The 144179-nt window shown below is 45.6% G+C and overlaps 3 protein-coding genes across 9 annotated transcripts; 2 read left to right on the top strand and 1 right to left on the bottom strand.

The window, feature by feature from the left end:
* Positions 1-319: 319 nt before the first annotated feature.
* LOC137840396 (uncharacterized) lies at positions 320-2929 on the top strand (the record flags this gene model as incomplete). Its single annotated transcript, XM_068651191.1, has 1 exon — positions 320-2929. A coding segment is annotated over one exon (828 nt), but the record flags the coding sequence as incomplete, so codon positions are not given.
* A 24148-nt stretch (positions 2930-27077) lies between these two features.
* Positions 27078-113258, top strand: ciapin1 (cytokine induced apoptosis inhibitor 1). 5 transcript variants are annotated; one of them, XM_049723104.1, is made up of 9 exons: positions 27078-27238; positions 34016-34178; positions 34253-34396; positions 38924-39003; positions 49291-49459; positions 54337-54410; positions 68706-68827; positions 104406-104481; positions 112384-113258. In XM_049723104.1, the coding sequence occupies exons 2-9, from the start codon at positions 34022-34024 to the stop codon at positions 112492-112494; spliced, it is 933 nt and encodes a 310-aa protein (XP_049579061.1). In that variant the 5' UTR covers positions 27078-27238; positions 34016-34021; the 3' UTR covers positions 112495-113258. The 5 variants fall into 5 exon arrangements, with proteins under 5 accessions (XP_049579061.1, XP_049579063.1, XP_049579062.1 ...); XM_068650950.1 differs by having other exon boundaries at positions 27120-27238; positions 34001-34178; XM_049723106.1 differs by lacking the exon at positions 104406-104481.
* Positions 113259-113556: 298 nt separating this feature from the next.
* Positions 113557-141804, bottom strand: prmt7 (protein arginine methyltransferase 7). 3 transcript variants are annotated; one of them, XM_049723047.2, is made up of 17 exons: positions 141514-141804; positions 139130-139166; positions 138638-138787; positions 134805-134913; positions 134548-134660; positions 133523-133752; positions 133240-133420; positions 133042-133169; positions 130939-131077; positions 130787-130870; positions 130658-130705; positions 129889-129978; positions 125908-126069; positions 124711-124785; positions 117896-118056; positions 114221-114317; positions 113557-113797 (listed from the first exon to the last, which is right to left on the bottom strand). In XM_049723047.2, the coding sequence occupies exons 1-17, from the start codon at positions 141606-141608 to the stop codon at positions 113639-113641; spliced, it is 2058 nt and encodes a 685-aa protein (XP_049579004.1). In that variant the 5' UTR covers positions 141609-141804; the 3' UTR covers positions 113557-113638. The 3 variants fall into 3 exon arrangements, with proteins under 3 accessions (XP_049579004.1, XP_049579005.1, XP_049579006.1); XM_049723048.2 differs by lacking the exon at positions 124711-124785; XM_049723049.2 differs by lacking the exon at positions 129889-129978.
* Between the last annotated feature and the right edge of the window lie 2375 nt (positions 141805-144179).

Raw genomic sequence — 144179 nt, 5'->3', positions numbered from 1 at the left:
TTATCGTAGGATTATGTTGGAATGTAGACTATAATGATTAACCAATCTTGTCTTGCTCTCACAACGCAGTAAAATAAAGTGGTTGCTTCCTCTGCCTGATTGACCAGCTGCAGAGGAAGCAATCAAAGTTGTTCTGTTTCCCACAACATCGTAAAACACCCCCTGCTCTAATCTTACCAGAGGCCGGGGGTTCACCAAACCTGTCCACTCTCACCCCCACTCTGTTCCTCCTAATAAATATGCCCTTGCAGGAAGGAGACTTTCAGATTTCATTCCTTGAGCGAGTGAACTCTCCACCTGCAGGTGTCTAAAAGGACTTGCTTGTCTCCCGTGTGGTTCTTGCAAAATAAGTTGGAGTGAGCAAATCTCTAACACGTGCCTTGCGGAGATCAAGCAATGGATGTCTCTCAACTTCCTTCGTCTTAACCCAGATAAAACTGAGTTGTTGATAATTGGTCCAGCTCGTTATCAACACTTGTTTAAGGAAACCACTATAACTATAGATAACCGTACTATCACTCAGAGTGATACTGTAACTAATCTCAGGGTAATATTTGACCAAACGCTCTCCTTTCAAAAACACATTAAGAATATAACCAGAATTGCGTTTTTTCACCTTCGTAATATTGCTAAGATTCGTCCGATCCTCTCAACCGGTGATGCGGAAACTATTATACATGCGTTCGTCACGTCGCGCCTGGACTACTGTAATGTATTATTCTCTGGTCTTCCTAAGTCCCTCATCAAAAGTCTACAGTTAGTACAAAATGCTGCTGCGAGGCTGCTCTCACGGGCAAGAAAATTTGATCACATTACCCCAATATTAGCCAACTTACATTGGCTCCCGGTCCATTTAAGATGTGACTTCAAGGTTCTTCTACTAACCTATAAATCACTGCATGGCTTAGCGCCTTCATATCTCGTCGACCTAGTCGTTCCTTATGTTCCGTCTCGTAACCTTCGTTCGCAAAACGCTAGTCTTTTAGTTACACCGAGGGCCAAGAAAATGTCTGCAGGTTCTAGAACATTCTCTATTCGGGCTCCAGAGCTTTGGAATGCCCTACCAATGGATATTAAAACTGCTACCTCAGTAGAAACATTTAAGACACGTTTAAAGACACATTTCTATGAGATGGCCTTTAACTAACTTGTAGTGGCCGATTCGGCCGGAGTTTGTTTTTGTTCTCTCTGCCCACCCCCCTCCCTGGCTGGGGAGGGGGTTAGGTGGCGCAAAAGCTGATAGCGGCTAGCTGGATTCTTGGGGACCAATTCAAGATGAGGAAACTGCAGCTCAACCTCCTTGAAGACACTGCCAGGACAATCGAGGGCACCTCCGTCATCCATTTTTTTAATTGATTTTCATATTATGTATTACTTGTACCCTCTCTGCATCCATTACAACCTGGTGATCCTGAAAGGGGGATCCTTCCATCTGTGGTCCCTTCTCAAGGTTTCTCACTTTCCCCTGGTAGGGGTTTTTGAGTTTTTCTTTGCCCTTTTGGGATCTTAAGATCAGGGGATGCTTTGAGAATAATTGTCAATTTTTGTCTATGTGATGCCCTTTGAGACTGCTTGTGATTTAGGGCTATACAAGTAAACTTCACTTGACTTGACTTGGTACCGGTATGTAAAGGTCACTGTGAGAGCTCACACACAGGAGGGACGTTATGTGTGTTCGAAACTCCCCTCTTCCTCCACACAAGGTCACTTGGAGGCCAGAGCAATGAATGTCACTGAAGCGAAATGTGTGGCATCCATGGGAGGAGTTGGATATCAACACCAAGCTCTCACAATCAGTGATGCCGACCCATCCCGCTCTGGACTTGCAGACTATGATGAACTCTTCTGGGCAAATCTCAATGTGACTGTTAGAGGATGAACAATACCACAAGTGGCCTACACAGGGAGACCAGCTGGAGTGAATTACACGTTACATCCAAGGTAACGGGACCCACAAATGCATTAACGACAACTGCTCTCCAGGAGGAAACTGGATGGGAGCTTTGGACATCACCGCTGTGTGCCAGGATGAGAGAGAGCCGTTTTCAAGGCGTAAGGGCTCTCCTACCAACATGGCTGCACCATCGGACGGGACCTACTTCATTCAGAACGGATCGTGGTTTTGTGGTTATAAGAGTTGTCCGATGCTGCCTGCCAACTGGACACGAGTGTGTGCACCAGTGTGAGTGACAGACCACACCTACAGACTAGAACATCATCAGCTGACGAAAACACGAGCACATATACAACTTCTTAGACGTGACAGATGTGATAATGATAATGAAATGTGGATTGCGTAGATGCTGTTCTGCTGAGCATGTTTTACAGAAACTTGTTGGTTTGACCATCAAAAATGCTTCGTAAGTGATGGATACAATGATGTACTGTTTCTGTGTTTTTCTTTTTCTTTTTTTCATTGTTAGCATTCTGGTCGCCTAAGGCAGAGGGACCGTGTGAGACTTTTCCTGCTAATAACATCTGGCCAGCAGATTTTTTGCTTACACAATAAGTTTGATCTGGGGTATTGAGGGAAAACCTCATCTTCACTGGAAATTGTTGCTTTGTTGTTTTTTATTTTTACTATTCTTCTTTTTTCGTTATATTTTCTTGCTTGCCTTTCTTGTTTGGGGTGGCATAATCATATGATAAAGCAGGAGGGAGATGTCAGGGTTTTCCAGGTTATCTTTATCGTATGATTATGTTGGAATGCAACCTGTAATAAATAACCTAGCTAGATTAGTTTTATGCTTATGTTGGAATGCAACCTGTGATGAATAACCTACCTTGTCCCATCCTACACAAAGTCGTAAAACACCCCTTGCTATGTTTTGACTAGAGGTCAAGGGCTTTCTCTATTCAGTCCACTCTTACCCCCACCCTGTTTCTCTTAATAAAAATGCTCTTGCGGGAGCCGAGAGTCACACCTTCATTCGATCATCGCTGTACACACAGTGACGAATGGACTCTCCACCTGCAGGTGTCTAAAAGGACTTACTTGTCTCCCGTGTGGTTCTTGCAAAATAAGTTGGAGTGAGCACAACTCTAACACTTCCCAGTGTCCGTCTTCATTCAAAACACAGGACAACAGTACAGGCAAGGCACTGTGTTCAGGTAATGTTACTCACAGCTACAATCTGGGAGAGTTTGTGTGGATTGACACTGACCTTGGTAGCAGTTGCAAGGAAGTAGCCTTGCTTGAATTTCCCTTCAGTCTGGAGCTAAAAGAGAAGACTTTTACTTTGAGAGCAGTGATTGGCTTTGAACCAGGACTGACCCAGGATTCTCTTGGGCATTATGTGGCATACTGCAGGAGGACTGCATAAGTGGAGTGAAAGCAGCATCAGTAAATACTAAGATCTTCCCACATGCTGTGTTCTACACGGTGCAGTGATGCATTGTTTGAATTGTTGGAAAAAATTTTTTTGATAATGTTCCCTTTGACAAAGAAAGTGATTTTTTCACGTTTTCAAGTTTCTTTTTCTGGCTGTCATCAATTTCACATACATGTATTAGTTGTTGCATTAATTAATGTTTTGGAACAGACATAGACTCATCAGGTATTTAGGTTGCGGTGAACCTTTTTCACGTCAGATGTAATTGAAAAAAATGATCATATAGGCTTATTGATAACAAGGAAATTAATCAATGAGCACGATAAAAACATAATAACAGAAATATCCTCGTACTAAAAGCCATTTCCCGCAGTGAAGGTTTTCTGTAAGCTAAAAAGCAATCTAATGTGAAACTGCAGTCGATATATTGGATAACAACATTTAGGCATAAATATGCATACTCGTTATTTAAAACCTACTATAAGTAAATCGTAAATCTACATTCTGGCTTACATCGTTCACGCCAGGAGACGCAACATATTCACTGACTAATCCGTTGATGCACAGGAAGGCAGTTCACTCATTGACTCATTCGCGAACAGGAAAGCCAGGATTCGTTCCCTTACTGATCCGTTCTCGCGGTGAACTGGAACTCAGTGAGTGAACGGGAAATGCAATTCGCGACTCGTTCGTGAACGGGAAGTTACGTCTTCTTCGTTTAGTTTTATCGCGAGTGGCACCAGCTTCAATGCACATGATCGACATCTACTGGTTGAAGTTATATGAACGGAAAAAAAGAACGAAGATTCGTTCACCCTCGTTCACTGAAAAGATTTTCAACTATGGATTTTCGGTCGAAGCAGGGGGTAATCAGTAAAGGAAGACCAACTCCGGAGTTAAAAGTTTTAGACAACGGGACTTCAGAACGGAGTGGTACGCACGATCGAAAACAAGTTTTTGATTTCATGTGCTTTATTAAGTGTTAAGTGTTAAGTGTTGCGCGATCTTCAAATTAAGCTCCACTGAGGGCCACTTAAATTTTGGAACGTACATCAGGACTTTAAAAATATTTTCTAAATTTTAGAGACAGCATCTGTCACAATAATGCGACCAGTGCGGTGCAGTTGCGCGGTCGGCGACGCACTACTGTTGCGTGTTCGGCGGTGTGCTGCAGTTGCGCGATCGGAAATAACATATGCTCCCTGTACACTTAGGTCCACTTAAATTTTGGAAAGTACATCAGGATTTTAAAAACATTTTCTAAATTTCAGCGCGGTGCAGTTGCGCGGTGGGCGACACGCTACGGTTGCGCGTTCGGCGGTGCGCTGCAGTTGCGCGATCGGACAAATATGCGCAAATGAATAACTGCTTAAAAAAGGCGGGTTTTTTGGGGGGTTTATTTTGTCTTGAAACGGATATTTAAAAAATTCCATTATTTGTAATGGGAAAAATAGATTCGGAATTTGCCCGATTCGCTTCTCGAACCGCCTTCCGGAACGGATTGTGGTCAACAACCAATGTTTGACTGTATTTTTGCTGTTCTTGTTAAAGTCACACTTACATGTGAACTGGAAATGACAATAATAACACAAAGCCAAATTGAGCAAATTGGCTATTTCAGAAGTGTGTGTAAAACTGGTAGCCCTTTGCCTTAATCAGTACCCAGGAAGTAGCTCTCAGTTTAAGAAAGGTTGGTGACCCCTGGTGTAGGTGTTGTATTATAGAAAGAAATGTGTTAATTACCCGAGCCAATTATTATTATATATAATAATTTGGTGGGGGTTGTGTAGTTGTATTGTTTGATGTATATGAGTTTCCACGGGATGTTGTAAAAAAAAAAAAAAGCCGTATCAGTGTGTGTGTGTCATTGAACGATTCGTTTGAACGAATCTTTTGAGTGAACTGATACTAAAAATTCAGTTCACGTAAAAGAACGGGAATGCACATCACTAGTAGACGATTTAAAAAGGGTGTGGGGAGCAGGATGTTATTGCACAGCAGTGATTCTGAGACTCTAAGAGTGGTGTGAGTTCATCAGAGCAACAGCCTGGGGGAAGAAGCTGTCTCTGTGTCTGCTGGTTTTGGCGTACAGAGCTCTATAACGCCGTCCGGAGGGGAGTAGTTCAAACAGACTGCAACCTGGGCGAGAGGGGTCTGTAGAGATGTTACTTGCACGTTTCCTGGTCCTGGACAGCTTCAAGTCTTGGATAGATGGGAGGTTGATCCCAATTATCTTTTCTGCAGTCCTGATTGTCCGTTGCAGTCTGTGCTTGTCTTGTTTGGAGGCCGATCCAAACAAGACAGTGATGGAGGTGCAGAGGACAGACTGGATGATGGCAGTGTAGAAGGTCTTCAGCAGCTCCCGCAACAGGTTGAACTTCTTGAGCTGTCTCAGGAAGTACAGCCTCTGCTGGGCCTTCTTCCGTACAGAGTCTATGTGGCTGGTCCATTTCAGGTCCCGAGAGATTGTGGTTCCCAGGAACTTGAAGGTGTCTGTGGAGAGAATAGTATTACTGCGGATAGTGAGGGGTGAAAATGGTGAAGGGTCTCGCCTGAAGTCCACTGTCATCTCCACGGTTTTGAGCGGGTTCAGCTCCAGGTGGTTTTAGCTGCACCAGTGGACCAGCCGCTCCACCTCCTGTCTGTACGCAGTCTCATCACTGTCCCGGATCAGTCCGATGAGAGTGGTGTCGTCTGTATACTTCAGGAGCTTCACAGGAGAGTGTGAGGAGAAATCATTGGTGTAGGGAGAGAAGAGCAGTGGGGAGAGGACGCACCCCTGAGGAGCGCCAGTATTGGTGGTCCGGGTGTCAGATGTGATGCTCCACAGCCTCACACGCTGTCTCCTGTTGAACAGGAAGCTGGTGATCCACTGACAGGTGGAGGCAGGCACCGCGAGCTGGATGGGCTTCTGTTGGAGGATGTCAGGAGCGATGGTGTTGAATGCTGAGCCGAAGTCTACAAACAGGATCCTGGCGTACGTTCCTGGGGTGTCCAGGTGGTGCACGATGTAGTGCAGTCCCATGTTGACCGCGTCATCCACCAACCTGTTTGTCCAGTAGGCAAACTGGAGGGGGTCAAGCAGGGGGCCTGTGACATCCTTCAGGTGGCTCAGCACTAACGTCTTGAAAGATTTCATGACCACAGATGTCAGAGCGACAGGTCTATAGTCATTCAAACCTGTGATGGCGGGCTTTTTGTCCACTGGAACGATGGTGGAGCTCTTATAGCACGAGGGCACCTCACACAGCTTCAGGGAAAAGTTGAAGGTCCGTGCAAAGGTGGGTGCCAGCTGTTCAGCACAGACTTTCAAGCAGGAAGGTAACGCGCCGTCTGGGCCCGGTGCCTTCCTGATCTTTTGTCTCCGGAAGATCTGCCGCACTTCCTCCACACAGATCTGGAGTGCGGGCGCAGCCTCTGCAAGAGAGAGAGTAGATGACAAAGGTGATGGAGGTGTGGACAGAGCGGTTGTGGGGGGAGGTGAGTATGTTGATTGTGATGCAGGAGGTCCTGTTGTGTGGGAGGACCAATCAAACCTACAGTAGAACCTGTTTAGCTGGTTTGCAAGCCTTGGGCTCTCCACAGTTCGTTTCTTGAAGCTCGTGATGTCCTGCAGACCTTTCCACACTGTTGTACGTGCAGAAGGTCTTAGTCTGCACATACAGATCCTCACAAAAACTGATGTATGATGTGACAGTGTCAGTGAGTTCATGCAGGTCTGAAGTTGTAGCTTCAAAAACTCCCCAATCGGTGCAGTAAAACCAGGCTTGGAGGTCCTGCCTTGATTCCACTGTCCACCTCCTCACAGTCCTCACCACAGGCTTAGAAGTGTTTAGTTTCTGCCTGTAGGCCGGGATCAGACGAACTAGACAGTGGTCCGAGAGTCCTAAAGCTGCACGAGCCACAGAGTGGTATGCATCCTTAATTACGGTGTAGCAGTGGTCCAGTGTCTGTGCCCCTCTGGTGGGACACGTTATGTGCTGTCTGTATCTGGGGAGTCTGTGTGCGAGGTTCGCCCTGTTAAGATCACCCAGAACAATGATTAGTGAATTTAGTAGAAGTTTCTCCATGTCTGTCACCTGGTCAGCCAGCATCTGCGTGGCTTCACTCGCACGTGCGTGTGGTGGAATGTAAACAGCCGCCATGACGATCGAGGAGAACTCCCGTGGTGAATAGAACGGCCGGCAGTTTATGAAAAGTGTTTCTAGGAGAGGGCTGCAAGACTCTTTCAACACCGTGACATCAGTACACCAACTGTGTGGGGTGGTAGCTGCATTGAATGCAACATGAAGGCCCTGCAGCGCATAGTGACCACAGCTGGTAAGATTATTGGTGCTTCACTCCCCTCCCCGAAGGGCATTTACACCTCCCATCTCACCCGCAAGGCGACCACGATTGTGTGTGATGTGAGTCACCCCGCTCACTCCTTGTTTGATCTTCTGCCCTCTGGGAAGAGGTACAGGAGCCTGTGCTCCCGCACCACCAGACAGACCAACAGCTTCATACTCTAGGCTGTTAGGATCCTGAACTCTCTCCCCTCTCCACTGTCCGATGTTTAACAGCGCTTCTCTGGTAAAAGTGATCTGGGATGGACAGCAGAGGACACAGAAAACGCACAAAATAAGACAAAGAAACAGAGAGCGACTCACCGTGGCGGCCATCCGTGGCGCCATCATGACGTTTATGTGTGAAGACTGCTGATATGAGATTTTAATTAAAATAGTTAAAATAAAATAATGAATAAGCCACACTAGAGCAGCGTTCCCCAGCCATTTTTGTGACACGGTTAGGTGCCGGACAAATTTTACCGGGGGGGGGGGCGGTGTTGTGACGTCATTTCCTCCCCAGTCATGAATCTCACCGCACGTCACTGGTATAAGAGGCGGTTCTGGCTACCATCCATCGTGGCCCCCCCACTCGGACCAGGCGAGGGAAGGGTGGGACGAGAGGACAGGGCTGCGTGACAATATGGGCGCCCCAGTGCCCACTAAACAGATTTGAGATGGAACTGACTGAGCTAGAAAACTGGCAAAAAAAAATTCTTGAGAGCGCTCGTGCGCCCCCGCATGGATTGCGCCCTGAGCTTTCGCCCATATTGCCCAAGGCAATATAACGCGCCCCTGCTGGTCTGCTCGGTGGCAGGCCTGCTGGGTGAGAGGCCTGGTCCTAAAGTCTGCCCCCCCCGAAACCCAGAAGGACACTCAAAACACACAAAGGTGCCTAAATCAGCGCAGAGGCATGCAACATTGCGAGCCGATGGGCTGTGGGCATCGATTCTCACAAAAACAGGTGTACATGTTTACTGAATCCTAGGCACTTGTGTATGTTAGTGTGCGTCTGCACCACAGGGCAAGTACGATAAAGATCGGCCACATTCAGGGTCCAACGAGGACAAGGGAGCGAATCTCTGACAGGGGTCACTGCTGCAAGGATGCCAGGTTAGGCAGGCCAGTGGTCGACCACATTCGCTGTCCGACAAGAATGAGGGTGCAGATCTCTCATAGAGGGTGCAGTTGCGGCAACGAGGGTGTCCCTCTAAGCTGCGCAGCTGCGCCATTGCGCAATGCTCGCGCAGTCTCTGCACACAAGAAACTTTATGCTGCACACAAAATAAAATTCAGTATATACTGATTGATTAATATCCAATGTTAGACGTAATCCAATCGAAGTGGACGAATGATTTTCTTTCTGTGCCTTTTGGTAGTGTAAATCTGTGATTGACATGTGTCCAGCCAATGATATGATGTGGTTCACTTACGCTACATTGACAATGCCTGAAAATGTGTCCTGCCCATTTGTGCGGTGCAGATTAGCTAGCTAGCAACAGTGCGGCAGAGTCAAGAGATGCAAATGCTAAGTGAGCTAACCTTTTAAGATGGAATGGCTGTCGGAGTGTGTGCAAATAAAAGAGCAAAAAGTGAAACTGGATGTGATTTTCTCATTTTCGAGTGAGAAGGGTCTACTATGCAAAACATGCAGTGAAGCCAAAGTGGCAGGCGGAGGGAAAAATATGAACTGAATGGAAATTTGGCTACCTGAAGCATCACATTCAGCATAAATGTCATTTGAAAGCTATTGGAATTGTACAAAGACTCAAGATGGGACAGGGGATCGGTACATTATTGCGAGAGAGCGCAAAAGGCTGACAGAAAAGGAACGAGCTGTTACACAAAATAAAATCCGACCCCGAGCAAGTTAAAGTTCTCATTGACAATATTTTACTGATTTACTGACTTACTTACTTGCTTACTTGCTTACTTACTTAATTAGGAACGCAAAAGACCGACAGAAAAGGAACGATATGTCACACAAAATATCCGACCCCGAGCAAGTTAAAGTTCAAGTTCTCATTGACAATATTTTTTTTATTTATTTATTTATTTATTTATTTATTTATTTATTTATTTATTTATTTATTTATTTATTTATTCTGTGAGTGAGTGAGTGAGTGAGTGAGTGAGTGAGTGAGTGAGTGAGTGAGTGAGTGAGTGAGTGAGTGAGTGAGTGAGTGAGTGAGTGAGTGAGTGAGTGAGTGAGTGAGTGAGTGAGTGAGTTGGTTATTTAGTTATTTAGTTATTTATTATCGGTCAGTCTCACAGTTAGGAGTGTACCGGTTCGATTCCACCTCCGACCCTCCCTGTGTGGAGTTTGCATGTTCTCCCCAGAACCGCGTGGGTATTGAGCACTCCAAATTGCCCCTAGGTGTGAGTACGACGGCCGATGTTTGTTCGTCTCTGTGTGCCCTGCGATCGGCTGACAACCGGTTCAGGGTGTCTCCCGCCTACTGCCCGATGACTGCTGGGATAGGCTCCAGCACACCCGCGACCCCCGTGGGGACAAGCGGTATTGAAAATGGATGGATATCTATCTATCTATCTATCTATCTATCTATCTATCTATCTATCTATCTATCTATCTATCTATCTATCTATCTATCTATCTATCTATCTATCTATCTATCTATCTATCTATCTATCTATCTATCTATCCATCCATCCATCCATCCATCCATCCATCCATCCATCCATCTATCTATTTCATCTAGTGTTGCACACAGTGGTCCACAGTGTGTATAGGGAGCTTGTGTGTTTGCACAGACAGTTGAAAAATTAGAGGGAATATTGGTGTTGCGCTCTCACAGAGGGTGCAGCTGCGAGGATATGGGCACAGATCTCACACAGGGGTCGCCGCTGCGAGAATGAGTGGCAGGGCACGCCGGTGGTCGGCCACATTTGGGATCCAACAAGGACGAGGGTGCAGATCTCTCACAGAGGGCACAGCTGTGAGGACGGCGACGTGTATTTCTCACAGAGGGCGCAGATCTCACAGAGGGGTTGCCACTGCAAGGATGAGGGGCGGGTCACGCTGGTAGGTTCCGAACGGCACCGACTGGATAGGCAGGACGATTGGTTTGGGACGGTCATGACCATGGTGTGAAGTCCTGAAGGCTTTAAAACACTAACTCAGGGGGTGCACGTCGAGGCGTGGGTGTCAGGTTCTGGGCAGCACCAACAGGATGGGCAGGATACCTGGGTTTGACCCGTCTTGACTGAGGCGTCTCGTCCTGAAGGCTCTGAAAGCCTGACTCAGGGGTGGACATTGAGTGCAGTGGATTCTGGGCGGCGCCGACTGGATGGATGAGACGGCTTATGGCATTTCGAGACTGAATCGCCATCATCCTGTAAGCTGACGTGTAACAGCACCCCGGGCTGCTGGTCAATGGCCATCCGAGCCACTGCGTGCAGATGACAAACAACATACTATGCACATAGAATAACTCGTCCCTAACTGCAGGCCTGCTGGGTGAGAGGCCTAATTCTAAAGTCCACCACCATAATATTCCAGTTGCACACATCAAGAAATACAATCAAACAGACAAAAAAAAAAAAATAATAATAATATATTATAATAAAAAATATGATGGGGCACCTCGTACTATATAGAGTCAAACCTCGGTTTTCGAACGTCCCGGTTCTCGAACAAATCGGAATTGGAACGAAAAATTGGAGATTATTTTGCTGCGGTTGTCAAACAAAAATTCGGAGGTCGAACCTCGCAGCACAATCAACATACTCACCTCCCCCCACAACTGCTCTGTCCACACCTCCATCAAAGTCAAAGTCAAAGTCAAAGTCAGCTTTATTGTCAATTTCTTCACATGCCAAAGACACACAAAGAAACCGAAACTTCGTTCTCCCCCATCCCACGGTGACAGGACATGGCTCACAACAGACAAACAAGTAAACAAGTATAACAACAGCGTGCTGAATAAGTAATGAATAAATAACACAATAAATAAATAAATAAATAAATAAATAAATAAATAAATAAATAAATAAATAAATAAAAGGAGCAAAAAAGGAGCAAGTGCGCGTACAGCAGACATTCCAGAAAATAGAGCAACAGTGCCGCACGCTATGCAGAAGGGGGTAGCGAGTTCAGGGCCCTAACAGCCTTGGGGGGGGGATCTCACAGAGGAGATAGTTAAATGAATCTTATGTGGCTGTGGCTGGCTCGTGGGGGGGGGGGGGGGGGGGGGGGGGTTGTCTCCCCTAGTCGGATGTCGTCAAAATGTGAATTCTGAAAGGGGGGAGTGGCCTCTATATAAAAATGAAAAAGTTCAATAAAAATAGAAAAACGAAAAAGGCAAATAAAAATGGAAAAATAACATAAAACTTAATGGGGAATGTGCACAGCGAGTGAGTGACATGTCTGGTGAGAATGAGGATGAAATGGGAAATAAGAAATGCCCCGAGAGCGAGGGCACGTGAAACAGGACAGGATATCTGGGACATCGCTGACCGGCTGTCACAAGAGAATAATAATAGAAAAGTCTCATAAAACGTGGACTTTTGTTTGGCAACAGATCCGGATGAAGATGTAAATTTTAGCTGTGAATGAGGCGGAAACACACTACGATTGGACACTGCTTGCGACAAGAGACATGCGCCACCTAGCCCCCGGAGGGAAAATTCCCGGGACGTGCTGGGATGTTGAGATCGCACCCAATGGCCGTATGGTCCGAGTGCGATTGTTGAGATGTTCGGTGGCAGCATTTGTCTCTGTCAAGGTCGCACAAAAAAGGAGGCTTGCTGCAGACCGCGGTTGGCAAATAGGAGAAGTGCGCAGCCTTGGCATCCGTAGCTGTGTGAATGGATGTGAAAGAAATACCGGCCAAGTCTGGGACCGAGGAGTGCCGAAGAGAAAGAAACGCGCAGACCACGTTGTTTGGACACTGATCAGATTAGGAGTGTAAGTTTGCAAAGTTTCCCCGGCGAAAAGCTGGGGCGTTAGCCTCTTAGAGATACTCTTTAGGCTAAATTACCGGGGTGAACTGGTGCGTTGCGGTCGTACCCAAGTCGACACGGTTCGATCCCAATTGTCGAGACGCACTGTGATAGCATGCACGCCTGTCAAAGTTTGATGAAATTTACGGCTTGAAACAGCCACTATAATGACCAAATCGCATAGAAGCGGTTGGAAAGAATTAAAACGGGGGTCGGATTTGGATCCCTTTTTGTGCTGTTTCTTATATGTTTGTGCTAATCTCTGTGAATGTCACGCCCGTGCCACTTCGCTCAGCCACACCCCTTTCGTTACCGTAATGTCTGTCACCTGCTTCCTCTTGTTACCCTGTGTATTTAAGCCCTGCCCGTGTGTTTCTCCCTGTCGGTGTCTACTGTTGTGTCCATTCCTGTTCGTGCCCAGTGTTCCTGTTCGTGTCATCTGGTTTTCCCTCGGTCTGTCTGAAGGCTCACGGTCAGAATTTTAATCTTGTCCAAGGGGACTTCATGTCGGTCAGTCTGTCTGTTTTGCTGGCCGTGAGTCTTCCTCCCGTCTGTGTCGTTCGTTCCCCACCTGCCTCCCTTCCAACTCCTTTTCCCTGGAATAAATCCTGGTTCAAGCTGCATTTGGTCGCCCTGGCTCAACTCATTCCTGACAGAAGACACCGACCATCACAGCGACCAGCGCTTGGACCAACCCTTTGCCGGCTCCCGCAACTGTTGCATGGTCGCCAAGGAGATGAGTTCAAGCGACGCAAGATGCACGGTTGCCCCCCCCCAAAACAGATCCGACGGCACGGATGTTGCGGCCGCTACTTGTTCCGGCGGCGCGGATCCAGCGGCTGTCACCGTCGGCCTTCAACGGTGCATGACGCACGGCCGCCCCCCGACCCAGTCCCTACGGCGCGGATGCTGCGGCCGCCACCAGTTCCGGCGGCGCGGATCCAGCGACCGTCACCCAGTCGGCTTCAACGGCGCATGACGCACGGCCGCCCCCCGATCCAGTCCCGACGGCGCGGATGCTGCGGCCGCCACCAGTTCCGGCGGCGTGGATCCAGCGGCCGTCACCCAGTCGGCCTTCGGCGGTGTGTGACGTGCGGCCACCTCCCCATTTCCTCCCGGCCCATGTTGGACAGTCTTGGATTTTTTTTTCTTTTTTGGGACGTCGGGAGCCGTCCCTTGTGGGAGGGGTACTGTCACGCCCGTGCCACTTCGCTCAGCCACACCCCTTTCGTTACCGTAATGTCTGTCACCTGCTTCCTCTTGTTACCCTGTGTATTTAAGCCCTGCCCGTGTGTTTCTCCCTGTCGGTGTCTACTGTTGTGTCCATTCCTGTTCGTGCCCAGTGTTCCTGTTCGTGTCATCTGGTTTTCCCTCGGTCTGTCTGAAGGCTAACGGTCAGAATTTTAATCTTGTCCAAGGGGACTTCATGTCGGTCAGTCTGTCTGTTTTGCTGGCCGTGAGTCTTCCTCCCGTCTGTGTCGTTCGTTCCCCACCTGCCTCCCTTCCAACTCCTTTTCCCTGCAATAAATCCTGGTTCAAGCTGCATTTGGTCGCCCTGGCTCAACTCATTCCTGACAGTGAAATCTGTATGTCAGTCTGTTGTCATTCTTTTGTGTGCGCACGCGCGTGTGGAAGTGTGCGCTCCGGGGGGCCCCAAGTGTGTGTGCGTGGAGGAAGGTAGAAATGGAGAATTTTTGAGCGGGAGGGGACCAAGGAAGGTGCCCGCGCTCACTCCAGGGTGCGTGCCCGTGGGACGGGAGTGCCAGGTTCGCACGGGGAGGGGCCGGCAGAATGATAACGCGGGCCTGGCCAGCCCGCAAAGTCAACATTTGATGAGCAAGGCCCCCCCCCCTCGTTCGTTCGAGCTGCCCGCCCCGGGGGCTACGCACTGAGGAATTCAGAGAGGCGGGGCCGGGTCCCCCGGGATAGGTCGAAGTGTGAGACTAACACAAATGGTGGATGACCAAATGCTGTTGGGCAAATAATGCATGAACGACATTGAATGGGCATTATTGAAACTGCAAAGGAATAATGTTTAACAGTTTGCTAACAAGTGGGGGAGGGGCACACTTGCACTAACTGTTACAATACTAATATATGTGTGTTTGTTTGTGTCTTAAGTAGAAAGTTAGGCTGTGGCAACAATAATTTATGGCAGGAAGCCACAAACACGGCCTGGGACAGCGAACTTTGTGACACAAGATAGAGGAAGGAAGAGAAGAAAGGGGGTTCACTCGTAAATAATGAGGGATCCAGTCGGGAGCGGCTAGCGCCACACTAGGCCATCTGGCAACTATGAGGGATATGAGACATTACATTTGTAGAAGAGTTCCAATACTCAAATAGACATAGAGACAGACGCGTTACAGAAATTAAACCAGTTAGTAATTGATTACGACAAAATAAGTAAGAAGGAAGGAGTATCTGTTGATTGGGATTAAATTAGGGGTTACAGTAGGTCAATAGTTTGTGGTCAACAATGCGTTACATGGAAAAAAAGCGGAGGAGAGTTCAATGAGGAGATATTGGGTGTAGTCTGTTGGTGTCAGACGCAGAGCAGGGAGAGGACTCGAATGCAGAGAGTTCAATGTCCAAAAAGGCTTTTATTGTCGCCACTGACAGTCGAACAAAAAACGCCTCACTAGGAGGGAAAAAAGGGAAAACAAAGGTGCCTCGAACCGAGGGAGAAAAAGGGGAAATCAAAGCGCCTCGAACCGAGGGAAATACAAAAACAAGGTAGCGATGTAACCAAGTTAACATCGGTGATCAAGGTTGCTCAAACAAGGCTTCTACGTGGAACTCGAGGGTTTCGTGATCGCTAGTGTTCTGACAAGGCAAGACGCACTGGCACTGGATACGGGGAAAGACGCGGGTTATATGGACACAGGAGGGGAACACAGGTGAAGACAGTTGGTCATTGGCGCAGGTGCACACACTTGGAATCAGGGGTTCACGTGACCGGACGCACAGGGGAAGGACACACCGACTGGAACGAGAGGAAAATCACACAATAAAACAGGAAGTGATCCGGACGACACATGACAGCATGACATAACCCCCCCCCTCTAGGGCCGGATCCCAGACGGACCCGGAGCATCGGGGTGAGCCGCATAAAAGTCATCTAATAGCCCGGGATCCAGGATATAGCTACGCGGCACCCATTGCCGCTCCTCTGGCCCGTAACCCTCCCAGTCCACCAGGAATTGCCAGCCTTGGCCCTTCCGGCGCACGTCCAGCAACTTCTTAACTGTGTAGGCAGGCCCACCCCCCACCGTCCGCGGAGGCGGAGGTGCCGCGGGAGCCGGCACCATCCCACTCTCCCTAACCGGCTTGACCTTCCCGACGTGGAAGGTGGGATGCACCGCAAGGGACCGAGGCAGACGGAGCCGCACAGCCGCTGGACCAACGACCTTGGAAATCGGGAACGGCCCTACAAAACGGGGGGCCAGCTTCCTGGAGCCCACCTGGAGGGGAAGGTCCCGGGCGGACAGCCAGACCCGCTGGCCGGGCCGGTAGACAGGCGCCGGACGACGTCTCCGGTCAGCCATCCTCTTCACCCTGTCGCCCTGGCGGACCAGTATGGCCCTTGCCGCCGCCCAGATGCGCCGACAGCGTCTCACCACGGCGCGTGCCGAGGTAACTGACACCTCCGGCTCGCTGGCGGGGAAGAGCGGGGGCTGGTATCCAAAGACGCACATGAAGGGGGACATCCCGGTTGCCGTGGTGGGAAGGGAGTTATGGGCGTACTCTACCCAGGTCAAGTTTTGACTCCACGACGAGGGGTTCTGGGTTACCAGACAGCGGAGGCCCGTTTCCAGCTGTTGGTTAATGCGTTCTGCTTGGCCGTTCGCTTCCGGGTGGTAGCCCGAAGTGAGGCTCACGGTGGCCCCTATAAGCTTGCAGAAGGCCCTCCAAAAGCGGGACACGAACTGGGGGCCCCTATCTGACACGACGTCCCGGGGAAATCCATGGATCCTGAAGACGTGGTCCATGAGAACTACTGCAGTCCGTTTGGCCGAAGGTAATTTGGGCAGGGCAATGAAGTGGGCCATCTTGGAGAACCTATCCACGACGGTGAGTATCGTCGTCTTACCGCTAGACACCGGCAGTCCCGTGACAAAATCCACAGAGATGTCGGCCCATGGTCGAGAGGGAATGGAGAGAGGCTGCAGCAACCCCACACGGCGGCCCGGAGTGTTCTTACTTCGCGCACAGATGGAACAGGCTGCAACATACTCCCGGACGTCCGCCCCCATGGAGGGCCACCAGAATCTTTGTTGGAGGACGTGCAGGGTTCTTCGCACGCCCGGGTGACACGTGAGCCGGGAGGTGTGCGCCCAGTGGATCACTTGGGATCGTAGTCAGGGCGGAACAAACAGTCTATTCTCGGGACTTCCCCTAGGGGGTGGATCATCGTGGTTTGCCCGCTTCACTAAGTCCTCTATGGGCCAGGTTACGGCTCCCACCACGCAGTGAGGGGGGAGAATGGGCTCTGGCTCTGTGGACACCGGGTCTGGGCTGTAGACGCGTGACAGCGCATCAGGTTTGGTGTTCTTGGCCCCCGGTCTGTAAGACAACGTGAAATGGAAACGGTTAAAGAAGAGGGACCAACGAGCCTGGCGGGAGTTCAATCGCTTGGCCTCCTTGATATATTGCAGGTTCTTGTGATCGGTCCAAACCAGAAAGGGGTGTTGGGCTCCCTCCAGCCAGTGTCTCCATTCTTCCAGAGCCTTTTTGACCGCTAACAATTCCCGATCTCCGAAAGTCATAGTTCTCCTCCGCGGGGGTCAGCCGTCGGGACAAAAAGGCGCAGGGATGGAGCTTGTTGTCGACCTGGGATCTCTGAGACAGGACGGCGCCGATTCCCTGGCTGGAGGCATCAACCTCCACCACGAACTGACGAGATGGGTCAGGCAAGGTAAGAATTGGAGCGGTGGTGAACCGCCTCTTCAGCTCCTGGAAGGCGGCTTCAGCCTCCGCCGTCCAGCGAAACGGAACTGTCGGGGAGGTGAGAGCGTGCAGGGGAGCCGCGGTGGCGCTGAAGCCTCGTATGAATCGTCTGTAAAAGTTAGCAAATCCTAGAAATTGCTGCACTCTTTTGCGGCTATCCGGTACCGGCCATTGGGTCACCGCGCTGACTTTGGCTGGGTCCATCTGGACCTTTCCTGGGGCTATGATGAAGCCCAGGAACGATATCGTTTCGGCATGGAACTCGCTCTTTTCGGCCTTGACATAAAGTCGATGGTCCAGGAGCCGTTGCAGGACCGACTTAACATGACTCTCATGGGTCCTCAAATCTGGTGAATAAATTAAGATGTCATCCAAGTAAACGAAAACAAAGTGGTCTAAGAAATCACTCAGAACGTCATTGATCATGGCTTGGAAGACCGCGGGGGCATTGGTGAGGCCGAACGGCATTACCCGGTATTCAAAGTGTCCCCGGGGGGTGTTGAAGCCCGTCTTCCACTCATCACCTTCCCGAATGCGCACGAGGTGATACGCGTTACGTAAATCTAACTTGGTGAATACCCGAGCCTGCTGCAACTGATCAAACACGGCCGACATGAGTGGGAGGGGGTACCGATTCTTTATAGTGATTTGGTTGAGGGGACTGTAATCTATGCAGGGGCGCAGGGTTCCGTCTTTCTTCCCCACAAAGAAAAATCCGGCCCCTGCAGGCGATGATGACGGCCTGATCAGACCTGCTTTAAGTGACGCGTCAATATAGTCATTTAAGGCCTTCTTTTCGGGGCCCGAAAGGGAATAAAGTCTACCCTTGGGGATCGAAGCACCGGGCAATAGGTCTATGGCGCAGTCGTAGGGACGGTGGGGTGGTAAGGAGCTCGCCTTGGCTTTGCTAAATACCTCCGCAAGTTGATGGTAGCATTTGGGTACTTGGTTTAGATCTGGAGCTCTAAAATCTGGTTCAGGAGACGCAAGGTCCGAGGGAGAATTGCAGGTGGACTTGATCGAAGGGTTCGGTTTGACACACGATACTTGGCACTGGGATGCCCACCCCTTTATCTCCCCTGACTCCCAGTTTATTGCAGGGTTGTGGGGTTTTAGCCACGGATAACCGAGGATAAGCGGATTCAGGGGGGAGGTGACTACATGCAGTCTTACTAGTTCATGATGAGTGCCAAACGACAATGAGAGGGGTTCGGTTATATAAGATATGTCAAAAAGGGCTTGTCCGTTAAGTGCCTTAGCCTTTATGGTTGTGTTCAAGGGTTCGGTCTTTACGCCTATGCCGCGAGCAAAAGCCCAGTCAATCAAATTCTCGTCGGCCCCTGAGTCAATCAACACCCCGAGCTCGAGTTCCTTGCCTTGGCAGGTTAGCGTCCCGACGGGTAGAACCCTATTCTTCTGCCGGACCACGGAGAAGGTGCTTACCCTCAGCGCACTCCGCTCCGGGCAGGAGAGGAGGACATGACCAAGCGCCCCGCAGTAGTAGCATCTGCCCTCCTGGCGTCGACGCTGTCTTTCCTCTTCGCTCAATTTGGCCCGGCCGAGCTGCATGGGTTCCGTCCCCTCGAGTGGCCCGGCCGGGATCGATCTTTGGTGGTGCGTCTCATGGGATGACCGCCCGCCCAATGATGCGGAAGGAGTAACGATCGCACCCCGGCTTGCGCGCTGCTTCCTCCACTCCTTTAGTCGGTTGTCAGTTCGGACGGCCAATGCGATGAGAGCGTCGAGCTCCACAGGAAGATCAAGGGAAATGAGTTGGTCCTGGATGGTCCCGGAAAGACCCTGGAGAAAAGCATCGTACAGAGCCGTCGAGTTCCATCCGCTTTCCGCGGCCAGAGTGCGGAAGCGGATCGCGTAGTCGCTGACTGTCTCTCGACCCTGGGTGATATGGGACAGCTCTCGTGCCTTCTCTCGGTCCATGGGAACTGGATCGAACACCATGCGCAGGGCCTCGATGAATCCGGAAAACGAGTGACAGGTAGCGGAATTCCTGGCCCATTCTGCGGTTGCCCACGTCCGGGCTCTTCCCGTCAAATAGGAGATCGTGTATGCCACCCGGGAGCGTTCCGTTGGGAAGTCGCTGGGAGCTCGCTCGAACTGCATCTCGCAATTCGTTATAAAGGCTCGACTCAGCCCGGGTTCCCCTGCATATCGTTCTGGGGAAGCCAGTCTGATCCCCCTCGCCAGAGGCGCGGGCGCCGGGTGGTCCACAGGGGACGTCGCTGTGGAACAGGGCGTCGCAGCTCGCCCCGTGGTCAGCAGAGCGAGGACGTCTTGCATCTGACGACTCAGCGAATCCACCTGGGCGGCCACCGCCTCTCTGAAGCCTTCCTGGTTCTTTACCAGTTCCTGAACGCCAACACTCAGAGCGTCTACCTGCTTCTGCTGTTGGCCCAGTTGCGCAGTCTGGGAGCGTACTTGGGCGACCAGCTGCGCTGTCTCTGCCGAGTCCATGTCTGGCCAGTGCGTAATGTCAGACGCAGAGCAGGGAGAGGACTCGAATGCAGAGAGTTCAATGTCCAAAAAGGCTTTTATTGTCGCCACTGACAGTCGAACAAAAAACGCCTCACTAGGAGGGAAAAAAGGGAAAACAAAGGCGCCTCGAACCGAGGGAGAAAAAGGGGAAATCAAAGCGCCTCGAACCGAGGGAAATACAAAAACAAGGTAGCGATGTAACCAAGTTAACATCGGTGATCAAGGTTGCTCAAACAAGGCTTCTACGTGGAACTCGAGGGTTTCGTGATCGCTAGTGTTCTGACAAGGCAAGACGCACTGGCACTGGATACGGGGAAAGACGCGGGTTATATGGACACAGGAGGGGAACACAGGTGAAGACAGTTGGTCATTGGCGCAGGTGCACACACTTGGAATCAGGGGTTCACGTGACCGGACGCACAGGGGAAGGACACACCGACTGGAACGAGAGGAAAATCACACAATAAAACAGGAAGTGATCCGGACGACACATGACAGCATGACAGTTGGGCCTTTTTTAATACCCTTTAATTGGTTTCCTGGTGTAGATAGGTTAGCTGCACAAGAGATTTAGAGGTTCAAAAGAAGGATATTTAAAAGAAAATAGCATTTTTGATTTGGACAATTGCAGGCTAACAGGAGCAAAAGAAAGAACAGCTGAGGAGCGGGATCCAATGGGTTCGGAGAGATTGGAAATTCACAACACCATATTCTAAGTCACATTTTTGAGCAAGCATGACACAGGTAATAACGTAACGTCAAATAACGTTTGAGAGGTTGAGACATAGATCAGGGCTAGATGTGGAACGCAGACTTCGATGAGTTAATTTTGAATAATGATACTGAAGACACAACCTACTGTCTCATTGAATTGAAACAATAGACAAAGCGGAGCTCGAAAACAGGATGAGTTTGCAGGACTTACAATATACGAACGGGATCAATGTTACAAGGAGAATTTGAAGTTTAATAAACACACGCTACTAGTGGATTGATGGCAGCAGCTACATTTGGAGATAATCTTACAAGTTTGATGTCCCAGTCTGTCGCTCTCAGTGCCAGGAAACCTGAAACTCTATCCCAAGACTTTGCCTGCAGCTGTGGACGACAAGAAAATGCTCCCTGGCTTTGAGGCACCTTTGACCTATGGCAAGAACAAAGAAAGACTGTTTTTGTGCTTGGAGGGGGCAAGCACGGCTCTCCGGAGGAAAGACCACATCCTCGGAGACGAGAAAAAACATTGAGAAGCGGAGGAACTCACAATGCTGAAAATTGACTCATTTAAAGAATGGAGTCATTCGAGAGTGATGGATGGGTTGGCTCTGAAGCAACAGCAAAAGACCACCAACTTGAGAAGGTGAGGTGCTGCGAAAGTCACATGAGACATGAAGTGTCCAACAACCGAACCGTACTCCTTGCTGAGCCGTTATCAAAGTTGGTGGAGGTTGGGTCAGAGTGGATGGGAGCTTCCTTGGGCACTGAGTTTGACATAACTGAGGAGATTTGATAAAAATTGAATAATGTGTAGAGTTAAAGAGAAAAGCATCATAATCGGAGATTGAACAGACTTGGATAAAACAGACAGGCTAAAACGGTAGGAAACAAGAGCGAGATCTGATACTTTGGCTCGTCAGGCTAAAGAAGTAGAAGTCGAGTTTGATAAATTTTAGAAAAGGACATTTGGACTAAAGTGAATTCAGTCAAGAGGAAGCTAGGTTGCTCAATGTACCTACCCAATGCTATAGAAGTTAGTTACACCACAGTGGAGGTCGTGTGGTCAGAAAGTTGGATACGTTCAAGGAGAAACGGCCATAGGAACTTTTGACTTTCACACAATCATGCATAGGAGTAGCACAAGGCGACAATTAACAAGATAAGGAAAGCAATTACGGCTGCACCAACATGGCAAAGTAGAAGCAAGAGGGCTGAGTGAGGTATTATGCTAAACAGTCCACTATAGGGTTACCAATAGGAAATACTATCGAACACAGCTCTAAGAGGTAGATGTGAAGATAACAGGAGGACGTAGATTTTCAAAGGTTTGATAAGGGCAGACTCCATTGTCAAAGGTAGGATTAGAGTGAGTGTGCATGGGGACATTTTGGCATTTTACCAGGGATTGGCATTAGGGGAAATTGAGGATAGAGGATCTAGACAGCAAAGACGTAAATTAAAAACTGCTCACTTGAGGGAGAGGACTTGCCGCTCCCTGTGTGAAGCTGCAGCTTTGCAAAGGAATGCAAGACCGCGCAAGTGATTGGATGAAAGGAGTGGTAATAGGCGATGACGTACAGAAGCAGGGAGAGGTGCTGGATGGTGTGACAAAGCAGGATTTTTAAGAGGAGTGAGACTTACCAAGATGGGCAATGAAGAGGAGCAGACTGAGAAACAAATTGGAGCTTGACAACAGGAAAAAGGGGGGGAGCCAAATGATGACGTAAAAAGCCAGAGGGAGTAGTCTGATCATTCTTTCTTAAATTTAATTAGAATAAGTAATTAGGACCGAGTTTGTAGGAGAAATCTGAGGTTACGGAGGGTCCCCCATAACGCGGGCCCCACAGTTAGCCTCTCAGATAAACATATATGACAATTTGCTATTAATCTGATGGGCGAGTTTATGGAAAATTTAATTGGAGATTTTACAATAGGTCTGGTTGACGAGTATGTCCAAATGAGAAGAGTTACTTTCAGGAGTCAATGTTGGCCTGCTCACTAACATACTAACACTGCTACTACTACTAACACTTAGTGTGGGATGAGAGCTGAGTGATAGTGTCAAATGAGTTAGTGCAGTGTCTGTGAGCGTGAAAATGGGTGCGTGCGCGTGTGATCATCTATGACTGTGTGCGCAGTATCATTGGCCAGAGAGGTCTGAAGTTGGGGTGATGTGATCACAATTGAGGATAAAATTCCTCTCACATGAAGGGGTGGTACAGATTGGAGGGACTGGAACTGGTAAGTGATGAGTTCTGACCGGAACCATGGTTCGATGATCAATCAGGGGCACCATCAACAACAAAATGGTTTGATGGAGAAGGCCCGTTTCAGTGACATGGTCAGACAAGACAGACCTAGCATCGAACATCAAGACTTTGGATGATATGACGTGTGACGACTTTGGGCTCACCCGACGAGGTGACGGACTAGGTGGACAGCGACCAAATGTTTGACGCTTGAGCTTGCTTGCGACAAGAGCACGCTCTGCTTTGCTTTTCTGCGTGACTTGATTTTTTTGCAGCATCAGTCGCCAGCCAAAGAGCGGATTGCGCATTGTCTACGTAACTTGTTTTCATTTTTGTGTACAAATGTCCGCTGTCAGCAGGGCTATATGCTCACTGACAGGAGTGTGATGATTTCTGTTTGTATTGCCGAGTGGGTGGTGGACAGTCAATTTTCAGGGACTTGGGGTGACGGTCTTGGGGCCCCGATGTGGGCTAGAGGTTCCGCAGGCCTGGCTACGATGAGTGTGGGGGGACACTTTGCAGGTTCCTCTTGATATGTAATGACACATTGGGTGAATGTGTCAAAGCGGGGAGTGGTAAAATAGAAATGGGTGAGTAGATTTCAATTTCTAATTGTGAGATTCCAATTTTTTTTCCAAATTCACTTGTTTTTTAAGCTTTAACAGGACATGCCAGAATTCAACAAGCAGTGATGGAAGGAGCAGAAGAAGCATCTTGAGAGAAAGGGAGTTAATGGGAGACAACAACCTGGAATGGATGCGAAGCGTGGTAACAATCTAGTGACAATAAGGTTTAAGGTTTTTCAATGACAAAGCACGAAGGACAAATCTTACAGCGATTAGGGAATGGACAGTGGCACAATACACAACGAAAGTTTGGAAGGTCATTGAATGTCAGATGAAGGTGGGGCCAGAAACAAGGAAAAGGGAAAATTTCTGAACGTGTGACTGCTTTAAAGCTGTTATTACAGGGCAGATGTTTAATTATTCATTTTAGGATGATTAATTTGCATAACGAATATCGAAAGAACTTGAAAGAACTAATTTTGGGAAGATTACAAGAGTGTTGTTTCAGAATGATGACATTATTTGAGAATGCTACGCATCTTTAAACTGAAGAAGGAATTTGGAGGTGGAAAATAATATTTGGACGGGAAAGAGCGATTGAAGTGACATGCTTGACGGGACTTCAGAGAGATGACAGTGTGATTGAGACAGTGACATCTGCGGCAGGAAAGGCTACCAGGAACAGGTAGAATTCGCATTGTGACGAGGGGGATCTAGCAATGCTGTCGGCACGTCGAGAAATGAGGGGAATGATTTATAAATCCTGGGGTGTTAGGTTTGTTTGTTTGTTTGTTTGTTTGTTTGTTTGTTTGTTTGTTTGCTTGTTTGTTTCAGGGACCGCTGTTGTGAGTGGTACCAGTTTGAGAATGCTACGCATCTTTAAACTGAAGGAGGAATTTGGAGGTGGAAAATAGTATTTGGACGGGAAAGAGCAATTGAAGTGACATGCTTGACGGGACTTCAGGGAGATGACAGTGTGATTGAGACAGTGACATCTGCGGCAGGAAAGGCTACCAGGAACAGGTAGAATTCGTTCAATTCGATTGGTTAAGAGGGTTGGGGGAATTCAATCTTGGTCATGTGTGGTTCCTGAGAAATCTCAGATTGCTGTCAGGGAGAGTTGAGTTTTCCTAGTTAAAGTAACCTTAAGTAGCATGCCTTGAGCGTGATTTAGGATGAGACTAATAGGTCCAAATTGTAGATAAAAAACATAAAATGTTTGGGGGAAGATTTATGGATATTTAACGATGTCATTTCTTGTCGAACCGTTGTCGAGACACTCCAAGTGTCTCGAAGGGGGAATATGTAGTGTAATTTTATTTAGGTCTCATGCAATGTATATTTCACTTCTAAGCTTAGGGGTGACCAGGTCACGCGCGCATGGGATTTTATGGGGCCTGCGCCAGGAAGGCAGACTTCCTGGCACCAGGATACAGCAATCGCATAGAATCAACAAGGCAGGCTGGGGGGTCAGAGGACATCCAGCAGCCCTCGTGTGCGTGCGCCCGAGTGAGGTGGGGGCGCGTGGTACAAGAGTCAAGGCGAGAGAAGACAAAGGGGGCTCGACATTTTGCTGGGGCGAGAGACACTTCATTCTGACATCAGTTGAATAAAATCTTTCCCCAATCAGCCGTGTGTCACTGAAGTTTTCCTTCCCCCGAGCCAGCCACCATTTCCATCGCTTGCTTTTGAAGACCAGCTGACCACCGAGAATTCACCACAAACTCACACCACTCTTAGAGTCTCAGAGACATTGCTGTGCAACAACATCCTGCTCTCCACACCTTTTTGGAATTGTCTACATTATGTGTACTATGTGTGTCCTCTCAGGCGGCTCGGTGGCGCACTGGGTAGCACGTCCGCCTTACAGTTAGGAGGGTGCGGGTTCGATTCCACCTCCGGCCCTCCCTGTGCGGAGTTTGCATGTTCTCCCCGAGCCCGCGTGGGTTTTCTCCGGGCACTCCGGTTTCCTCCCACATCCCAAAAACATGCTTGGTAGGCCGATTGATCACTCCAAATTGTCCCTAGGTGTGAGTGCGAGTGCGAATGGTTGTTTGTCTCTGTGTGCCCTGCGATTGGCTGGCAACCGGTTCATGGTGTCCCCCGCCTACTGCCCGATGGCAGCTGGGATAGGCTCCAGCACGCCCGCGACCCCCGTGGGGACCAAGCGGTTCAGAAAATGGATGGATGGATGGGTGTGTCCTCTCTGCATCCATTGCAGCCTGGTCATCCTGGAAGAGGGATCCGCCCATCTGTGGTCTCTTCTCAAGGTTTCTCATTTCCCCTAGTTGGAGTTTTGAGTTTTTCCTTGCCCTCCTGGGAGTTTAAGATCAGCGGATGTTTGAGAATATTTGTCATTTTTCACACGTCCTGAGTGTTGTTAGTCACCTAAATGTTTAACAGAGGCTGTAATGTATCGAAGTCAAATTCCTTGTTTTGCACGCTCAAACATGGCGAATAAAAATTCTTGAATCTTGAATGAGCCGAGAGGAAAACCCGACCGCACGGCCTGGATGCCGACTGGCTCCGTTCGTTGTTATTGTATTTTCGTTACTTTGAGGATTCTATTAACCCCTAATTATGCCTCCAAAGAAAGCAAGTGGGAGCAGTACAGCCATTCTAAAACACAAAGACGCTCTTAAAGCAATGCGACAGTGAGGGAGTTGCGCTGCGGTTGCAAGTTCAACCAATTTAAGCTCCCTGCGAAAGTACATCAGGACATTAAAACTATTTTCTAAATTTCAGCGACGGCTCTGTCACAATAATACCACCAGCGCGGTGCAATAGCGCGGTCGGTGGCGCGCTACCGTTGCGTGTTCGGCGGTGGGCTGCAGTTGCGGGATCGGACAAAAAAATTTGCAAAGGAAAAATTGCTTAAAAAAGGCGTTTTTTAAGTCTTGGAACAGATTACGTTTTTTTTCATTATTTGTACTGGAAAAAAATAGATTCGGAATTTGAACAATTCACTTCACGAACCGCCTTCTGGAACGGATTGTGGTCGAAAACCGAGGTTTGACTGTACAAAAAACAAACAGCAACATATTTTACAAAGTCTTTTAATAACAGTGAAATACTGCAACATTTTTTGTCACAATCCCACTTTCAAAATAAATTAGAAAAATCTTTTGTAACTGGATTCTGTGTGTGATAATATGAAAGGCCATACATTTTTATTTAAGGTATTAATAGCTCCACGAGGGAAACCATAACTACGTAGTGGCCCGCAACAAAAATGAGTTCATAACCCCTGTTCTAGAGGATCTGGTCTCATAGTACTTGTCCTGTTGTAACAAATGCAAGCGATAAGGCTCTTTACTTAGGTGTGTCGCCTACTCTTACTACTACTACTAGCCTATGTATAAAATCCTTATCGAACGCGTCTCATGTAAGGTATTACAGTATTATTCAAGCCTGCCACGGGGTGACGCCCTTCCAAGGCCTTGTTATTCAAATTGATATAAAGTCTGCGTTGTCTTGCAGTAGATTCGTCGCCAACTGCGGCGTGTTTTGACCGAGTGTAGTTGCCGTAATTAACGATCAAAGATGGCCGAACATCTGCGCATGCGCACCTTAGAATGCACAAGGGGCGCATAACGCGTCTTGACACTCGACTCCGAGTTTTAAGTGAATGTTGATAACAAACCAAGGTAAGTTGCTGCGTGTAAACTTGTCAAATTACTGTAATCGCCAGTTATTAAATAACTTAAGTATAGTTGTGAATTTGTCATCACGTTTGTCGTGTAATTTGACTTGGGCTTCCGCTGGTCGCTTTGCGTGTCATGCGGTTTGCCAAAGATAACTATTATGTCACGTTATTTAGTTGACATGACGCAGTACAAAAATAGAAGCGTTGACTGGGTAACTGATGGCAAGGCAGCACTGTGGTTAGTTAACCTGGTAATGGTTCGGAGGCTATGTTGCGTTTTTCGTCATTTACGTTTGTTACTGATTGAAAGATACTATCGCAGGGGTGGGCAAACTTTTTGACTTGCGGGCCGAATTGGGTTCTAAATTTTGACCGGGGGGCCGAACCAGGAGCAGATGGATGTAGTGTTTGTGTGAAGTAATATAAACGACCTGTAAAGGTCATTGCATAAAAGGTTTTGGCCTTTAGTAGGTAGTAAAGCATGGATATTCAAAAAAAAGTTTTTTGAAAACAAATGCATTTATTAACAGCATTAAAAAAAAAAAAAACATCCCTAAAAAACTGCTATCAGTGATTCTCATAAAATATGACACTGTTATTATGAATAACAGTCTCCATCACTTCAGTGCCTGCAGGTCAGATTAATGAAAGATGTATGTTTATCTTATGAGATCACATCAAACGGCAAACATTCTGACCAAATATATCATCTTGAAGAATCGGTGAAAGCATACATCCAAATAAAGTAATCAAAACGGCAACACGGTGAGGGGTATCTGAAAATCAGAGCAGAGTTTTAACTCACAAACACCTGGTAACAGAAGTGAGGAAACGGAAAACACTTCCTTAAAGTAAGCCTTAAGAACTTTAAAGGTTAAGATTAGTCACAAACAGGTGGTGCATCAATGTCCTTGAGCATCCTGCATTGTTTGAAAATGAGAATGGTCGCTAGTTTCAATCCCTGCTATTTGTACAGATCATATTCAAAATGCATTTTTTTACAACAAACTTGAAAGCCTCCCCTTCATTTTCAGTGTTCATTTGATGTTGATGTTCATGTGGCTGAACGTCACGTCGCGTACGTCGAGCCAAATTGGCCACTCTTTTTAAACACTCGGCACTCAGTGTCCACCTTGCTTTTCCTTGGGCGACTCATTTTAATGGAAGGATTCCAGGGGAAGGTTTGTGGGTGGCTTTAGCGTAAAACTGTATCCGAAAACTCGGCGCGCAAATTACAAGAATGCTGTCGTCACTAAATTTGGCACTGCTACAAATAGAGCGCGAGTGCGCCATTTCCGTATTACTGAGTACGTACACGCACTTGTGAGTGTGCACCGAGCTTTCTGACACGGCTTCCGGTAGTAAATGCGCAGGCGAGTGGTTCCCCATCTACTGGGGAAACGCAGTCATTGCAGGCAAAATGACCGAAAAAAAAAGTTTAATAATACAATTTATTTAGGGTTGGCGGGCCGGATTAAACGGTCCCGCGGGCCGGATGTGGCCCGCGGGCCGTAGTTTGCCCATACCTGATCTAACATTTAGGACAATCTAATATTGCTCCAAATGTTTGTTTACATTCCGCAGTAGGCGGGGGACACCCTGGACTGGTCGCCAGCCAATCACAGGGCACACAGAGACGAACAACCATTCGCACTCGCACTCACACCTAAGGACAATTTGGAGTGCTCAATTGGCCTACCAAGCATGTTTTTGGGATGTGGGAGGAAACCGAAGTGCCCGGAGAAAACCCACGCGGGCCCGGGGAGAACATGCAAACTCCACAAAGGGAGGGCTGGAGGTGGAATCGAACCCGCACCCTCTCCTAGGCGGTCGTGCTAACCAGTGCCCCACCGAGCCGCAATGTATGTCCATCGGAAATTATTTTAATAATCTCTACAAGTGTTAGCATTATCCTATGACAACTTCATAATTTTCATTAGGGGGTGATTCCGAACACAAACATTCATTAGTTACTGTCAATTCAATGTCGCTATTAGACGATAGTACAGGTATGGGCAAACTACGGCCCGCGGGCCACATGCGGCCCACTGGGCCGTTTAATCCGGCCCGCCAAACTTGAATAAATTATTGTATTATTAAAAAAAATGTTCGGGTCATCTTCCCTGCAATTACTATGTTTCCCCAATAGATGGGAAGCACCCGCCCCCGCATTTACTCCCGGAAGCCGTGTCAGAAAGCTCGGTGCACACTCACAAGTGCGTGTACGTACTAAGTACTGTATTTTTTACACCAAAAGGCACACTGGATTATAAAGCGCAGCCTCATTGAATTTTTTATTTTAGAAATTATTTCATATATAGGGCGGACTGGTGTAAAAGACGCATAAAATAGAAGCTATACTGCAACAAACTGAGGTTTACTAGGGTTTTGGTATGCATCCACTAGCGAATAACCAATGAGCCCTCTGTAAACAATCGCGTTTCTCAAACTATCTCCTATAAAATGATCAGAACTGACTAAAGTTTGATCTAACGCATTGGTCCTGCTTACCTATGTTTCCCTTCCAAATCAATCCGTAAATTTACTTGAAACATTAACAGAGCAGCCTATTTTGACATGAAATAGCCTTGTGCGTATAGCAGCTATCATTATAGCATTAGCCACCCGCAAACTCCCATGAGCCTCAGCTCGCAGACTCCCATGAGCCTCAGCAAAGTGTAAACAATCGCGTTTCTCAAACGATCTCCTATAAAATGATCGGAACTGACTAAAGTTCGATCTAACACATTGGTACTGCTTACCTATGTTTCCCTTCCATATCTATCCGTAAATTTACTTGAAAAATTAACGGAGCAGCCTATTTTGAAATGAAATAGCCTCACAGGTACAACAGCTATTCAGTGACGCCCCCTGACCACGGTTGCCGTAATGCTGGGAAGCGATGCGACCTTGTAATTTACTAGTCGTACTAAAACGTACTGAAACATTTTGGCAGAGCACTGTGTACAACCAGTATGGATCAACAAATTCATCAATTGATCCGTATATAAGGCGCACTGTCGGCTTTTGAGAAAATTTTGGGTTTTTAGGTGCGCCTTATAGTCCGTAAAATACGGTGGTACGGACCCGGCGCACTCCGCGCTCTATTTCCATCAGTGCCGAATTTCGAGTGTGGGCTGTGACGTCAGCATTCTCGTAATTCGCGCGCTGAGCTTTCAGATACAGTTTTACGCTAATTCCACCCACAAACCTTCCCCTAGAATCCTTCCATTAAAATGAGTGGACCGAGGAAAAGAAAGGTGGACACTGAGTGCTGAGTGTTTAAAAAAACAGAGTGGACAATTTGGCTCAACCTACGTGTGTTAGCAGACGTTCAGCCACATGAACGTCAACAAAGACCGTCACAGATCTAGGTTAACGGACCGACACCTCGGGTCTATCCTGAGAATTACCACAACAAATATTACTCCAGACCATGATGCACTTGCAAAAAAGGGAAACCAACAATACTATTGATTTCTTTATTACTTTATTTAGATGTATTCTTTCACTGATTCTTCCAGATGATGTATTTGGTCAGAATGTTTGCCGTTTGATGTGATTTCGCCTGATTAGATAAACGTATTTCGTAAATCTGACCTGCAGGCACTGAAGTGATGGAAACTATTATTCATAATAACAGTGTCGTATTTAATGACAATCACTGATAGTAGTTTTTTGGTGAAATATTTTTTTAATGCTGTTAATAAATGCACTTGTTTTCAAAAACCTTTTTTTGAATATCCACGCTTTACGACCGACTAAAAGTACAAACCTTTTATGCAATGACCTTTATATGTCATTTCTATTACTTCACACAAACACTACATCCATCTGCTCCTGGTTCGGCCCCCCGGTCAAAATTTAGAACCCAATTCGGCCCGCCAGTCAAAAAGTTTGCCCTCTCCTGATCTACCCAAAACTTATTCATTTTCCCTGAGTGTTTTCAATAATCAGACTTATATTTTGTTTCATTCAGTATATTTTCAGCATACAATGCTTAAGTACATTTTCAACATGTCATCAGATTTCAGACTTCTTTCTAAGTCATTCCATTGTGCTCCCCAGTGTTCAGACTGAGACACTACCGTGATTACATTTACATGCTGTCAATAACTCTTTTGAAACCCAAACACTAGCAGTATTCGGGTTTTTAAAAGCCATGTAAACGCACACAAGTAATACTTTTAAGGTCTTCTTCAGATTTTTAGAAACCTAACGTTCGCAGGCTGAGCGGCGATTGGTTGTTATCTGAGCCTTGAGCACTTCATTCTCAGGCAACATGTTGGAAAATGTTTTTCTAAGGAGTTGAATGAACATGGAAAATAATGACGTTTTATAATTCATTATAGACATAAAATATTAAGTCTTTACTGCTGAAAATTGCAAAAATTGTAAAGTACCCCTTTAACTTGAATATGGTGTGCATGTAGTAAATGTACAATTGTACCTTGAATTACGAACAGCTATACTTATGAACACTTCGAGATACGAACCGGAGCCTCCTCTTATTTTTTCCATCTACCGGATTAGACATAAAATATTAAGTCTTTACTGCTGAAAATTGCAAAAATTGTAAAGTACCCCTTTAACTTGAATATGGAGTGCATGTAGTAAATGTACAATTGTACCTTGAATTACGAACGGCTATACTTATGAACACTTCGAGATACGAACCGGAGCCGCCTCTTATTTTTTCCATCTACCGGATTTTTCGGACTAAAAGTCGCTCCGGAATATAGGTCGCATTAGCCATAAAATGCACAATAACGTGAAAAAAAAACATAAGTTGCTCCGGAGTATAAGTCGATTTTTGGGGAAATTTATTCGACAAAATCCAACACCAAGAACAGACATGAACGAGGAACAACAGGCTAAACGATAGGTATACTAACGTGACATAAACACAAATTAAGAGCTGAGAACGGGCCTGACGTAACATTCAGAGTTATTCAAATAACTATTACATAAATAACATGTTTATAAAACCATCTGTGTCGCTCCAATTTATTAAATCCATCGATCGTCCTTTGTCAACAATGGGTGCGCGCCGCTGACGGCGCATGCGCTTCAAAATATTCCACAGGCCCATATAACGATTTATAAATTATATCAAATAACTATTATATAAGCAATAATATTATCAAACCATCTGTGTCACTCCAAATCATTAAATCCATCGATCAAATTCCTCGTCCTTTGTCAACAATGCCGCGCGTGCACCCTGACGTCAGCCTCGTCGGTATTCCACAGATCTAGTATATAACTATATTGTAGCGTTAACAAAGTACAAGGAAAGACGTGGGTTTGTTAACCGGTCGTTATTTAACAAAACAACAGTTCAACAAGCCAACAACTACTGAACTGTAACGATAAAAACATATACAAGTAGCTACACAAAATAAAATATATCAAATAACTAACATAAACAGTTCACCGCCACACGGCCCCAAGCACTGGCGTCGACTTCCAGGCGTGTGGCGGCGTGGAATTCCATCCCCGGAGGTGGCACTTCCAGCCACGAAGGTGGAAGAGAGCTCCATAGAATAGGACCGGGTGTGCGTAAAAGCCATGTCCGAGCCCCATCCACCATCCCCGGACAGCCACCCGGCTGAGCACCGGCCCTCGACTTCCATCCACAGAGGTGAAATAGAGCTCCGTAGAGTAGGACCGGGCGTGCGTAAAAGCCATGTCCGAGCCCCATCCACCGTCCCCGGACAGCCACCCGGCCGAGCGCTGGCCCCCGACTTCCATCCACGGAGGTGAAAGAGTGCTCCGTAGAGTAGGACCGGGCGTGCGTAAAAGCCCTAATAGTTTTTCAAACCTTCTGTGTCACTCCAAATCATTAAATCCTTCAAACTCTTCGTCCGCCGTGTCACTTACAAACAAAGCCGCTAATGATGCCGATAGTACGTGGGGCCCTTCGTCATCTTCGTCATCCCGTGATCGAATCTTTGTCCTTTATGTAAACAACCGCTGACGTCACTTGAAATTCAAATTACAGTAATCCCTTGCTATATCGTGGTTCGTTTATCATGATTTCACTTATTTTTTTTAAATTTTGAAAATTTGTGAAAAAATTCACATACAAGTCGCTCCTCAGTATAAGTCGCCCCCCCACCCAAACTATGAAAAAAAAATTATAGTCCGAAAAATATGGTACTTTCGACTTCGAAACCGACGCTCTCGGGGTATTTTTAGCGAGTGTGAGAAAAATAACAGGTTACCCCCTCCCCAAGCAATGTTCGGTCAAGGAGGTCAAGAGATTTATTTTTTGTTTGACAAAGCAAAAATAAAGCTGTTATTTTGGCTTTCTGTGTGTTTAACACAGAGTAATAGGGAAAAATGTGTGACCTTTGCGATAGTCCGGCACACATTATTTGCTTTTACATTTAATTTAATGGGAAGCAGTGCTTCTACCTACAAACCTTTCTACTTACAAACCTGATTGCGGAACCAATTAAGTTCGCAAGAAGATGTACCAATCTAGTATGTCAAAATATCACATTCATTGCTGTAAATTCCTTGCAGTAAACCCATGCTGTAATGCCTTTCATAGTGAATTTAGACAATACATTACATCAATGAAGTGCTCTGACAAACAAAATTCTTTGGAAATGATGGAAGTTTGCACTGATTTAAATGTATGGTATGAACCCTAAGATAGGACATGCTAACTTTTTCCATTTTCCTGATCAAAAAATACATAAACTGGGCAAGTTAATGAAAAATGGACCATCGTCGCTTTTGTATCCCTTTAAAGGAATCTTTCTTCCAGGTGATTATGGCGGACCTCGGTGTCAAAATGGGAGATATGGTCCTGTTGGTATGGGCTCAACCATTATCACCTATCACCTTAAAACAGTTTGCAGAGGCTCTTAGTACCATCGTTGGTCCCAATGGCCGAGTTTCAGTGGAAAACATGGAAATGCTTATGCTTTGTGAGTATGACCTATTACTCTTCTTCTGTCTGTCATGTCACAAACAAGTTGACCATTTACCTTTCTCTCCTTAGCCTCCTATGCTGAATCCTCATTCGACTGGGTGCTCTCTTGCCTTCTGCCGGACAGCATTTCTATCCACAGTTCAGAGACTCTGGCAGAGATGGCCAGAGTACTCAAACCCAGTGGCAAAGTAGTTCTAGATGAACCTATTACAGGTCAGATACTACATTTCTCATGGTCAGTATTAATATATACTGTACATTGGGGTTTGTTTGTTTATTGATTAGCAGATTGCAGTAGTAGTTACAATATTAGAAATAAAGCATAAAATCACACACCATAAAAATTCTTTAGATTTTTTTTTTTTTGAGTGAATTTTGCTTTTGGTTGGGTCACACATCTGTGCATTGATTGCAAGAAACTGGCTAAGGCTAACTTTTCACAGAGGTGGGAACTTTACCAAATTTTGCTGATCGGTCCTTCGTCAGTTTCCTGGACACCCTTCCATCCCCACCCATCCATCTTAATCCTCCTTTGGTCCCAGTCCTTTCTTGTCATTCAACAGGGCTTCTGTCACTCTGTCCATCATCAGTCTGAAAATAGTCCATAGTCCAACAGATGACAAACCCAATTTAAAATGGTGGTATGCATATGTCAGAATTGAAATGCCTTGCCTTAACCAGGATCCCTCTCTGAATTTTAGCGAAGAGTAGAATAAAATTGGAGATTTCATAATACAATAATTAACCTCTTACTATGTGGCTAATATACTATGTATATCCACTTAACTTAGGGACACCCACCTCCGGGTTTTTTTTATGCGTAATGAAAACTTTATTTGACAATGTGAGAGGGGGAAAGTCGCGAGGAGGTGGAATATGCGTCTACTTCCGTGATGAATGGTGCCGGGACTCCGTAGTGCTATGCAGGCACTGCTCGCCACTGGCGGAGTTTGTGATCATTAAGTGCCGTCCTTTTTACCTGCCGAGGGAATTTACCGCGATTCTGCGAGTCGCGGTATACATCCCGCCTTCCAACATCAAAGGCGACAGGATCGCGGCGCTTAGTGAACTGTACCAGGCTGTCAGTGAACAACAGACGGCGCACCCTGACGGTTTCACCATCTTCGCTGGGGACTTTAATCATGCTAACCTGAAGTCTGTTTTTCCGAGGCTTCACCAGCATGTTAATTTTCCAACATGTGGTGACAGCTTCCCGGACCTGGTCTACTCTTCACATAAAGGAGCTTTCAAGGCCGCCCCCCCCTCCCCCATCTTGGACTTTCTGACCATCTCACTGTTATGCTTTTGCCCGCATACAGACAAAGGATGAAGGCATCCAGGCCGGTTCGCAAGCGGGTACGGGTGTGGCCTCTGATGCGCTTCGAGACTGCTTTGGCACTACTGACTGGGACATGTTGAAGCGGGCGGCCACTTGCATCGATCGGACAGACATAGAGGAGTATACTGACTCTGTTTCCTCTTACATCACAAAGTGCATTGATGATGTGACTCACTCGAAATCCATCGTCACTCGGGCTAACTGGAAGCCATGGCTGACGGGGGTTGTCCTCAGGCTGCTGAGGGGGATGAGGCTGACTTGAGGGCAGCGAGGGCCGCCCTGTCCCGGGGCATCAAGGACGCGAAAGGGGCGTTCTCTTGCAAGATTCCCGCCCACTTCAAGGACAGCAGGAACGCACGGAGCCTTTGGCAGGGCATTCAGACCATCACGGACTACAAGCCCGCGCCGCAGAGCTGTGAGGGCGACGTCCGTCTGCTCAACGATCTTAACCGCTTCTTTGCTCGCTTCGACACTCAGAACAGCACTTGCCCGCTGAAGACCACTCCCCCTCCACACGAGCAGCTCCTGTGCCTCTCTGCCGACAGCGTGAGGAGGGCGCTTGGCGCTATCAACACCCGTAAGGCGGCGGGCCCTGAACACATCCCAGGTCGAGCGTTGAAGGACTGCGCTGGGGAGCTGGCGGGTGTCTTCACGGACATCAGAGCACATCAGATCCATTTTCCCCCCCACCATAGACCCCTTCCAGTTTGCGTACCGAGCCATCTGCTCTGCCCTCCACTCGGCCCTCTCCCACCTAGAGAGAAGGGACTCGTATGTGAGATTGCTGTTTGAGGAGTTCAGTTCTGCCTTCAACACCATTGTGCCACAACGACTCATCTGCAAACTCGACAAGCTGGGCCTCAGTACCTACCTCTGCAACTGGCTACTGGACTTCCTCTGTCAGAGGCCTTAGGTGGTACGTGTTGGCGACAAAATCTCCGCCAGCATCACGCTGAGCACGGGGGCCCCCCAAGGCTGTGTGCTTAGTCCGCTGCTCTTCACCCTGCTGATGCATGGCTGCACTGCGTCCTACAGCGACAACCGCATAGTGAAGTTTGCTGACGACACGACTCTGGTGGGTCTCATCAGCAAGGGCGACGAGACTCAGTACAGGTTGGAGGTTGACCTTCTGACCGCGTGGTGCAGGGACAACAACTTCCTGCTGAACGTCAACAAGACCAAGGAAATTGTTGTTGACTTCCGGAAGGGTCACACCCAACACCTGCCGCTGACCATCGACGGTGCTGTGGTGGAGAGGGAGAGCAGCACCAGATTCCTGGGGGTGCACATCAGTGAGGACCTCTCCTGGTCCGCCAACACCGCGTCACTGGCGAAGAAAGCTCAGCGCCGCCTGTATTTCCTGCGGAAGTTCAGGCGAGCAAGTGCTCCTCCGGCCGTCATGACCACATTCTACCGTGGCACCATTGAGAGCGTCCTCTCCAGTTGCATCTTTCTGCTGTCTGGGGTGGTAGCTGCACTGATTACAACATGAAGGCCCTGCAGCGCATGGTGAACACGGCTGATAAGATTATTGGTGCTTCACTCCCCTCCCTGAAGGGCATTTACACCTCCCATCTCGCCCGCAAGGCGACCACGATTGTGAGTGATGTGAGTCACCCCACTCACTCTTTGTTTGATCTTCTGCCCTCTGGGAAGAGGTACAGGAGCCTGCGCTCCTGCACCGCCAGACTCACCAACAGCTTCATTCTCCAGGCTGTTAGGATCCTGAACTCTCTTCCCCCTTCTGCGTAGCGTCCTGTACTTATTTATTGTGTTATTTTTTTATTTATTACGTATTCATCACTCTTATTTATTCATTGTTTGTGCCTTCTTGTTTTATTTTCTTGTGTTGTTTACTTGTATGTACATTGTGAACTATGTCCTGTCACCGTGGGATAGTGGGAACGTAATTTTGATCTCTTTGTGTGTCTTGGCATGTGAAGAAACTAACAATAAAGCAGACTTTGACTTTGACTTTGATGTTGCTCAGCACTCAGGTCACAACCAGTTACAGCTTCAGAAAACTGATAAGCCGTGATTGGTTTGTGACCTGAGTAACTGTGATATTATTTTCAATCAATAGGAAGTAACAAAATGACCTCCACTGAGATGGATAAAAATTTGTGGATTTTGCTGCTTTAACTTGTATTCCACAAACGCAGTATTGATCAGAATGCCATGTTTAGACTAGTAAAGTTAAAGTTAAAGTCCCAATGATCGTCACACACACACATCTGGGTGTGGTGAAATTTGTCCTCTGCATTTAACCCATCCCCGTGTGATTTTGATCCATCCCCTGGGGGAGAGAGGAGCGGTGCCGCGCTCGGGAATCATTTGGTGATCTAACCCCCCAATTCCAACCCTTAATGCTGAGTGCCAAGCAGGGAGGCAATGGGTCCCATTTTTATAGTCTATGGTATGACCCGGCCGGGGTTTGAACCCACAACCTTCCAGTCTCAGGGCGGACACTCTACCACTAGGTCACTGAGCTGGTAGGGGCACATACGACCTATGAAAAAAAATGTTTATCTACGTGTGCCCTGCGATTGTCTGGCACCCAGTTAGGGGGTACTTCGCCTACCACAAGCCTGAGTTCCTGGAGATTTGAATAATGCCCAACATTTTAAGATGCAATCAGATCTGCAGGCTCAGCGAGCACTCAATCAGACAGTCTCAAGCCCACAAAAAAGATTGGTAAAGGTTAAACGGTATAATATATCTCAATTAGCACAAATTCAAATCCATCCATCCATCCATTTTCTGAACCGCTTAGTCCCCACAGGGGTCACGGGCGTGCTGGAGCCTATCCCAGCCGTCATCGGGCAGTAGGCAGGGGACACCCTGAACTGGTTGCCAGCCAATCGCAGGGCACACAGAGACAGACAACCAATCTCACTCACACTCACACCACAAATTCAAATATACACACAATTATATAAATGAATGGTGACTATCGCTATATGCTAGAAGCTAGTTTGCAATTGATTTGACATTAGTATTGGAACATTATAGGCATTGGTTTTATGTTACGTTATTAACAACAACCTCTTTATTGTCAACTTACCACAATATCCAAGCAGTGAACTGAGATGTGTTTTTACCTTCTGGCATTTTTGTGCCCTGAATCACATGATCCGAATGATGATCTGTCAGCCATGCATGCCATTTACTTTTTGATAGTTGAACGGCCACAGGAGGGTGCCATCAATATTGGTGTATTAGTGTAAACTAGAAAACTAGAAAAATGACTGGTAGCAACCTGTCTAGTTGCCCATCTCTAGTTGACAACAAATTTGAAAAAGAAATCAAACGACAACATGGATTATAACATGGATTCACTTTTTATCTGTACGATCAATTTCACATCCACATTGCATTCAGATGTTGTCTTGTTGTTTTAGGAGTTGAAGCAGAGAGTGTGAGGACTGCTGAGAAGCTGATGTCCGTAATCAAGTTATCAGGCTTGGTGTCAGTGGCAGAGGTGGGTATAACTGGATCGAGATTTCTTTGACGCTAAAAGTGGCCAAAGGTTATACAATAGGAGTGCTACCAAAATGTGAGTTAAAAAAAAGCCTCAGTCAAAAGAAAAAAACGTTTTATCTGTAATTATATGCATTATTCTGAGGGGGGAAACAATGTAGAGAGAATATCTGGCGCAAGTGGCACAGAGATCAAATCAAATTTGCCAAGTTTGAGCATGCCAAACAATGAAATTGACTCCGGTACATCTCGGCCTCTGTACAACATTTAGGTAGCTTACAACATTCAGGACAACGTGCCAAAAATTGACAAATATTCTCAAACATCCCCTGATCTTAAACTCCCAGGAGGGCAAGGAAAAACTCAAAACTCCTACTAGGGGAAATGAGAAACCTTGAGAAGAGACCACTGATGGGAGCATCCCTCTTCCAGGATGACCAGGCTGCAATGGTTGCAGAGAGGACACATAGTACACATAATATGGACAATCTAAAGCTAAAGCATCGAGAGCAGGATGTTATTGCACAGTAATGAATCTGAGACTCTGAGTGTTGTGAGTTCATCAGAGCGACAGCCTGGGGGAAGAAGCTGTGTCTGTGTCTGTTGTTTTTGGCGTACAGTGGTCTGTAACGCCGTCCGGCGGGGATTAGTTCGAACAGACTGCAACCTGGGTGAGAAGGGTCTGTTGCACGTTTCCTGGTCCTGGACAGGTACAAGTCCTGGATAGATGGGAGGTTGGTCCCGATTATCATTTCTGCAGTCCTGATTGTCCGTTGCAGTCTGTGCTTGTCTTGTTTGGTGGCCGATCCAAGCCAGACAGTGATGGAGGTGCAGAGGATAGACTGAGCTGTCTCAGAAAGTAGAAAGTACTGGGCCTTCTTCCAGACAGAGTATGTGGCTGGTCCATTTCAGGTCCCGAGAGATTGTGGATCCCAGGAACTTGAAGGTGTCTGTGGAGAGAATAGTATTACTGTGGATAGTGAGGGGTGGAAGTGGTGAAGGGTCTCTCCTGAAGTCCACTTTCATCTCTACAGTCTTGAGCGGGTTCAGCTCCAGGTGGTTTTGGCTGCACCAGTGGACCGGCCGCTCCACCTCCTGTCTGTACGCAGTCTCGCCACCGTCCCGGATCAGTCCGATGAGAGTGGTGTCGTCCGCATACTTCAGGAGCTTCACAGAAGAGTCGCCTGAGGAGCAATCTAAGTGTAGAGCACATGTGTCAAACGCAAGGCCCGGGGGCCAGATACGGCCCGACACATCATTTTATGTGGCCCGCGAAGACAAATTGTGCATCAAATTCGTGTGTCATTACTAGAATTACAAATTGTCTTCACTTTTAATAGAAGCTTTGATTTTAAATATTTGACCAGTTTTTACTCGTCTGATTTGAAAACGAGTTATTTGTCAGTTTGTTTTGTAGCTTTTACTGTATATAATATGAGGTGCTCATAATTTTTTTTTGGGTTGACAGTCGTAATGGCCCTCCGAAAGAAGCTATGACTACAATACGGCCCGCAAAACAAATTAGTTTGACACCCCTGGTGTAGAGAGAGAAGAGCAGTGGGGAGAGGACGCACCCCTGGGAGACGCCAGTATTGGTGGACGTCAGTGCACACTTAACTACCTGTGAAAAGAGCCATTCTCCCTTAAATGTTGTTTTTGAGCGGTGATGGTGCAGGTTAATATACAATGGTGGTGGCTTCTTTCGGCTTTTACCCGAAGGCGGTCGCCGCAGCGAAACACCCGTTTTTTTGTCCAGATGATTTGCATGAGAAATGTTTGGCACAGTTTTTACACCGGATGTCCTTCGTGACGCAACTCTCTGCATTTACCCGGGCTTGGGAACGGCACAGGGGAGACACTGACTGGCCTGAATATAAGACGACCCGGAATATAAGACAACCCCCTCTTTTTCAAGACTGAAGTTTGAAAAAAGACTTTTTGAACACCAAATTTAATTTCTAGACAGAAAATAATTACATCTGAAACAAATGATTATAAAAATATTCGAGAGAAAAAGCACGTTATTTTGCCTCATTCAAATCATGCAAAAACTGTCTATCACATCTTAATATCTGAACATTTAAAAAAAGCTGAGAAAAGCTCATCAAACACGTATTTGGAACATCCCACATGTGATCAGGCTTATTGAGAACAGGTGGGTACCATGATTGGGTATAAAAGGAGCCTCCCCAAACATGTTCAGTCATTCACAAGCAAGGATGTGGTGAGGTTCACCACTTTGTCCACAACTGCGTGAGAAAATAGTTGAACAGTTTAAGAACGTTTCTCAAAGCAAAATTGCAAGGAATTTAGGGATTTCAACATCTACGGTCCATAATATCATCAAAAGGTTCAGCGAATCTGTTGAAATCACTGCACGTAAGCGCCACGGCCGGAAACAAAGACTGAATGACCGTGACCTTCGATCCCTCAGATGGCATTGCCTTAAAAAAACGACGTGTGTAAACGATATCACCAAATGGGCTCAGGAAAACTTCAGAAAACCACTGTCAGCAATACAGTTCGTCACTACATCAGTAAGTGCGGGTTAAAACTCTACCATGCAAAGCAAAAGCCGTTTCTGAACAATATTCAGAAACGCCGTGGGGTTCTCTCGGCCCGAGCTCATGTAAAATGGACTGATGCACAATGGAAAAGTGTTTTGTGGTTTGATGAGTCCACTTTCCAAATTGTTTTTGGAAACACTGGACGTCGTGTCCTCCGGACCAAGGAAGAAGCGGACCATCCGGATTGTTATCAACGCAAAGTTCAAAAGCCAGCATCAGTGATGGTATGGGTGTGCATTAGTTCCCATGGCATGGGTAACATTTCTGTGAAGGCAACATAAATGCTGAAAAGTACATACAGATTTTGGAGCAACATATGCTGCCATCCAAGCGACGTCTTTTTCATGGACGCCGCCGCTGCTTATTTCAGCAAGATAATGCCAAGCCACTTTCTGCACGTGTTACAACAGCGTGGATTCGAAGTAAAAAAGTCCAGGTTCTCCCCTGGCCCGCTTGTAGTCCAGACCTGTCTCCCATTGAAAATGTGTGGGGCATTATGAAGTGTAAAACACGACAGGGAAGACCCCGGAATGTTGAACAACTGAAGTGGTTCATCAAGCAAGAATGGGAAAGAATTCCACATGAGAAGCTAAGAGAATTAGTCTCCTCTCTTTCAAAACGTTTATTGAGTGTTATTAAAAGGAAAGGTGATGTGACGAAGTGGCTTTCCCAACTTCTACAGCACGTGTTATAGCCATGAAATTCTAAGTTAATTATTATTTGAAAAATAAAATAAAGTTTATGAATTTGAGCATTAAATATGTTGTCTTTGTAGTGTATTAAATTGAATATAGGATGAAAAGGATTTTCAAATCATTGTATATTGTTTTCATTTACATTCATTTACACATTTTACACAATTTCCCAAATTCAACCGAATCCGGTTTGTTTGTTTGTATGTGTATATATAATATATATAAATGTATATATATAACCGCTATGGTTGAATAAATGCTTAAGAAAGGCGTTGTTTTTAGTCTTGGAACGGATAACATTTTTTTCCATTATTTGTAATGGGAAAAATATATTCGAAATTCGACCGATTCACTTCTCGAACCGCCTCTAGAACGGATTGTTTGACTGTATATTTACAGTGGAGCCTTGGTTTTCGAACGTCCGGGTTCTCGAACAAAAAATTCGAGATTTTTTTGCTTTGAATGTCGGACAAAATTCGGTTGTTGAACCTCGCGAGACGAGCCGAAAGGACCCGCATGCCATCTGACTCCGTTCGTTATTACATTCTCGTTACTCTGAGGATTGCATCAACTCTAATCATACCTCCAAAGGAAACAATTGGGAGGAGTAAAACCATCCTAAAACACAAAGACGCTCCTAAAGCAATGCGACAGTGAGCGCCCGGCGCGCTGCGGTTGTGCGATCGGACCAAATTAAGCTCCCTGCGCAGAGGTCCACTTAAATTACAGTACTAATTACAGTAATAAGTACATCAGGACTTTAAAAATATTTTCTAAATTTCAGCGACGACTCTGTCACAATAATGTGACCAGCGCGGTGCAGTTGCGCGGTCGGCGACTCGCTACGGTTGCGCGTTCGGCGGTTTTGCACGATCAGGCAAAAATGCGCAAATGAAAAAAATGCTTAAAAAAGGCGTTTTTTTTTCGCTTGGAATAGATTAAATTTTTTCTATTATTTGTAATGGGAAAACATGATTCGGAACTCGAACGATTCACTTCTCAAACAACCTTCTGGAACGGATTGTGGTCGAAAACCGAGGCTCCACTATATACGTACACTGCTCAAAAAAAATTAAAGAAACACTTTGAAAACACATCAGATTTCAATGGTGAAATTTTTTGGGGGGCTATCTATACTGATATAGACAGTTTAATGTCTCAGGAACAAAAGGATGCCACATCTTTTGATGGAAATAAAAGTTTTCAGCCTACAGAGGGCTCAGTATACAGACACCCCAAAAATCAAAGTGAAAAAATGATATGGCAGGCTTGTCCATTTTGCCTAAATTCAATTTCTGCAACCCAAAATGGTGTCTTGTGAGATGTCCTCCCAGATCTGTCTAAGGGCATCAGTGAGCTCCTGTAAAGTCTGAGGAGCAATCTGGCGGCGTATGATAGACTAAAACATTATGTCCCAGAGGTGTTCTATCGGGTTTAGATCAGGTGATCGGGAGGGCCATTCAATTGTGTAAATTCCTTCATCCTCCAGATTCTGTCTGCATACTCTTGCCACAATAGGTCGGGCATTGTTGTGGATCAGGAGGAACCCAGGACCTACTGCACCAGCGTAGGGTCTGACCATGGGTGCAAGGATTTCATCCCAATACCTAATGGCAGTCAGACTGCCGTTCTCTAGCTTGTAGAGGTCTGTTCGTCCCTCCATGGAAATGCCTCCCCAGACCATCACTGACCCACCACCGAACCGGTCATGCTGAATGATGTTGCAGGCAGCATAGCGCTCTCGTTGGCTTCTCCAGACCCTTTCACGTCTATCACAGGTGCTCAGGGTAAACCTGCTCTCATCTGTGAAAAGTACAGGGCGCCAGTGGCGGACTTGCCAATTCTGGTGTTCTATGGCAAATGCCAATCGAGCTCCACGGTGCTGAGCAATGAGCACAGGGCACACGACAGGACGTCGTGCCCTGAGGCCACCCTTGTGAAGTCTGTTTCTGGAGGTCATTCTGTAGGGCTCGGGCAGTGCTCAACATGTTCCTCCTTGCACAAAGCAGCAGATATCGGTCCTGCTGATGGAATGAGGATCGTCTACGGCCCTGTCCAGCTCTCCTAGACTGCCTATCTCCTGGAATCTCCTCCATGCTCTGGAGATTGTGCTGGGAGACATAGCAAATCTTCTTGCAACAGCGCGCATGGATGTGCCATCCTGGAGGAGTTGGACAATCTGCGCAACTTCAGAAGGGTTAAGAAATCGCCTCATGGTCCCAGTCGTGATAATGACTCTAGCTAAAGCCAACACTTGTGGAAAAACTGTTAAAAAAAATCAAGAGGGAGGAACTTGAAATGGCCTCCACCTGCAAAACCAGTCCTGTTTTGGGGACCATGTCGTTGTTGCCCCTCTAATGCACCTGTTGTTAATTCCATCAACACCAATACAGTTGAAACTGTTTAACAACCTCCTCTGCCACGTACCTGACCAAAACCTTACCAGAAAAGTCTAATTGAATTCATGCCATACCCTGATAAAAAACTGTTTCTTTAATTTTTATATATATACGTACATGTGTGTGTGTGTACCTGTGTACGTATATATGTATGTATGTATGTATAATATCATAGTGGCCTGACCAATATAATGTATATCAATTAGGACAAATTCAAATTTACACGCAATAATCTAAATAAGTGGTGACTATCGCTACATCCTAAAACAGGGGTGGGCAAACTGAACTACGTCTTCCCTCCTGTGTTCTGACCGACATCCGGGGGCGAAAAGAGCAAACTGATGAATTATAATTAATTATAATAATAATTTTAATAAAATTGGGTTCGAAATTTTGACTGGGGGGGCCGAAATGGGAGCAGATAGATGCAGTGTTTGTGTGAAGTAATATAAACGACGTAAAGGTTATTGCATAAAAGGTTTTGGCTTTTAGTAGGTAGTAAAGCATTGATATTCAAAAAAAGCTTTTTGAAAACAAATGCATTTATTAACAGCATTAAAAAATATACATATATGTCACCAAAAAACTACTATCAGTGATTCTTATTAAATACGACAGTTATTATGAATACCAGTTTCCATCACTTCAGCGCCTGCAGGTCAGATTTATGAAATATGTTTATTTTATGAGGCGAAATCACATCAAACGGCAAACATTCTGACCAAATACATCATCTTGAAGAATCAGTGAAAGAACACATCTAAATAAAGTAATAAAGAAATCAAAACGGCAACACGGTGACGGATATCTGAAAATCAGAGCAGAGCTTTAACTTACAAACACCTGGTGACAGAGGTGATGAAACGGGAAACACTTCCTTAAAGTCGGCCTTAAGAACTTTAAAAGTGAAGATTCGTCGCAAACAGGTGGTGCATCAATGTCCTTGAGCTTCCTGCATCGTTTGAAAATGAGAATGGTCGCTAGTTTCAATTCCTGCTATTTATACAAATTATCTTCAAAATGCATTTTTTTTCTAGAGAAACTCCCCTTCATTTTCAGTGGGAACAATGTTATTCGTCTCCCTTTTTTTGCTAGTGCGTCATAGTCTGGAGTTAAATTTGTTGTGGCAATTCTTAGGATAGAGCCTAGGTGTTGGTCCGTTAACCAAGATCTATGACGGGCTGTTGACACCGGAACTACGTGCGCCGCTGACGTCAAACTAGATATCAAATAAATGTAATATAAACAACAATTTTAACGAACCATCCGTGTCACTCGAAATCATTAAATCCACCGGAATATTCATCCTCTGTGTCAACCACCTCCCGCCCTAAAAAAAAAAAAAAAACAGCTGTCGATTCCGGACCTACGAGCGCCGCTGACGTCAGCCTAGTTGTCAGTTGGCGGCTCCAATTATTCCACAGATCTACGTATATAACTATATTGTAGCGTTACGAAAGTACCAGGCAAGACGTGGGTTTGGTAACCGGCTCTTCACAAATCAACATTTGTTGGCAACATGTGAGCCAACACACGCAAGCGCCCTGGATCGCTCTTTCCGCCCCCCCTCCCCCACTGCCTTCACGGCCTCCCTAGAAAATCATAAACTACTGAAGTCTAACAACATACACGTTTGCTACTCTAAATTAACTATATCAAATAACTATAACATAAATAACAAGTTTATCGAATAATCTTATCATTAAATCATTAAATCTCCCGACTTCGGAAGTCAGTGAATGGAACTTGTGGTCAGTGAGGCTCCAAATATTTCACAGCCATAGTGCGCCCTCATGCGGTTTAAAGTGAAAATAACATGTGAAGTGATCAACTAAGTAAAGTGTTCATTATCAAGTAAACATTTGTGAAAAAATTCACACATAAGTTGCTCCTGAGTATAAATTGCCCCCCCACCCAAATTATGAAAAGAAAAAAAAACCGCGATTCATAGTCCGAAAAATACTGTAATACAATTTATTCAGGGTTGGCGGGCCGGATTAAAAGGCCCCGTGGGCCGGATGTGGCCCATGGGCCGTAGTTTTCCCATGTCTGTCCTAGAAGCTAATTTGCAATTGATTTAACGTTAGTATTGGAACATTATAGACCAGTGGTTCTTAACCTGGGTTCGATCGAACCCTAGGGGTTCGGTGAATCGGTCTCAGGGGTTCGGCAGAGCCTCCACTGCGGAGGTCCGAACACGCATTTATCGTGTAAAATCGTTAACGCATATCTGAACTGGTCTCACAAAGGCACACTGATTAGCAGGTATGTAATTTGTTCATGCATTGTGTTGGTTTTGTTCTTTGAACAAGGTGATGATCATGCACGGCTCATTTTGTACACCAGTAAAAAAACATATGTCTTGAATTTTAATTTTGTGTGCGTGAATTTTTCGCTAAGGAGGGGTTCGGTGAATGCGCATATGAAACTGGTGGGGTTCGGTACCTCCAACAAGGGTAAGAACCACCGTTATAGACATTGGTTTTATGTTAAGTTATGAACAACAACCTCTTTTTTGTTAACTTACCACAATGTACTCGTAGTGAACTGTGACGTGTTTTTACCTTCTGGAATTGTTTGGCCCTGAATCGCAACGTCAAAATGATGACCTGTCAGCCATGCATGCCATTTACTTTTTGATAGTAAATGGCAGGCATGGCCCTTTACTATATGATTACTGATTACATACTGATTATTTGTGGCAATACTAAATTTTTCATAGTTAAGACCAGACCAGACGTTTGCAGCTAGAATACTCATTTACCACATTAACAATGTATAGAGTGTATTCCTGATAAATTCAATGCTATCCGAATTGAAAATAAATGTGTGTTTGTGTCTCACATAATAATAATCACATGTACAGTAATCCCTCGTTTATCGCGGATAATTGGTTCCAAAAACCACCTGCGATAAGTGAAATCCGCGAAGTACGGTCACCCTCTCAGCTGTACTTTTTTAATTTTTTTTTTTTAATACAGTGTAGCCTTGGTTTTCCGTTCCAGAAGGCTGTTAGAGAAGTGAATCGTTCGAATTCCGAATCATGTTTTCCCATTACAAATAATGGAAAAAAAATGAATCCGTTCCAAGCAAAAAAAAAAAAAAAACGACTTTTTTAAGCATTTTTTCATTTGCGCATTTTTGTCCGATCGCGCAACTGCAGTGCACCGCCGAACGCGCAACCAGGGCGCGTCGCCGACCGCGCAACCATGGCGCGTCGCCGACCGCGCAACTGCACCGCGCTGGTCGCATTATTGTGACAGAGTGGTCGATAAAATTTAGAATTTTTTTTAAAGTCCTAATTTAAGTGGACCTCAGTGAGCAGGGAGCTTAATTTGGTCCGGTCGCGCAACCGCAGCGGGCCGGGCGCTCACTGTCGCATTGCTTTAGGAGCGTCTTTGGGTTTTAGGATGGCTTTACTGCTCCCACTTGCTTCCTTTGGAGGCATGATTAGAGTTGATGCAATCCTCAGAATAACGAGAATGTAATAAAAAACGGAGTCAGTTGGCATGCGGGTCCTCTCGGCTCATCTCGCGAGGTTCAACAACCGAATTTCGCCGATTTGTTCGAGAACCAGGACGTTTGAAAACCGAGGCTCCACTGTATTGAAAACATAAATATTATACGTGTGTGCGTGTAACATTTTAACAAGAAGTACTGGGCAGGCTAACGCGTTAGCGGAAAGATGCTAATTCGAGATCGTGCTCACACACAAAAACGGACCTCTAAAGGAATTTAAACAAACATTTGGAGCAATACTACATTGTCCTAAAGGCTAGACACGTGATCCTTCATTTCTCTTGTTAGGAGACCCACTTACATCGTCAATGACTCCTGTACCACTGTAATCGACATATGTACACGAACGTAAAACAGGAAGTGGTATTGCCTGAAAATGGCCTTCAAAATAAATCACCCTACCTCAAATCAAAGCACGGCTGAATAACATAAATAACATGGAGAATTCTTAACACATATTGTAAATATGTTTTTAGAACAACTTTTAATATAATTTTTTTATAACAAGGTACAAGTGTACATACTGTAAATATGTTTTTAGAATTCTTTTATTATAAATTTATTTCTATAACAAGGTACAACACTGTAAATATGTTTTTAGAACTCTTATTATTATCACAATTTTTTTATAAAAAGGTACAAGTGTATGCACTGCAATTGGCCACTCCTTGCCTCCTGCTGGCGTGTGGGTAAGTTTTGTGCCATAATTCCTCAATTTAGAAGTTTTATTTTGACTTTTTTAAATTTTTTTAATTTGGTAAAAAAGCCGCGATGTAGTGAAACAGCAATAAACGAACTGCGATGTAGCGAGGGATTACTGTATATGAATTGCGGTAATTCTTGCTTTATTGAACCTGTTCAAAAACTTGAAAAGGACTCTCTCACACAGCCTGTTCAGCATCCTACCCTGATAAAAGTAATAGCTTTTTTGTGTTTTGATGGTATGATGTGTCTGTCATATTTGTAAACATCAGTGAATAAATCGAAATCGCAGTTTCTGGCAAAAGAATTGCAATTCAAATTAGGGCTGAACGATTTTAGAAAAACTATGAATTTCACCTTTTATTTGTAATCAGTTGTGTTTGTTTGAATCTTCTTTCCCCTGTAGGTTAGTAACACACAACTGACTTCAGAGGCTTTGAAGACCCTCCTGACAGCTACGGGTTACCATGGAAACACGCTGACCAGAGTACGCTTATCTGCAGTCAAACCAAATTTTGAAGTTGGATCGTCCAGTTCAATAAAGTTATCATTTGGGAAAAATACTCCTCAGCCAGGTATTGTGGGTATAAAACAAATTGCCTTGCAAACACATTAGCATAATTTCTTTTACCATCACACTAATGCATGTCTTTGGTTATTTGTCCAAAGTGATCCTTCTCTGTTACCAATCAAAAACAGTGTGTCGATACACATTTTACATACAGTGTACTGTACAACGTAGTTAGTATGTAGAGAACAGAATGAGTCCATTTTATTTCAACAGCCCTCAATCAGAAAAAAGTCTCAAAAAGCCAAAGTCCACAGTTGACAACCACAAAAATGTGAGTGATTACTTCACAAATTTTGACTCATGCTAAACATTGGAAATGTGTTTTGCCCAGTGGACTGTTTTTCTTTAGATCACTTTGGTAGCAAGTACTCCCCTGCTGGTCGTAGCTACAGTGCGAGGTTATAAAATTGAAATGATTTTTGTTATCTTACGTCAGGCTTGGGCAACTTCAGTCCTCAAGGAATGAGTGTGTGAGTATTCTGGATTGTTTCATGTTTCCCATCTTCTCACACCCGATTCCAATGATCAGCTCCTCGGCAAGCTCTACAGAAGCTGGATAACAATCATGATGATTTGAATCAGGTCTGTTGGAGCAGGGAGACACTTAAAACATCCAGAATACCGGCCCTTGTACACCGGTGTAGCCCACCCTGATTTATGGCGTACATCAACCGAGAGGAGGGGCCGTTAAGTGTAAATAATATTAATAATAATTTATTATATAAATACGAAAAATATGATACGACAGATATTATAAATATGTAATACTCTATATCAGTGGTTCTTAACCCCCCCCCCCCCCCCCGTCCGCGGATGGCTGAACACACCTGAATGTCGTGTAAATTCGCAATAACGCATACATGAACTGGTCATGCAAAGGCAACAGCAGACGTCACACAGTACCAGTTATGGTGCATATACACAACAGTCAGGACCCGTCCCCCCACCCGAAGGTGGAGGGAGGCTACCCTCTTGTTCACCCGGGTAAACCCCAATGTGCAGGTGCCCAGCCAGGGGGCAACAAGTATGCCCACACCTGCTCGACGCCTCTCACCGTGTGCAACTCCAGAGTGGAAGAGTGTCAGGTCTAAACACCACCAGACAATAATCCACATGCTGGAAACAAAGAGGAGAAGACAACCAGCATTCCTTTTGCTCGTGAGGAGAATTAGGTAGAAGGCCCAGTTACAGTCCTCCACCAATTCTGAGCTCCTCTTCCGCTATCTCCTCTTTTTATTTTGGGTTGCCCTGGTTACAAGACTCGTTGCTACACTAAAGGGAGGGGGAATTGTGGCTGTAGCAGCGCTGATTAACTAGCTAACAATGTTGTGTGGTGCGAGGCCGCATGGCCTTGGCCGATTCGTGACCCCAGGAATGCAGAGTCTGTTCTTAGGTGGTTGGCAGCCTCGTTCTCGGCTGCGATCTCCAAACCTGGATGCCGTGTCCCTGTAAAACAATGCTCTGGACTTTCTTGCTACGTTTCACACAATAATAATGATGAGTAAATCATCAGATACCTCTCGTGCATACACTCCAACAAACGTTAAGTAGATGTGAGATAACTTGCATGAAGTCTACTTAACCAAACATTGAGTAAATATGGGATAACTTAAAAACTGTCCCGGTCAACAATTCATAAATAGAAACTACGAGGTATAATAGAGAAAGAACTTATCTTTAGCTAGACAAAGAACAAAGGTGTTCTGTTCATAACTAGTGAGGGCCTCTCACAGATAAAACAAGGAAGGGAGTATAAGAACTCCCTAAAGCCTGGCAGATATGTTGGCCTTGAGCGAAGGTATGAGACCTCTGGTTCAGGCCGGCCAGCGCTTCTACAAAACTAATTATTCTAACAAAGAGAGTCCAGCCCCTCTCAAGAGGGTTTGTACCAGAGCCCAAACTGTGTGGAGGTAAGTCCGACTATGTCTAGTCGAAACTTTTCTGCCTCGCACACCAGGTCGGGCTCCTTTCCAGCCAGAGAGATGACATTTCATGTCCCAAGTGCCAGCTTCTGCAGCCGGGCGTCGGCTAATTACATACTGATTATTTGTTGCAATATTCACTTAGCACCTGACCCATTCTGCCCCTCCCACAGGTAATGAGCCCATGGAAGCCCACATCTCCTTTTTGGGCTGTGCCTGGCCAGGCCCTATGGGTGAAGGCCCGGCCATTAGACGCTCGCCTTCGAGCCCCACCTCCAGGCCTGGCTCCAGAGGGGGGCCCCGATGACCCTTGTCCGGGCGAGGGAAAACAAAGTCTATATTTTTCTTCATAAGGGGTTTGTGTGAGCCGTGCTTTGTCTGGCCCCTCACCGAGGACCCTTTTGCCATGGGTGACCCTACAGGGGGCATGAAGCCTAGGATCCTTGGGACATGCAAACCCCTCCACCACGATAAGGTGACGACTCACGGAGGGGCGTCCTGGTCCCCTTGCAGAAAAGCAGCCCCAAAGCATGTTTTCACCTACATGCTTTACAGTAGGTATGGTGTTCTTTGGAGGCAACTCTTTATTCTTTCTCCTCCCAACACGACGAGTTGAGTTGTTACCAAAGAGTTCTATTTTGGTTTTATCAGACCATATAACATTCTCCCAATCCTCTTCTGGATCATCCAAATGCTCTCTGGCAAACTTCAGGCGGGCCTGGACATGTACTGGCTCAAGCACTGGGACACGTCTGGCACTGCAGGATTTGAGTCTCTGGGGACGTAGTGTGTTAATGATGGTAGACTTTGTTACTTTGGTCCCAGCTATCTGCAGGTCGTTCACGAGGTCTCCCCGTGTTGTTCTGGGATTTTTGTTCACCGTTCTTGTGATCATTTTGACCCCATGGGGTCAGATCTTACGAGGAGCCCCAGATCGAAGGAGATTATCAGTGGTCTAGTATGTCTTCCATTTTCTAATAATTCCTCCCACTGTTGATTTCTTCACACTAAGTTGCTTACCTATTGCAGATTCGGTCTTCCCAGCATAGTGCAGGTCTACAATTTTGTTTCTGGTGTCCTTTGACAGCTCTTTGATCTTGGCCATTGTGGCGTTTGGAGTGTGACTGCTTGAGGTTGTGGATAGGTGTCTTTTGTACTGATGAGTTCAAACAGGTGCCACTAACACAGGTAATGAGTGGCGGATAGAGGAGCCACTAAAAGACAATGTTACAGGTCTGTGAGCACCAGAAATCTTGCTTGTTTGTAGGTGACCTAATACCATATTTTCAATTTCTTTCATAGTTTTGCCAGGGGTGCGTCTTATACTCAGGAGCGACTTGTGTGAAATTATTAACACCTTATCATTTTACATGTTATTTTCACACTAAACTGGATGTAGGTGCTCTAGGCCTGTGGAATTATCGAACCTGCAACTGACAATGAGTCTGACGTAAGCCACGTAGAAGAGGAAACGCTGCATCGTCTACTTCCGGGGTTAGCGGAATTGTGACGCAGAGAATGAAGATTTTGTTGGATTTAATGATTTGGAGTGAAGCGGAGGGTTTGATAAACTTGTTAACATGTTATTTATGCTCGAGTTATTTCAATAACTCTTAATATGTTACGTCAGGCACGTTCTCAGTTCCTTGTTCATGTGTTGATGTAACGTTAGCATCCCGTACCTTCAGCCTGTTGCTGCTTTTTCTATTTTTATTTTAAATTGCCTTTCAAAATGACATGTCTGTTCTTGGTGTTGGATTTTATCAAATGAATTTCCCAACAAAACTGCGACTTATACTTCAGTGCGACTTGTATATATGTCTTTTTCTTCTTTATTATGCATTTTATGGCTGGTGGGACTTATAGTCTGGAAAATACGGTACTTATTTTACCGAGGAATTTACCAATTAATTCATTACAAATTCTACAACGTGATTTCCTGGATTCTTTCCCCCCATTCTGTCTCTCATAGTTGAAGTGAACCTATGATGAAAATTACAGGCATCTGTCATCTTGTAAGTGGGAGAAGTTCCAAAATTGGTGGTTGACTAAATACTTTTTCGCCCCACTGTACATGCATACATTCTTGATTTTTTTGTTTTATGTGACGCCGATGACCAGAACATAGCAACCCTGCATAGCAACCCTGCATAGCAACGCTGTATAGCAACGTTTTCTTGCTGTGTTTTTGCGGTTTAATAACACCCTTGTTTATTAAAACACTGCTATTAGCCAAGTTTTGGAGGTGGGGCCTTTGAAATACCATATTTATTCTAATTATCACCCAGGGCGATAATTAGAGAAGGTTTATGTCCAACAGGGGGGTGGGCGATTAATAGAGAACACCTTTTGTCCGATCTCCAAGGGGCACTGAAATGGGCGATAATATGCATATTTTCCTTATGTAGTATGCAATACCTGCATCTCACTGGTGTTCCTAACACTAGAAGAGCGGCTGTTTTGATCTACCTCTAACAGTGGGGTGCGTCGATTACCGTAGCACATCACATGTTGCGCACGTCATGTTATCGCGATCGTCTTGTTCGAGCGCACGCCCCGATAACGTAATTGCGTGAGGATATTGTAGCGGAGTGACGAGTGTAATTGTATCATAGTTTATGGAGAAAAGAAATTAAAAGGGACATTCGAGGTGCTGTCAAATCAATCTTATTTAAACTTGTGCAATGTCGGCGGCATGCGGTCGCGGAGGAAAACCTAAGTTTTGGGGGGAATTTTTAGCAGCATGGGCGATAATTAGAGGTACCAATGTTTTTTATTTCTGTCATCACTAACACACACTGGGCGATTATTAGAATATGGGCGATAATTAGAATAAATACGGTACATTGTCATTTTTATTTGTGATTTTTGCACTTTTATATGTCATGAAGCTTGAGAGAATGTAACGCATTGGTTAAATGCATGAAGAAATTAATCTTTGTCAATATTTGTTCCACAGGGAGATTAGCTCTGGATCCAAACACCATCAAAATGTGGACACTATCAGCAAACGACATGAATGATGATGATGCGGTGAGGTTCCGAGCCGAATGCCCCTTTTCCATTAGCCCGATTCCACATTTTATATTGCCTTGCTTGCCCCCAAATAATCGCTTTTCCATCTGAATTCCTGGTTTTGCACCAGCCACACAGCCGCGTGCCGGCCGTCTGCAATGTTGTAACAATACAGTATACAGGGGGTCCTCGGTTTACGATGTCGATTCGTTCCTACACAGCGATGTAAACCAAATTTTGGTGTAAGTCGGAACAGTAATAAAATGATACAGTACAGTATTGAATAGAAAGAGAAAAAATTTCTTACCTGTGTGGTTGGCTTGCAGACTGGAAAGGGCATTGCTAGAGAGTGACGACGCAACAGTCCAAAATGGCGTAAACCATGTGAGTGGGTAACGCTGTCTTCCTCCGTCCACAGCCTCTCTCATGGTGTATTCTTCCGCCATGCGCACCAACTAGTTCCCCCGCCCGTTACAAATCTTAGGACACCTGTAAGACGCTTACGATGCAAAACCACTTAGGTCGAAAAAAGGCTTTAAATATATGAGATGAAATACGAAAGAATCTATCCTTCCATCCTTCCATTCATCCATCCATCTTCCTCCGCTTATCCGGGGTCGGGTCGCGGGGGCAGCTGCTTTGGGAGGGACTCCCAGACTTCCCTCTCCCCAGCCACTTCATCCAGCTCATCCCGGGGGATCCCAAGGTGTTCCCAGAACATAATCTCTCCAGCGCGTCCTGGGTCGTCCACGGGGTCTCCTACCGGTGGGACATGCCTGGAACACCTCCCCAGGGAGGTGTCCATGAGGCATCCTGATGAGATGCCCGAGCCACCTCATCTGGCTCCTCTCAACGTGGCGGAGCAGCGGTTCTACTCCGAGTCTCTCCCGGATGACCGAGCTTCTCACATTACCTCTAAGGGAGAGCCCGGACACCCTGCGGAGGAAACTCATTTCGGCCGCTTGTATCCGGGATCTCGTTCTTTCGGTCACAACCCATGGCTGAGGGTAGGAGCATAGGTCGACCGGTAAATTGAGAGCTTTACCTTTTGGCTCAGCTCTCTCTTCACCACGACGGACCGGTACAGAGTCCACATTACTGCCGACGCTGCACCGATCCGCCTGTTGTACTCGCGCTTTACCCTGCCCCCACTCGTGAACAAGACCCCAAGATACTTGAACCCCTCCACTTGGGGTAGGATCTCATCCCCGATCCGGAGAGGGCATTCCACCCTTTTCCGACCGAGGACCTTGGACTCGGATTTGGAGGTGCTGACCCTCATCCCGACCGCTTCACACTCGGCTATGAACCGCTCCAGTGAGAGCTGGAGATCACGGCTTGAAGAAGCCAACAGCACCACGTCGTCTGCCAAAAGCAGAGAGGCAATGCTGAGGTCCCCAAACCGGGCACCCTCAACGCCTCGGCTGCACCTAGAAATTCTGTCCATAAAAATTATGAACAGAATCGGTGACAAAGGGCAGCCTTGGCGGAGTCCAACCCTCACTGGGAACCAATCCGACTTACTGCCAGAAATGCGGACCAAACTCTGGCATCGGTGATACCCGCCCTTATCAGTTGGCTCGGCACCCCGTACTCCCGAAGCGCCCTCCACAGAACCTGCCGAGGGACACGGTCGAACGCCTTCTCCAAGTCCACAAAACACATATGTGGACTGGTTGAGCGAACTCCCATGCCCCCTTGAGGATCCTGCTGAGGGTGTAGAGCTGGTCCACTGTTCCACGGCCAGGACGAAAGCCACACTGCTCCTCCTGAATCCGAGGGTCGACTTCCCGATGGACCCTCCTCTCCAGCACCCCTGAATAGACCTTACCAGGGAGGCTGAGGAATGTGATTCCTCTGTAGTTGGAACACCCCCTCCGGTCCCCCTTCCTAAAGAGGGGAACCACCACCCCAGTCTGCCAATCCAGATGTCCACGCGATGTTGCAGAGGCATGTCAACCAGGACAGCCCCACAACATCCAGAGCCTTTAAAAACTCCGGGTGGATCTCATCCACCCCCGGGGCCTTGCCCCCGAGGAGTTTTTTAACTACCTCAGTGACTTCGACCCCAGAGATTGGAGAGTTAACCTCAGAGTCTCCAGGCCCTGCTTCCATAATTTCAAAGTCAAAGTCAGCTTTATTGTCAATTTCTCCACATGCCAAAGACACACAAAGAAACCGAAATTTCGTTCCCCCCTATCCCACGGTGACAAGACATGGCTCACAACAGACAAACAAGTAAACAAGTATAACAAAAGCGTGCTGAATAAATAATGAATAAATAAATAAATAGGAGGAGGGAAAAAAAAAAAAAAAAAAGGAGCAAGTGCGCGTACAGCAGCATTCCCGAAAATAGCGCAACAGTGCCGCACGCTACGCAGAAGGGGGTAGCGAGTTCAGGGCCCTAACAGCCTGGAGAAAGAAGCTGTTGGCGAGCCTGGTGGTGCGGGAGCGCAGGCTCCTGTACCTCTTCCCAGAGGGCAGAAGGTCAAACAAAGAGTGAGCCGGGTGACTCACATCTCTGGCAATCGAGGTTGCCTTGCGGGCGACATGGGAGGTGTAAATGTCCTTCTGGGAGGGTAGCGAAGCACTAATAATCTTACCAGCCGTATTCACTATGCGCTGCAGGGCCTTCAAGTTCTGTTCAGTGCAGTTACCACCCCAGACAGCGATGCAACTGGTGAGGACGCTCTCAATGGTGCCACGGTAAAATGTAGACAGGACTGCCTGAGGAGCACATGCACGCCTGAGCTTCCGCAGGAAGTACAAGCGGCGCTGAGCTTTCTTTGCCAGTGACGAGGTGTTTTCGGACCAGGAGAGATCCTCACTGATGTGCACCCCCAGGAACTTGGTGCAGCTCACCCTCTCCACCACAGCACCGTCGATGATCAGCGGCACGTGTGTTGTGTGACCCTTCCGGAAGTCAACAATCATTTCCTTGGTCTTATTGACGTTCAGCAGGAGGTTGTTGTCCCTGCACCACGTGGTCAGAAGGTCAACTTCCGACCTGTACCGAGTCTCGTCGCCCTTCGTGATGAGACCCACCAGAGTCGTGTCGTCAGCAAACTTTACTATGCGGTTGTCGCTGTAGGTCGCAGTGCAGTCATGCGTCAGCAGGGTGAAGAGCAATGGACTGAGCACGCAGCCCTGGGGGGCTCCCGTGCTCAGCGTGATGCTGGCGGAGATTTTGTCGCCAACACGCACCACCTGAGGCCTCTGACAGAGGAAGTCCAGTATCCAGTTGCAGAGGGAGGTACTGAGGCCCAGCTCGTCGAGTTTGCAGATGAGTCGCTGCGGCACAATGGTGTTGAAGGCAGAGCTGAAGTCCACAAACAGCAACCTCACATATGAGTCCTTTCTCTCCAGGTGGGTGAGGGCCGAGTGGAGGGCAGAGCAGATGGCATCCTCAGAGGACCGCTTGGCACGGTACGCAAACTGGAAAGGGTCAATGGTGGGGGGGAGATGTGCTCCATGACCAGCCGCTCAAAGCACTTCATGATGATGGGCGTCAGTGCCACAGGGCGGTAGTCATTGAAGCAGGACGGTGCAGGGTTCTTTGGCACAGGAACGATGGTGGCAGCCTTGAAACACGAGGGGACGATGGCCTGCTGCAGGGAAACGTTAAAGATGTCCGTGAAGACACCCGACAGCTCCCCAGCACAGTCCTTCAGCCTGTTGTCAGGGCCCGCCGCCTTACGGGTGTCAATAGCGGCAAGCGCCCTCCTCACACCGTCGGCAGAGAGGCGCAGGGGCTGCTCGTGTGGGGGGGGAGTGGACTTCAGTGGGCAAGTGCTGTTCTGGCGAGCAAAGAAGCGGTTCAGATCGTTCAGCAGACGGACGTCGCCCTCACAGCTCCTCGGCGCGGGCTTGTAGTCCGTGATGGTCTGAATGCCCCGCCAAAGGCTACGTGCATCCTTGCTGTCCTTGAAGTGGGTGGAGACCTTGCACGAGAACGCCTTCTTCGCTTCTTTGATGCCTCGGGACAGGTCGGCCCTCGCTGTCCTCAAGCCAGCCTCATCCCCCGCTCTGAAAGCCTTGTCCCTGGCCCTCAACAGTCTGAGGACAGCCCCCGTCAGCCACGGCTTCCAGTTCGCGCGAGTGACGACGGATTTTGAGCAAGTCACATCATCGATGCACTTTGTGATGTAAGAGGTAACAGAGTCAGTATACTCCTCTATGTCCGTCCAATCGTTGTAGGTGGCTGCCTGCTTAAATAAGTCCCAGTCAGTGGTGTCGAAGCAGTCACGAAGTGCATCGGAGGCACCCTCAGGCCACACTCGAACCTGCCTCCGAACCGGCCTGGATGCCTTCACCAATTGTCTGTATGCGGGCAAAAGCAAAACGGTGAGATGGTCAGAAAGCCCCAGATGGGGGAGGGGGGTGGCTTTGAAAGCTCCCTTTTGCGCCGAGTAGACTAGGTCCAGGAAGCTGTCTCCACGTGTCGGAAAGGGAACATGCTGGTGAAGCCTCGGGAAAACAGACTTCAGGTTGGCATGATTGAAGTCTCCAGCGAAGATGGTGAAACCGTCAGGGTGCGCTGTTTGCTGTTCACTGACAGCCTGGTACAGTTCACCAAGCGCCGCGATCCTGTCTCCTTCGATGTTGGAAGGCGGGATGTATACCGCGACTAGCAGAATCGCGGTAAATTCCCTCGGCAGATAAAAAGGACGGCACTTAATGATCACAAACTCCACAAGCGGCGAGCAGTGCTTACATACCACCACAGAGTCCCGGCACCATTCTTCTCGGATGTAGACGCATATTCCACCTCCACGCGACTTTCCCCCTCGTACAATGGCACGGTCCGCCCGATAGCACGCTAGCCGCTCCAGATGCACTGCAGAGTCCGGAATGTTGTCACTCAACCAGGTCTCGGTGAACACGAGCACACAGCAGTTCCGCACCGTCCGGTTCGTAGACCTCAGCAGGCGAACGTAATCCATTTTGTTGTCCAGCGATCGAACATTCGCCAGAAGAATGGAAGGCGTGTCGGTGGAATTGAGGAGGTCTTCGAAGTATTCTCCCCACCGACTCACTACATCCCGAGTCGAGGTCAGCAGCACGCCATCTCCACTGTAAACAGTGTTGACGGTGCACTGCTTCCCCCCTCCTGAGACGCCGGATGGTGGACCAGTATCTCCTCAAAGCCGTCCGGCAGTCATTCTCCATGGCCTCGCCAAACTCCTCACATGCCCGGGATTTTGCCTCCGCAACCGCCGAAGCCGCGTTCCGCTTGGCCATCTGTACCTGTCAGCTGCCTCCGGAGTCCCACAGGCCAAAACAGCCCCCAATAGGACTTCTTCTTCAGCTTGACGGCATCCCTTACCGCCGGTGTCCACCAGCAGGTTCGGGGATTGCCGCCACGACAGACGACAGACACCGACCACCTTACAGCCACAGCTCCGGTCGGCTGCCTCATCAATGGAGGCATGGAACATGGTCCACTCGGATTCAATGTCACCCGCCTCCCTGGGACGTGGTAAAAGCTCTGCCGGAGGTGGCAGTTGAAGCTCTTCCTGACCAGGGATTCTGCTAGACGTTCCCAGCAGACCCTCACAGAGCGTTTGGGTCAGCCAGGTCGCACCGGCATTTTCACCCACCATCGTAGCCAAGCCCCCACCAGGTGGTGATCAGTTGACAGCTCCGTCCCTCTTTTCACCTGAGTGTCCGAAACATGCGGCCACAAATCCAATGACACGACTACAAAGTCGATCATCAAACTGCGTCCTAGGGTGTCCTGGTGCCAAGTGCACACATGGACACCCTTATGGTTGAACATGGTGTTCATTATTGACAATCCGTATCGAGCACAGAAGTCCAATAATAGAACACCGCTCGAGTTCAGATCGGGGCGGCTGTTCCTCCCAATCATGCCCTTCCAGATCTCACTGTCATTGCCTACGTGAGCATTGAAGTCACCCAGTAGAACGATAGAGTTTCCAGAAGGAGCGCTCTCCAGCACTTCTTCTAAGAACCCCAAAAAGGGTGGGTACTCATCACCCCTGAAAATGATGAGTTTAAAACAACCCACCTTGGGTTGAAAATTAGACCGACCCAGTCTCTTGGGTCAAATTCATGTTCTCATGAGTTATTTGTTAGGGTTGACGTCTGCTGGTTGGTTGATCAAATGCTCGGTCGACAATCCCTTGTTTGATCAAAGCAATCGCTGATGTCAGTTTTGCAGGAAGAAAATGACTTCGTTATTATGGGTACGGAAGGGGCATGAACAGACTGTGAAATCGATCATATCGTGACATATCATGGAAAATCCACTTTTTTTGCTTTTATATTTATTTTATTGTGTGTTTGGAGTCTCCAAAATTGTAGAAAAGCTGCAGATACTTTTAAAATCTGTTAGGGGGCTATTTTTTACTCTGTTCAGTTTTCTCTGTTTTCCATTATGTATTTTCATCTATTACATCACATCCGTTGGTGCGGGACTACCAAACAAGGAAATGGGTGTGCCCAAACGGTTTCGCAAATTCGCCATTTTTATTACTCCGCAAGTTTTGTAGTCTAAACAACGCCAGGATGCCATAGTGGAGAGCTCTAAATTTTCCATTGATGGATGCATCAATCCACACAACTCATTGCACCGTCCCCAAGCATCAGAACCTCAGCTCCTGACCATAGGTGAGGGTTAAACTGACCAGTAAAATCAAGATCTTTGCCTTTCGGCTCGGCTCCTTCACCACAACAGGCGCAGCACTGATCCATCTGTTGATCTCCCGCTCGATCCTGCTCTCACTCGTGAACAATATACCAAGATACAATACTTCCACTTGAGGATCTCATCCCCGACCCGAAGAGGGCATTCCACCCTTTTCCAATTGAGGGCCATCATTTCAGATTTGGCCCAACTGCTTCACACTTAGCTGCAAACCGCTCCAGTGAGAGTTGGACATCATGGATTGAAGAACCCAACAGTACCACGTCATCTGCTAAGGCAGAGATGCAATTCAAAGGGTGTTAGAGATTTGCTCACTCCAACTTATTTTGCAAGAACCACACGGGAGACAAGCAAGTCCTTTTAGACACCTGCAGGTGGAGAGCTCACTCGCTCAAGGAATGAAATCTGAAAGTCTCCTTCCTGCAAGGGCATATTTATTAGGAGGAACAGGGTGGGGGTGACAGTGGACAGGTTTGGTGATCTTATCAGAGGCCGGGGGTGTTTTACACTGTTGTGGGAAACAGAACAACTTTGATTGCTTCATCTGCAGCCGGTCAATCAAGCAGAGGAAGCAACCACTTCATTTTACTGCATTGTGAGAGCAAGACAAGATTGGTTAATCATTATAGTCTACATTCCAACATAATCCTACGATAAAGATAACCTGGAAAACCCTAACATCTCCCTCCTGTTTTATCATATGATTGTCACCCCAAACAACAAAGACAAGTAAGAAAAAAACATATATATATGTATAATGAAGAAAGAAGAATAGTAAAAATAAAAACAATAAACAATGATAGCAACACTTTCCAGTGAAGATAAGGTATCACCTTAATACCCCAGATCAAACTTATTGTGTAAGCGAAAAACCTGCCGGCCAGATGTTATTAGCAGGAAAATTCTTACACGGCCCCTCTGCCTTAGGCGACCAGAATGCTATCAAATAAAAAGAAAAACACAGAAACAGTACATCATTGTATCCATCACTTGCGAAGCATATTTGATGGTCAAATCAACAAGTTTCCGTAAAACATGCTCAACAGAACAGCATCTACGCAATCCACGTCTCATTATCATTATCACATCTGCCACGCCTAAGAAGTTGTATACGTGCTCGTGTTTTCGTCAGCTGATGATGTTCTAGTCTGTAGGTGTGTTCTGTCACACACACTGGCGCACACACTCGTGCCCAGTTGGCAGGCAGCATCGGACAACTCTGGTGACCACAAAACCACGATCCGTTCTGAACAGGCACGTGCACTCATAGGATGCAGGTGAGGCAGTGCTTCTGAAACTCTGGATGAAGTAGGTTCCGTCCGACGGTGCAGCCATGTCGGTAGTAGAGCCCCTACAGCTTGAAAACGGCTCTCTCATCGTGGCACACAGCGGTGATGTCCAAAGCTCCCATCCAGTTTCCTCCTGGGGAGCAGTCGTCGTTAATGCATTTGTGGGTCCTGCTACCTTGGATGTAACATGTGTAATTCACTCCAGCTGGTCTCTCCGTGTAGGCCACTTGTGGTATTGTTCATCCTCTAACAGTCACATTGAGATTTGCCCAGAAGTGTTCATCATAGGCACCGTCTGCAAGTCCAGAGTGGGATGGGTCGGCATCACTGATTGTGACTACAATACGATATCCAACTCCTCCCATGGATGCCATACATTTTGCTTCAGTGACATTCATTGCTCTGGCCTCCAAGCGAACTTGCGTGGAGGAAGGGGGGAGTTTCGAACACACATAGCACCCCTCCTGTGTGTGAGCTCTCACAGTGAACCTGACATACCGGTACCAAGTGTTGGTTTCGTATGGGTTTCTGGGGTCCCATGACCAGTCCTCAAAGTTCTCATCATGTGACCATCGTTTACCACGGGCAACATTGTCATTTGGTCTGTTCAGATGAGTCAATAGACCATAGCACGCTCCAACCACAACGCAGCAGAGGATCCATCTGGCATATGGAGCCCCGTTGCTACGAGGATGGCAGAGACACCGGGACATCCCCTCGCCTAGCGGAGTGGGGATCGATGAATTCTTCACCAACATTGAGACGCCTCACCCTAAACGATGGAGCTCCTTTGTAGTCAGGCTTCCCCACCACTCCGAATTAGGGGTCCAGCACTCTCTGCAACTTGCAGTGGCTGAGGTGAATCCAGCTGGGCCGTTGAGAAATTTTTACCGCCATGGGAGTAGCAAGCAAAACTTGGAACGGTCCCTCCCACAGCGGGCTGGCCCAGTTCTTTCTTTTGATGACCTTGATGTAGACCCAGTCTCCTGGATTGATGGGGTTGTCGACCTGCGAGGAGGAAAGATCAGGCGGCAGTAAATTTGTCTTTGACACAGTTTGAGCGTCCTGATCATATAATCTGCCAAGGACTGCTCTTCATCTGTTGTTTGCAACTCTCGTAGTTCTTATCGTTCTCATGTTCCTGTTAGCCTGCAATTGTCCAAATCAAAAATGTTTTCTTTTAACTGTCTTTCTTTTGAACCTCTAAATCTCTCGCGTTGCTAACCTATCTACACCAGAACAAAAGATTTACCACAGTATAACACCCAATGTATTCGAAAATTCATTGTCATAAAGTGTTGTATTATTACTATCTTCCACTATCTGTCCTACTCACTCCCTCCTTTTGAGGCTTGGCAACGCCCATGCCTCACACCTTGACAAACCTTTTGGGAGAATGCGTTCTTTACTACATACGATTCCATCATCATTTAATTTGACTTTCTTTCCAAAACGCTTCTCAATTTCTCAGTTCACACATCTTCTACATGTGTTACTGGTTCTCCAGTTTTTTTTTCTCTAGTTAATTATCAATCCAAAAGCTACGTGTTTCTTTCTAACATTCAACCTGCTCAAAATCACTCTTTCATCAAAGTCGCTCTACTAATTTTCCATAGTAGTCGCCAACAACTTCAACCATTCAATCTGTAATTTCTTTTCATTCAGGCTATCATTCATCAATGTTCATTTGCATCTCACACACAGTCTCCAAAAAGGAGTCTTTCTATCCCATTGGTCCCAATTCATCCAAGCTCACCACACAACATTCATATATCATTTTCAATTCAGGTTTCCTGGTAGAACAATCCACCAATTCAAAAAAAACTTAACTGAAACAAACAACTGGCAAATTAACCTGAATTTTTTCTTTGTTTTTAAATTTGAAGAACTCAATCTCTCAGATTTAGCTTGCATTTAGAATTTTGCATAATCTTATAACACAACCAATCAATTATTCCTATTAAATGAAGCATTGCAAAATCTTAAATTCACAATTTAGCTTCTTCCAATTCCTGAAAGCATGTTCTGTCGTTTTTTTTCTTCGAATTTCTCATGTGGGCTCGACACTTAACATGCACTAGTGTGGATTAGTTTCTGCTCGCAAACAGATTTCTCTCTTTTCCTCTCATTTTTTTCTGTCAAATTGTTTCTGTTCTGCGGTGTAAATTGAGTAGACAACAGTCTAGCAAATTTCTTTATACTAAAAGTTTAGCCAATCTTCATCAATTTGGGACTTTAACTTTAACACATACGCACACACATGCACAGCTCTCGCGTGTGGAAGGTAGGTCCCAGCACCAATGATTCGTCACAGGCTGGCCATTTCCTGTGGTCGATCATGAGCTGGTCCCTCCCATGCACACGAGGACAGCACATTCTAATTTTATTTATTTATCTTCTAGAAGCAAGTTGCATTTCTTTACCACTTGATTTGCATATTTTAACTTTAGTGTAACACAATTTGAGCTCTAGTCATTTGTAATTTGGGCATACAAACAGCATTGTCATACTTCTTGGATGGACAGGACTTCTAATCTAAAAAAAAATCTAATAATCTGACAATGACATGTTTTGCTGTCATATGGGCATCTATTATTTCTTTCTCTGTATGAGCATAAGCGGTCAAAGAGGAGGAAGCTTGTCATGCTAAAAATTTGGCTTTTCCTCTGCTCCTTCCTCCACCCTTTGATTGGTATTGTTTTGCAAAACGACACTCTCGTGCAAAGTGTCCTCGTCTCCCACAGTTCCAACAGTTGTCTGAATCTGATGGGGGTTTTGATTTGAATGGTGGCTTGCGACGTTGTTGGTATCTAACTCTTCCTCTGCCCCTCTGGGAACTTTGGTAGAAGATCGTTGTCTCTTCATTTAGATCATTATCATCTAGACGAAATACATCAGAACTTTTGCCTTTCTCAATCCCTTTGTCAGCGTCTCTGGGCCACTGCATGGTTTTTGTAAACCAAGCAGTGTCCGCTTCCACCAAGTGTTTCCTCGCCCAATTGCCTAAGTCAGGGGGGAAACCAGTGAGGAGCGCAATTTTAAGATGTTGCTGATAAGCACTCTCATCTGCATCATTGAATGGGATGCCACTATGCACCCAGAATTCTTTTTCATTTTCAAATTTCAATTGAATGGCGGCCTCATCACTTTTCAACTTTCTATCTTTTGTCTTTTGGATTTGTTCTCTTCTTTCTTGTGAAGCTTTCAACCACATTTTAGCACAATCCAATTCTCTCTCCTTTTCTTTTTCAGTCCATTTTTCTTTCTATCCACACTCTCTTCTAAAACATCAACTACTATTTTCCACACTTCAACTCTCAACTTCCCTTCTACTCCATACTTTTTCTTCCACTTCGGCATATATTGCATACAATTAAGAAATCTACTCGCCATGTACTTCTCATCTCCGTCAAGAGGTAGAGATGTACCGTTTTTATTTCCCATATTAATTCTAGTAGTTTTAGGTTATACAATTTCTTTTTCTCAAAAATATTATTATTATTATTGTTATTGTTATTATTATTATTATTATTATTACTTATTTATTTATTTCTTTGAGGATCCTCAATGCAGGTTTAAATTGACCTTTCAACAAATTACTAGCCTGTTTTATTGCCGTGGATAAACGCTACAACTGCTATTTAGTCTATTTATCCTACCAGTCACACTCCCAACCATACAAACTCCAGCGCTTTTTTTTTTTTTAGGCCTCATAGCTCAGACAAACCAAAGCCGTATCTCATAGCTCGGACAAACCAAAGCCGTATCTCATAGCTCGGACAAACCGAAGCTGTATCTCATAGCTCGGACAAACCAAAGCCGTATCTCTGGTGCACCTGTGTTTTTTTTTGTTTTTTTTACGCGTTTCACAAACAACACAATCACACAACTTCAGGCCTTTAACTTACTTGTCCCCTGGTTTGTTGCACTGCCGGGTCCCGTCAATCCACCTCTGTCAGACGAAGGCAGACCTAAGATGCTGGCCCAGCGAAGAATTCTCTTCCCAGGACTTTCTTCTCCAGGTCCTCCTAATGGACGCTGGCTTGTCGCCAATGCAGCACGTCCTCCTTCGTCAGCCAGATAGCGGGTATGAGGGATCCGGGTCACGGCACCAAAATGTTAGAGATTTGCTCACTCCAACTTATTTTGCAAGAACCACACGGGAGACAAGCAAGTCCTTTTAGACACCTGCAGGTGGAGAGTTCACTCGCTCAAGGAATGAAATCTGAAAGTCTCCTTCCTGCAAGGGCATATTTATTAGGAGGAACAGAGTGGGGGTGAGAGTGGACAGGTTTGGTGAACCCCCGGCCTCTGATAAGATCAGAGCAGGGGGTGTTTTACACTGTTGTGGGAAACAGAACAACTTTGATTGCTTCATCTGCAGCTGGTCAATCAAGCAGAGGAAGCAACCACTTCATTTTACTGCATTGTGAGAGCAAGACAAGATTGGTTAATCATTATAGTCTACATTCCAACATAATCCTACGATAAAGATAACCTGGAAAACCCTAACAAAGGGCATCAAAGTCAAAGTCAAATTCAAAGTCTACTTTATTGTCAATTCCTCCGCATGTCAAGACACACAAAGAGATCGAAATTACGTTTCTCACTATCCCAGGGTGACAAGACAGAGTTCACAACGCACATACAAGTAAACACAGGAAAAATAACACAAGAAGTCAACATCAATGAACAATTAGCGTGATAGCACGCTAGCCGCTCCCGATGCACAGCAGAGTCCGGTAAGATGACAGTCAACCAGGCCACTGTGAACACGAGCACACAGCAGGCACGCACTGTCCGGTTCGTGGATCCTATCAGGCAAATGCAACCCATCTTGTCGTCCCGCGAACGAACGTACGGCAGGAGAATGGAAGGCACGCCTGGGCGAGCTGGGTTGGCCGCAAGCCTGGCCCGACGTCTCCGCGCTGGCCCCTCTTCCGCTGCCTCGCAGACCCGCTGCCGACGCATCCCAACAATGCTCCAGGACAGAGCAGTCCGAGCTCACGACGCAGTCCAACCGGGGGAGGAAGAGCAGGCCAGTCCGGCGTCGCTCCATGACGAAGCAGTCCGAGCGCCCTTAATCTCTCCGCACCAAAGTCCAGAACGCCATAAAACCCACTTCCGCCGATGTTGAGCAGAACATGCCCGCCGCACTAGTAGCACGACGTATCACACGAGACGAACACACACAAAACTGCCGGACAAACACTCAGTAAACACTCACAAAACACCGAACGGGACAGAGAGTGGCCGCTGCGTGTGCACGCGCCATCAAACCCAACCCCCTCAACGCCTCAGCTGCATCTAGAAATTGCACCTAGAAAAGGCACGGTCCTTGATGTCGGTGGCAAAGGTAGCCTTGTCGGAGTCCAACTCTCCCCTAAAAAAGTTCAACTTACACCGGAAATGCGGACCAAATGCTGACATTGGTTGTATCGGGACCAAGCCGCCCTTATCAAGGGGTTTGGTACCCCATGCTCCCGAATTCCCCAAGGGCCACGGTCAAATGCCTTTTCCATGTAGACTGGTTGGGCAACCTCTCATGCACACTTGAGGACCCTGCCAACAGTGTATAACTGATCCACTGTTCTGTGGCCAGGTTGAAAACCATATTGCTCCTCTTGAATCTGATATTCGACTTAGACTTAATTTTATTGATCCCAGGTGGAAAGTCACATTCCCACAGTATCCACCACACAGAGTAGGTACATAAAAGAGCCACAGATATGAGTGCAATACGTTTGGGTCTGCTAGGTCGGACTGGCATCACCAGGGGTCATTAGTTTACAGCTCCGGCCTTCTTTTCACGCAGCCAAAGGCAGAGGTAGCCTAACCGCTCGTCCATTGGAGTGAGTCCCATTATTGAGGTGCCAAGCGGGGGGGCAATAGGGATGTCTCGTGTGACGTCACTAATCGCCACCACATCACTTTAGTATATAATGCGTTTCAGGTAGCATGTAAACAAAATGTTTATCATGATTTGTGGACGTCTCAGAGTCAGTGAAAATAAGTCTGAATAGGTCTGAAGTCAAATAGAGTTCTAAATGTTTACATTGTGGCAAGTCTTAAACGGAAAGTACAGGCTTTAATAAAAAAATACTCGCTACGCAACCAACCCCTCTAGCCCCTTCCACAGGTGGTGTTGCCTTTTTGGGCTGAGGCCCATGAGTGCAGGCCTAGCCATCAGGCCCTCAAAAGCAAGCCCCATCTGCAGACCTTGCTCCAGAGGTTGACCCGAGTGACTTGGTTGAATTTTACCAGTCTCGCTTAGGGCAAGCTTGAAATTGGAAGGTTAAGACTAGAAACATACACACATGACTCATTCAAACCTCCTCTGCCCTATTCTACTAGGACCTTGTGGATTCTGATGCTCTACTTGATGAAGAAGATTTAAAGACGCCAGACCCAGTGTCTCTTAAAGCGCCTATCTGTGGGGGAGGTGCAATCAAGAAAAAGAAAGCCTGCAAGAACTGGTAAGTTCCTTGCACTGGAGTTACTGTATCGCAGGGGTCCTTAACAAATTAATTGACATTCATATCCAGATACCTTATACAGCACTGGTGTCAAACTTATTTTTGTCGCGGGCTGCATCATAGTCATAGGGCCTCAAAAGGCCATTAAAATTGTCAACCCAAATAAATGTATTAACGTCTCATATTGTATATACAGTATAGGCTACAGAACAAACTGATGAATAACAAGTTTTCAAAACAAAGACTAATAAAAACTGTTCAAATATTTAAAAATGAAATATTGAAATCAAATCAAATATTTAAAAATAAAAATTATTTAAAAAAAAGAATGGTAATAAAAATTGCTAACTATCTATTTTTTAAAAGTGAAAACAATTTGAAATTTTGGAATTGACATGAATTCGATTCAATTTGTCTTTGCAGGCCACCTAAAATGATGTGGCAGGCCGTATCTGGCCCTCGGGCCTTGACTTTGACATCTGTGTTATACAGAATCAGATTTGATTTAATAAGTTTTCTAACATAACACAAAGTATATATACATACATACATACATACATACATACATACATACATACATACATGTACCGTAATTGCCGGACTATATGCCGCACCGGATTATAAGCCGCACCAGCTAAAATTCAGGGATATTTCTTTTTTTTTCTTACATAAGCCGCACCGGAATATAAGCCGCACTTGCACACGAGTTTTTTACAAAGAAAGACAGTACATAGAAAGCCTTTTTAACGTTTTAATAACATACTTGAACATGTCTTTCTAAACATTGCCTGTGACGCAGCAGTAGTACCGCAGCAACGCGGAAGTGTGCACGCGAGTTATTAGCAAAGAAAGACTGGACACAGAAAGTTTTTTTTAAAGCTTTAATAACATACCTTAACATTTCTTTCCAAACACTGCCTGTGACGCGGCAGTAATACCACAACAACACGGAATTAACACAGCAAAGTCACTGAGACGCGGCGGTAATGGCGGCGGTTACACAGCAGCAACACGGTAGCACAGCACGAACAGGGCTGGTTAAAAAAAACATACCAGTAAAAGTACAAAAAGAGCCGTCTTCATCTTCCTCCTGTGCACTGAAACCAAGTCTTCCTCCTTAGTGTCCGATTGGAATAGCGTTAGATATCCTTCGCCTCACACTTTCTCAGTCTCTCTTTCGTCGTCGGTTTTATGCATTTCTTCGAGTGTGAAGAGGTTCTGTTCATGCTAATCTTATTCATCCACGAAGCGCTACATTATATTAAACTAGCGAGCGATACGTATAGCTTAAAAGCGGCATCATATTCATTTATTTTATCCCCCATAATGACGGTTTGTGTATAAAAGCTTCCTGTCTTTGTGTGAATGTGGGTGTGTGCGTGATGCGCGAGACGATCACGTCTTCTTCGGCGCATTATCTCTTCTTCGTCTGTCTCGCTCTTGCTTCCTGCTAGAGCGCCCGCTGGAGAGCGGAGGCCCTAAAAATCCATAAATACCCTCCAGAGTAGACACAAGATAATGTCATCAACATCGACTGCCTTTTGCTTAAAAGCTGCATCATATGCATTTATTTTGTCCCCCATGATGACGGTTTGTGTATAAAGGCGTCCTTTCAGTAATGTCCGCCTTGATCACGTGATGCGCGAAATGTAAACAAAAACTAGCACGTCTTCTTTGGCGCATTATCTCTTCTTCGCCTGTCTCCCTCTTGCTTCCGGCTAGAGCGCCCCCTGGAGACCGGAGGCCGTAAAAATCCATAAGTACGCTCCAGAGTAGACACAAGATAATGTCATCAACATCGACTGCCTTTGGCTTAAAAACGGCATCATATGCATTTATTTTGTCTCCCATGATGACGGTTTGTGTATAAAGGCTTCCTTTCAGTAATGTCCGTCTTGATCGCGTGATGCTCGAAATGTAAACAAAAACTAGCACGTCTTCTTCGGCGCATTGTCTCTTCTTCGCCTGTCTCGCTCTTGCTTCTTGCTAGAGCGCCTCCTGGAGGCCGGAGGCCGTAAAAATCCATAAGTACGCCGCGCCGCCGTTTAAGGTTCAAAGTAACTTCGTCCGCTATTGATAAATAAATACTACCGTTTGTGAAAAGCAAATACCGTTTGTGAAAAGCAAACAGCATTAGGACACTCTAAAATGGCATCAACAAAGAGACATGCTTACGAGGCACAAGAGGGAACTTGTCATGTTTAGTGGCGAACTTGCACAAGAGTTTAATTTGGATACAGAATATGAGGACTTTGATGGATTTGTGTATTAATATAGATCAGTGGTTCTTAACCTGGGTTCGGTCGAACCCTGGGGGTTCGGTGAGTCGGTTTCAGGGGTTCGGCAGAGCCTCCATTGCGGAGGTCTGAACACACCTGATTTATAAATTCGCATATCTGAACTGGTCTCGCAAAGGCAAAAGCAGAAGTCACACTGATTTGCTGGTATGTCATTTGTTGTGAATTCATGCATTGTGTTGGTTTTATTCTTTGAACAAGGTGATGTTTATGCACGGCTCATTTTTTGCAGCAGTAAAAACATCACTGTCTTGAGGAAAAAGAAAAAAAAAATCACTAAAGAGGGGTTCGGTGAATGCGCATATGAAACTGGTGGGGTTCGGATTTTGTCCACAATTTAGGGAGCGAGCCTCACGGCAAAAGCCATTGCCAATCACCTGTTATCCAATTTACTCACTGCGTGCTCGTTTGATTTCTTCAGATTTAGGAAAAAACTAAGACACTGAAGCAGAAATTAGACTTACACAGGTTGGTTGAGTTCAATCACAATTCTTGTTCAGAAAGCTCTGTTTTCAGGAAAGTACAATACAAAGTCAAAGTCTCCTTTATTGTCAATTACAGCGCTGGGCTTTTCAAGAGCGGAAAGTCTCCATTCAGAAAAGGCCACGTTCAAGGTTCTTTGGTCAGCTTATATTCAGTTGCACATGCCAGTGTGGGCCGAGTTTGATGGGTGATGAGTCTTTGGGGTGGGGCAAGTTCGCAGGAGAGTCTGATTCCATGGGAGTGGGTGCTGGTTTGGTGAGAGCTGGTTCTGTGGGGTTGGGTGCTGATTATGGGCGATTCGTGTGGGGGCTGTTGTTTTCCTTTCCGTCTTTCAGCCTTGACGATCATCTTTGGCTTGGGTTTGGCTCCCTCTGGCACCTGCTGGTTTTATCTCCAAGTAACCTTTCTGTAAACATTCTCCTCCATTCTTGCACATACACTGTCACACCTCATCCATTCATCATTCTTTCAATTTTGTCATTTTGTACGGAATTATGTGAGCTTTTGGCTGTGACATCATCAATTTATTAATGTTCCCTGACGATGCAAAGTTTGTACTTACCACTTACCATGTTTTTGTTTGTTTGTTCTTTTGATACTCCATGTACTTGTTTACGTCATCATATTTTTAGTTTAATCATGCTTTCAACCATATCGTTTCTTTGTTAGGCAAAATATTTCCCTCTGTCCAGAACGTTCAGTAGTAATCGAAAACTGGCGTCTAGCATTAGTCAAAACATAAGATACAATCAAGTACTGAACATTTTTAGACGACTTTGGCAGAGTCCGTGATTTAGAAAATCATCAGGCATGCATTAAACAGTTCCTTAAGGGTCATTAAGCTATTCAGGCAATATATCAAAAAACATTTGTTATTTCAAAGTTCTCAGAAAAATATATCAGATCATAAAGTTATAAAAACCTTTCTCATTACCACTTATCAAAAATGTCTAGTTATGTCTTCTTTATTGATTTGGTGTGTAGGTATAATTATATGCTTAAAATGTTTCTTTTATTGATTTAATATGTGAATACGTATACTTGTCTGCTTATGTACTTTATTCAATTAGGTTTGAGCATATCTGTTTTTGTAGCTAGGCAGGACTTTTTGTATTTCGACCCCATTCCTTCAGTTCGGTACCTCCAACAAGGTTAAGAACCACTGATATAGATTAACAATGAGAGTACAGTACGATACAGTACATGATTAAATAGTCGAATAAAGTACAACTGAACTCGCGTGACATTTTTGTTTTACCACCATAAGTCATGGCATGCATGTGACCTATAATGTGGTGCATTTTATGTGTGGATTAAGTACAGAAAAGCCCTCAGAATTGAGTCTGCGCCTTTTAACCCAAAACACCTTATGGTGCAGAAAATACGGTATTCTAAAAATAGTCATAATAGCCATTGTATTCCTTTGTTCAGGCAAGAGTTGTGGTCTTACCATAGCAAACCTTTCCGACAGTTTTGGCAGCAACTTCCGCCTTCGTCAGAGAGTGTCACCTGATGGTGTGTGTGACACGTCTTATTCAGCTGTTGTTACTACGAGGGCATAACCCTCCTGTCAGATTTGACAGGTGGGCACGCCCCTTGCTGTCCTCTCGCCGCTCCAAAACGCTGGTCCAGGTGTGTGAGAGCATATGTGCTCCCTCATCTCGGTTCATGGTGTATTGGCCATTTTTTCAGATTTCTATTGCCTCCATAATCCAGCGGTGGTGTCGATATTCTTTGGTGCGGATGACTCTGGCTTTGTTCCAGTTCATGAAATGGTTCTCCCTTTTGCAGTTGTGGCTGATTTATGGGTCTCTTGCAGTGCCTTCTCCTTTGTCGCTCTTGTGTGTATCTTGTCCATCTCCTTCTCGCATTCCTTTTGGTGTTCTTTCTTCATTGTGCTGAAGCTCCTTCCCGTTTCACCGATGTATATTTTATTGCATATTTGACAGGGTATTTTGTATATTGCATTGCACTTGTTGTCTTGTTCTATTTTGTCATTGGGGTGTACTAACAACTGTCTCAGTTTTTTATGTGGTTTGACCGGTGTGCCGATATGATATTTTTGCATTGCTCTCTGTATTTTTTTCTGTGATTCCTCTGATGTACGGTAGTTTCACCATTCCTCTGTTTTCCGTCTTGTTTGTGGTTTTCTTCTTTTTGTTTGGTTCTGTTTCTTTTTACTTGTGCTGCCCCTTTGTTTATTGCCCATTGTGGATATTGACATGTTTTTAGTGCTTGTTGAATGTGCCTCTCTTCTGTTGCTCTGTCTTCTGGGGCCGTGATTATTGTTTCGCATTCATGTCGTGTTCTGACGACTGACATTTTGTGTGCTGTGGGCTGTTCTGATGTCCATAATAAATATTGATCGGTGTAGGTGGGTTTTCTGTGAATTTTGATTTTCATGTCTCCGCTGTTGTGTGCTGTATTTTGATATCTAAAAATGCGATGGAATTGTCTATTTCTTCTTCGTGGGTGAATTGTATGCTTCCCGTAGTGTCTATTGTGTTAAGGTGTTCTGTGAGCTGGTGCGTATGGCCGGTTTTTATTTTCTCTATGATGTCGTCAACGTATCTTTTCCACATTGTGGGTCTGAGCGCTTCGGGTGCTGTTGTAATAGCTTTTCCTCCAAGTCTTCCATAAAAAAGCCGCACATGATGGCCGACAGAGGGTTCCCCATTGCGAAGCCTTCTTTTTGTCTGTATATTTGATTCCTGAATGTGAAGTATGTGGATGTGGCAATAAACTGTAGTAACTGTATTATGTCCTGAGTGGTGAGGTTGGTGCGTTTTTTAAGGGTCCTGTCTGTCTGCAGTCGGTCTTGTACGATTTTTAAAGTTACTTGTACTGGTGTTTTGGTGAATAGTGATATGACGTCATGTGATATGAATATTTCCTCCTTGCCCACCTTAATATCTTTGAGTTATTTTGCTCGTTCTTTTGAGTTCTTGCAGTGTTGTTCCGTTTGTTCAAGTATGGGTTATATTATTTCTGCGATGGCCTTTGACAAATTGTATGTGACTGAACCGATACGTTCAACTATTGGGCGTAGTGGTGTTCCTGGTTTGTGGATTTTTGGCGTGCCGTATATGCGTGGTGTGATGTTTGCTGTGGGTATGAGATGGTTGTATGTTTGCTCATCTATTTTGTTGTCAATTAGTAGTGGTTTTAATAGTGCCTTGAGTTTATTTTTCTTTTCTTCTGTTGGGTCTTTTTTGAGGATTTCGTAGGTGTTGGTGTCATTTAACATATCCTGTATTTGTTTTTCATATTTTTCTGTGCCCATGATGACCGTGGTTCTGCATTTGTCCGCCGGTAGTATAGTGATTTTCTCATTTTTTGTTAATGAATTTATGGCTCTTGCTTCCTCTCTTGTGATGTTGCTGGGTGGGGGTCGCGCTGCTTTCAAAATACCCGCCACCCCGTTGCGTCACCCCTTGTTGGGTCACGCCCTCGTAGTAACAACAGCTGGATAAGACGTGTCCCACACACCATCAGGTGACACTCTCTGACGAAGGCGGAAGTTGCTGCCAAAACTGTCGGAAAGGTTTGCTAAGGTAGGACCACAACCCTTGTCTGAACAAAGGAATACAATGGTTATCGTAAATGATTCAAGAGATTCAAGATTCAAGAGTTTTTTATTCGCCATGTTTGAGCGTGCCAAACAAGGAATTTGACTTCGGTAAATCACAGCCTCTGATCAACATTTAGGTGACTAACAACAACACTCAGGACATGTGAAAAACGAAAGATATTCTCAAACATCCCCTGATCTTAAACTGATCTTAAACTCCCAAGAGGGCAAGGAAAGACTCAAAACTCCAGCTAGGGGAAATGAGAAACCTTGAGAAGAGACCACAGATGGGAGGGTCCCTCTTCTAGGATGACCAGGCTGCAATGGATGCAGAGAGTACACATAGTACAAACAGTGTAGACAAAAAAGGTGTGGAAAGCGGGATGTTATTGCACAGTAATGACTCTGAGACTCTAAGAGTGGTGTGAGTTCATCAGAGCGACAGCCTGGGGGAAGAAGCTGTCTCTGTGTCTGCTGGTTTTAGTGTACAAACAACAGTTCAAACAGGCTGCAACCTGGGTGTGAAGGGTCTGTTGAGATGTTACTTGCACGTTTCCTGGTCCTGGACAGGTACAAGTCTTGGATAGATGGGAGGTTGATTCCAATTATCTTTTCTGCAGTCCTTATTGTCCGTTGCAGTCTGTGCTTGTCTTGTTTGGAGGCCGATCTAAACCAGACAGTGATGGAGGTGCAGAGGACATACTGGATGATGGCAGTGTAGAAGGTCTTCAGCAGCTCCCGCGGCAGGTTGAACTTCTTGAGCTGTCTCAGGAAGTACAGCCTCTGCTGGGCCTTCTTCCGGACAGAGTCTATGTGGCCGGTCCATTTCAGGTCCCAAGAGATTGTGGTTCCCAGGAACTTGAAGGTGTCTGATGAGAGAATAGCATTACTGCGGATAGTGAGGGGTGAAAGTGGTGAAGGGCCTCGCCTGAAGTCCACTGTCATCTCCACGGTCTTGAGCGGGTTCAGGTCCAGGTGGTTTTGGCTGCACCAGTGGACCAGCCGCTCCACCTCCTGTCTGTACGCAGTCTCATCACCGTTCTGGATCAGTCCGATGAGAGTGGTGTCGTCTGCATACTTCAGGAGCTTCACAGAAGAGTCACTTGCGGAGAAATCGTTGGTGTAGAGGGAGAAGAGCAGTGGGGAGAGGACGCACCCCTGAGGGGCTCCAGTATTGGTGGTCAGGGTGTCAGATGTGATGCTCCCCAGCCTCACACGCTGTCTCCTGTTGGTCAGGAAGCTGGTGATCCACTGACAGGTGGAGGCAGGCACCGCGAGCTGAATGTCAGGAGCGATGGTGTTGAACGCCGAGCTGAAGTCCACAAACAGGATCCTGGCGTACGTTCCTGGGGTGTCCAGGTGTTGCAGGATGTAGTGCAGTCCAATGAAGACATAAGGAACACAATTCAACAGTCATAATGATAGTAATTGAGGCCCACCTGCTTCATACACATCCCTGTCCTGCTTCCTATTTCTTTGCGTGCATGTTTCCTTATATTTCCTCCTTTCTTTCAGTTTCTCTCTCATGTATTATATGCCTATTCTTAAGTGTTGCATTAAAAACCAGCCACACCTCCCCTGCCATCATGAAAAGGGGAAAAACAAATTCTATTGTTTTTATTATAAAGTAATTTTCCTTTTAATTTCAATAGTTTTGTATCATTTTGAACCAAAATCGCTGAATTTTTATAGTTATTATAAAACCCTTAGACGATTCACTCGGAGGAGCCAACTTCCTGCCTAGCCTCCTCTGAGGGTTGCCTAATCACACAGCTGCTTTCATTTCAAATTTGCAGTGAACAACTGAGGAGCAGTCGTCCATTCATTTCGTTTTACATTCGTTTTTTTTTTTTTTTTTTCCGTTTTTACATTTCGTTTTACAATGGAGGAGTACATATCCAAACGAGTTTCAACTATGGATTTTCAGTTGAAGCAGGAGGTCATCAGTAAAGGAAGACCAACTCCGGAGTTAAAAGGTTTGATTCGGACAATGGGACTATACACAGTGATCCCTCGCTACTTCGCATTTCGTTAATCGCAGCTTCACTACATCGCAGAGTTTTTTTCCAAATTAAAAAAACATTTAAAAGTCAAATTAAAACTTCTAAATTGATGTAACATGTGTCTAACACAGGGGTGGGCAAACTTTTTGACTTGCGGGCCGAATTGGGTTCTAAATTTTGACCGGGGGGCCGAACCAGGAGCAGATGGATGTAGTGTTTGTGTGAAGTAATATAAATGACCTGTAAAGGTCATTGCATAAAAGGTTTTGGCCTTTAGTAGGTAGTAAAGCATGGATATTCAAAAAAAGTTTTTTGAAAACAAATGCATTTATTAACAGCATTAAAAAAAAAAAAAAACATCCCTAAAAAACTGCTATCAGTGATTCTCATAAAATATGACACTGTTATTATGAATAACAGTCTCCATCACTTCAGTGCCTGCAGGTCAGATTAATGAAAGATGTATGTTTATCTTATGAGATCACATCAAACGGCAAACATTCTGACCAAATATATCATCTTGAAGAATCGGTGAAAGCATACATCCAAATAAAGTAATCAAAACGGCAACACGGTGAGGGGTATCTGAAAATCAGAGCAGAGTTTTAACTCACAAACACCTGGTAACAGAAGTGAGGAAACGGAAAACACTTCCTTAAAGTAAGCCTTAAGAACTTTAAAGGTTAAGATTAGTCACAAACAGGTGGTGCATCAATGTCCTTGAGCATCCTGCATTGTTTGAAAATGAGAATGGTCGCTAGTTTCAATCCCTGCTATTTGTACAGATCATATTCAAAATGCATTTTTTTACAACAAACTTGAAAGCCTCCCCTTCATTTTCAGTGTTCATTTGATGTTGATGTTCATGTGGCTGAACGTCACGTCGCGTACGTCGAGCCAAATTGGCCACTCTTTTTAAACACTCGGCACTCAGTGTCCACCTTGCTTTTCCTTGGGCGACTCATTTTAATGGAAGGATTCCAGGGGAAGGTTTGTGGGTGGCTTTAGCGTAAAACTGTATCCGAAAACTCGGCGCGCAAATTACAAGAATGCTGTCGTCACTAAATTTGGCACTGCTACAAATAGAGCGCGAGTGCGCCATTTCCGTATTACTGAGTACGTACACGCACTTGTGAGTGTGCACCGAGCTTTCTGACACGGCTTCCGGTAGTAAATGCGCAGGCGAGTGGTTCCCCATCTACTGGGGAAACGCAGTCATTGCAGGCAAAATGACCGAAAAAAAAAGTTTAATAATACAATTTATTTAGGGTTGGCGGGCCGGATTAAACGGTCCGGCCCGCGGGCCGTAGTTTGCCCATACCTGATCTGACATTTAGGACAATCTAATATTGCTCCAAATGTTTGTTTACATTCCTTTAGAAGTCCATTTTCGTCTGTTAACACGATCGCGAATTAGCATCTTTCCGCTAACTTGTTAGCCTGCCCAGTACTTCTTGTTGGTGGCCGTACTTCGCGGATTTCATTTATCGCGGGTGGTTTTTGGAACCAATTATCCGTGATAAACGAGGGATTACTGTATATGTATATATTCCATGTGCTTTACTGAGTGTTTTTATGTGTGAAGACTGCTGATATGAGATTTTAATTAAAATAGTTCAAATTGAGTAATGAATAAGCCAACTTTCCCCAACTTTTTTTGTGACACAGTTAGGTGCTGGACAAATTTTACCGAGGGTGGGAGGGGGGGACGTCAGTGCCTCCCCAGTCATGGTCCTCACCGCACGTCACTGGTGTGATCCATTAAAAACACATTGGCCACGGGGTGTAGAGATGGAACAGGCTGGTCCTCCTGCATTTGTTAACTTTTGTTTAATTTGTTCTCTTTCCTTTTCTACATACTACAGCAGGCATGTCAAACATATGGCCCACGGGCCGGATCAGGCCCGTTGGATGATTCAATCCGGCCCGCCATAAATTTCTGAGTATGTAAAAAAAAAAAAAAGCGAGTCTCTAGCTCATTTCTATCAAAAGTTCTGATTTTTTTTTTTTATATAAATACAAACCAAATGCTCCCTCCGGCCTCTAGAGGGCAGTAATTGTGTAAAGGCGCTCACGTGCAGCATGCGACACTGACACGAGTTAGTCACAGGAAATAAACTTTCGCAACGGTGTGTCCACGTAAAAATAAACCGGCGATCTTGCTTCACCATTCACCACTACTAAACAAGTTATTGGTCAACACACCCTTCCCAAAACGGCACTGTCAAAAAAAAAGAAACGTTTTTCAGAAAAAAACGACTGAGAAGTATTTAGTTACAGAAGTGAATGCAAAACCAGTGTGCTCGGTATGTAATCAGCAAGTTGCAGTGTTCAAAGTGTTTAATTTACGGCGCGACTATGAGACTCATCATAAAGACAAGTATGACCACTTGAAAGGACAAATAAGGAAAGACGAGATAAACAAATTGGTCGCTGGTCTGAAGAAACAGCAGTTCACTTTTACGCGCACCCGCGATATCGTTGATGGGGCTGTAAGAACCAGCTACATTATTGCCAACGAGCTAGTGCAGGCCTCCAAGTAATTTTCTGATGAAGAGTTTGTAAAAACATGCATGCTGAAGGCTGCAGAAGTCGTGTGCCCTGAAAAGTGACCTGCCTTTGCAATATTAGTCTAACAAGGAACACTGTTGCAGATCGGGTGACAGAACTCTCAAGTGACTTGAGTAGCCAACTGAAAGAGAAAATAAAGTCATTTATCGCATTTTCAATTGCAATAGATGAGAGCACCAATGCCACTGATATTGCTCAACTGGCCATATTCATTAGAGGTGTTGATAAAATTTTGACCATCACGAGAAGCTGCTTGAATCGGTGCCCATGAATGACACCACAACAGCAGATGACATTTTCAGCGCTCGTTAGAGTGCTGGGCAAGGTGGGAGCGGACTGGTCCCGTGCCGTGAGCCTGGCTACCGACGGTGCGCCATCAATGGTCGAGAGAAAGGCAGGCGTTGTCACAAAATTCCATGACAAAGTACAGACCGCAAATGGAGGACAAGAGTTTTGGGCTTTTCATTGTATTTTGCATCAAGAGGCGTTACGTTGCAAATCACTGCAAATGGGTGTGGTTGTAAAAACTGTCAATTTCATCAGAGCGCGCGCTCTAAATCACCGTCAGTTTGACGCATTTCTCAGTGATAATGACATCCATGCTGGCCTACCATACCACACTAACGTGCAGTGGTTAAGCAGAGGTGCACTACTCAAGCGCTTCTTTGAGCTACGAGGAGGAATTGAACAGTTCATGGAGAAGAAAGGACGCCCAGTAAAGGAACTTAAATGCAAGAAATGGGTGCAGGATCTTGCGTCTTTGGTTGACAGTACACAACACTTGAATGCACTTAACATTACATTGCAGGGCCGTAACAGAGTTGTCACCCAATATTATGATGATGATGATGATGTCATTTTTTCCCCATTGTTTGTGAATGAATGTGTTGTGCTTAGAAAAGATCCCTTGTCATCCGTGATTATAACATGTAGGGTAGGCTACAAATGTAGACTGAATAATAAAACATAGTACGAAAAAACAAAGCTAAATATTTGGAGTTGACATTCTTTTACTGATCCGGCCCGCCTGAGAACAGAAAGTCTGGATCCGGCCCCAGAGCCAAACTGAGTTTGACATGCTTGTACTACAGCGTCCTATGATAATTGTTTTCATTACCACTAAATAATACTGTATGTATCACACAACCTAACTAAATAATAAAAAAAAAATACTGACATACATTATTTTTCGGACTAAAAGTCGCTCCGGAATATAGGTCGCATTAGGCATAAAATACACTAACGTGAAAAAAAACATATAAGTCGCATTTTGGGGGAAATTTATTCGACAAAATCCAACACCAAGAACAGACATGAATGAGCAACAACAGGCTTAAACAATAGGTATGCTAACGTGACATAAACACAAACGAAGAGCTGAGAACGGGCCTGATGTAACATTCAGAGTTGTTCAAATAACTACTACATAAACAACACGTTTCTAAAACCATCTGTGTCACTCCAACTCGTTAAATCCATCGATCGTCCTTTGTCAACAATGCCGGCCGGGTGCGCGCAAGCTGACGGCGCTTGCACGTCAAAATATTCCACAAGCCCATATAACGATATATAAATTATATATCAAATAACTATTATATAAGCAATAATATTATCAAACCATTGGTCACTGCAAATCATTAAATCCATCGATCGTCCTTTATGTCAACAATGCCGGCCGGGTGCGAGCAAACTGACGACGCTTGCACTTCAAAATATTCCACAGGCCCATATAACGATATATAGATTATATAGTATCAAATAACTGTTAGAGATTTGCTCACTCCAACTTATTTTGCAAGAACCACACGGGAGACAAGCAAGTTCTTTTAGACACCTGCAGGTGGAGAGTTCACTCGCTCAAGGAATGAAAATCTGAAAGTCTCCTTCCTGCAAGGGCATATTTATTAGGAGGAACAGAGTGGGGGTGAGAGTGGACAGGTTTGGTGAACCCCCGGCCTCTGATAAGATCAGAGCAGGGGGTGTTTTACACTGTTGTGGGAAACAGAACAACTTTGATTGCTTCATCTGCAGCTGGTCAATCAAGCAGAGGAAGCAACCACTTTATTTTACTGCATTGTGAGAGCAAGACAAGATTGGTTAATCATTATAGTCTACATTCCAACATAATCCTACGATAAAGATAACCTGGAAAACCCTAACATCTCCCTCCTGTTTTATCATATGATTGTCACCCCAAACAACAAAGACAAGTAAGAAAAAAACATATATATATGTATAATGAAGAAAGAAGAATAGTAAAAATAAAAACAACAAACAATGATAGCAACACTTTCCAGTGAAGATGAGGCATTACCTCAACACCCCAGATCAAACTTATTGTGTAAGCGAAAAACCTGCTGGCCAGATGTTATTAGCAGGAAAATTCTTACACGGCCCCTTTGCCTCAGGCGACCAGAATGTTATCAATAAAAAAATAAAAAGAAAAACACAGAAACAGTACATCATTGTATCCATCACTTGCGAAGCATATTTGATGGTCAAATCAACAAGTTTCCGTAAAACATGTTCAACAGAACAGCATCTACGCAATCCACGTCTCATTATCATTATCACATCTGCCACGCCTAAGAAGTTGTATATGTGCTCGTGTTTTCGTCAGCTGATGATGTTCTAGTCTGTAGGTGTGTTCTGTCACACACACTGGCGCACACACTCGTGTCCAGTTGGCAGGCAGCATCGGACAACTCTGGTGACCACAAAACCACGATCCGTTCTGAACAGGCACGTGCACTCATAGGATGCAGGTGAGGCAGTGCTTCTGAAACTCTGGATGAAGTAGGTCCCGTCCGATGGTGCAGCCATGTCGGTAGTAGAGCCCTTACACCTTGAAAACGGCTCTCATCCTGGCACACAGCGGTGATGTCCAAAGCTCCCATCCAGTTTCCTCCTGGGGAGCAGTCGTCGTTAATGCATTTGTGGGTCCTGCTACCTTGGATGTAACATGTGTAATTCACTCCAGCTGGTCTCTCCGTGTAGGCCACTTGTGGTATTGTTCATCCTCTAACAGTCACATTGAGATTTGCCCAGAAGTGTTCATCATAGGCACCGTCTGCAAGTCCAGAGTGGGATGGGTCGGCATCACTGATTGTGACTACAATACGATATCTGCCGAGGGAATTCTGCTAGTCGCGGTATACATCCCGCCTTCCAACATCGAAGGAGACAGGATCGCGGCGCTTGGTGAACTGTACCAGGCTGTCAGTGAACAGCAAACAGCGCACCCTGACGGTTTCACCATCTTCGCTGGAGACTTCAATCATGCCAACCTGAAGTCTGTTTTCCCGAGGCTTCACCAGCATGTTCCCTTTCCGACACGTGGAGACAGCTTCCTGGACCTAGTCTACTCGGCGCAAAAGGGAGCTTTCAAAGCCACCCCCCTCCCCCATCTGGGGCTTTCTGACCATCTCACCGTTTTGCTTTTGCCCGCATACAGACAATTGGTGAAGGCATCCAGGCCGGTTCGGAGGCAGGTTCGAGTGTGGCCTGAGGGTGCCTCCGATGCACTTCGTGACTGCTTCGACACCACTGACTGGGACTTATTTAAGCAGGCAGCCACCTACAACGATTGGACGGACATAGAGGAGTATACTGACTCTGTTACCTCTTACATCACAAAGTGCATCGATGATGTGACTTGCTCAAAATCCGTCGTCACTCGCGCGAACTGGAAGCCGTGGCTGACGGGGGCTGTCCTCAGACTGTTGAGGGCCAGGGACAAGGCTTTCAGAGCGGGGGATGAGGCTGGCTTGAGGACAGCGAGGGCCGACCTGTCCCGAGGCATCAAAGAAGCGAAGAAGGCGTTCTCGTGCAAGGTCTCCACCCACTTCAAGGACAGCAAGGATGCACGTAGCCTTTGGCGGGGCATTCAGACCATCACGGACTACAAGCCCGCGCCGAGGAGCTGTGAGGGCGACGTCCGTCTGCTGAACGATCTGAACCGCTTCTTTGCTCGCCAGAACAGCACTTGCCCACTGAAGTCCACTCCCCCCCCACACGAGCAGCCCCTGCGCCTCTCTGCCGACGGTGTGAGGAGGGCGCTTGCCGCTATTGACACCCGTAAGGCGGCGGGCCCTGACAACAGGCTGAAGGACTGTGCTGGGGAGCTGTCGGGTGTCTTCACGGACATCTTTAACGTTTCCCTGCAGCAGGCCATCGTCCCCTCGTGTTTCAAGGCTGCCACCATCGTTCCTGTGCCAAAGAAACCTGCACCGTCCTGCTTCAATGACTACCGCCCTGTGGCACTGACGCCCATCATCATGAAGTGCTTTGAGCGGCTGGTCATGGAGCACATCAAGTCCGTTCTCCCCCCCACCATTGACCCTTTCCAGTTTGCGTACCGTGCCAAGCGGTCCTCTGAGGATGCCATCTGCTCTGCCCTCCACTCGGCCCTCACCCACCTGGAGAGAAAGGACTCATATGTGAGGTTGCTGTTTGTGGACTTCAGCTCTGCCTTCAACACCATTGTGCCGCAGCGACTCATCTGCAAACTCGACGAGCTGGGCCTCAGTACCTCCCTCTGCAACTGGATACTGGACTTCCTCTGTCAGAGGCCTCAGGTGGTGCGTGTTGGCGACAAAATCTCCGCCAGCATCATGCTGAGCACGGGAGCCCCCCAGGGCTGCGTGCTCAGTCCATTGCTCTTCACCCTGCTGACGCATGACTGCACTGCGACCTACAGCGACAACCGCATAGTGAAGTTTGCTGACGACACGACTCTGGTGGGTCTCATCACGAAGGGCGACGAGACTCGGTACAGGTCGGAAGTTGACCTTCTGACCACGTGGTGCAGGGACAACAACCTCCTGCTGAACGTCAATAAGACCAAGGAAATGATTGTTGACTTCCGGAAGGGTCACACAACACACCTGCCGCTGATCATCGACGGTGCTGTGGTGGAGAGGGTGAGCTGCACCAAGTTCCTGGGGGTGCACATCAGCGAGGACCTCTCCTGGTCCGAAAACACCTCGTCACTGGCAAAGAAAGCTCAGCGCCGCTTGTACTTCCTGCGGAAGCTCAGGGGTGCATGTGCTCCTCAGGCAGTCCTGTCTACATTTTACCGTGGCACCATTGAGAGCGTCCTCACCAGTTGCATCGCTGTCTGGGGTGGTAACTGCACTGAACAGAACTTGTAGGCCCTGCAGCGCATAGTGAATACGGCTGGTAAGATTATTGGTGCTTCGCTACCCTCCCTGAAGGACATTTACACCTCCCATGTCGCCCGCAAGGCAACTTCGATTGCCAGAGATGTGAGTCACCCGGCTCACTCTTTGTTTGACCTTCTGCCCTCTGGGAAGAGGTACAGGAGCCTGCGCTCCCGCACCACCAGGCTCGCCAACAGCTTCTTTCTCCAGGCTGTTAGGGCCCTGAACTCGCTACCCCCTTCTGCGTAGCGTGCGGCACTGTTGCGCTACTTTCGGGAATGTCTGCTGTACGCGCACTTGCTCCTTTCTTTTTCTGCTCCTCCTATTTATTTATTTATTTATTTATTGTTGTGTTATTTATTCATTATTTATTCAGCACGCTTTTGTTATACTTGTTTACTTGTTTGTCTGTTGTGAGCCATGTCTTGTCACCGTGGGATAGGGGGGAACGAAATTTCGGTTTCTTTGTGTGTCTTTGGCATGTGGAGAAATTGACAATAAAGCTGACTTTGACTTTGACTTTGACTTTGATATCCAACTCCTCCCATGGATGCCATACGTTTCGCTTCAGTGACATTCATTGCTCTGGCCTCCAAGCGAACTTGCGTGGAGGAAGGGGGGAGTTTCGAACACACATAGCACGCCTCCTGTGTGTGAGCTCTCACAGTGAACCTGACATACCGGTACCAAGTGTTGGTTTTGTATGGGTTTCTGGGGTCCCATGACCAGTCCTCAAAGTTCTCATCATGTGACCATCGTTTACCACGGGCAACATTGTCATTTGGTCTGTTCAGATGAGTCAATAGACCATAGCATGCTCCAACCACAACGCAGCAGAGGATCCATCTGGCATATGGAGCCCCATTGCTACTAGGATGGCAGAGACACCGGGACATCCCCTCGCCTAGCGGAGTGGGGATCGATGAATTCTTCACCAACATTGAGACGCCTCACCCTAAACGATGGGGCCCCTTTGTAGTCAGCCTTCCCCACCACTCCGAATTAGGGGTCCAGCACTCTCTGCAACTTGCAGTGGCTGAGGTGAATCTAGCTGGGCCGTTGAGAAATTTTTACCGCCGTGGGAGTAGCAAGCAAAACTTGGAATGGTCCCTCCCACCGCGGGCTGGCCCAGTTCTTTCTTTTGATGACCTTGATGTAGACCCAGTCTCCTGGATTGATGGGGTTGTCGACCTGTGAGGAGGAAAGATCAGGCGGCAGTAAATTTGTCTTTGACACAGTTTGAGCGTCCTGATCATATAATCTGCCAAGGACTGCTCTTCATCTGTTGTTTGCAACTCTCGTAGTTCTTATCGTTCTCATGTTCCTGTTAGCCTGCAATTGTCCAAATCAAAAATGTTTTCTTTTAACTGTCTTTCTTCACCAAATGTATTCGAAAATTCATTGTCATAAAGTGTTGTATTATTACTATCTGTCCTACTCACTCCCTCCTTTTGAGGCTTGGCAACGCCCATGCCTCACACCTTGACAAATTTTTTGGGAGAATGTGTTCTTTACTACATACGATTCCATCATCATTTAATTTGACTTTCTTTCCAAAACGCTTCTCAATTTCTCAGTTCACACATCTTCTACATGTGTTACTGGTTCTCCAGTTTTTTTTGTAGTTAATTATCAACCCAAAAGCTACGTGTTTCTTTCTAACATTCAACCTGCTCAAGATCACTCTTTCATCAAAGTCGCTCTACTCATTTTCCATAGTAGTCGCCAACGATTTCAACCATTCAACCTTTCATTCAGGCAATCATTCATCAATGCTCATCATATGTATCTCACACAGTCTCCAAAAAGGAGTCTTCCTATCCCATTGGTCCCAATTCATCCAAGCTCACCACACAACATTCATATATCATTTTCAACTCAGGTTTCCTGGTAGAACAATCCACCAATTCAAAAAAAACTTAACTAAAACAAACAATTGGCAAATTAATCTGAATTTTTTCTTTGTTTTTAAATTTGAAGAACTCAATCTCTCAGATTTAGCTTGCATTTAGAATTTTGTATAATCTTGTAACACAACCCATCAATTATTCCTACTAAATGTAGCATTGCAAAATCTTAAATTCACAATTTAGCTTCTTCCAATTCCTGAAAGCATGTTCTGTCGTTTTTTTGTTGTTGTTGTTTTTTCTTCGAATTTCTCATGTGGGCTCGACACTTAACATGCACTAGTGTGGATTAGTTTCTGCTCGCAAACAGATTTCTCTCTTTTTCCTCTCATTTTTATCTTTCAAAATCATTTCTGTTCTGCGGTGCAAATTGGATAGACCACAGTCTAGCAAATTTTTTTATACTAAAACTTTAGCCAATGTTCATCATTTTAACATATACGCACACACATGCACAGCTCTCGCACGCAAAAGGTAGTTCCCAGCACCAATGATTCGTCACAGGCTGGCCATTTCCTGTGGTCGATCATGAGCTGGTCCCTCCCATGCACACGAGGACAGCACATTCTAATTTTATTTATTTATCTTCTAGAAGCAAGTTGCATTTCTTTACCACTTGATTTGCATATTTTAACTTTAATGTAACACATTTTGAGCTCTAGTCATTTGTAATTTGGGCATACAAACAGCATTGTCATACTTCTTGGATGGACAGGACTTCTAATAATCTAAAAAAAATTCTAATAATCTGACAATGACATGTTTTGCTGTCATATGGGCATCTATTCTTTCTTTCTCTGTATGAGCATAAGCGGTCAAAGAGGAGGAAGCTTGTCATGCTAAAAATTTGGCTTTTCCTCTGCTCCTTCCTCCACCCTTTGATTGGTATTGTTTTGCAAAACGACACTCTCGTGCAAAGTGTCCTCGTCTCCCACAGTTCCAACAGTTGTCTGAATCTGATGGGGGTTTTGATTTGAATGGTGGCTTGCGACGTTGTTGGTATCTAACTCTTCCTCTGCCCCTTTGGGAACTTTGGAAGAAGATCGTTGTATCTTCATTTTCAAATTTCAATTGAATGGCGGCCTCATCACTTTTCAACTTTCTATCTTTTGTCTTTTGGATTTGTTCTCTTCTTTCTTGTGAAGCTTTCAACCATATTTTAGCACAATCCAATTCTCTCTCCTTTTCTTTTTCAGTCCATTTTTCTTTCTATCCACACTCTCTTCTAAAACATCAACTACTATCTTCCACACTTCAACTCTCAACTTCCCTTCTACTCCATACTTTTTCTTCCACTTCGGCATATATTGCATACAATTAAGAAATCTACTCGCCATGTACTTCTCATCTCCGTCAAGAGGTAGAGATGTACCGTTTTTATTTCCCATATTAATTCTAGTAGTTTTAGGTTATACAATTTCTTTTTCTCAAAAATATTATTATTATTATTATTATTATTATTGTTATTATTATTATTATTATTATTACTTATTTATTTTTTTGAGGATCCTCAATGCAGGTTTAAATTGACCTTTCAACAAATTACTAGCCTGTTTTATTGCCGTGGATAAACGCTACATCTGCTATTTAGTCAATTTATCCTACCAGTCACACTCCCAACCATACAAACTCCAGCGCTTTTTTTTTTTTTAGGCGTCATAGCTCAGACAAACCAAAGCCGTATCTCATAGCTCGGACAAACCAAAGCCGTATCTCATAGCTCGGACAAACCAAAGCTGTATCTCATAGCTCGGACAAACCAAAGCCGTATCTCTGGTGCACCTGTGTTTTTTTTTTTGTTTTTTTTACGCGTTTCACAAACAACACAATCACACAACTTCAGGCCTTTAACTTACTTGTCCCCTGGTTTGTTGCACTGCCGGGTCCCGTCAATCCACCTCTGTCAGACGAAGGCAGACCTAAGATGCTGGCCCAGCGAAGAATTCTCTTCCCAGGACTTTCTTCTCCAGGTCCTCCTAATGGACGCTGGCTTGTCGACAATGCAGCACGTCCTCCTTCGTCAGCCAGATAGCGGGTATGAGGGATCCGGGTCACGGCACCAAAATGTTAGAGATTTGCTCACTCCAACTTATTTTGCAAGAACCACACGGGAAACAAGCAAGTCCTTTTAGACACCTGCAGGTGGAGAGTTCACTCGCTCAAGGAATGAAAATCTGAAAGTCTCCTTCCTGCAAGGGCATATTTATTAGGAGGAACAGAGTGGGGGTGAGAGTGGACAGGTTTGGTGAACCCCCCCGGCCTCTGATAAGATCAGAGCAGGGGGTGTTTTACACTGTTGTGGGAAACAGAACAACTTTGATTGCTTCATCTGCAGCTGGTCAATCAAGCAGAGGAAGCAACCACTTCATTTTACTGCATTGTGAGAGCAAGACAAGATTGGTTAATCATTATAGTCTACATTCCAACATAATCCTACGATAAAGATAACCTGGAAAACTCTAACAATAACCATTATATAAGCAATAATATTATCAAACCATCTGTGTCACTCCAAATCATTAAATCCATTGATCAAATTCCTCGTCTTTTGTCAACAACGCCGCGCGTGCGCCCTGACGTCAGCCTCGTCGTTATTCCACAGATCTAGTATATTACTATATTGTAGCGTTAACAAAGTACAAGGAAAGACGTGGGTTTGGCAAACGGCTCTTTATTTAACAAAACGAGTTCAACGAGCCAACAACTACTGAACTGTAACGATAAAAACATATACATGTTGCTACACGAAATAAAATACATCAAATAACTATAACGTAAATAGTTCACCGCCACACGGCCCCAAGCACCGGCTTCCAGGCGTGTGGCGGCGTGGACTTCCATTCCCGGAGGTGGCACTTCCAGCCACGGAGTTGGAAGAGAGCTCCATAGAATAGGACCGGGCGTGCGTAAAAGCCATGTCCGAGCCCCATCCACCGTCCCCGGACAGCCACCCAGCCGAGCGCAGGCCCCCGACTTCCATCCACAGAGGTAAAAGAGAGCTCCGTAGAGTAGGACCGGGCGTGCGTAAAAGCTATAATAGTTTTTCAAACCTTCTGTGTCACTCCAAATCATTAAGTCCTTCAAACTCTTTGTCCGCCGTGTCACTTACAAACAAAGCCGCCAATGATGCCGGTAGTACGTGGGGCCCTTCGTCATCCCGTGATCGAATCTTTGTCCTTTATGTAAACAACCGCTGCGCCGCTGATGTCACTTGAAATTCAAATTACAGTAATCCCTTGCAACATCACGGTTTGTTTATCGCGATTTCCCTTTTTTTTTTTTTTTTTTTTTTTAATTTTGAAAATGTGTGAAAAAATTCACATATAAGTCGCTCCTCAGTATAAGTCGCCCCCCCCACCCAAACTATGAAAAGAACCGCGACTTATAGTCCGAAAAATACGGTACTTACTACCGTATTTGCCGGTGTATTGGTCGACCTTTTTCGATCCAAAATCGACCGAAAAAAATCGACCTCGACTTATACACCGAGTCATAAAATTTAACTTCGTATTCATCGCTTCAAATGTGATGGTAACCAAGGCCGTTTCTCATGCATCTCATTGTGCGTTGCACTTAGAAAATTTGAACCGTGCGGCGTGCGCGAGTGCGCGGCCCGCTGGAAGACCAATGAGGCGCCGCGATCTCCTGCGCGGTGCTTATAAAGTGCCGATCCGCTCGGCTTGGAGCTATTTCCGACCTCCCGTTGGTGCCGGGCGGCGTGCGCGAGCTCGCCGGCCGCGATCTCCTGCGCGGTGCTTATAAAGTGCCGATCCGCTCGGCTTGGAGCTATTTCCGACCTCCCGTTGGTGCCGGGCGGCGTGCGCGAGCTCGCCGGCCGCGATCTCCTGCGCGGTGCTTATAAAGTGCCGATCCGCTCGGCTTGGAGCTATTTCCGACCTCCCGTTGGTGCCGGGCGGCGTGCGCGAGCTCGCCGGCCGCGATCTCCTGCGCGGTGCTTATAAAGTGCCGATCCGCTCGGCTTGGAGCTATTTCCGACCTCCCGTTGGTGCCGGGCGGCGTGCGCGAGCTCGCCGGCCGCGATCTCCTGCGCGGTGCTTATAAACAGCCGCATGCGCACGGCCTCCCGGAATTTGAACACATTTCGTCAATAAATTTCGCATATTGAATTTTGAAGTTTAATATAATGCAACAATTGAGCTCGACTTATACAAAGGATATATCATAAAATCGTAAATTTCCGTCGAATTTTAGGGGGTCGACTTATACACCGAGTCGACCTGTACACCGGCAAATACGGTAATCAATTTTCGACTTCGAAACCGACGCTCTCGGGGCATTTTTAGCGAGTGTAGAAAAATAACAGGTTAACCCCTCCCCAAGCAATGTTCGGTCAAGGAAATCAAGAGTAAAGCGAGATTTATTTTTTGTTTGACAAAGCAAAAGTAAAGCTGTTGTTTTGGTTTTCTGTGTATTTAACACAGAGTAATAGGGAAAAATGTGTGACCTTTGCGATAGTCCGGCACACATTATTTGCTTTTACATTTATTTTAATGGGAAACATTGCTTCTACTTACAAACTTTTCTACTTACAAACCTGATTGCGGAACCAATTAAGTTCGTAAGATGTACCAATCTAGTATGTCAAAATATCACATTCATTGCTGTATCAAATAGTGGGGCGCGCACCCCCTGGGGGGGTCACGGTGCGTTACCAAGGGGCCGCGTGTGACACCAGGGAACATGCTTTTCTTTTGGCTGTACTAGATTAAAGGGTAATTAGACATCCACTGCAGTAGGTGGGAGTGGCGGTATCACTGTAAGAGTGTTTGCATGGAGTATTCGCTCTACAGTGTAGAGCGCACGGAACATACGCACACACAGCACAGAGCAGGCGATAAAAAGTGCAGTGGGACACCATGGAAAAATATTTAACAGGGTTAAAAAGAACGGCGTAGAGAGACAGAGATAAGCGAATTGAAAGTCCCACAAAAGCTAAGAAAAGGAAATATGACGAAGCGTACATAGCGCTCGGCTTCAGTGTGACTACAATGGGAGACGAGGAAAGACCGGTGTGTTTACTGTGCCTTACAATGTTGGCAGCGGACAGTATGAAGCCATATAAATTAAGGCGGCACTTAAAGTCATTGCACCCCAATCACGCTGACAAGATGCTTGAGGTTTTTCAGCGAAAATGGGCTGTATATTGCAAACAATCGTCCCACTTTGTGAATGCTGCTTCAGTCAATCAGCAAGCACTGTAAGCATCATATAAAGCAGCGTACCAAATTGCTCACTGCAAAAAAAACACACCATTGCAGAAGAGCTGATACTACCTGCAGCCGTGGATATGGTCTCCGTCATGCTGCCTCATTTTGATTGAAAAAAACAGCACAAATTGTTTTATTCATTTTTGTTTTGTAGGTTAAAATGTTTTATACGTATATTGTGCTCCTGAGTTCAAAGTCAAAGTCAGCTTTATTGTCAATTTCTCCACATGCCAAAGACACACAAAGAAACCGAAATTTCGTTCCCCCCTATCCCCCGGTGACAAGACATGGCCCACAACAGACAAACAAGTAAACAAGTATAACAACAGTGTGCTGAATAAATAATGAGTAAATAACACAACAAATAAATAAATAAGAGGAGCAAAAAAAAGGAGCAAGTGAGTGTACAGCAGACATACCAGAAAGATTCAAGATTCAAGAGTTTTTTATTCGCCATGTTTGAGCGTGCCAAACAAGGAATTTGACTTCGGTCAATCACAGCCTCTGTTCAACATTTAGGTGACTAACAACAACACTCAGGACATGTGAAGAACGAAAGATATTCTCAAACACCCCCTGATCTTAAACTCCCAAGAGGGCAAGGAAAAACTCAAAACTCCAGCTAGGGGAAATGAGAAACCTTGAGAAGAGACCACAGATGGGAGGGTCCCTCTTCTAGGATGACCAGGCTGCAATGGATGCAGAGAGGACACATAGTACAAACAGTGTAGACAAAAAAGGTGTGGCAACCGGGATGTTATTGCACAGTAATGACTCTGAGACTCTAAGAGTGGTGTGAGTTCATCAGAGCGACAGCCTGGGGGAAGAAGCTGTCTCTGTGTCTGCTGGTTTTAGTGTACAGAGCTCTATAACGGCGTCCGGAGGGGAGTAGTTCAAACAGGCTGCAACCTGGGTGCGAAGGGTCTGTTGAGATGTTACTTGCACGTTTCCTGGTCCTGGACAGGTACAAGTCTTGGATAGATGGGAGGTTGATTCCAATTATCTTTTCTGCAGTCCTTATTGTCCGTTGCAGTCTGTGCTTGTCTTGTTTGGAGGCCGATCCAAACCAGACAGTGATGGAGGTGCAGAGGACAGACTGGATGATGGCAGTGTAGAAGGTCTTCAGCAGCTCCCGTGGCAGGTTGAACTTCTTGAGCTGTCTCAGGAAGTACAGCCTCTGCTGGGCCTTCTTCCGGACAGAGTCTATGTGGCCGGTCCATTTCAGGTCCCGAGAGAGTGTGGTTCCCAGGAACTTGAAGGTGTCTGATGAGAGAATAGTATTACTGCGGATAGTGAGGGGTGAAAGTGGTGAAGGGCCTCGCCTGAAGTCCACTGTCATCTCCACGGTCTTGAGCGGGTTCAGGTCCAGGTGGTTTTGGCTGCACCAGTGGACCAGCCGCTCCACCTCCTGTCTGTACGCAGTCTCATCACCGTTCTGGATCAGTCCGATGAGAGTGGTGTCGTCTGCATACTTCAGGAGCTTCACGGAAGAGTCACTTGCGGAGAAATCGTTGGTGTAGAGGGAGAAGAGCAGTGGGGAGAGGACGCATCCCTGAGGGGCTCCAGTGTTGGTGGTCAGGGTGTCAGATGTGATGCTCCCCAGCCTCACACGCTGCCTCCTGTTGGTCAGGAAGCTGGTGATCCACTGACAGGTGGAGGCAGGCACCGCAAGCTGGATGAGCTTCTGTTGGAGGATGTCAGGAGCGATGGTGTGTAACGCCGAGCTGAAGTCCACAAACAGGATCCTGGCGTACTTTCCTGGGGTGTCCAGGTGTTGCAGGATGTAGTGCAGTCCCATGTTGACCGCATCATCCACCGACCTGTTTGCCCGGTAGGCAAACTGGAGGGGGTCCAGCAGGGGGCCCGTGACATCCTTCAGGTGGTTCAGTACTAACCTCTCGAAAGATTTCATGACCACAGATGTCAGTGCAACAGGTCTATAGTCATTCATACCTGTGATGGCGGGCTTCTTGGCCACTGGAACGATGGTGGAGCTCTTGAAGCTCGAGGGCACCTCACACAGCTCCAGGGAACGGTTGAAGATCCGTGCAAAGGTGGGCGCCAGCTGCTCAGCGCAGACTTTCAAGCAGGAAGGTGACACGCCGTCTGGGCCTGGTGCCTTCCTGATCTTTTGTCTCCGGAACATCTGGCGCACTTCCTCCTCGCGAATCTGGAGTGCGGGCGCGGCCTCTGCAAGAGAGAGAGTCGGTGACCACGGTGATGGAGGTGTGGACAGAGCAGTTGTGGGGGGAGGTGAGTATGTGGATTGTGTGGATTGTGCTGCAGGAGGTCCCGTTGTGTGGGAGGACCGATCAAACCTGCAGTAGAACCTGTTTAGCTAGTCAGCGAGCCTTGGGCTCTCCACAGGACGGGGGGTTCGTTTCTTGAAGCCCGTGATGCTCTGTAGGCCTTTCCACACTGTTGAGGGATCAGGATTGGCAGAGAGGTGTCTCTCCAGGCTCTCCCCGTAACACCTCCTGGCTTTCCTGACCTCTCGGTTCAGTGTGTTTCTGGTCTGCTTGAACAGGTCCCGGTCCCGCTCCTGTAGGCCTCCTCCTTGACTTTGCGCAGCCTCCTAAGGTTCGGTGTAAACCAAGGTTTGTCGTTGTTGTACGTGCAGAAGGTCTTAGTCTGCACACACAGATCCTCACAAAAACTGATGTATGATGTGACAGTGTCAGTGAGTTCATGCAAGTCTGAATTTGCAGCTTCAAAAACACTCCAATCGGTGCAGTCAAAGCAGGCTTGGAGGTCTTGCCTTGACTCCCCTGTCCACTTCCTGACAGTCCTTACCACAGGCTTAGAAGTTTTTAGTTTCTGTCTGTAGGCAGGGATCAGATGAACTAGACAGTGGTCCGAGAGTCCTAAAGCTGCACGAGCCACAGAGTGGTATGCATCCTTAATTACGGTGTAGCAGTGGCCCAGTGTCTGTGCCCCTCTGGTGGGACACGTTATGTGCTGTCTGTATCTGGGGAGTTCGTGTGCGAGGTTCGCCCTGTTAAGATCACCCAGAACAATGATTAGTGAATTTGGTAGAAGTTTCTCCATGTCTGTCATCTGGTCAGCCAGCATCTGCGTGGCTTCACTCGCACGTGCGTGTGGTGGGATGTAAACAGCCGCCATGACGATCGAGGAGAACTCCCGTGGTGAATAGAACGGCCGGCAGTTTATGAAAAGTGTTTCTAGGAGAGGGCTGCAAAACTCTTTCAACACCATGACATCGGTACACCAAAGTTCATTAATGTAGAAACAGAGACCACCTCCCTTTGATTTTCCGGAGAGCTCCGCGCTGCGATCTGCACGCGTTAGCCGAAACCCAGCTAACTCCATGGCGTGGTGGGGGGTTCGTTCGCTAAGCCACGTCTCAATAAAACACAGCGCGGCGGATCTGCTGAAGTCTGTGTTCCTTGAAGTGAGGAGCAGCAGTTCGTCCATCTTGTTCGCCAGGGAGCGGACATTCGCCAGATGAATTGACGGTAGGGCAGAACGGAACCCTCTCTGCCTCAGCTTTACGAGGGCTCCCGCTCGTTTTCCGCGTCGTCGCCGTCGCGCTAGCTTGTATAGCACCGCCGCTCCGGCTAAAATCTCCGACAAACAGTCTGAATCAGAGAGAACAGGAGAGAAAATACCAGAAGAAGACTGACCGATGTTTAACAGTGCTTCTCTAGTAAAAGTGATCCGGGATGGACAGCAGAAGACACAGAAAACACACAAAATAAGACAAAGAAACAGAGAGCGACTCACCGTAGCAGCCATCCGCGGCGCCATCAGATGACGTAAATACGCAACAGTGCCGCACGCTACGCAGAAGGGGGTAGCGAGTTCAGGGTCCTAACAGCCTGGAGAAAGAAGCTGTTGGCGAGTCTGGTGGTGCGGGAGCGCAGGCTCCTGTACCTCTTCCCAGTGGGCAGAAGGTCAAACAAAGAGTGAGCTGGGTGACTCACATCACTCACAATCGCGGTTGCCTTGCGGGTGTGATGGGAGGTGTAAATGTCCTTCAGGGAGGGGAGCAAAGCACCAATAATCTTACCAGCTGTATTCACTATGCGCTGCAGGACCTTCAAGTTCTGTTCAGTGCAGCTACCACCCCAGACAGCGATGCAACTGGTGAGGACGCTCTCAATGGTGCCACGGTAGAATGTAGACAGGACTGCCTGAGGAGCACATGCACGCCTGCGCTTCCGCAGGAAGTACAGGCGGCGCTGAGCTTTCTTTGCCAGTGACGCGGTGTTTGCGGACCAGGAGAGGTCCTCACTGATGTGCACCCCCAGGAACTTGGTGCAGCTCACCCTCTCCACCACAGCACCGTCGATGATCAGCGGCAGGTGTTTTGTGTGACCCTTCCGGAAGTCAACAACGACTTCCTTGTCTCCTTCCCTGTCCAGGGACAGGAGGTTGTTGTCCCTGCACCACGTGGTCAGAAGGTCAACTTCCGACCTGTACCGAGTCTCGTCGCCCTTCGTGATGAGACCCACCAGAGTGGTGTCGTCAGCAAACTTCACTATGCGGTTGTCGCTGTAGGTCGCAGTGCAGTCATGCGTCAGCAGGGTGAAGAGCAATGTCAGTCCATTAATTAATTAATGTTGCTGATTACTTTGAATTTAATATTATGTATGTTTATTATTATTTTATTGTATTTTTTTCAACATAAAATGGCAGTTGGTCAAGAATATAGTTTAAATAATTATAATTTAGTTTTTAATTTCAGGCAAAGTGATGCACATTGACTCTGTTCTGTTACAGACTAAAAAAAATGTTATTAATAAAGTTATTCTTTATTGTAAGTTGATCTTATTTATTTTTTGTTTTTTCTATAATGTTAATAACATGGGGGTCGTGAAATGTTTTCTTCTCTCTAGGGGGTGCATCACAGAAAATGATTGAGAAGCACTGTAATAGGCAAACGGCACAAAACACAAAGGCACAATAAATGACATCTCCTGATTTTCAACACAAAATATGACAAGTAAATACATAATTTAAGTGTTTTACCAACTCTGAAGTTTGCATGTAGCAAACTGAGAATCTTCAGAATCAAGGTGCAAAACGTTAAATTAGAAAAGCCATTTTATTTTCCCTTAAACAAAATTGCTGCCATTTACAATGGTTTTGGAGTGATGGGCTAGTTAAGAGTGTGGGCATTATTGGCTCTCAAGCCAAGAAAAAGAGAAGCCTCAGGGAAGAAATGGAGTAATATTGAAACTCAAAGCAACAGGATATCAGATAAGTTTGGTTTTGTGGGTTCAGTTCCGGACATGTAATCAAATCATAAGAGGGTGTAGTAATGTAATCTAGAAGTAGGTTTTTCCATTGGTTTATGTTAATGTTGTTCCGAGTTTTCCAGTTCATGACGATAGTTTTCTTGGCGATGGCTAAAGCAACAAAAAAATGATTTTGGAGTTTAATGTTTTTTTGTCAACTAACGTCGCTATTCCTCCCCCGGTTGGGAAGCGTCGGAAACGGTGTGCGAGGAGGCAGAAGAGGGGCAAGCGCGGAGGCGTCCGGGCTGGCGGCCAACCCAGCTCGCCCGGCAGTGCCTTCCATTCTTCTGGCGAATGTTCGATCGCTGGACAACTAAATGGATTACGTTCACCTGCTGAGGTCTACGAACCGGACGGTGCGGAACTGCTGTGTGCTCGTGTTCACTGAGACCTGGTTGACTGTCAACATTCCGGACTCTGCCGTGCATCTGGAGCGGCTAGCGTGCTATCGGGCGGACCGTGCCATTGTACGAGGGGGAAAGTCGCGAGGAGGTGGAATATGCGTCTACATCTGAGAAGAATGGTGCCGGGACTCTGTGGTGGTATGTAAGCACTGCTCGCCACTAGCGGAGTTTGTGATCATCAAGTGCCGTCCTTTTTACCTGCCGAGGGAATTTACTGCGATTCTGCTAGTCGCGGTGTACATCCCGCCTTCCAACATCGAAGGCGACAGGATCGCGGCGCTTGGTGAACTGTACCAGGCTGTCAGTGAACAACAGACAGCGCACCCTGACGGTTTCACCATCTTCGCTGGAGACTTTAGTCATGCCAAGCTGAAGTCTGTTTTCCCGAGGCTTCACCAGCATGTTACTTTTCCGACACGTGGAGGCAGCTTCCTGGACCTGGTCTACTCTGCGCATAAAGGAGCTTTCAAAGCCACCCCTCTCCCCCATCTTGGGTTTCTGACCATCTCACCGTTTTGCTTTTGCCGGCATACAGACAATTGGTAAGGGCATCCAGGCCGGTTCGGAAGCAGGTTCGGGTGTGGCCTGAGGGTGCCTCCGATGCCCTTCGTGACTGCTTTGGCACTACTGACTGGGACATGTTTAAGCGGGTGGCCACATACAACGATCGGACGGACATAGAGGAGTTTGCTGACTCTGTTTCCTCTTACGTCGCGAAGTGCATCAATGATGTGACTCGCTCAAAATCCGTCGTCACTCGTGCGAACTGGAAGCCGTGGCTGACCGGGGCTGTCCACAGACTGCTGAGGGCCAGGGACAAAGCTTTCAGAGCGGGGGATGAGGCTGGCTTGAGGAGGGCGAGGGCCGACCTGTCCCGGGGCATCAAAGAAGCAAAAAAGGCATTCTCTTGCAAGGTCTCCACCCACTTCAAGGACAGCAAGGACGCACGGAGCCTTTGGCAGGGCATTCAGACCATCACGGACTACAAGCCCGCGCCGCGGAGCTGTGAGGGCGACGTCCGTCTACTGAAAGATCTTAACCGCTTCTTTGCTCGCTTCGACGCCCAGAACAACACTTGCCCGCTGAAGACCACTCCCCCCCACACGAGCAGCCCCTGTGCCTCTCTGCCGACGGAGTGAGGAGGGCGCTTGCCGCTATTGACACCCGTAAGGTGGCGGGCCCTGACAACATCCCGGGTCGCGCGCTGAAGGACTGCGCTGGCGAGCTGTCGGGTGTCTTCATGGCCATCTTTAACGTTTCCCTGCAGCAGGCCATCGTCCCTTCGTGTTTCAAGGCTGCCACCATCGTTCCTGTGCCGAAGAAACCTGCACCGTCCTGCTTCAATGACTACCGCCCCGTGGCCCTGACGCCCATCATCATGAAGTGCTTTGAGCACATCAAATCCGTTCTCCCCCCAACCATTGACCCTTTCCAGTTTGCGTACCGTGCCAAACGGTCCTCTGAGGATGCCATCTGCTCTGCCCTCCACTCGCCCCTCACCCACCTGGAGAGAAAGGACTCATATGTGAGGTTGCTGTTTGTGGACTTCAGCTCTGCCTTCAACACCATTTTGCCGCAGCGACTCATCTACAAACTCGACGAGCTGGCCCTCAGTACCTCCCTCTGCAACTGGCTACTGGACTTCCTCTGTCAGAGGCCTCAGGTGCTGCATGTTGGCGACAAAATCTCCGCCAGCATCACGCTGAGCACGGGGGCCCCCCAGGGCTGCGTGCTCAGTCCACTGCTCTTCACTCTGCTGACGCATGACTGCACTGCGACTTACAGCGACAACCGCACTGTGAAGTTTGCTGACGACACGACTCTGGTGGGTCTCATCACGGGGGGCGACGAGACTCTGTACAGGTCGGAGGTTGACCTTCTGATCACGTGGTGCAGGGACAACAACCTCCTGCTGAACATCAACAAGACCAAGGAAATCGTTGTTGACTTCCGGAAGGGTCAAGCAAATCACCAGCCGCTGATCATCGACGGTGCTGTGGTGGAGAGGGTGAGCTGCACCAAGTTCCTGGGGTGCACATCAGTGAGGACCTCTCTTTGTCGGCAAACACCGCGTCACTGCGGAAGCTCAGGCGTGCATGTGCTCCTCAGGCAGTCCTGTCTACATTCTACCGTGGCACTATTGAGAGCGTCCTCTCCAGTTGCATCACTGTCTGGGGTGGTAGCTGCACTGAACAGAACTTGAAGGTCCTGCAGCGCATAGTGAATACAGCTGGTAAGATTATTGGTGCTTTGCTCCCCTCCCTGAAGGACATTTACACCTCCCATCTCGACTCATACTTAGGAGCGACTTATATGTGAAACTATTCACAAATTTTCAAAATTCAAAAATCTGCGATGTCGTGAAACCGCGCTAAATGAACCGCGGTGTGGCAAGGGATTACTGTAATTTGACTGCAACTGACGTCAGCGGCGCGGCGCATACGCGGCGGTTGTTTACATAAAGGACAAAAGATTCGATCAGAGGATTTAAAGTGACAGAGATTGTTTGATAAAATTGTTGTTTATAATCATATGGGCCTGTGGAATCATTTGAACTGCAACTGAAGACGAGTCCCATGTCAGCGGCGCAGCACACACGCGGCGTTGTTTACATAAAGGACGATCGATGGATTTAATGATTTGCAGTGACACAGATGGTTTGATAATATTGTTGTTTTTATAATAGTTATTTTATATATAATTTACATATCGTTATATGGGCCTGTGGAATAATTTGAACTACAACTGACGACGAGTCTGGCGGCGCGGTGCAAACGCGGCATTGTTTACGTAAAGGGCGATCGATGGATTTAATGATTTGGCGTGACACAGATGGTTTGATAAAGGTGTTATTTATGTTATAGCTATTTGGATAACTGTTAATGTTACGTCAGGCCCGTTCTCAGCTCTTCGTTTGTGTTGTCACGTTAGCATACCGTATCGTTTAGCCTGTTGGTGCTCGTTCATGTCTGTTCTTGGTGTTCGATTTTGTCGAATAAATTTCCCCCAAAATGTGACTAATACTCCGGTGTGACTTATATATGTTTTTTTTTCACTTTATTGTGCATTTTATGGCTGATGCGACATATATTCCGGAGCGACTTTTAGTCCGACAAATACGGTATATGAATCTGTGCAATGTTGAATGCGTATGTGAATCCCATTTTAGCTAACCTCTCACCAGTGTAATGTACTCTGTGTAGAATTTTGTATTGTATTAATTGTAGATTGCATTTTTGGTCAAGAATAATATATGTTTCCAAATTTTGGTTAGGGTATCAGGAACAATTGACAGGTCTTTTTCCCTATTTAATTAATGGCAGGGTTATGTCCTGAGTCCTGAGTGTTGTTAGTCACCTAAATGTTGAACTGAGGCTGAGATGTACCGAAGTCAAATTCTTTGCTTGGCATGCTCAAACATGGCCAATAAAAATTCTTGAATCTTGAATCTTCTTGAATTGATTGGCGTGTATGCACCTGAACCTCAAATTTACACCCTGCGATTCCACACAACTCATTAACGCGTTGTATATACATTTTCAAGTAGTATTTTCAAGTAGAAGCTAGTCGACTAGTGCGTAAACCTTAGCGCTAGTGATTTGGTGATTTTTTTTAAAATGTGTTTGATAATAAGGGTTGTTTCATCTTTATTACTACTTTATCACAGTGTTAGGGATAGCTAGGATTGTTTTTGGTTCGGAAAGGGGGAAGTTCGTGGACTCACCTCATCACTCACAAGTCGGAGCGTCGCCAGACACAGGAGTAGATAAGTGGCTGCTTTATTCTCTCTTCCATCCAATTCACATAGAATCAAAATGACTTCCTCAATCCGTCTAATTATTGTCATCTGCGTATTGGTTCTCTTTCAGTAAAATGTCAACAGACTTCAATGTGTGTGAGAATTCACTACAAAAAAGACCTTTGGTCAGTTTGTAATTCCTTGTGTGGGTTCCAAATAATAGTTTCTCCAAATTATGCTCATTTTGGCATCTGTGGTCCAAATTTTATGATAGTGTCCTGTCTGACTGGTGGGTGGTTCATACTCAGAGCTGTCTCAATCGTCTCTCGTCTGCTGTCTGTCGATCTACGAATGTCGATCATGCGCAAGATACATTTTTGATTTGTAAAAATATATAAATATACATTAACAACAAAGTGTTTATTAAAAATTGAGAAAATCCTTTGTGTGTTAATTCTTTCACTTTTTTACTGAACAAACTCCAACTGTATCAAACTGAACCGAAAACCATGACCACAAAACAGAGATTCGAACCAAACTGTGGATTTAGTCAACTTTTCCATCCCTAATATACATACGTATACAAGTGCTGGGCACGAATGAGTTGTAATTTGTTCACTCGTTCTATTGGCTGTTTAATTTTTTAAAATATTTTGCGTATTCCGATGAGCTAGCAACTGATTTAAGTGCTCAGTTTTTGAACAGTTCCATGACAAACTCTACGCATCAGCTGTCTTGCATGTGGGACGCTGGAGAGTTTGCGGGGGATTTGTGCCACCTTGGGCTACTTGCCCTGTCTGGGGTTACATCTTTAAAAGACTGAATTCCTGGAGATTTGAGTAATGCTTGACATAAGATACAGGCTCAGAGAGCACTTAAATCAGAAAGGCGCAAGTGTACGTCTCGCTTTTTGTCCTGGTTGCTTGAGTCTGTTTCAGTTTTGATGTGTTTTAACGAGGCACAAAATGTGAATTTTGCCGCACAAAATCTTTAGTAGTTCTGGATTGGAGCAAAAGGGAATGATGGCACCCAAGGCGGAAGTCTCTCAGGGAAATCAAAACAGAGATCAGGCAAACAGTAATTAATGAAAATAAAAGTAGCTTGCAGAATGTTGCTCAATACAACAGAGTAATAGTCTTAGCAAAAATACTCAAGTAATAAAAATATTTAAATTCAAATATTGCTTTAAAATGCTGACAAGTAGTGATGGGTCGGGCAACACCGATGTGTCTGCACGTGTGGAGCTCATATAGCGAAGCCCTGTGTTGGTGCGCGTATCGCTTTAAAGTCACGTGACCGAAACTGCAGCAGTATCGCCTGTCAAGGAAGCGCGCCAAACTTCTGTTAAAGGAAGCACATTGTCAACGGGATGGATCTGCCAAAACAATATCTGATCTTTTGCTGTTCATCCTCGAAGTTATCAAGCATTATAGAGCAGCCCCAACGTGGCCCAAAAGGCCAGGACGTTATGCAGCCGAGGGTGGAGGGGGGAGAGAGTTCAGGATCCTAACAGCCTGGAGTATGAAGCTGAATAATTATTTATTGACTGTAACTAAAAAATAAAATATATTTTAAATTTAAATTAATATATTAAATGATATATTTCACAACACGTTCACTTAGATTTTCATGTTATGCTACATGTTCACATTATTTATTGACTAATTTGAATTTAAATGAATATATGAAATAATACAATATAAAATATCCATCCATCCATCTTCTTCCGCTTATCCGGGGTCGGGTCGCGGGGGCAGCAGCTTTAGGAGGGCCTCCCAGACTTCCCTCTCCCCAGCCACTTCATCCAGCTCATCCCAGGGAATCCCAAGGCGTTCCCAAGCCAGCTGAGAGGCATAGTCTCTCCAGCGCGTCCTGGGTCGTCCCCGGGGTCTCCTACCGGTGGGACATGCCCGGAACACCTCCCCAGGGAGGCTGATCTTCAGCCGGAGTTCCTTCTGGACTCTACGCAGCTCCACCACGTCCCCCGAACCAAAGGCTCTTTTCTTCTCATTAAGCAGAGCCTTCATCTCGGAGGACACCCAGGGTTTGTTATTGGGAAAACACCGGACCAACTTGGAGGGCACAGTGGTCTCCACACAGAAATTAATGTAGTCCGTAATGCAGTGGGTCACGCTGTCAATGTCACTGCCATGGGGGCTACAGAGAGCTTCCCAGTCTGTATTCTCAAAGCAGTCTCTGAGCCTGGCAGTAGATTCCTCAGACCACAACATCACAGACCTCCTCTCAGCTGGACGCTGTTTTACCACCGGGGTGTAGTCTGCGACCAGATGGACGAGGTTGTGATCCGAGCGACAAAGTGGGGGGAGGGGGGGAGGTATATGCATCCTTGACATTAGCATACAACAGGTCCAAACTTCTATTGTTTCTAGTGTGGCAGTTGACATATTGAGTAAAGGTGGGGAGGGAAGAGGCCAGGGAAGCATGATTGAAGTCCCCGGAGATGAGGAGGAGGGATTGGGGGTGCTGAGTTTGAAGCTTAGAAACAATAGAGTGGATCCAATTCGTAGCGGAAGCAGCGACAGCTGAGGGAGGGAAGTACACAGTTATAGCAATAACGTGAAAACTCCCTCGGGAGGTAGTATGGTCGCATGCTAACCACCAACAGCTCCAAGTCACTGGAGCAGAGTTACTCCTTAACACTGACGTGTCCGGGATGGCACCATATAGTGTTCACAAACACAGCGAGTCCCCCTCCACTCCTCTTACCACTCTATCAATATCAGTTAATGTAACAGTAAATTTATCAAGTTACTACCCACCTTCTGATTACAATATACCATATCCTGCCCCAGATTTTGAGAAGCATTGAACAAGGATGTGTCAAACCTTAAACCTAAATAAATTGGACCTTACTATTAGAATACTACGATGTCTGAACTGTGTTATCCTCTACCCACTCTTCAAAGTAATGTCTCATGCTTGTTTGTGCAGCACATGTGGCCTGGCTGAGGAACTGGAGGAGAGTAAAGGACAGCAGACAAATCTTCCAAAGTCCGCCTGTGGAAGTGTAAGTGCATTATGATTGCGTGCGTGCGTGCGTGCGTTGACTCGTCCTTAGCTGTGATTACCGTATTTTCCGGACTATAAGTCGCTCCGGAGTATAAGTCGCACCAGCCATAAAATGCCCCAAAAAGTGAAAAAAACATATATAAGTCGCTCCGGAGTATAAGTCGCACTTTGGGGGGCAATTTATTCGACAAAATCCCACACCAAAAACAGTCATGAACGAGCAACAACAGGCTAAACAATAGCAACAACAGGCTAAACAATAGGTATGCTAACGTGACAAATACAAACAAAGAGCTGAGAACGGGCCTGACGTAACATATAGAGTGATTAAGGACAACTATTACATGAATAACATGTTTATAAAACCATCGGTGTCACTCCAATTCATTAAATAGCAACAACAGGCTAAACGATAGGTATGCTAACGTGACAAACACAAACAAAGAGCTGAGAATGGGCCAAATAATAATAAATAATAATAATAAATATAAGGAGCAAAAATAGAGCAAGTGTACATACAGCAGACAGTGGACTTGGATATGGTGCTTTAAAGTGTTAATTGCTTTATTTGATGTTTTCTCTATTTTTTATGTTTTGAATATGTTCAAGATAAAGATATAAAAGCATGTGAAGTGATCAACTATACTAAAAATAACATGGGAAGTGGTCAACTATACTTGTAAGTAAGTGGACTTAATGCTCAAGTAAAAATTTGTGAAATAAAACATATATAAGTCGCTCCTGAGTATAAGTCGCCCCCCCACCCAAACTATGAAAAAAAGCGCGACTTATAGTCCGGAAATTACGGTAGATATCTCGAAGCGTGTTGAGTGCCGTTTTCCTGTGGAACAAGGCAACTAGACTTTTTTTTGCTAAGTTTCTTTTCTTGTCAAACTAACACAACACACAATAATAATGAGTAAATGTTTGATAACTTTTGTGCAAATACTTCAACAAATATTAAGTACGTAAATTTTAGATTTTTTTTGCTTCAGATGTCGGACGAAATTCGGTTGTCGAAACTCGCGATGAGCCGAGAGGACCCGCATGCCAACTGACTCCGTTCGTTATTACATTCTCGTTACTCTGAGGATTGCATCAATTCTAATCATGCCTCCAAAGGAAGCAAGTGGGAGCAGTAAAGCCATCCTAAAATACAAAGACGCTCCTAAAGCAATCGACAGTGAGCGCCCGGCGCACTGCGGTTGGGCGATCGGACCAAATTAAGCTCCCTGCGCACTGAGGTCCACTTAAATTTTGGAAAGTACATCAGGGCTTTTAAAATATTTTCTAAATTTCAGCTCTGTCACAATAATGCGACCAGCGCGGTGCAGTTGCGTGGTCGGCGATACGCTACGGTTGCGCGTTTGGCGGTGCGCTGCAATTGTGCGATCGGACAAAAATGTGCAAATGAAAAAAATGCTTAAAAAAAGGTTTTTTTTTTTTTTTTTTGCTTGGAACTGATTACATTTCTTTCCATTATTTGTAATGGGAAAACATGACTCGGAATTCGAACGATTCACTTCTCGAACAGCTTTCTGGAACGGATTGTGGTCGAAAACCGAGGCTCCACTATAATTTCCCGTGAGAGCCAAACCATTTAAAAAAAAAAAAAAACATAGGCTAGATGCATTTAAATACATGTATTTTAATCAAGACCAATGATTTTTTTGAGTGTACTAATGTATTCTTTTTAATAACGTCACCAAAAGAGCCATATTGGCTCGCAAGCCATAGGTTCCTGATGCCTATCTTTAGGCCTACAGATTATTGTATGCTATGGCTGTATATACACGGGTAATACCAAATGAAAGACTGGACCCTCTTCTTTAATTAGAAAAAAAGTATGATTCTAACTTTGCCGTTCTTTAGTTATCATTTGAAGATAGCTTGGTTTCACTCAAATCAGCAATCTCAGACAAAATAAGGAGAAAATGAGGTTTTTGTGTAAGACGTATTTTCTGCACAACTGCGTCTTTGACACTAATATTTTTAACATTTCAGCAGCCCTTCCCTTCAATAAAACATGAACGAAAATGTGTTTTCGATGGCAAAAAACATGTATTTACATATTTGATAACGTGCACAGACAGCAACATTTTCACATTTGACAAGCTATTTACACATTTTGAGCTATTCACAGAGATGTTTGCGTGGGTGCTCTCAATGCATGTGCATGTTTTGCTATTTGGAAGGGATGTATTTGTGCGTCACTGTATTCTGCATCAGAATACTTTTATTCGATTAATTCGACCTGTGGGACAAAGCACCGAGCTGGTGGTGGCTTGTGATGCGGACTTTCGTGTCTATTGCGTACTCACAGCCACCTACTCTAAATTCACTTCGTTTTGTTCTACCGCACTCACGAAGAATGAGTTTGCTCGATTTTAAGCTGCTTGAAAGCCGATCGCTTCCGTTTCCCCAATGTTCCAAAACTTCAATTGCCACTCAATACATGTATGCCTGAGCCGCCGGTGGCTTTTGAAGCGGACTTCCATGTCTGTCGCATACTCACAGCCAACTCCTCTGAATTCGCTCCATCGTTTTGCTCTCCCGCTATCTTGAGGAGCAATAGTTGTAATTGTAAGCTACTTGAAAGCCGATTGCTTCCATTTTGCCATTTTCACACACTCTCGGACTTCTTCCTTCATAACTCTACAACTGCATTCTCCATTGTTCTCCCTTGTGAGATGGGCTTACACCAGGCATGGGCAAACTACGGCCCGCGGGCCACATCTGGCCCACAGAGCCGTTTAATCCGGCCCACCAAACCTGAATAAATTGTATTATTAAAACATTCTTTTGGGGTAATTTTCCCTGCAATGACTGCGTTTCCACAGTAGACGGGGAAACGCCTGCTCAGTGCACACTCACAAGGGCGTGTACGTACTCAGTAGTACGGACCCTGCGCACTCCGCGCTCTACTTCCATCAGTGCCGAATTCCGAGTGTGGGCTGTGACGTCAGCATGCTCGTAATTCGCGCGCTGAGGTTTCAGATACAGTTTTACGCTAAAGCCACCCACACACCTTTCCCTGGAATCCTTTCATTAAAATGAGTGGCCCAAGAAAAAGAAAGGTGGACACTGAGTGCCGAGTGTTTAAAAAAAGAGTGGACAATTTGGCTCGACCTACGTGTGTGAGCAGACGTTCAGCCACATGAACATCAACAAAGCCCTGATCTAGGTTAACGGACCAACACCTATCACGGCTCTATCCTAAGAATTGCCACACCAAATTTTACTCCAGACTATGATGCACTAGCAAAAAAGGGAGACCAACAACACTGTTTCTACTGAAAATGAAGAGGAGTCTCTCTAGTTTGTTGTAAAAAAAAATAAAATAAAGCATTTTGAAAATAATATGTACAAATAGCAGGGATTGAAACTAGCGACCATTCTCATTTTCAAACAATATAGGATGGTCAAGGACATTGATGCATCACCTGTTTGCGACTAATCTTAACTTTTAAAGTTCTTAAGGCCGACTTTAAGGAAGTGTTTCCCGTTTCCTCACCTCTGTCAGCACGTATTTGTGAGTTAAAGCTCTGCTCTGATTTTCAGATATCTATCACCATGTTGCCGTTTTGATTTCTTCATTACTTTATTTAGATGTATTCTTTCACTGATTCTTCAAGATGATGTATTTGGTCAGAATGTTTGCCGTTTGATGTGATTTCGCTTCAGCTTTCATAAATCTGACCTGCAGGCGCTGAAGTGATGGAAACAGTTATTCAGAATAACAGTGTCATATTTAATGAGAATCACTGATAGTCCATCCATCCATCATCCATCCATCCATCCATCCATCCATCCATCCATCCATCCATCCATCCATCCATCCATCCATCCATCCATCCATCCATCCATCCATCCATCCATCCATCCATCAATTCTCTGTACCGCTTGTCCCCACGGGGGTCACGGGTGTGCTGAAGCTCACTGGCAAACAAGATGGCGGTGCGCACGGACACAGCGGCTTACGGCTCTCCACGCCAGTGCTCTTTTTTCTTTGACTATCTTTTTTTATTTTCACTCTTTGGCACACTCTGTACTGGGAATCCCAAGTACACTTTCCACTCGCTCACGGACATTGGATACCAATCACGGATACCTATTTCAAGTGACTTTCACCGCAAGCACAACATCCCAGACGAGATTGCGAGACCGCCGGGGTCTCCGTGGATTGTTGTCGGGTCTGGGAGGCGACGCAGGCGAAGAAGAGAGAGGAAGCAAAAGCGAGGCCGTCGGTCTGGCCTAATGCAAAGGCTACGTAAACAACCGCACAAGCCGCCTCTCCCGAGCCTGTTTCTCTCCAACACCAGATCCCTGCTGCATAAAATGGATGACCTGGGTCTACAGCTCACGGGAAACCACTACGTCCGGGACTGTTGTGTGACTATTATAACCGAAACCTGGCTGCGCCCGGATATCCCCGATGCTAGCATGCAGCTAGCAAGCCGCTCCCTGCTACGCGCGGACAGAACATTGGACTCCGGTAAACGCAGAGGTGGGGGGCTTTGTATGTATGTGCACGATAACTGGTGCAACAATGCGACCATCGTAGGCAGCCACCGCTGTCCGGACCTCGAGTACATGGCAGTCAGGTGCCGGCCTTTTTTCCTCCCGAGGGAGCTAGCTGTTGTTATCGTCATTGCTGTTTACATTTCACCCGACGCTGACGTAAGCACGGCACTCTCTCTCCTGCTGAGAGCTGTGAGTGAACAACAACGGGCTCACCCTGATGGCTTCCACATTGGAGCGGGGGATTTTAACAAGGCCAACTTAAAGACTGTACTGCCGAATTTCCACCAGCACGTAAAGTGTGCTTCACGGGGTGAGAACACCCTGGACCATGTCTACACCAACATCAAACATGCATACAGAGCTATCCCCCTTCCCCACCTCGGGCAATCAGACCATCTGTCCCTCCTGCTCTTCCCTGACTACACCCCCCTCAGACGCAAACTCAGACCCACCTTAAGGACCATCACCTCCTGGCCTGAGGATGCACTCCACAAACTCAAAGACTGTTTTCAACGGACAGACTGGGACCTGTTCGACCACCAGGAGCTGGGGACACACACAGACACAGTTATGGGCTACATCCAGTTCTGCACCAGCAATGTGACTGTGACCAAAACCATCCGGGTCTTCCCTAACCAGAAACCCTGGATGTGCAGCCAGGTCCGCTCTCTCCTCAGAGCCCGCGACACCGCCTTCAGGTCAGGAGACAGAGCTCTGTACAGCGCTGCCAAAGCTGAGCTGAGGAGAGGAGTCAAACGGGCGAAAGCGGACCACAGACAACGCATCGAGTCCCACCTGTCCAGCAACAACGGCCGTAAGGTGTGGCAGGGCATCCAGGAGATCACCAACTTCAGGGGCAGTGCTGCTCAAGTCGAAGACCAAGGCACACAGCTGGCAGAGGAGCTAAACAGCTTCTTTGCTCGGTTTGGAACATCCCAGCAGCGCTCCCCTGTCCCTGCCCTGCCCCCTCCCCCACCCAGCTCTGACATCACTCCACTCACTGTTCAGGAGCACAAGGTCAGAAAGGTGCTCCTTGCAGTGAATCCCAGAAAGGCCGCAGGCCCGGATGGGGTTCCCGGCAAGGTGCTGAGGGCATGCGCTGAGGAGCTCGCCCCCACCTTCACCACGATCTTCAACCGCTCCCTGGCCCTAGCAACCGTCCCGCCCTGCCTGAAAACCTCAACCATCATCCCAGTGCCGAAGAAGTCGGCCATCTCTAGCCTGAATGATTACCGACCAGTGGCCCTCACTCCGGTGATCATGAAGTGCTTTGAGAGGCTGGTTCTTCAGCACATCAAGGATCATCTTCCCCCACACCTTGACCCCCACCAGTTTGCATACCGGACCAACAGATCCACAGAGGACGCCATCGCCGTAGCCCTCCATTGTGCGGTGAACCACCTGGAGCAGCAGCAGAGCTATGTCCGGATGCTCTTTGTGGATTACAGTTCGGCATTCAACACCATCCTCCCGGACAGACTCACCACAAAGCTGGACACTCTCGGACTCCCCTCTCTCACATGTGCCTGGATTAATGACTTTCTGACCAACCAACTCCAGGCTGTGAGAGTTGGCTCCCGCCTCTCCTCCACCCGTACGCTGAGCATCGGCTCCCCACAGGGCTGTGTGTTGAGCCCCCTCCTCTTCTGCCTCTACACTCACGATTGCAGACCGGCTCACAACCACAACCGGATTGTCAAGTTCGCCGACGATACCACTGTGGTCGGTCTCATCTCCAATGGCGATGAGGTAGCCTACAGAGAGGAGGTCTTGGAGCTGGTCGACTGGTGCTCTGAGAACAATCTCGCTCTGAACACCAAGAAGACCAACGAGCTCATCATAGACTTCAGAAGGCACAGCCCTGAGCCAACTCCCCTCTTCATCAACGGCGAGCAGGTGGAGAGGGTCCACAGCACCAAGTACCTGGGCGTCCACATCTCTGACCGGATCTCCTGGTCAGAGAACATCACCACCATCGTCAAGAAGGCTCAGCAGCGGTTACACTTCCTGAGAGCCCTCAGGAGGTACAACCTCAACACCGACCTGTTGCTGACCTTCTACCGATCTTCCATTGAGAGTCTACTGACCTACTGCATCGTAGTATGGTTCGGCAGCTCCACCGCCGCTGACAGGGAGAAGCTGCAGAGAGTGGTGAAGGCAGCCCAGAGGATCATTGGCCACCCTCTCCCCTCCCTTACGGACATCTACACTACCCGCTGCCTCAGCAGGGCTAAGGCCATCTCAGCTGACAGCTCCCACCCTGGCTCCGCCCTGTTTGACCTGTTGCCCTCTGGAAGACGCTACAGGCAAATGAAGACCAGGACAAACAGACTCAAAAACAGTTTCTTTCCCCAAGCCATAGCCGCCCTCAACTCCAGCCGACACTGATGACACTTTCCTCCTGCACTACTACTGCACTTTGTCCGCACTACTGTTTCCGATTATTCATCTACTTTTCTATTAGTCGTTTACTTGACTATGTTACTCGTATCTACCTCATGCACTGGATGGAGGTCTCCAATTTCATTGTACTATGTAGAATGACAGTAAAGGTTTTCTGATTTCTGATTCCAGCAGGCATCGATCGGGCATTAGGCAGGGGACACCCTAAACCGGTTGCCAGCCGATCGCAGGGCACACAGAGATGAACAACCATCCGCACTCACACCTCGGGGCAATTTGGAGTGCTCAATTGGCCTACCAAGCATGTTTTTGGGTTTAAATGTCATTTATATTACTTCACACAAAGACTACATCCATCTGCTCCTGGTTCGGCCCCCCCGGTCAAAATTTAGAACCCAATTCAAGTCAAAAAGTTTGCCCACCCCTGGCTTACACTCTACATCACCTCTCTATGAGCCAGCAAGAGCAACTCTGCTATCAAGTGGTCAGAGTTAACCACTACAATGCTCTGTAGACTTGATTTTATGTCGAGAGGTGGCCGGGAGTCTTATCTAGTAGATATGGGTAGATAATATCTACCCATTGATAAAAAATAAGTTGACGAGAATACTCATCGACAGGATCTTGCGTCATTGTCAATGACGAGTATTGTCGTCGCTGGCATACAAAGAGTTAAGTTCGTAAGTAACGGTACCACTGTTGCCAGTATGTAAAAATATCATTCATTGCTGTAAATTTCGTGCACTAAATCCATACTGTAATGCCTTTCATAGCAAATGTAGACAATACATTATGTCAATCAAGTTTGTAAGTAAAGGTACCACTGTATTACAGACACATGTTGAGTATCTTGTTATATTAGTTACTTCCAAAATGTGATAATACTAACGTAGCGCATAACTTTTGTCATGCGCTACACCCAGTACTTGTCATGCCTTTGTGTGGGATAAAAAGTGTCTTGGCTCTCTTTCAGTGTTACCTTGGTGATGCATTCCGATGTGCCAGCTGTCCATACCTGGGGATGCCAGCATTCAAGCCAGGAGAGAAGATTTTGTTGGAAAACAGCACACTAACAGATGCTTGAAACTCCAAATCACATACATTCAACTCTGTGCCTCACTATCATTCCAGTGATTCACAACACCCCACTCTCAAAAATACTTGGCTTTGTTTTGTTTTAATAATATAATAGAAGTGTAATTACATAGTAGCTGCTAATGATCTTCAGTAGGAGTTAAACTTGACGTATGTGATATTGAATTTGTTTTGTTTGCTTGGTGTGGCAGCAATAGACTTTCATCTAAGGAAGAACAGGTCTATTCATTTGTGAAAATTATGTTGAGTTGTGTCGACGAGCTATAAATTACCAAAAGGGATCATGTTATTGCAGTAGAAATCGTTCAGAACTCCGATGGCCACAAACATGCAGCACCTTCTGACATTTTAGTTAAAATTAAAATAACCAATTCATTTATATTTCAGCAGCAGTCTTTGTCAGTCTGGTAGTACAATCAATGAATGATATGGGTACTGTCAAGATTTGTCACAGTTCGTTTCCTTGTTTTAATGTTGTCATAGTTTCAGTTTGCGTGTCTGTGTGCTCACCCCTCCCCTCATGTGCCCTAATCAGTGTTATCACCCTCACCTGCCTCTCGCTAGCTGTCTTATATTTTAGTCCTGTTTGCCCCTCACTCCCGTCGGGTTGTTTGCGTCTCATGTCTTCTTGTTTTTCTAGCTGCTTGTCTGTTCTCGTCTTGTTTCGTCTTTCTGTTCAATTATTTTCGTCCCTACTCAAGCATCTATAGTCTGTATTTTGAGTTCTGTCAATAAACCCTGGTCCAAGCTGCATTTGGTCGCCCAGCTCCATTCACTTCGACATATTCGACAACAAAACAAATTTTGAGTTGTCAGTCATTAAAATGAAATGTTACTTTCATCAACGAACCTTACAGAATTATTACAAGCCATTTTTTGATTGACAGAAACCTAATTACAGTACAAAGTGTTAGTACTACTAAGGACTTGCCCAAAGGGTTAGTACTACTAAGGACTTGCTCAAAGACATTCGACAGACAAAAGCCATATCTTGCTTTCTGGACTAAAAAACATAATCAGTCAGTACTGACGCAACGCCCACCTCTGCTGCTTATATTTCAGAGTCGACACGACAGCCAATTTATTCTTTGTGAACAAATACATAACTGTAAAAAGTTTTTAATTCAAACATATCAATGAGACTTGCAATTGAACTCCATCTTGATGTCTCCTGAACTGGGCTCAAAGGTAAAGTTGTAAAACAAAGCAGCTCTGTTATTGGCAGAATTCTCCCATCCCGATCTGAAGAAATATACTCCTTGTTTACTATGGCGACTCCACTCACAGTGGCCCTGCAACAGGTGACACTCAACAGTTAAATTTTCCAACATACAGTGACGGAAAAATAACAGACCCTCTTTGTGACTTCAGTTTAATGTTCATTTTAAATGCCTTGTAAAATAAAATACATCAAAGAAAACAAAAACAGCTCATGACAATTGAATTTAAAAGCTGATAGAGACATTTTCCGAAGATTGTCTTGACAATGATCAAAATCACTTGGTAAGTTCTTACATTAGAAGCCTGGCAATGTATTGCTAAAACAGGTGCTTTTAGCCATTCAGTTTTTTGTGTCAGTCACTTGATAGCACTATTTGTGACACCAGACATCAAAATAAACTTAAAGAAATTAAAGAAAACATGGTGGTCTCTTGACTTTTTCCCCCCACGGCTATATATTAAGCGCATAGTCAAAAAATAAACCTGCAACATACCTCTTCACTGATTGGATCAGTTAAGCCCACGCTTACTGTAATGTCCCGGGTTAGGTGGTACTCCAACCACATTGCTACACCATGGCAGTTGCCACTTCTGGAAGAGAATGAGCATTACCAGTAACTTACTTTTTTTTCCAAGGAATTACTTCTCATCCACAAAGGAAGGAACATTTTGGTGAACTTTTACTTGATGGGGGAAAACTATGGACATTTTCCATGGGAATTAAGGAATTCATTAGTCAATTTTCATTTCTGTTTTTTTTTTTATTACTAACAAGTGAGCTGGAACCGATCCTAGCTGACTTTGGGGAGCATATGAAAACATCATACAAGAGGCTTTGATATTCTAATGCAGACCTCATACAACACATGGCTGATATTCATATTATTATTTAGCTATTTTTGCTGCTCCATTAATCCCGTCCAGTTACAACCTGAGTGATAAAAAGGGGTTCACCCTGTCGATCTAAATTGATGTGTTTTGGCAGGCATAAAGACGTAAAAAAAAAAAAAAAAAAGTCTATTGCAGTCATAGTTTAAAACAGGAGTGATGGATTTTTGAATGCCAATTCGACTTTTGGCACTTTTACAAAGGTCATACTTTAGCACCCTTGTCCTAGAGCAGAAGTGTCAAACTCATTTTTGTCACGGGCCGAATGAAAGTCATAGTTTTCTTTGGTGGGCCATTATGACTGTCAACCCAAATAAATGTATGTAACGCCTCATATTATATTCAATATAAGCTTCAAAACAAACTGATGAATAATTAGTTTTTAAATCAGAGACTAGTAAAAACTGTTCAAATATTTTAAAAAGATGATTTTTAAAAGTGAACTCAATTTGCAATTTTTGTATTGACTATTATAGTGAATTTGATGCACAATTTGTCCTCGCAGGCCACATAAAATGTGTCGGGCTGTATCTGGCCCCCGAGCCTTGAGTTTGACATGTGTCCTAGAGCATAGGTGTCAAACTCAAGGCCCGGAGGCCAGATACAGCCCGTCACATTTTATGTGGCCCGCGAAGACAAATTTTGCACCAACTTTGTCATTACTCAAATTACAAATCGTCTTTACTTTTCAAAAATAGACTTTGGTAGAGATTTTCATTACTATTCGTCTTTTTAAAATATTTGAGCAGTTTTTACTAGTCTCTTATTTCAAAACTAGTTATTCATCAGTTTGTTGTGTAGCCTATGTGTATATAGAAGACGTTGACAGCCATAATGGCCCTCCGAGGGAAACTATGACTATGATGCAGCACGCAACAAAGATGAGTTTGACACCCCTGTCCTAGAGGATCCGATTAACACCCGGGACAACAACTGGGTAAAAACATGACACGGCGTGTGATTTTAACATGTTAATTAAATGCTTGGGTGATCAATAACTTCACAGACATCTGACTGGAACCACATTAAATAGGAGCGTATCCAACTTTACACAGTAGAATTGCAGGAATGTAGTATTTAGATTAATACTGGAATTTTCTTTCACATTTGGTGCTATCTTTTGACTTTTTACAAAGGGAACATTTTTAAGAACTCCCAGAGGTTCTATTCGATTGTGATTGTGGGTGTTTCACTTTAAAATGTTCAAGTTGACAAGTAAATTTATTGCTTTTTATTTCAACAGTCTTGCGACGTGCTGTTTACCAGCGCGACGGCATCTGCAGGTAGACTTATAATTTTATTTTCATACACTCTATAGTACTTTTAAATATGTTATTGTATTTTAAACACTTTCCTAAACATTTTAAGGTGTAATCGTGTCACGGTTCCGCTCTGCTCTTGCCGTGCTGACCGGCTGACGCGTCCCCGCAGCCCAGCGCGAGGGCATCGCACAAGACTTCTATAATTTATTTTTAAACACTTTATTATACTTTAAAATACATTATTGTATGTTTAAATATTTTTTAATTAGCTTGCTATGCCCTTCTGCTTTGATGATGCACAACACGAGCTCGCTGACCGGCTCGTCAGCTTGCCTCGTAGTCCTTCTCTGCAGGCATTCCAGCCCTTCTTGTTTCCTTTAAACTTTACCCAAATACAGAGCCGGTGTTTCATTTGGTTGTCCTGCCTCATTTGTGACAACAAAGCGAAGCGCGAATCAGAGATGCTGCTGATTCTGCTGACACAAACAAAGTGGAGGAGTGGATACGTAGCAGGAGATTGCGATAAAGCCTGGTTGGAGCTGCTCTTACAGCTCTAAGCCAATCAACGGCCAATAGTGTGCTGTAAAGTCATATGGGCAGACAAAGCCCTGCGTTCCAAGTGACGCCGCAAAAAAACGTGATGCACTGAATATATCTGCAATATTTGTTTTCATGAAAACCCACGATGTACTGAGGCCGCGATAAATGAACTGCGAAGTAGTGAGTGATGACCGTATTCTTTGGCATTTGACTCAGCATGAGTCTTCATTTTGGTCTTACTATTTTTGTGTTTTTTTACTGTTCATATCATAAATTTATAATTTTACCTGTGTTTTTGTTCTTTTAATTTTGCCCCTTCTACAACCAAGTCAATGTAGCAGTGGTTTCTTTAAAGTGCTGTATAAATACAGTCGAGAGTAGTTGATAATAATGACCATTTATTTAACTTTTCTACTTGTACTGTTTTGTGCTTCCTGCTTGCTGCTCACACCTACTGCATGTTTTGTTGACGAAATGCAAATGTACTGTAATAGTGGTGGGGGGAAATATAGTGGCCTGACGAGGTGGCCTGTCAGAGCTGCTTGTTAGTGGGGAAGTTTTGTAACCATGGTGGAAATTTGTATCACGCAGCTCATTGCTGATGCAATACACACATTTACGTACGAGTTGTGGCAGCACATGCAAGTTTAGCGCCTAGCAGTGGCATTACCAATTAGCTTGTTCAGATATTAAGATGTGATAGACAGTTTTTGCATGATTTGAATGAGGCAAAATGTTAGGGTTTACAGATTATTTTGATCGTATGATTGTTGGAATGTAGACTAGAATTATTAACTTTGTTTAAACCTTTTATCTTTCCTTGACTCTGAAAAGTTAGGGTTAGGGTTCCATTCAGTTGTTGAAACTTTCCAAATGGTGTGGAAACATTCTTGCTTAGTTAGTCATCTAAAATGCTCCACCAGTTTCTGTTTCCACAACCTTGTAAAACAATGACCTGAGACCCTCCGCACTGATTAACCAGTTGCTGAGGTGACCACCAAACATGTCCAATGTCACCCCCACTCTGCTTTCTCTCAATAAATACTCTCTTGCAAGAATCCAAAGTCAGACCTCATTCGATCATCGCTGTACTCACAGCGACGAATAACTCTCCACTTGCAAGTGCTTAAAAAGGGCATACTGTCTCCCGTGTGGTTCTTGCAAAAATAAGTTAGTGAGCACCACTCTAACACAAAATAGCATGCTTTTTTTCTCGAATATATTGTTATAATCATTTGTTTCAGATGTACTATAATTATTGTCTGTATAAAAATTAAATTTGGTGTTCAAAAAGTATTTTTTCAAACGAGTCAAAAAGTCTTTTTTCAAACCTGAGTCTTGAAAAAGAGTGCATCATCTTATAATCAGGGTTGTCTTACATTCAGGCCAATACGGTATTTTGGTCCCAAAACGATAAATCGTTCGGTTGTATCGGGCGAATTAAAAATAAGATTCCTTTCGTCATAATATCAAGCATACCTTATGAATGGTAGAGCGCCTTGGCTGATGATAGGCTGTTGAGGGATACAGTGGGTGAAGTCAAAGGTCATGACAGCTGTGGACTGAGTCAAAGCACGACATGGATACTCCCACAGAGGGTGGGGCTCTGCCTCGCGAGACTCCTGAATATCCAGTGACTTCTGAAAATACAAAATAGCATTTATTTTTAAACCCCGTACGAAAGGAAATACTCCCATTTTTGGGACCATAGCAGAAACAAGTGCAAGATCAAAATAACTCATGTCACAGGCATCAACACTTAGTTTTGTTCTACTTAGTTTTCAGTTTACAGACCATTCAAATCCATGATTGTAAGTAGGAATGGCAAGTACCGATACCAGATATCAGTATTAAGCCTCTACAAATCATGCTTTAGATAAGTTATTCGTGATGGCAGTCAAGAGCAGTCACCGATACCAAGGCACCCTGTCATGGCTATTATACTGTCAGGAAGTAAATGGCTATTCATCCATTATCTGAACCGCGTATCCTCATCTCACAGCTGATTTCGGGCAGAAGGTGGGTCACACACTGAACTGGTTGCCAGCCAATCACAGGGCACACATAGACAACCATTCACCCTTACACCTACGGACAATTTGGAGTGGTCAATTGGCCTATCATGAATGTCTGGAATGTGGGAAAGGAAACCAGAGCACTCGGAGGAAACCGACGCAGGCACGGGAAGAACACGCAAACACACAGGAAGGCTGGAGCTGGAATCAAACCCTGCACCTCTGATCTGTGAAGCGACATGCTAACCAGTGCAATACTCTGATATGCCCAATCAGATTCAATTTGCAAGATGCAAATTGTAAGTACCGTATTTTTCGGACTAAAAGTCGCTCCGGAATATAGGTCGCATTAGCCGTAAAATGCACAATAATGTGAAAAAAAAACATAAGTCGCATTTTGGGGGAAATTTATTCGACAAAATCCAACACCAAGAACAGACATGAACGAGCAACAACAGGCTCAACGATAGGTATGCTAACGTGACATAAACACAAACGAAGAGCTGAGAACAGGCCTGACGTAACATTATTCAAATAACTTACATAACACGTTTTTAAAACCATCTGTGTCACTTCAATTCATTAAATCCATCGATCGTCCTTTATGTCAACAATGCCAGCCGCTTGCACTTCAAAATATTCCACAGGCCCATATAACGATATATAAATTATATATCAAATAACTATTATATAAGCAATATTATCAAACCATCTGTGTCACTCCAAATCACTAAATCCATCGATCAAATTCCGCGCGTGCGCCCTGACGTCAGCCTCGTTGCTATTCCACAGATCTAGTATATAACCATATTGTAGCGTTAACAAAGTAAAAGGAAAGATGTGGGTTTGGTAAACGGCTCCACGGAGATGAAAGAGAGCTCCGTAGGACTGGGCGTGCGTAAAAGCCATAATAGTTTTTCAAACCTTCTGTCATTCCAAATCATTAAATCCTTCAAACTCTTCCGTCTTCCGTCTCACTTACAAACAAAGCCGCTAATGATGCCGGTAGTACGTGGGGCCCTTCGTCATCTTCGTCATCCCGTGATCGAATCTTTGTCCTTTATGTAATCAACCGCCGCACCGCTGACGTCACTTCACATTCAAATTACAGTAATCCCTTGCTACGTCGCGGTTCATTTATCGCGGTTTCACTTTTATTTTTTTTATTTTGAAAATTTGTAAAAAAATTCACATACAAGTCGCTATATATATATATATATATATATATATATATATATATATATATATATATATATATATATATATATATATGGCTGACGTAATTTTCGGAAGTCCAAATGATCACACATGGAACTAATATATATATATATATATATATATATATATATATATATATATATATACACACTTTATATACTTTACTTTATACTTATATACTTTTTAAAAATCTTTTTACTATGTCCAGCTGCCCCACTCATTTTTATACCCTTTCTTAAGTTTAAGAGAAAAAACAGGGTTCTGACAATTGGAGGGAACTCGCGAGCTAGCGTGTTAGTGTTGTGTTGTTAGCGCCGTTTTTTGCGCACGCGTCAAGTGCGAAAAAAAACCCAAAAACATTTTAATGTCACATGATCGACCAGTAGTGGCCAGGCGATCGACCGGCCGATCGCGATCGACGTATGGGGCACCCCTGCTCTACTGTACTCACATTATTGTTAATCGATATTCATATGCAAATCCATCCAAGTCCAAATTAAACAGTTGGGCAAGTTCGCCATTAAACATGCCAAGTTCCTTCTCTTCGTTGTCATGTTGCTCTTCTGCAATGATCCTGGCTATCCAGAAAGCTCTAATTGTAACTCATAAGCATCTCTCATTGTCTATGCTATTTTAGAGGGTCCTATTGCTGTTTTCTTTACACACAAATATTTATTTATCAATGGCGGCGGAGGTACGTACTCCTCTACATGTTGCGTCTTAGTCCTCTGATTGTTTTTTTGCCCCGATCTATGTTAAACGTTAATTGTTAGGATTGATAAATTATTTTAATCGTATGATTATGTTGGAATGTAGACTATAGTGTTTGACCAAAGTTGTCCTGTTCTCACAACGCAGTAAAATAAAGTGCTTGCATCCTCTGCTTGATTGACTGGCTGCAGAGGAAGCAATCAAAGTTGTTCTGTTTCCCCCAACGTCGTAACACACCCCCTGCTCTGATTTGACCAAAGGCCAGGGGTTCACCAAACCTGTCCACTCTCACCCTCACCCTGCTTTCTCTCAATAAATACTCTCTTGCAACAGACCAAAGGCAGACTACGTTTGAACAGACTGTATGCTACAGTGACGAACGTTTTCTCCACTTGCAAGTGCTAAAAGGGCATACTGTCTCCCGTGTGGTTCTTGCAAATAAGTTAGCGTGAGCACCACTCTAACAGTAATGTCGTCTGATTGGTTCATCGGGTGTTCATATTACGCCTGTATAATACGTAAGCCAAACAAAACAACTGTACATATTTTGGAATTTGGTCCACACAAAAGACGCACCTAATTAAAAGGTGCACCTTGAGAAAATTAAAGGCTTTTAAGTGCGGCTTATGGAGCGGAAAATACGGTACTCATCAATATTGGCTGATATTTAACACATTGTGATAAAATATCCAGCTGTATTATCCATCCATCCATCTTCTTCCGCTTATCCGGGGTCGGGTCGCGGGGGCAGCAGCTTTAGGAGGGACTCCCAGACTTCCCTCTCCCCAGCCACTTCATCCAGCTCATCCCGGGGGATCCCAAGGCGTTCCCAGGCCAGCTGAGAGACATAGTCTCTCCAGCGCGTCCTGGGTCGTCCCCGGGGTCTCCTACCGGTGGGACATGCCCGGAACACCTACCCAGGGAGGCGATGCCCGAGCCACCTCATCTGGCTCCTCTCAACGTGGAGGAGTAGCGACTCTACTCCGAGTCTCTCCCGGATGACCGAGCTTCTCACCCTATCTCTAAGGGAGAGCCCGGACATCCTGCGGAGAAAACTCATTTCGGCCGCTTGTATCCGAGATCTCGTTCTTTCGGTCACGACCCATAGCTCGTGACCATAGGTGAGGGTAGGAGCGTAAATCGACCGGTAAATTGAGAGCTTTGCCTTTTGGCTCAGCTCTCTCTTCACCACAACGGACCGGTACAGGGTCCGCATTGCTGCCGACGCTGCACCGATCCGCCTGTCGATCTCGCGCTCCATCCTCCCCTCACTCGTGAACAAGACTCCAAGATACTTGAACTCCTCCACTTGGGGCAGGATCTCATCCCCGATCCGGAGAGGGCATTCCACCCTTTTCCGATCGAGGACCATGGACTCGGATTTGGAGGTGCTGACCCTCATCCCGACCGCTTCACACTCGGCTGCGAACCGTTCCAGCGAGAGCTGGAGATCACGGCCTACAGCACCACGTCATCTGCAAAAAGAAGAGACGCGATGCTGAGGTCCCTAAACCGGACCCCCTCAACGCCTCGGCTGCGCCTAGAAATTCTGTCCATAAAAATTATGAACAGAATTGGTGACAAAGGGCAGCCTTGGCGGAGTTCAACCCTCACTGAGAACGAATCTGACTTACTGCCGGAAATGCGGACCAGACTCTGGCATCGGTGATACAGGGACCGAACCGCCCTTATCAGTTGGCTCGGCACCCCGTACTCCCGAAGCACCCTCCACAGAACCTCCCGAGGGACACGGTCGAACGCCTTCTCCAAGTCCACAAAACACATGTGAACTGGTTGGGCGAACTCCCATGCACCCTCGAGGATCCTGCCGAGGGTGTAGAGCTGGTCCACTGTTCCACGGCCAGGACGAAAGCCACACTGCTCCTCCTGAATCCGAGGTTCGACCTCCAGACGGACCCTCCTCTCCAGCACCCCTGAATAGACCTTACCAGGGAGGCTGAGGAGTGTGATTCCCCTGTAATTGGAACACACCCTCCGGTCCCCCTTCTTAAAGAGGGGAAACACCACCCCAGTCTGCCAATCCAGAGGCACTGTCCCCGATGTCCACGCAACGTTGTAGAGGCGTGTCAGCCATGACAGCCCCACGACATCCAGAGCCTTTAAGAACTCCGGGCGGATCTCATCCACCCCCGGGGCCTTGCCACCAAGGAGTTTTTTAACTACCTCAGTGACTTGGACCCCAGAGATTGGAGAATCCGCCTCAGAGTCTCCAGGCCCTGCTTCCTCAATGGAAGGCGTGTAGGTGGAATTGAGGAGATCTTCGAAGTATTCTCCCCACCGACTCACGACGTCCCGAGTCGAGGTCAGCAGCACGCCATCCCCACTGTAAACAGTGTTGACGTTGCACTGCTTCCCCCTCCTGAGACGCCGGATGGTGGACCAGAATTTCCTCGAAGCCGTCCGAAAGTCATTCTCCATGGCCTCACCGAACTCCTCCCACCGCCCGGGTTTTTGCCTCAGCAACCGCCGAAGCCGCGTTCCGCTTGGCCATCCGGTACCTGTCAGCTGCCTCCGGAGTCCCGCAGGCCAAAACGGCCCAATAGGACTCCTTCTTCAGCTTGACGGCATCCTTTACCGCCGGTGTCCACCAGCGGGTTTGAGGATTGCCGCCACGACAGGCACCAACGACCTTACGGCCACAGCTCCGGTCGGCCGCCTCAACAATGGAGGCGCGGAACATGGTCCACTCAGACTCAATGTCCCCCGCCTCCCCCGGGACGTGGGAAAAGCTCTGCCGGAGGTGGGAGTTGAAGCTCTTCCTGACAGGAGATTCTGCCAGACGTTCCCAGCAGACCCTCACAGAGCGTTTGGGTCTGCCAGGTCGGACCGGCATCTTCCCCCACCATCGGAGCCAACCCACCACCAGGTGGTGATCAGTTGACAGCTCCGCCCCTCTCTTCACCCGAGTGTCCAAAACATGCGGCCGCAAATCCGATGACACGACTACAAAGTCGATCATCGAACTGCGGCCTAGGGTGTCCTGGTGCCAAGTGCACACATGGACACCCTTATGTTTGAACATGGTGTTCATTATTGAAAATCCGTGTCGAGCACAGAAGTCCAACAATAGAACACCGCTCGGGTTCAGATCAGGGGGGCCGTTCCTCCCAATCACGGCCTTCCAGGTCTCACTGTCATTGCCCATGTGAGCATTGAAGTCACCCAGTAGAACGATAGAGTCCCCAGAAGGAGCGCTCTCCAGCACTTCCTCCAGGGACCCCAAGAAGGGTGGGTACTCTGAGCTGCCGTTTGGTGCATAGACACAAACAATAGTCAGGACCCGTCCCCCCACCCGAAGGCGGAGGGAGGCTACCCTCTCGTTCACCGGGGTGAACCCCAATGTGCAGGCGCCCAGCCGGGGGGCAATAAGTATACCCACACCTGCTCGACGCCTCTCACCGTGGGCAACTCCAGAGTGGAAGAGAGTCCAGCCCCTCTCGAGGGCTTGTACCGGAACCCAAACTGTGTGTGGAGGCTAGTCCGACTATATCTAGTCGGAATCTTTCTGCCTCGCACACCAGCTCGGGCTCCTTTCCAGCCAGAGAGGTGACATTCCATGTCCCAAGAGCCAGCTTCTGCAGCCGGGGATCAGACCGCCAAAGTCCCTGCCTTTTGCTGCCGCCCAGCTCACACTGCACCCGACCCCTTCGGCCCCTCCCACAGGTGGAGAGCCCATGGGAAGGGGGACCCACGTTTCCATTTCGGGCTATGCCCGGCCGGGCCCCATGGGCGAAGGCCCGGCCACCAGACGCTCGCCTTCGAGCCCCGCCTCCAGGCCTGGCTCCAGAGGGAGGCCCCGGTGACCCGCGTCCGGGCGAGGGAAAACAAAGTCCATTTATGTTTTTCATCATAAGGGGCTTGGGTGAGCCGTGCTTTGTTCGACCCCTCACCTAGGACCCGTTTGCCATGGGTGACCCTACCAGGGGCATGAAGCCCCCGACAACATGGCTCCTAGGATCATAGGGGCACGCAAACCCCTCCACCACGATAAGGTGACGACTCGCGGAGGGGCCAGCTGTATTACCCAATTTTTTTTTCCAACATACTCGTTATGCTTGAGAGGTAACTGTTGAACTTAAATTTGCACTTCAATTTATTTTGAACCAACACTAAGACTCAGAGCATTGTCAGTATTATTTTGCAAAAAAGGTCTTCCTTTAACATCGTCTGTCATTGGTTTAATAGAAGTGTTATGTATTACAAGTACTAGTGTTATCGGTTACTTGGTATCGTTGATTACTGAGGAGTTGAGAACTCGAACATATGGGGTGGGAAAAAAAATGTGGTAGCGAAGTTCCTTAATTGTAATAATAAAATGTTTCATTTTACCTGGATCATTTCATCCATAGGCGTGACATCAAATCCCTCACATGTAACACACAGAGCACGTATCCTCCATAAATCCTAGCAAACAAGTAAAATGAGATGTCAACACCATCATTATGTGGCACTTTAAATATCGATTTTCATACAGTGTCACACTAATGTGAGAACAGCCGACTCCACATCCCTGCGGTTTGGTTTGGTATCATTTATGGATGCGAATCTCCTTTTGTATTTATTGATGATGTGAAATCATAAAGGTCCTCTTCAGCATAAGGCAACATGACCTTTTCAAGTATTTTGACACATTCAAATCTTCAATGCAAAAAACACTGTCTTATATTCAGGCCAATATGGTATATATAGCGCCAACATGCCCATACCCATCCATCTATTTTGTGTACCGCATGTCCCCACAGGGGTCGAGGGGGTGCTGGAGCCGATACCAGCAATCATCGGGCAGTAGGTGTGGGACACCCTGAACTGGTTGACAGCCAATCGCAGGGCACACAGACGAACAACCATCCACACTTACTTTCACACCTGTGGGCAATTTGGAGTGCTCAATCAGCCTACCAAGCATGTTTTTGCTATGTGGGAGGAAACCGGAGTGCCCGGACAAAACCCACGCAGGTACGGGGAGAACATGCAAACTCAAGACAAGGAAGGCCAGAGGTGGAATCGAATCCGCATTCTCTGAACTGTGAGGCAAACCAGTGCCCCACCGTGCTGCCCCATGCTCACATCATGGTGAAAAAAAACCCAAAAAACAAAACATTCAATCTTATTCCGGATCTGCTCACTGTTTCATAATCCAAAATAACTTCCGTTTTCTTTCCATCTGCTGTTTCTCTCATGCTTCCTTCTTCTGTCCTGTATTGCTGTTACCGCCAGTGCAAACCACTGCTGTCATTGGCAGCAATTGTGTCTCATTCACTCATACATGTTCTTCAAAGAGACAATGAACAAGGTGCAATGAACCCATCCATATATTTTCTGTACCGCTTGTCCCTACGGAGTCGCGGGCGTGCTGGAGCCTATTCCAGCAGTCATCGGGCAGTAGGCAAGGGAAGGACACTCTGAACCAGTTAAAATTAATGATGTTCATATGCAATTTGTTTTCTCCACATTCCCAATTTTACAAAGGACTAATTAAGATTAAAGCACACAAAACTGACAATATGACCAACTTTCATACTGTACCTGGAACTCTACTGCCACCATGTGAAGAGTGGCGGAGCAGGGCAGGATGGTGGCATTGGGTCGAAGAAGGCCCGCAAGGATGGTGCGGCAGTACCAAAAGTACAAAGAGTGCCATGGTAGCAGGCTTGTGCAGAAGTATGGTTCACCTATAAGCAGTGAAATCTGCAGCGAAAAGAGGTTAACTTCAGTGTAATTTATATACTTTACTGCACAAAAGGTTGACCTCCTTTCTTCTGTTGTATATCATATATTTACATGCATTTTTATGTTTTGTCTTTTTTAATGATTTTTGACTCTTTAAAAGAGTTAATATCAGCCTTTTAAAGAGCTCAGGCGCTAATAATTCAGTAATTTTCAGCACCACTTAGCCTCTTCAGGGTCCCGAGGATGCTAGAGCCTCTCCCAGATGACTTTGGGATAAAGGCAGACTGCATCCTGAACGCCAGTCAGTCACAGGGCACATAGAGACGAACATCATTCACACCCACATCGTGACAGAGCGGGAACATACATATGTATATATCCATCCATCCATCCATCCATCCATCCATCCATCCATCTTCTTCCGCTTATCCGGGGTCGGGTCGCGGGGGAAGCAGCTTTAGGAGAGACTCCCAGACTTCCCTCTCCCCAGCCACTTCATCCAGCTCATCCCGGGGGATCCCAAGGCTTTCCCAGGCCAGCTGAGAGGCATAGTCTCTCCAGCGCGTCCTGGGTCGTACCCGGGGTCTCCTACCGGTGGGACATGCCCGGAACACCTCCCCAGGGAGGCATCCAGAAGGCATCCTGATGAGATGCCCGAGCCACCTCATCTGGCTCCTCTCAACATGGAGGAGTAGCGACTCTACTCCGAGTCTCTCCCGGATGACCGAGCTTCTCACCCTATCTCTAAGGGAGAGCCAGGACATCCTGCGGAGAAAACTCATTTCGGCCGCTTGTATCCTGGATCTCGTTCTTTCGGTCACGACCCATAGCTCGTGACCATAGGTGAGGGTAGGAGCGTAAATCGACTGGTAAATTGAGAGCTTTGCCTTTTGGCTCAGCTCTCTCTTTACCACGGCAGACCGGTACAGAGTCCGCATTACTGCCGACACTGCACCGATCTGCCTGTCGATCTCGCGCTCCATCCTCCCCTCACTCGTGAACAAGACCCCAAGATACTTGAACTCCTCCACTTGGGGCAGGATCTCATCCCCAATCCGGAGAGGGCATTCCACCCTTTTCTGACCGAGGACCATTGACTCGGATTTGGAGGTGCTGACCCTCATCCCGACCGCTTCACACTCGGCTGCGAACCGCTCCAGTGAGAGCTGGAGATCACGGCCTGAAGAAGCCAACAGCACCGCGTTGTCTGCAAAAAGCAGAGACGCGATGCTAAGGTCCCCAAACCGGAACCCCTCTACGCCTAGAAATTCTGTCCATAAAAGTAGTGAACAGAATCGGTGACAAAGGGCAGCCTTGGCGGAGTCCAACCCTCACTGGGAACGAATCCGACTTACTGCCGGAAATGCGGACCAAACTCTGGCATCGGTGATACAGGGACCGAACTGCCCTTATCAGATGGCTCGGCACCCCGTACTCCCGAAGAACCCTCCACAAAACCTCCCGAGGGACACAGTCGAACGCCTTCTCCAAGTCCACAAAACACATGTGGACTGGTTGGGCGAACTCCCATGCACCCTCGAGGGTCCTGCCGAGGGTGTAGAGCTGGTCCACTGTTCCACGGCCAGGACGAAAGCCACACTGCTCCTCCTAAATCCGAGGTTCGACCTCCCGACGGACCCTCCACTCCAGCACCCCTGAATAGACCTTACCAGGGAGGCTGAGGAGTGTGATTCCCCTGTCATTGGAACACACCCTCCGGTTCCCCTTCTTAAAGAGGGGAAACCACCACCCCAGTCCGCCAATCCAGAGGCACTGTCCCTGATGTCCACGCAATGTTGTAGAGGCGTGTCAGCCATGACAGCCCCACAACATCCAGAGCCTTTAAGAACTCCGGGCGGATCTCATCCACCCCCGGGGCCTTGCCACCGAGCAGTTTTTTAACTACCTCAGTGCCTTCGACCCCAAAGATTGGAGAGTCCGCCTCAGAGTCTCCAGGCCCTGCTTCCTCAATGGAAGGCGTGTAGGTGGAATTGAGGAGGTCTTCGAAGTAGTCTCCCCACCGACTCAGGACGTCCCGAGTCGAGGTCAGCAGCACGCCATCCCCACTGTGAACAGTGTTGACATTGCACTGCTTCCCCCTCCTGAGACGCCGGATGGTGGACCAGAATTTCCTCGAAGCCGTCCGGAAATCATTCTCCATGGCCTCGCCAAACTCCTCCCACGCCCGGGTTTTTGCCTCAGCAACCGCCAAAGCCGCGTTCCGCTTGGCCATCCTGTACCTGTCAGCTGCCTCCGGAGTCCCACAGGCCAAAACGGCCCGATAGGACTCCTTCTTCAGCTTGACGGCATCCCTTACCGCCGGTGTCCACCAGCAGGTTCGGGGATTGCCGCCACGACAGGCACCAATGACCTTACGGCCACAGCTCCGGTCAGCCGCCTCAACAATGGAGGCGCGGAACATGGTCCACTCGGACTCAATGTCCCCCGCCTCCCCCTGGACGTGGGAAAAGCTCTGCCGGAGGTGGGAGTTGAAGCTCTTCCTGACAGGGGATTCTGCCAGACGTTCCCAGCAGACCCTCACAGAGCGTTTGGGTCTGCCAGGCCGCACGCATCTTCCCCCACCATCGGAACCAACCCACCACCAGGTGGTGATCAGTTCACAGCTCTGCCCCTCTCTTCGCCCGAGTGTCCAAAACATGCGGCCGCAAATTCGATGACATGACTACAAAGTCGATCATCGAACTGCGGCCTAGGGTGTCCTGGTGCCAAGTGCACACATGGACACCCTTATGTTTGAACATGGTGTTCATTATAGAAAATCCGTGTCGAGCACCGAAGTCCAATAACAGAACACCGCTCGGGTTCAGATCGGGGGGCCGTTCCTCTCAATCACGCCCTTCCAGGTCTCATTGTCATTGCCCACATGAGCATTGAAGTCACCCAGTAGAACAATAGAGTCCCCAGAAGGAGCGCTCTCCAGCACTTACTCCAGGGACCCCGAGAAGTGTGGGTACTCTGAGCTGCTGTTTGGTGCATAGACACAAACAACAGTCAGGACCCGTCCCTCCGCCCGAAGGCGGAGGGAGGCTACCCTCTCGTTCACCGGGGTGAACCCCAATGTGCAGGCGCCCAGCTGGGGGGCAATAAGTATACCCACACCTGCTCGACGCCTCTCACCGTGGGCAACTCCAGAGTGGAAGAGAGTCCAGTCCCTCTCGAGAGAGCTAGTACCGGAACCCGAACTGCGTGTGGAGGTAAGTCCGACTATATCTGGTCGGAACTTTTCTGCCTCGCACACCAGTTCAGGCTCCTTTCCAGCCAGAGAGGTGACATTCCATGTCCCAAAAGCCAGCTCCTGCAGCCGGGCATCGGACCGCCAAGGTCCCTGCCTTTGGCCGCCACCCAGCTCACACTGCACCCAACCCCTTTGGCCCCTCCCACAGGTGGTGAGCCCATGGAAACGGGGACCTTTTTTACATACATACATATATATATACATACATATGTATATACATACATATACATATATATATATATATATATATATATATATATATATATATATATATACATACATACATATACATATACGTACATATACATATACATATACATATATACATACATACATATACATATACATATACATATATACATATACATACATATATATATATATATATATTCTGGTTTTCAGGGGTGATTCTTGTTGTTCATCGGTATTTGAAGTCTGTTCTGCCAGGCATCTGCCCGATACTATCGCCAATGTTGTGATGCTACTGCAGCCATGGTGCATCAAACAGAAGCTGGCTGATGAATTTTAGGAATTGGAAATCAAAGATATTGTTGCAGTAGTTTAGTGGTCATGAAAGATACCTGCTCTCCTCCTAAATCTTTACTGGTCAGCTGCTCAGGCCTGATATCCAGCAGCTCAACTTGTCCTCTCATTGAGTTGGCTTCCAGGACCTGGTGATAGAATGGGGAACATCAGCTCCACTTTTAAAGCTATGAATACAGTGGAACATGGGAGTTTCCCCAACCAGTCCAATGTGTTTTTTGGACTTTTTGGTGTTGGACCGTATACTTAGGAAATACTCGTGTGGGTGCTCCTAGACGGCTGTCCCTGTACGACCAGTGTCAGCAGTTAGTTGGAATAGTTTCCAATGAGGATTGGACTCTGCCAAGGCTGCCCTTTGTTACTGATGCCGGTCACAACTTTTACGGATAGAATTTCTAGGCGCAGCCAAGGGGATGGGGCGGTCCCGGTTGGTGGACTCAGTACTATTACATCCCTATTTTTTTGTAGATGATGTGGTTCTGTTAACTTTATAGAACTGAGATTATCAACCATCACTGGAGTGGTTGGGATGAAAATCAGAACCTTCAAATCTGAGCCTGTGATACTATGTGAGAAAAGGATTATGTGCTTTCTTCAGGTTCGGGACACTATCAAGCCCCAAGTGGAGAAGTTAAAGTATTTAAAACAAGAGAAGGGAAGATGAAGCTGGAGATTGACAGGTGGATCAGTGCAATGTCATACACTGTACTGGTCTGTCATGCATGCTAACCCTAACCCGAAAGACTTCATTCTATTTAAGAGTATTCAACCTTTGACATTCTATTGTACTTTTACACATATGCTGACCTGCTCAATAACCTGTTTCGTCATGCTGAAGTTTTCCAAACTGTAGACCTGAGAAGAATTAGTGAGAAAAGAGGACAAGTCAATTTAAGTGAGTGTTGTGTAGGGGAAGCAAAAACGATCATAGCATACTTTTTTGGCTCCCAAGAGCTGTGCAAACACAGGAAGAAGACTTCCATCACTCACTCCGAGACAGATGCTGTCCTCCTTCAGCACCTGGAGTTAGCACAATTAAAAAGAAATACCACACATACAGGTAATATCAGACAGTTCGGTTCACTTACACTGTGCAGTGCATTGACATAGCTCTTTGTGCGAACTTTGTCATTAAGTTCACCAAATCGTGGTCGGTTCCAAACCAAGTGGGCCTGGCATGTACAGGACGGCCGGGAGCGAATCACGTTGTCCTGTGAATGTTGTCGGCTTAAAACAGCCACAATGCAGACAGTAAAAATGAGTAATAAATCCTCATAATTTAGTGTTTATCTCAGAGCCTCTCGTAGTTTCGAAAAGTATGTTACAGTATCTGCTGGACCAGACATGGGCAAACTATGGCTCGGCCTGTAGTATGCATCCGTCCCGCGGAGCTTTTTAATCCAACCTGTTGACCTTGTCCAACTAAAAATATCTACTATATACCTACTATATCTCTACAATACTTCTTCTTGTGCCTCCAATACTCCCGTTTCACTATTAAAGAGCACACTTACCATTGGTGGACCTTTGAGGAAATGCAGTTTATTAGTTTGGCAAGCCACATTCACTGTCTTTCTGCACGAAAGAAATGGGTCTTGTCAGCCCACTCTCAAGCAACAGTTGTGCACCTTGTGCTCACAGGGACCTTGATGAGCAGAAGCGCTTGCCGAGAATATTTATCGACTACTTTTGCTGATACTCTTGCATGATAACGTAACTTTTTTAAGAAAAATAAGCCGGCTCCTTTTAGCACTTTCGACAGTTTTCGCTCTGAGCTTGGGGCTTCAAAATGCACCATGCAATCAAAGTCGTCTACAGTCAAACCAGGTTTTCGAACGTCCCGGTTCTCTAACAAATCGGAATTCGAACGAAAAATTGGAGATTTGGTTCGGTTGTCGAACAAAATTCGGATGTCGAACCTCGCGAGATGAGTCGAAAGGACCCGAGAAAACCCGACAGCGCTGCCCGGATGCCGACTGACTCCGTTCATTATTGTATTTTCGTTTCTTTGAGGATTGTATTAACCCCTAATCATGCCTCCCAAGAAAGCAAGTGGGAGCAGTAAAGCCATCCTAAAACACAAAGATGCTCTTAAAGCAATGCGACAGTGAGCGCCCTGCGCGCTGCAGTTGCGCGATCGGACCAAATTAAGCTCCCTACGCACTGAGGTCCGCTTAAATTTTGGAAATTACATCAGGACTTTAAAAATATCTTCTAAATTTCAGCGACGGCTCTGTCACAATACTGTGACCAGCGCGGTGCAGTTACGCGGTCGGCGGCGCCCTACGGTTGCGCGTTCGGCGGTGCGCTATAGTTGCGCGATCGGACAAAAATGTGCAAATGAAAAAATGCTTAAAAAAGGCGTTTTTTGTTGTTGTCTTGGAACGGATTAAAATTGTTTCCATTATTAGTAATGGGAAAAATAGATTCGGAATTCGATCGATTCACTTCTCGAACTACCTTCTGAAACGGATTGTGGTCGAAAACCGAGGTTTGACTGTATTTGCTGTGAGAACAAGTTCAATCGGTGGTACTTCTTTCGGGTCTGTTTTCCCTTGTATAAAAAATGGCCTTTAATTAGCTTTATTCACCCGTTGCTATTTGCTGCCTATTGTGAATGAACATACCAAAGAAAAGGAAAGTAGACAGTAAGTGCCAGAGTGGACAGCAAAATAACTTTTTCACAGAAGTTATTAACGGCTGTATGCCTAGTATGCCAAGAAGCTATTGCAGTTTTCAAAGAATACAATGAAATGAAAAAACATATCTGGTGATTGGACGGTGATTGTGTTAACAGCTAAGTGTTAGGCACTTGGCTTGGGCAGACCTACGTCTCCATTCTTTTCTGTTTTGCATCTGATTCTTTTAACGTGTATGTAAATTGAGCTGTATCAACATTTGTTTTCCATTGGTGGACTGACTGCTTTCCAGGTTGTTCCACATTGTTAAGGTGCGTGCATGTGTGTGCCCATCTCTGAGAACACACATCCATTCAAGAGCTACTAATGCTCTTTTGCCCTCCCTCGCAAAAGCATCTCACACAAATGAAGCAAATAAAGAGCAACTTTTAACTTTATACAACTATACACAACAATTTAGAAGCTCCTCAGTAATGGTGAACCTTGACAGAGAAAACCGAAAAGTAACTTTTTGTTATAAGTTGATTAATGTATGGGTAAACAATGTTGTACCTGTGAGACTGGAGGCTGTACCACAAACTGTAGTCATCGTGGTCAACATTTAGACTCAGATCTTCTCCTTTTGTCACCTTGCACTCAATAGGCAGGAAATAAACACTCTGCATCCAGTGGTCTCGCCACTAGCACAAACCACCACAGTTGAGCACACATGACAGCCGACATTGATGGGACAAGACTTGTTTAACTTACTGGAGCCATCTTTGGCTGTGGGTATGTCCAGCTGGGAGCCATGGTACACACAATGGTTCCACTGGAATCCATGTCTAGGTCCCACCAGGAGAGCACCACTTGAGCCTGACCACTAGTTTGAGCCACAAACTGAGAGGAGTAGGACTGGGGGGCACTGCTTATAGGCTTACTAAAGTCCACACTGATTAGCAAAGGTTTCATGCAAAAACAAAAATACATAAAAATCATTAACTAATAATTACTGGTGATGGTAATATTTATTAAAAGACCAGATGCTTCATACCTAAACATGGTGCAGACTGGACCCAAAGCAGTGAAGCTATGGGGTGAAATCTGGCTGAGCTGAATGTCACATACTGCATGAGAGCCGCTGCAGTTGGCTACAGCAGGCGGGGGTAACAATTGAGTGCCCTGCACCTCTATTGGCTGCAGCTGAGCCCAGCTCCATAATAGTTGTGACTCCACCAGCTGGGCATAGACAGTGGCCCGGTGTGGGACTGCCACACAACCTTTCTAGAAGGAGGAGGGAAAAATGGATTTTCTATATTCACTTTTCAAGTGACTACTTGTGTCATTAGACAGTGCAAATGTGTTGCAATATTCATTATTTACACATATAACACCATTTAAAAAGTGATGGTAGCAACATATAGATGTTTCAGCGAATGTGTTGACTGTGGAGCCCATAGCACGAAAACCCGTGCCAGTGTGCAAATCGGTGATGTGATCAATACAGATGCCTATGCGGGTCACATAAAATCGATACATTTTTCTGAGCGATATAATTTTCCAGAAACTATAACAATAATATAATGTATTGTTTTTGTAATTATTTTTAACCCACTCATATTGTGATTATGTTATAGCAAAATAATTGAAGTACATTCTTTTTTTAGTGTAATTATCTTTCATGTCATCTCTCGAAGCACAATTCTTCCCTTCAAGCCATTGTGACATGGAGCCCAAAAGAAAAAGAAAGATTTATGCGGGACCATTTCGATCTCAGTTCGGAAAATCAGATATCCCAAGTTATAATCCAATGTGTTTTGCGTTACCTACAAAAGCGATGCTTTTATCTATCATACAGTATTTAATGTGCAGTTCCAAGCAGATTTTAATGCTCTACAAAAAAAAATTCATACACTTGTTCAACAAGGAAGTTGTCTCACGTCATTTTAATTAATAGTTGGTATTCAAAAGTTAACTTTCCAGAGTACAAAACTGGTAATGTTTCAATTCGTGAAGAAGGTTTTAGGCAACAATAATTAAAAAATAAGAATGAAGCAAATCTGCAAATGTTTATGTTACCTGAACAAGATTCTGGTGAGCATGTTCATAGCTCGGCAGAGCCCCTTCACCAATCAGCTCTGTATCAAAAAGTTCTGTGATGAGGACATTGGCCTTCATTTCCATATCTTCACCTGATATTGATCACAAACAACACATCTAATCACTTGAAGGACACATTTCCATGAAAGATGAAGACATTGATGAATGCAACTTTCACTTGCTATACATCGAAACAATAGAGCATAATAATAGGAGTATTCAAATCTATATACAACCTGGCCCAACAGTAACGTCAGTCGAGTGTTTGTTGATAATCTTGATTTTGTCAGCAAAGCCATTTTTCTCCACAATGCACTTAGCGGCCTTAGCCACAGGCTTGAAAACCTGCAGACAAATATACACATTAGTTTACTTTTTTTTTTTTAAATTAGATTTGCAGGGCAATTTTTCTAGATGATTTTTTAAGATAATTCTGAATCCGCCCTTTTTTTCTGTAGCACATTTCATAATAAGGGTAATATGGTTTTCATAATAATAAGATACAGTATCCATCCTGTATCCATTCATCCAGTATCTATCCATCCAGTATCCAGCCATCCAGTTTTCATCTTGTTTCCATCCAGTATCTATCTGTCTGTCCATCCGGCCGTCCATCCGTAAGTCAGTCATCCGGATTGCGCAAGCATTTTTAGGGCTAACTGGAAAACAAAACTGAAAATACCTAAAAGAATGGATGTAAAAGAATCAGAACAATTACCGTAATTTTTAAAATATCATGTAAAAGTATTTTTAACGTGGGATGTTCTCCCCATTGAAAAAAAACACAGACATATCATAGAAAATCCACTTTTTTTGCTTTTGTATTCATTTTATTGTGTACTTGGAGTCTCCAAGATTGTAGAAAAGTGTAATCTATCCCTCCAGGTGCTGCAGAGATACTTTCATGATCTGTTAAGGGGCTATTCTTTTACTCCGTTCAGATTTCTCCGTTTTCTATTATGTATTTTTATCTATTACATCACATCATCGTACTATGTAGAATGATAATAAAGGTTTTCTGATTTTCTGATTTCTGTTGGGGCGGACTACCAAACAAGGTAATAGGTGTGGCCAAACGGTTTCACAAATCCGTCATCTTTATTACTCTGCAAGTTTTGTAGTCCAAACAACTCGAGGATGCCAAAGTGGAGAGATCAAAATATTCCGTTGTTGGATGCATCAAGCCACACAATTTATTGCACCGTCCCCCAGCATCAGAACCTCAAAGAAATGCCTGGTCAAATGAAATTTTTCAAGCAGTGTTCCCGCATCTGTGGGCGAAGTCCTGCTTGTTCAAAGATGAGTGTTTCAGAAATCTTTTGTCAGTGTAAAAAAGGATTCGCCGAAAGACTTTGTTTCGTTAGTGGTTCTGTTCCTTCAATCTATGGAAACGACGGACGCAGTAAAGTGTTAAGCTTGAGATGACACAAAAGTAATAAACTGTATTTCACTTTAATAATATTGTAGCTGCACTCGTCTTCATAGCATTAGCGTCTTTCTGTTGATTTTAGAGCTATGTGCGCTATGTTTTCACTTCTTGTGTGTATTTTGAGTAGTTGTATCAGATGAATTGCATCGAAGGCGCTGTATTATTCTTTGGGAACACGATAATGTGTGAAATGCATTTATTAACTTTTTGCTAGCGTTAGCATTAGCTTACTGATTAACTTGACTGTAGTGCTTGTTTACAAGACGTGTTCATAAATATTGTGAGGGGATTTTACGATGTTATGTACATATGGGCAAGTCTTCTGCCGTTGACATCGTTTAATCAATCAAAAAGTTTGGGGCGCAAGTAAAGACTACCTCGGCTAAAAAACTACAAATACTATGTCGACCGGGAAGGGAGGCGCACATCTTGCGGCCTGGAGGGAGTGGGGTGTGAAGTATCTCATTTGCATTTAAAGAGTCTGCACCAAAAAGGCTTGCTCTCAGCCGCGCCTCAGAACAAGCATAAAAGAGGTACTTGTTATCAAAATGAGGAATTCTGATAAAAGCATTGCTGTTCCACTTTATATAGACCACAACTGAATCAGTAAAACGTAAAACAGAAGAATTTATTCATGTGATACATAAATTTTAATTCAAGGTTGGATTTTCCCACTCTTTTTTTTTGGTGCTATATCATATGGATATAAAAATGAATTGTTAAAATATAAATAAATAAAAATCTCATCTCAACCAGGAGTGCCAATAATCATGGAGGACAGTGCATTCTTCACTCACCATATTGGAAAAATAATGCTCAACTTGGGCCCAGTCGGATAAGATTCCTGTGGTATGACTAGTACAAGACATGGTTGGCTCAAGGGTGACTGTTGTCTGTTGCTAAGGTAAATCTTTGTGTATTAGATAAGATGCCACTTGTGAAGAATTATACGCTATTCTTTTCAGTATACGAACAAACTTCTCAGTCTCACAGCCATTGTGTGATTACAGCTGAACCTTGATTTTACACGCTTCAATTGTACGCAACTTAATGTCTAACATGGTTTGGTCATGGACCCCAATTTTTTTGTCATTGTATTTTAAATGGACGATATTGTATAAATTGCAGTGTGAAAAAAGTTTCTACTGTAGACTACGCAACGGAGTGTCGTTCTTTTTCTCCTTTCGTGTTCCTCAGTAACATGGCACTGCTAAACTCCCGTCAAGCCGTTGTCCATCTTGCTTAAAGGGACCACAGCACTAACATAAAGGTTGTGCAGGGTCCGGCAAAATGATCTGACACGTTTGTAGGTTTAATAAAATGCAAATAAATCTTTTTTTTTTTTTTTTCGAAAAGTACATATGCCATTTTGTTTTGTTTCATTTCATTTTCGTTTTGTTTTCGAATAATGTTATTTTGGTCTTACAGCTGCCACATTTATCTGGAATTCTGGCGGTGCAAGGACGGCCGGTTGCTTTTCGTTTCAATGCTGATCCACTGGCTCTGAAGTTAGTAACCGATAACAAGATCGTGTTTCGAGCAAGTACGGGATCATGTCTACCAAGTCTGAAGCACCAATGGAACGCTCGTTGTGTTGCAGTTACAGATTCGTTCTTGATAAACGTTTCCACAATGAAAGGGTGATACTCACCAGTCCAATTCATGTTAGCAACTGAAACAAAATACCATTATTCAAAAACGAAACGAAAATAAAACAAAACTAAACAAAACGGCATTATACGTACTTTTCGAAAATTAAAAAAAAACTGTTTGGTATCTTTAATTTATTTGCATTTTATTATATTAAACCTACAAATGTGTCAGATTATTTTGCCGGACCTTGTACATTACCACAATGGAACAAACCCACCGGCAGTAAGCAGAGGCAGGTAAAGACTAATAATCATATTGTATTAATATTCACCCAGAACCATGATGTTATTCCCCAAATGCAAACGTGTATTTCCCTACTGCAATTTCCCATTTGCAGGTATGCTTGGCCCTAAATGTTTTCCCCTTCCAAGACTTTCTAAATAACTTGCTTTCAGGGTTAACGTGATTCCCAAATTCTGGAACCCAAAGTCCACGTAAAATTGAGGTTTAGCTGTGTTAGCTACAAACAACACTGGAACCTTTACTTATTTCAAATGTTTTTTAACTACAGAATAATATAGCTCCCATCTTATGCCGTTATTTTTTTTATTCTTTACATACATTGAATTATACTGTACTGTGTTGTACCAACTAAAACCCATGATTAAAAGGTAAAGTAAAGTTGACTCCCATCTCATGGAAATATCCTTTGGGATTCCAGTGACCCGCGGGATTCCTGGAAAAATGTCAACATACAGTCTGCACACAGCAGAATGCCTGAAAAGGCAGGTATAATCATTTTACTCAACAAGTACACTTTTTGAGTTCATAGTGTAACTGCAGCTAATCTGAATTGGGTTGCCAAGTTATTGTATTTTATTTGACGAAAGGCTAGCCTTCCTCTACATGTTCTGCTTGATTTATTATTTCACATACGTATTAATCAGAATACAGTGTTTAGACTAAGGGGGCAACATACAAATTTATGCAATTTTTTTTTGCCTTGAGTTCCCCTTTAAAAGGTTAAGGAGAATGCTGTAAAATTACCTCCACAGCATAGCAGAAGTCAGCTCCAGCGGTAACAGCCATCATGGACAATAAGCCAGTTCCTGTTCCAATGTCCAGGACAATGACACTCTCACCCTTAGCCTGGACATGGGCCACAGCTGCCCGGATGCCCTGGTAGTACTTTTTATTCTATAGACGGAAAGCATATCTGCTTCAGGGTAAGAAAGCAACCCATCCAAAGTCATATTGTAAATTACTGTAATAATAATTCAAATAGAAAATACTTTTACTATTGAATCCAAGATACAATACGTGGTGATTGACATCTTAATATAAATTAGAAATAAAAAAAAGAGGTTTTCTGCCCCCCTCCCCCCAAACAAAATCAACCTAAGAGCATGTGTTCCCATAGATTAACATCAAGGTTGGATCACGTAACACGGTGTTTCAGCAGACTAATTCATTTTAGTAGACTAATATCACTTAACTCCTTGCACAGGTATATTTTTAATTTTTCCCCAGCACTCTCACCCTGTCATGATCATACAGCATATCAGCATAGCTGGACCTGGAAGAAAAAAAAACCCACACATTTAAGATAAACTAAACAACAGAGTTGAGGGACTGGAGTCACATGAGTTGACTGAAGTCAGACTCAACTTGAGTCACATTTTAGGATTGTGACTTGCTTGGCTAAAGCTAATGACAGACTCAATTTCCCTTTGACTTGCATTAATGAGAGTATTTGACATACTAAAAACAGGACTTGGAAAGTTTTGAGTTTACAGTCATAATTCAGCATGTAAAACAGTGTGCTTTGTTCTATTTTTAGAGTAATGTATTTTTATTCTCACAACAGCCATCTGATGATACACACAAAAGCTCCCTCCAATTACGCCACCAAGCATTGTTGGTAATGGCCTGTGTCAGTAACAAGAGCCCAGACGTTCAGGCGCATTTCACCAAAAACACATTTTGTTCAACCTCTCGTCGTAGGAGGGCACTGTATTCATATTGGTCAATGCCCAAGGACCACTCATAGATTGTCACACTATGTGGCTAACGACTGACATGCCAGACTTTCGTGGTCGTGAGCTGTCCCAGACACCAGCATACCAATTGTGGATTATGTCACACTGCACGGGCTCTGACATGTCTAGACAAATCAAACTTGGCCACAACACACTAGGGAACATCTTCATTAGAATTTTATGCAGAGGTGTACAAATTACAATTTTTTAGACAAATGATTTATTGTATTTTTGGTCATTAAGAAGAGTTGGGAGGGCGTTATATATTTTCTTCTTTTAGAATTCGCTATTACATTTCCAAAAACGCTGACCATTCACCTTTTTACTGTTTTTTGTCACCGTCCTGTCTCTGTATGCCCCCCTTTGTTTGTGCTGTTTTTGTTTTTTTATGGAACCATCCTCCAAATTTGCACACTTATACACACAAATGAACTTTTTGAAAAAAAAAAAAAATCTCATTTGATCTTACCGTTTGCTAATGTATATCTTTATGCATATATTCAATTGAAATTGTTATGGCTTCATATGACTTACATTTCTCCTGGGTTCCACGTTGGAAAGATATAGAGCACCGGACTTCTAATGAGGAGGCCTTCAGCTGAGTGTGGCCGTTTAAAGCACCTTTTCAGATAGGCGGCAGATTTCAATTGAATATATAACGATCTATGAACAATTCATATGACATAAAGCCTTTTGGAACACGTCATGTTTACATATGTTGGGGACTGGCGAAAGAAAATAGGAGTAACAGAGCACTTAGTATTTCGCAGAGGCTGCTCATTTGTTGCTCTTAAATAAGCCACGGAGAGGCTAATCCTTGTGATATGTTGAAGTAGTCATAAGTAGAGATGTCAATGTGACTTTTGGTGCCAATCGATAGCGGTTTTTATACGATTTAAAGGGATTGTACAATGATTTCCAATGGGGAAATTGACATTGCTTCTTTCTATGACATCATCAATCAAGTTATAGAGGTTGTGTGGCCCTATTCCTCATTAAAAGTGGGTGTTTTTAAAAGCATTCATTGTTTCATTATTTTTCTAAAATGAATGGATAAAATCTAAATTGCTAACTTTCATTTTCCTGCTCAAAAAATTACAAACTGGGCTACTTAGTGAAAAATTAACCATCTTCGCTTTTGTGTCCCTTTAATATCTGAAGTAGTAATTCTAGTAAGAGTGAATTGGTGTGTACGGAAGGTGATATAGTAGGGCAGTGGTCCGCTGTGGTCAGATACAACATCAGATACTCATTTGTTGTACGGCAACCATTCCATTCCTGCAGTGGTGATAAAATTCAATTTGGGTGTATACGTATGTATGCACTGCCACAGAATGTGTGTGAGGTTTTCTTTAAGAATTTTTCTATGGCCTGTTACCGAGTGGTCTGCAGACTGGTACTGGAACTCAGACCGGTGGTTGCAGACTGCTGTAGTGGGAGCAAAAACCCAGAAAAAAATAAAAATAAAAAATCTCACTATTTTTCACAACCCAAACTTGGCAAGTACATGAAACGCTATATAAGGTTTTATTCATTACAAATAATGACCTGTGATACTCAAGTTTTGTTGGGCGTGTTCATGCAACGGCAAACATGCAGAAAATCTTAGTGTGCAACATCAAATTATTATGAATTGCTATATTATTCTGGTGGGCAGTACAGCTTGGCTCACTACATTTCCCAAGAAATTCACCAATCACTGCTATCTTGCTCACAAAACATTAAAACGACTTCCATTGCGCATTAATATCGACTGGAAAAACACGATGCACATTAAACATAGCTGCACTTCTAATTTGGATTATGTTTACCCTATATATTGTTTTCTTCATTTGAGTTCATTTGAGTAATTTCTAACCCGAGACACGTTGTGATGTGAGCTACCTGGCAATCTCTTGGTGATAGTCGTACTCTTCGCTCTCCTTCACGCAGTCAAAACCTTCAGTTGTCGGTTTGACTCGTCCACAGAATGCCTTCATTTCTGCGCAATCGCTTCAATAATTTTCGACTTTGTGGAAACAAACAAAACTCTCAATTAAAATTACAATGTCCTTATAAGTTTAAGTCTACACATCCAGGATTACAGGCAGTTTACGCCACAATCGTCGTCCAAGATAATAACCTACATAAATAGCAAGCCTGCACGCCACGGCTTCGTAAGCTAGTCGGGGCAAACGCGTCAGGTCATTCCTTATGTAGACAGGAAGGAATTCGAAAGAACAAGCATTCTTATACATTGTGCTCCAAAATTGAGCATATTGCCATACAATTACGTTACGGCAAATACACCATATGGATGCTGGTTATTTTCGTAACGGTTGCACATGCTTTCACAAGAAAATATAAACCTCACATAAATCGGTTGAGAAACGGCCAAGTTACGACATATTGTCAATACCTCTTTAAAGAAAGGTTGATGGTGTAGTGAGGCACCGTGAGTTCACTTTGCACATATGACGCTGTGCATGCGTGTGACTTAAAATAATAATAAAAAATAATTTAAAAAAAAAAAAAAAAACCTCAATAAAGAGAACTTTGCCCCTGCCAACATGTCCGCCAAGTAGCACATCGATTAGCAGAGTTTTACCAGGTGCTGGTTTATCTTAGCGCCTTCGGAAAGTCAAAACATCCTGAAACAATGCCACATTTTCAAGGAAAAATGTAAAGATGTTTTCTTGGGAACGTATGAAAGGACAGCACTGTTTGAAATTTGACTGAATCTATTTCGTGACGTCATTGCGCGTCACGAGTATTGATGACTGCTCTTGCAGAACTGGGAGTCGCTGATAGGGTTACGCTTGCCTGTCTTGTGTGCCGACGCCTTGCGTTCGATTCGCACATATGGTGGCATTGTGTTTGTGTGAGGAAGAAAAAGAAAAACTGCTCTGGCAGCACAAGCAACAACGAACTGTCCCTATTTTGCAGACCTACTGTACCTGCAAAATATATTTGCTTTATGATAAAATAAGGATAAAGTATTGTACCTTGTAAGGTAATTCACAAATTCTACTCATGTAAAGTGAGTGTTTCTAAGCAAAGTATGGAAACTAATTGTGTTTCTTAATGTTAGGTTACGGATTTTAGTTATTGATCTGACTCCAAATTGCGATCAACACTTAACACATAAATTGCTATGTCCTAATCCACACACTGGCGCACCTAACAATTTTGCGAGTTCGTTCTGTCAAAGAGAAGACCAGTAGATCAATCAGACCAAATTTACCAATTGTTTATTCCTGACAAAGCGCACTAATACAGGCCTGGGTCCCGGGTCCCTCACACTAAAACTCGTGCGTTTTTGTGACCACCAAAAGACGACACATTCTTCCGGGTTGCCCAGTTTTAAAGAAACACAATATGAATATTAAAGCATGCAAAATATTGTGAGATGATTGGTCGATGGCCATCTCCTCCCCATGTCGGTGTTATCGCTGAGGTCAGGTGGTTGGATTTCCCCGCGAAGCCCGACCTTGAGGTGTTCTCGTCCGGTACTCCCTGTCTGGACCTATTCCACAACACTTCAAAGAAAACAAGTTCATGCAGTTTGCCTGCACATTCTTCGCCACCCACCAATCCACACGAGCACTCCAATACTAGATATTAATATGATTATAAGTTTAACACAACCTTAAAAAATATGTTTGCAAACTCCCGAAAGCACATTTATTTATTTATTAAGCATCCCTTGAAAAAAAATGTAAATTTCCCATTCTCTATGAAATTATGAAAATATTTTCATAATTTGTTAGAACTGCTTGGAACCACATCTTTCCTTTTGCCTTTAGCATAGTGTATTGTTTGTATTCATTAACTATCCACTCATGATGAAAAAAAATGTGTATTTCTAATTTTATCTAAATGGCTACGCCTCCCCTGCCATCATGAAAAGGGAAAAAACAAATTCAATTGTTTTTATTATAAAGTCATTTTCCTTTCAATTTCAATAGTTTTGTATCATTTTGAACCAAAATCGCTGAATTTTTTTGTTATTTTAAAACCGAAGACGATTCGCTCGGAGGAGCCAATTTCCTGTCTAGCCTCCTCTGAGGACTGCGTAATCTGACGGCTGCCTATGTTAGACAGAACTGCTCTGTCTTTATGTCGCTGTTTAAGTGTTCAAACACTGTCGCCATACTAATTTCCGTAGTTAAGCTGATGTATTGAATATCTAGTGTTTTTTGTCATCTGTCTGTACCGTCTGTTACTTAAGATGAACAAAACGGCTTTGAAAAGAGACCTTACGGAGGCTACGAAAAAAGGTTCCCCACCCTTATGGCAGGGGGTGCTATTGATCCCGGGATGCTTCATGCACCTACCTGTAGAATAAGAGATCTCCAGTTCAAATTTACAGTGAGCAACTGAGGAGCAGTCGTCCATTTGTTTTGTTTTACATTCGTTCCCCCCCCCCCTTTTTTTTTTACATTTCGTTTTACAATAGAGGATTACATATCCAAACAATTTTCAACTATGGATTTTCGGTCGAAGCAGGAGGTCATCAGCAAAGGAAGAGCAACTCCGGAGTTAAAAGGTTTGATTCAGACAACGGGACT

The sequence above is a fragment of the Syngnathus scovelli genome, chromosome 6, assembly GCF_024217435.2.
Source record: "Syngnathus scovelli strain Florida chromosome 6, RoL_Ssco_1.2, whole genome shotgun sequence".
Classification (NCBI taxonomy): domain Eukaryota; kingdom Metazoa; phylum Chordata; class Actinopteri; order Syngnathiformes; family Syngnathidae; genus Syngnathus; species Syngnathus scovelli.
This window is presented reverse-complemented; position numbering and strand designations above follow the sequence as displayed.

What these genes read in the sequence shown, in the direction of transcription:
- prmt7 (XM_049723047.2), bottom strand. Translation starts at nt 141,608, where the DNA reads ATGAAGGCATTCTGTGGACGAGTCAAACCGACAACTGAAGGTTTTGAC. An exon ending in CACAGCCAAAGATGGCTCCA is followed by an intron (nt 133,170 to 133,239) that starts GTAAGTTAAACA and finishes GGTTTGTGCTAG; the next exon opens with TGGCGAGACCACTGGATGCA. An exon ending in AAGATTTAGGAGGAGAGCAG is followed by an intron (nt 126,070 to 129,888) that starts GTATCTTTCATG and finishes TTTTCGCTGCAG; the next exon opens with ATTTCACTGCTTATAGGTGA.
- ciapin1 (XM_049723104.1), top strand. Translation starts at nt 34,022, where the DNA reads ATGGCGGACCTCGGTGTCAAAATGGGAGATATGGTCCTGTTGGTATGG. An exon ending in TCTAGATGAACCTATTACAG is followed by an intron (nt 34,397 to 38,923) that starts GTCAGATACTAC and finishes TTGTTGTTTTAG; the next exon opens with GAGTTGAAGCAGAGAGTGTG. An exon ending in GAAAAATACTCCTCAGCCAG is followed by an intron (nt 49,460 to 54,336) that starts GTATTGTGGGTA and finishes TTTGTTCCACAG; the next exon opens with GGAGATTAGCTCTGGATCCA.